This window comes from Nelumbo lutea, chromosome 3, assembly GCF_056320005.1.
Source record: "Nelumbo lutea isolate HS-2025 chromosome 3, American lotus-T2T, whole genome shotgun sequence".
NCBI classification, from domain to species: Eukaryota; Viridiplantae; Streptophyta; class Magnoliopsida; order Proteales; family Nelumbonaceae; genus Nelumbo; species Nelumbo lutea.
The window spans coordinates 44075605-44197500 of NC_142686.1; the positions used below are offsets into that span (position 1 = coordinate 44075605).

The following is a 121896-nucleotide window of genomic DNA, read 5'->3' on the forward strand; positions in this document are numbered from 1 at the left end:
TAATATATTATATATATAAATATATATTGGTTGTGTCGGCACGCAGGCCACAGGCAGCATGGCCTACGAACATAAAACCCCAGGCCCAGCACGATCCACATGATCATGCTGGGCCTGGCACGGCCTGATTTACACCTCTACTGATAATCTCTCATTCTCATACTCCATATATATGGAGATCCTTCGATTTTCTAACCTGTTCCTTTATCTTCATTACTACATGTTCTTTTCTTTGCATATGGTAAAGTGTTTTATATGCTAGTATATACTATATATTTGACAGAATTAGGTTAGCTTGGTTTTTCCATGGCTTTGACCTACACAAGTATTGCTCAGTCTAAGGTTTGAACACTTAAACCCAATAATATTGTTTGTAAGGTTAATTTGGTCTGTATACTCCACCCTAACCTAAAAACTTTGATCCTAGAACAATACTTCAGTGTCAACTAGGCCCATGGGCCACCCTAATAAAATTATTCCCTGTTCACCCCTTCCCTTGATAATGAATCTTGCTAAACATATTGAACACTTCTAAAATTTTTGTCCAATATTTAATGTAATGTTTTCTATAACCACTTCCATTGTATGGTTTATCTCCTAAAAAATTTTAGCAATGCATTCTTTTCTTACCTATCATTCCATTTTTTCTTTCTTTCCTTTCTCTGTTTTTTTTTCAGTGATGAGTTTTTGGCACTACATTCTTCCCAAATCAATAATAAGGCATTTCAACATAACCCCGCCTAATCCTTTGCGAGAGTTGAAGAAGGTAGATCTAAGAAGCCAGCTCTCCTCTAGCAAAGTCTACCTGATTACCAAAGAGAGAAGGAATGCTGGCATATGTTAACGAAGAAGGAGAAGGATTTTAGTGAATTAGATGTGGATCCAATGTCCTACAAAAGCTACATCTGTGCACATTAGTCGGCAACATAGGATTAAGCCTAACTTTCTAAGCTTAGGCCCAGCCTGCAGCTAAAAATCCCAGAAAAATCTTGGGTTGGGCTGGTTGGTTTTGTATAGGGATCACCTAGTTGAACCCTATTAGAGTAAGAGATTCAAGAGGAAAGTACACAGTTCCATTTAGAGAATTACAATAGGTCTACGCTAGAGGTCATCTCTTAGCTCATATTTATTTGTTTGTCATGGATGAACCAATTAGATATCTAGAAGAAGTGGATCTGCTATATACTAGTCTTTTTCTTATTTCGCTCTAGTCTCTCTGGCTTCTCTTTTTGTTTTCCTATAATCTTCAGCTGCTAGAGTCATGGTTTTTAAAAACGAACCGGTGACCAAACCGGTCAGGGGTCCTGTTATCGGTTCGAACGGTCCGACCGTTCGACCCAAATGACCGGCCCATTTTGACAAAAAAAAATTAAAAAATTAAAAAATTGAAAAACAGTCGAAACCGTTCGAACAGTTAACCAGCCGGTTCAGTGGTTTGCTGACCAAAACTAATGGTTTTGGAAGAAAATGGAACCGGTCAGGTGACCGATTCCCATTTTTCTGGTCCAGTTTTGAAAACGGTGGTTAGAGTGGAAGAGCTTTCTTTACCCAATTTCTGTCACCCGTTATAAACCCTAGAACCCTGAAAGGATAATATTTTCCGAAATGTTGTTTCAGATGCCAAAATGTTGTCTTTTTTATCTGATGTGGTGCCTAATGGTGCTTAGCTGTTATAAAGAAATAATAAAAAAAAATGTGTGTAACACCACCCACTTTCCCTATTTTAAGACAAATTCCATACAAAGGTTACCTAAGAAAACGGGAATAGTTCCAAACATACCCTGAATGGGAACAGGGCTATATTATGGGTCACTTTCTATGTTGCTTCAATTTTCATATTTTTCACCGTCAATTTTTCAATCAATGACGTACAAGGGTCATTACCCAAGCTTTGGAATTTTTTGCATGATCTGCCAAACTTGAACCAGCGTTCTCTCTCTTGTCAGTCCAAGATTTTACCACTGCACCAAGCAATGACCTCTATCTATCTATCTATCTATCTATCTATTAATCTATTTATTTGTCTGTCTGTATGTCCCTAGATTTGTCTATCTGTCCGTCTATATAATTTTTATATCCCAAGAATTTCAACTATTCATATGGCTTCAACTATGATATGGAAAAGATATGATATCGAAAAAACAACTAAAAAATAAATTAAAATTATTAACATAAAAGCCAAACAAATGTTACTTATCAAACTCATCGGTGGATTTTGATTGGTCAAAACTCTTTCCATATTATAGTTTTCCTGTATCATAAATTTTCTCTATTCGTAATTTCAGGGCATGCCTTATTTGAACAAGAGAACTGTTTGGCTGAGTGTAAAATAAAGAAAAACAAATGTGATCCTCTTGTTTTGCAAGTAGAATCTAACATTAACTAAAATAATGTATTTTCATATTAAAAACAATTTCCCATTTAAATCATTCATTTTCCTTTGTTTTACATAAAACAAAACACAATCAATGTATATTATACAGGATGTTAGCCTGTATATTGGATCCCATGGTTATTCAGGATACCTGAGTAACTAATACCCTCCTGAAAGGTGAATAAATAGCTTACCCACCAGCTTGTTGAAGCCAATAAGTGCTCTCCTCCTCTCCTCTGGCTCCTTACCGGAGTAACTGGTAGCATACAGAAATGTTAGAAACTTGCTTATCCAGGCAAATTTTTTCGGGTAAATTATAGATAGGTATCTTGTGTTTTGAGGGTAATAACGGATTGATGCACTGAACTTTCAATTACAACACTTGAGTACCCTAAACTCTCAAAAATAGACACTTGGGTCCATCTATCAGTATTTCCATAAGTTAAACATTACATAATGTCAAAAATACCCTTGTGTATTTCTGTGATCATTCTCGAGTAAACGAATGTCTCCCAATGATGACATTCTCACATGAACAGCAAACAATAGATTTAAAATTTCTGACGACAATATTCTCCGGTGATGATTTTACTCTGTAGAATGATCTCAAAAAATACATGACAAGGGTATTTTTGATATTATGTAATATTGTAATGTATAAATGACAGAACACTAATAGATGGATCCAAATGTCTATTTTTGAGAGTTTAGAATACTCAAGTGTTGCAATTGAAAGTTCAAGATACCTATCTGTCACTACCCCCAAAGTATAGGGTACCTAACTACCTATCTATAATTTACCCAATTTTTTACCTAAAAAACACTTGTCCCATAAACATATATTACCCAATTAAATAGAAATGAACGCGCGTAAACCTAGATTGCGTTTAGACTCCTGATTAGTTTCCAGTTTCCACTACCTTGAGCAAACAAATTTGGAATCTTTGTGGCCTTTCAGACAGATCTGGGGGCTTCATGACCGCTAGTTGAATTTTGGGGCCCTCATAGATTGCCACGCAAAGATAAATCAATTGGTATATGCCAAAGGGTAGCATGAACCAGATTTGTTCAGACCATGTGATTCATGCAATCATTTTGGGAGAATGACGGTTCAGCCCAATTTTTAGGCCAAAGGTACATTTGGGGTAAGTGACTGTTTGGAATTGATGTCAATTCAAATAAGGGTATTTGACATTTTAAATGTTTATAATTCTGCAATAGAATTCAGAAATCTACAACAAGCCTGTGTATACTTCTCCGAATAATTTTTCTGTTTGCTTCAAAAACGCAGGTTTCAGAAAAGATTTTATGCTGATTTTGGCTCATCTAATCTTCAAGCTAGGACCCATTGAATAATGGGTGCTGCTGATCCTCCTAAATCTGTGCATTAAAGCATAATCTTTGTACTAGAATAATGCTAATAACTCAATAGTGCATATTATCGGAGATGAGACAAGATATGCGCAAATTAATACTGATTCAAAATGAGCAGATGTTCCCAAATTAACCGTTCGATCTCAATCTGAGATGGGTTTATGCCAAACACCAACATCTTGATATGGTCATTCAGCATATCACTCCTACCGTACGTCCTCTAATGTAAGTGAGATGGAACCTTGATTTCCCTGGATACTATTAGCTAAAACTATAGCTACTCAGCAGTTCGTGGAACCAATAATAACATTCTGGTGTAAATTTCTTTGATTATTGATGGACATGGACATTCATTGCAAATACTTTTTTACCCCCAACCCATTATAACACTTCATGCGCTAGAAACTCCCAAACAAAACTGGATTTTGTCCTTAACAATGTTTCGCAATCTTTTCATCCGTGCATTGGGAACATCCTCCCACGAATGAGAATATACTAGTGCGGAGATGTTCTTAATGCACGGATGCAAGTGTTACAAGGAAAGTGTGAGTACAAATTTTGTAAGCACAAAATCTGAATTCTTCCCGAACAACTTAGACCATTTTTTCCCCCAAATAACTAGAGTTTTTCTGCAAAATTGTGGGTTTTCTGTATCAAGGTTTTAAAAACTGATTCGGAAATGGAATCATTCTGACCACCGGTTTCCGGGTCAATGGTTTGACCGTTCAGATCAAACGGTTCAAACGGTTTGAGCATCTTACCCATTAGGTTGGAATATTATGGTAAGATGCATTAATGCATATTATATAAGAGGAAATAAGGGTTGAAACTTGAAACTTGAAAGCTGTCGGCTGAACTAAAAAAGCTTAGAAGAAGAAGAAGAAGAAGAGGAGGAGGAGGAGGAGGACTTGCAGGCTTGCAACAGGACGACGACGGTGATGGCGATGGCGAACTACAGCGGCAACAGCGATGGCGTTTTCAGTTTCAAATCTCACTCTCTCTCTCACCTTCTAGCGCAAGAAAGATAGGTCTGAGATATCTCAATCTTAGTGATTTCTCAATCTCAGAGATTTCTCAAATCTGAGATCTGACCAGCAAACCGTTCTCTGGATCGAATGGTTTACTGATCAAACCATCCGGGTCAATGATTTGTTGACTAATTTAACGGTTTTTGATCAAATGGTGGGTTTAGGATAAAACAGAACCGGTCGCTTAAACGATTTCTGGTCCGAACACTCCAACCGTCCAGGTTATCAACGGTTCGAAAACATTGCTCTGTATTATTGTGGTGGGGTGTCACCGTACTTTGCAATGTTGTTACTCAAGTTCCTCAAGTTCCTATTAACATACTAACATGTCTAGTGTATAATATTAACCCCCAAAAGGGCTTTACTCCATAAGATTGTTAACAAATCAACACAAACTGAGCTGAATGCTCACTTGGCTTGGTGTAACCCTGAGAAGCCAATGACTGGTAGAAATGCAGGTGCATAAAGCTTGTAAGTCATAAACCTCCAATAAAATCTTGGTGATGAGTTGTGCTTTCCAAGTAGAAAAAGATTTGCCCCTTCACAAATTTTTATTGGTTCTTTGAATGTTTTGTCCCAAACCCCATCTATGTTACAATATCCCTTTTGTATTTGGATAAATTCCTCCACCTTTCACAATTATGAATTGTACAAAGCTATAAAGAATTATAAGGTAAAAGAATCTACAAAAATTCTTAAGTTTAAATCATAGGAAAATCTAGGTACTCCCAAACAAGAACGAGCCTACACAGCCAAGGTGTAATGGGTGAAAAACGGCAATGCTCTACCAAATAGGAATTGTTGCTGCCAAAATTTGTAAAAAGAATGAAATAGGGAATTTGTTGGAGACCTCAATCGATTGAGAGGATGTCACCTCGGGTCAGTACCTCTACTACTATGAAGCACCTACGACTAGAAGAATACACCAGAGGCTTCGAGGTGATATCTTAGGGGTATGGATTCCAGTGGTATAGAAAAGATGAATTGGAGATCTGAGACATGTTATGAGATGAGGTGAAATGAGGTGTGACAAGGTGAAAGAGAGTGGAGTGTATATAGAATCATACATTCTACCACCTTGCCTATTTATAGGTGAAGTGGCCATTGAATACCAAATTGAAGGGCTCCATGATGCTTTCTCACGTCAAACAACATTTACTGTTCGCATCCACAATGTGGTTGTGCATTACCCGGGCATTAAATGAGGTGTACTACATGCCACATGTTGTGAGCTAGTGGTATTAGGTCAGCTCGGCCAAGCAAAGTCAGTTTGGCCATGTTGACTAAGCTTGGGTGAGCTCGACTAGGTTAGTTAGGTTAGGTCAGGTTAGCTCAGCCAGGCCAAGTCGGTTCAGCCATGTTGACTAAGCTTATGTGAGCTCGGTTAAGTCAGTTTGGCCAGGAGGCTAGGTCAGTTCAGCCAGGTTAATTAGCCTTAGATGAGCTTGGTCAAATTGGATCAGCCTTCTAAGGTAATGTGAGGTCAATTGGCCACTTTGCCCCAGCCTTGTTCCACATGGTGATTTCTAGTTAATGGCCAGTTTTGGTCATATCAGAAGCCCCCCCAGTTCTAAGGGTGAGGTAGCGTCTAGACTAGCTTGTCTCAAGGAAGTATTAAATTGTTTACTTATGTCTCTAGGCTGGTAGGTTAGCTTTGCCTCGTGTTTGGTTGAGTTAGCATAGATTAGCCACTACCCCAAGTCAATTTTACCACATTGATACTTTGGCTTGGCAAGCCTTTCAATGAGGTCGTTGTTAGGTTATCCATAAGAGATGGTGTCAAGTTGGCAACTTCGGTTTAGGTCGACCTTCTATAGGTTGCCTGTTTGGAGGTTAGTTCAAGTTAGCAAGTTGGCTATTTGTTGGGTGAAATGGGCTTTATGTTCAAAATCCCACAAGCAACACCGGGAATTTAGCTTCTTTTATATGCACCATCAAAGTTGATGGCGGATTTGGCCCTCCAATGAGGTTGCACTTATTTGGCATGCAGCACTTCACAGGCAGCTCACCACCATGCAACACTTCACAGGCAGTTTGCCATCTTGTAGCCTGGCACCTCAAAACAATTAGGTGACACCCGGACAACAATCTGCCTTTGCTAAGTTGATGGTGTCCCACCAGGCGTAGCCTGGCACAAGCGCGGCCTGGCACAAGCGCAGTCTAGCACAGGTGCGGCCTAGCCTTGGCACGACCTGACAGCCTAGCCCTGGAGTGACCTGGCCCTGGCACGAGCTGGTAGCCTGGCTCTGGCGCTACCTGGCCTTGGCACGAGTTGGCAACCTGACCCTGGCACGACCTGGCCCTAGAACGAACTGGCGGCCTAGCCCAAGCGCCAACCTGGTAGCCTGACACATGCGCCAACCTGACAACCTCAAGGAGCTCACCACCGTACCCTGCATTTTACGGGATTGTGACTTGTAACGACTATATTAGTTCACCCACTCCCCAATTCTAATGAGAATGGACAATTTTACCGTTTGATGGCATTTCATCCACCTAACACGCAAGCCTATCCCATCATAGCTGGGATCCAGGAACTACTCCACCTAACCCACGAGGACTCCAATATATAAAGACCTCACCCCCCAGGGGCGAAGGGAGGAGAAATGATGTGAAATGAGGTGAAAGATGAATGATAACCCCAGCTCTCTCATTCTCTTGTATCATTTTCAGCTCACTACTGTGTGCTAACTTAGCCATCGAAGTGTTCTCGTTGGGTAAACACCCCCAGGTTCTCTGATTTAGTTCTCACAGGTCCCTCAACTCCCACCACTTACAAAGATGAGCAGATCATCACCAGTAGTGAGTAGCCAGTTCAGTTCCCGTCAAAGCTGGTAGCCAGATCACCTCCTGCTGGTAGTAGTTGGGTTGCACTGCTCTAGGGAGCTCAGCATCAAGGCAGTTCGCCACAAGGTAGCTCAACTCCAGGCAGCTCATCAAGGTAGCTCACCTCCAGGCAGCTCGCCACTAGGGAGCTCCACTTCAGCCTCTGAGTCACCGACCACATTGGAGCAAATGAGATGACGAGGTACTTAGCCAAAAAATTGACACATCACGAAAAAAATGATATGTGACCGAAAACGATCCCATCAAAAGTTATGACCATACCACTTAGTAGTTTCAGTTGATAAGAGTTAGAAAAATAGTTGAAGTGGTATGAATGATATTAGGAGAGCTTACTATTTGTAGTTGCAGAGTTGAATTGATGATTAAGTTGGGTATTGGTGTGTATCAATATTATTAATTCACTCTCTTTTTTTTTTTATCTTTTCGTATGTAATTATTAGAGGGTTTTTATCCACAATTCCAAACTTTAAAATTTTATAAAATGCTTTTGTATCAATTTATTTGGACATGGGTCTTAATTTGTTGCTTGGATCAAGCTAACGACTTCATGGTCAAAGATATTTGGTTTCTAGATGTCAACATTGACCAGAAAGTGAATAGCCCATCTATTAAACGGGATGGAGAAAAATATGATACATTAAGGGAATTTATAAATATGATTCTAAAAGGCTTATGCACACAACGGGAGATACATATTTAGTGAGGCATGAAGATTTTGCATCAAAGGCTTAAGCCTTATAATTTTAATATAGGCCAAGGCCTTTGTCAAAAAAAGGTGTATGCCTTAAGCCTCAAATGCATAAAATGTATTTTATAGTTCAAAATATATGGGAGGGGCACTTTGGTAATTTGGGGCAAATGAAAAGAATAAAATGAAAAGGCCAATAAGGAAAATTAAGTATTTTTACTTTCTCTTAGTGTTTTATGAATGTTCAAGGCAATAAGGGCTTCAAGTTTCATTAGTCTCATTAAATCATGTTGGATTTTTTTTATTATTCTACACTTTTAGGTTGCTAGAAACATAATGTCCCAAGTTTGTTAGAATTTTTCTCATTTATCTTTCATATGGATTTATTACTTTTTATTGATTTTTTGGATTGATTAAATCAATTAAGGGTCCGTTTGGTTTATAGTTGGAATCAGAATCAAAATCCTCCGGAAGCGAAATCGGAATGGTCTACTCCTATAGTCTGTTTGGTTCAGATAAAAATGAGAATGGGAATTAAAATCAGCAGGAATGGGATTTCATTCCCAAGGGAGGGGCAGGGAATGGCCATTCCCTCAAATGGGGGAATGTCATTCCAGCAGGAATGGGAATGTGATTCCAATTCCGCCCAATCAAACAGTTGGAATCGGAACAGCCCATTCCGATTCCGATTCCAGACCCCTATTCCCACGAACCAAACAGAGCCTAAGTGTTTCTTTTATTCTAAATTATTGGCTGACCATAAATCTAATATCAATTATACGGACGATCCATCATCTAATCCCATTAGTGAAAACAATTTTGAAGATGGGGAATTTTTTATTATCTAAAACATTATGATTGGTCATTTGGATATTGAAACCTGAAATGTAAATGGTTCATGGTTGTCAATTGATAAGTTACTATTTTGTTGATCTAAAGCCTCGAACTCATTGCATATAAGCTTCTATTTTATGGATATTTGTATCTTTTATTCTATTAGTATATCATATGTTATTATTATTATTGATAGACCACTTTTTTTTTTCTCAATTTTTTGAGGCTTAGACATCATATTTTTGGGCCTTTACACCTCAACTACATTTTTAGCCTTTTAAAATTTTGCTTATGAACTTTTGTTTTTCTCTTACTCAACATCTATAATTTGGTTTGGTTCAAGCTTAGGTATTCAAATAGATTTGTCCGCATCAAAATACTAATATTATTCACTTCATTTTTCTTTTCTAAAATAAAATATGGCTTTCATCCTACCACAATTTCAATATTCAAATTGCGACAAGAAAGGTAACTTTCTTTTCCTCTTTTATTCTCATCTATTTTAATCAAATGCATTGATAAATCTACATAATGTTTGAGCACATAAACAAATTGTTTTGTTCTCTTCCAAAAACATTGTATTCTTAACAACTGATCTACATATATGGAATCCAGTTCTACTGACCACGATATATTGCTGGCCACTTTCACCCTGTAGCCACACATCAGGAATATTGATGATATAAAATATAAGAGATGTTTTCAATGTGCAGTCCATATTTATCAATGATGGGCCTAGACCAATCTAGAACAAACATACTAGCATTCCACACACATGGATATGGGCCCCATGTGCATAGGTGGATCTATGTAATGTCAATGTGGGCAATTGCCCTCCCATTGAGATTTGAAAAAATATTTATATAGAACAAAAATTTTAAAAGTTTCACAAATGCCCCCACTTAAATAAAATAGTAAGGGGTCACTTTTTTTATAATAAGGGGTCAAATAATGACAGCCATGTTCTGGGGCCTACTTAAAATTTAAAATTGAAATAATGATAAGTGAAGTGACTCTTATACCATCATTTTTTTTCAATATGACAACTGATAAAGATTAACCCTAAAAACTAAAGGAGTCATTCAAGCCACATTTTCTCTTTTCAAGTTTAGGGTTGGAGGCTTGGAGCAAGTTGTTGGACTGTGGAGGAGAAAATCAAGGAAACTAAAGGGGTCTTTCCCTTGTATTTCTGTTTACTCTAACATTCTTGAAGGACAAAATACACTTGAAGAGATCTCTCTCTTTGTGTTTTACAAATTATAACCTCTAGTTTCTTATGCAAAATCGTCATAATTATTGTGTTAGATATAATTGTTCTCAGCAGATCCTGAGAACGACCAATGATAACATATTACTACTACATAAACATGCATATTTTTGAGATGTGTGGCCATAGATCATGTTAGAAGTTATATATATAATTCAATTCTCCTACACAAACTCTAATCCCTCTTTTTCTTTGATTTGAATAAAAATTTTCAGTACATTACCATAAAAAATTAAATAAATGGGTCATTAGCCAATCACGGTATGGTCCTTTAGGACCCAACTTTTTTTTTTTTTTTTGCATAAAGTGGCTTGTCTTATACTTGAAACCCTAGCTAGTATTCATGGCTGTCACCCCTAAATTTTACAATTGCACCAAGCAAAAATTTTAATAATGAAAATTTCTTCTTTTATTAAAGAAAAACTTACTATGGGTCCATGTAAATAAAGAAGCAGATAAAATTCTATGGGTACATGTAAATATCTCTTTTGTTTTCTGATGGGTACTAAGATTCAAAGTATCGACACGTATCGGTCCATATCAGCCGATACGGATCGTTCCAGCACCCCACTGGCTCAAGGTGTGACGAAGATCTAAACCGGCTCCTCTGAACCAGTTGGCAAAAAAAATAAATAAATAAATAAAATAACACCAAAAAGAATATTGATTCGCTCGATACACCCATACTGGCATATCAGGCGTATCGATATTTTGGTACCCCGCCCAGACAAACCCAAGGAGGAAGATGAACCATAAGAATAGTCTGCCATGTTCAGATCTGCAAATGGTACATGTGATAAAGGGGAGATGAGACGTCATTAGTTCCATAATCAGGCCAGGGAGATGTCTTGTGCAAACAACTCAAACCGATTCATTGAAGAAACGTAATAATCTGACCCATCACAGAAGCTAGTCAGGATGTATATGTTTGTATTGGCACAAGACATGTCGTGTCCAGCCATCTGATTTTGACAAATCAAGCAATCAGTTCAGGCTAATCAGCTCCTTAACACGTTCAATTCAACACATGTAAAGTGGATTAACAGATCTACCAATAGCGCGCAATGAGCCCACCATATTTCTCTTTAGACTACTCTTAAGAAAGAGGACCTTATTTGCAAGCAGCTTGTCTTTTATATAAAGTATAAACCGGAGCCCATCACAAAAAGAGTGTAGATTTTGATTTCTGATTAGGATTCTTCCTCGTTTATCAGAAATGGGGTTTATCCAAATCACCTCCCTTGTGATAGAAACATTGTAGAATCATTGATTCTATTTTAATTTTTTTTTTTAAGATAAGCAGTATTCCATGTGTTTGGAAATGGCTATGGAAAGAAGCAAGACCCACCACAAAAAAGCAAGGAAGAAAGAAAAGATTTGCAAGATTTGCTGCTTCACTGTTTGGATCCAAACAATGAATTTTTAGCCTTATTATCCGTCGTTTAATGGAAATGGGATTGACTTTTGGGGGGTGGGGTATGGGGAGCGGGGAGGGGCTACTAGACTTGTAGAGTTCTAGTCATTGATTTGATTATATTATCAACCAAATCAGTGAATCCTCACTGCTTTCCCGCTTCTCCCTCCAAGCCAAACACAGCCTTGTACAACAGTGGCTTGGAGTAATGAACCAGTATGTACAAATACCGAGAATAGAGAGCTTCACCTCCTACCCTCTTTCCAATTTTATCCTCCGAGAGACAAAATCCTACTTATATCTACCACAAGTCAACAACCCAATTTACTTCTGTCATCAGACTCCATTCAAACCTCACCTCAATATCTAGACATTCTCCGACCAGAACCACTGCTTCTTACATTCACCACCAGAAGTTTCTTTTAACTCAATCCCATTATACCAAGTGGCTTGGGGGGAGGAAGGAGACTAGAAGAAGAAAATGAATGAGTATTCTAAGATTAGAGTTCTTGGCACCACCAAATCAAGATCAAGATCTGTGGACTTCTCAGATCTCCACTCTCAACCTCAGTGCCCCAAACCCATCACAACCCATGACACAGCTCTCATTTCCAAATCCCAGAAGAGCACAGAAATCAATAACATATGCTCCAACGAAACAAACCGCCTCTATCCTTGCCCGGAGAAGGAGCATCAAGATGGTGTTGGAGAGATGTTTGGAGTAATTTTCAGAAAAAGCTCTTCTGTTTCTTCTACTTCTTCTCAAAGGTTCTGGACTGAGAAACAAAATACAGCACTCCAATCTGCAGTAAAGAGGGCCTTCTTTATGAGGAGATCTTCTTCAGTTGCAGAAGGGTATAGCAGGATTCATGACCAATGCAACCCAATTTCTTCACCCATCGATGATGATGATGACAATGATCAGACCACCATGCAGACAAGATCCAAGAAGAAAAGAAGCAAGCTCCTGAAAGCCTGTAAGCGCTTTTTTGGACTCTAGTTTATTTGTTAATTGTTTTCCTCATCTTTTGTTGCAGAAGTCAGCTCTGCCCTCTGTTCTTTTTTAACTTGGGAAAGGTGGGTGTGGGGTTGAAGGATGTAATTAGGGGTAGTTTATGCTTAGTGATTCATCACAAAATAAGATACTGTTTTTCATTTATCCTTTTGATTGTTTTCTTGGTATAAGCAACTTCTCTTCAATTTATGAACGTCCTTCATACATGCCCAATCAAGCCAAATGCTCTTATTCTAGGGTTCATAAATCCCTGTTTTCCACTTCGTGTTTAATAAGGGAGAATGAGAATATGAGAGGCCTGCAATAAATGAAAAGAACTATTGTTTTATCATTTATGATGCATGAAGTGGCCCACCACCATGCCTTTATGTCCCCTGCTAAGATTCCACCATTGAAAGAGAGAGAGAGAGTGATGAGGTAAAGGAATAAGAAGAATAAGAAGCTCTGCTCAATTACCACGTTAGTAGGAACTCTTTCTCGCAAAGGTGGATCTTTTTAGCAATGTTAATCACATAGTGTACTGTGTATATAAGAGGGAAGTGATTTCCCAATTCTGAATAAAGTAAAAATAGCAGACTCCAAGAGTCCGCACTCACTGTTTTGGTCAATACACGTTGAACATGGAGGGAGTATTCATCTCCTTCACACCATGAAAATGAGATGGGTTTAAACTTCAGAGCTTTCTGTTAAAAGTGGTGGCAATGGTGGCGGTAGAAGTGGAGGCCAGTGAACTGACGGTGCCGGAAAAGGTGGTAATGAGAATGGTGGAGAAGAAAATGAATGCAAAGGGAGGAGAATGGTGTGTGCAGATTGGTGATGAGGGCAGAGATATTGCTGGGGATGGTAGTGGCAGAAATGGTTGGTGCATGGATGCAACCCTGGAACATCATTTGGATGGCTCAAAGGTTGAGATTAAGAGATGGTGAAAAGTAAACGAACTGATGTAAACACTAATTAAACCAACAGTAGACTGAGATTGGAAGAGATGGTGAAAGTAAATGAGCGATGCAAACAATGAGTAAACCAACAGTGATTTAGATTCATTGATTCATTTATCTAGACAAACCATTTTGATGAACCGGACCATTGGTTTAATTTTGGTAAGTTGCTTGGATAGGCAAAGATTAGTCATCTCTAGGAGACCATTTTGATGGCCCAGATTTTTGGGTTGACTTGGCACATCATTGCAATAGCCTTGAGAACTTGAAATCTTCATACATTAATCAGATGGTTTAGATTAATTGGCTGATATCAGGTCATTTTGATGGTCTAGATCTTCTATTTGTCACATCACTTGGTTTGTATATTCTAGAAATTTTGGTGCATTACATGAATGACCAAGATTAATTGATATTTCAGCACATTACTTGGATGGACAATACTCTTAGCTAGGAACTATTTTGATGGCCTATAGTTTGTGTTGATTTGGTATCAGGACTCCATCTTTATGAACCATATCTTTTATTTTCATCTACTATGCCACTTCCATGAGCTAGATTAATCGAAACCCTTGCGCATCACTTACATTTTCAGGATTAATTGATTAGTTTTGGGTTAGACTATTATGATGTGGGAAAGACATGATATCAGAAAAATTTATAATCAAATAATAACCGGCATTTTCTTAGATGTGTTTTCTTAAAATAAAAAGCGATGAAAGCATTTTTAGTCAGGTTCAACTATGATATCATGAAAATGGTAACCAATTAAGTGGTATTTATCAAAATTCAAAGGGGGGAGTTTGATTGGTCAAAGCTCTTCAGATGTGAAATACTATTAGGTGTTTACCGCATACCAGCTGCTTCAATATTCTTATGGATCATAAAAATCCATGTGTAAATGGACTTGGGTTTGATGTAATAAAAATAAAAATAAAAATGGCGAACTAATATTGATTCCATCAGAATCGCTTTCTGGATGCCATATACTTTATGAAACATAATATCAAACCACTGGAGGAGACTATGCTTCTCAAAGTAGAAACTAGAAATTCAAGAATTCATTCTTAGTTTCACTTTTGAAAATAAAGAAGTAAAACCTTATACAAATTAAGAGGGTGTTTAACAACATGGTTGGTTTTCTGAGTCCCAGTTGTTTTTGTATTTAAAAGCAAAACCAATTATACTGTCAAAGATCCCCATATTATTTTTGCTGATGTAACAATTATTTTTCTTTTCTAAAACAAAACCAACCATATTGCTGAACACCTACTAAGAATGTGTAGTATCTTCATTTTAAGAAATTAATGTTTTTCCAAATTTTTAACATTACATGTGACATGCACATGGGCATGTTCCTCCAATTCCTGTAACAATGGAGTGATCATATATGCTATCATTATATTATATGCTATCATTATATCTTATTAAGGATAATTGTTATAAAATATATTTAAGGAAATTAATTGTCACACCCCAAAACACAGGGGAGGTATAACTGTATAAATGGAATCCAGTTCAAGGATCTTTCTTTATGAGTTCTTCAAAAAGCTCTGAACAGTTTCTTTGTCAGAATTCAAATACAGTGTAATGAAGGGTGATTTGAATTCAATCTATATATATATAATGTATCAAATATGAATCCAACCCTATCTGATCCTATAATACATACATATATCCCATATATTTACTAAAGAATCATAGTTCAATTCTTATAACAAAAGTATCTTTTAATTCATTTTTTTTTTAAATATATGATGTTTTGATTGTTTCTAGTTTTTAGTTTAAAGGTACTCAGTATCCAAAAACAATCCAAATTCAATATGAATGCCACGTACATCCAGTGAACCAATTTGTGTCTAGGCATATCCAAATTGAATTTTAATATTTCAAAGAGTTCTCACTTCTCAGCGCAGAGTAGGCTTAGCTACAAAGTCAAGCCCAAGTCCTTGCAATTCCATTAAAACATGAGTACAATCCAAACTCATATTTTGATGGGGGCATTGAATCAGTTCAGTGAATTGGGTTTTGGTCTTCAAATTTAAAAATTCAGTCAACTGAAAATTAAAACGATTTAATTGAAATATATATTTGGTTTTTACTAAAATAACCAAAAAACCGAATAAAAATTTTCAGTTTAGTTTTTCCAATTAGAAGTTGAGTTTAAAAAGGTTTTGTTTATTTGACAAAAATGCAGCCAAATAAACCGAATGCTCACCCCTATCAAGAAGCATGAACCTCCAAATGCCTTATTCATTAACATCATTCCCCTGCGTCTCTCCAGTTGCCTTCTCCTTTCTCAATGAATTCATTTCACTGTGGAATTGTAGATTTGTAGAGATTTGATTTTTCATAAGTTTCTTGGCATGTCACCAACCAACCTAATTTTATTTTGTTTTCTAAGTATCAATGAACCATTACATTTCCATTCTAGGTATGACCATTCCTCATCATTCTTTGCTATCTACATACAATTTGATTTTCTGCCCACGGCCCCACGCTACTAAGTATGAGAGGCCTTAACTGATCATTGGTCTTTTCCCAGCGTTACTGAGCATTAAGAGACAAGAGTTGTTTCATTTATAGGTGTAGAACGGGCCAGATTATCCATGGGCCAGCACGGCCCGGCATGATGCACACGCCTGGCAGGCTGGCACAGCATGGCCCACATTACACCTACAGTTCTATTCGTTATTCGTACTGATTTTTCACCAAGTATGCGGACCAGAGTCCATTCGCAATAAATATATAGGACAAACATCATTCATTTTTTTTAGTAAAGGACTCTTTCACACTCATACTTTCTCGACAGAATTCATCCACCTGGAATTTGATTAGTAGAAAAACTTAAAATTTTGTTTCATAGGTAATGGAACTACCTAACCAACCATTAGGCTGTTACCAAACAGACTCTGAGACAGTTACAATGGTTACATATGCGACATGGCACATAACTATTTTGGTTATAAAAATTAGATGATCAACCCAAAGTAATGGGGTCTAGTTTCTCGTAGCTGAACGCCACTAATTCTTTCTATCTAATCCTTCACCTCTTTCCAAAATCCAGGAGCCGTAAATAAATACACAAAAAAAAAAAAAAGGAAATCATCCCGATATCAATTCATACCTCTTCCTCTCATTCTCATAACGTGCTAAAGTGTGGCTATCAGTTATCAACCTCTTCTCATTCTCTAACTGCTATCAGTGAAATCCGCATCAATCACATCACCATCAGGTGTCTTGCCTGCTGATCCTGAAGAAGGCCCGGCCTCTCCACCAGGTGCAGGCCCAGCACCAGCACCAGGTGACCCAGGTTGGTTGTATAGGGACTGCCCAAGCTGCAGTACTTCTTGGTTGAGCGCAGCCATAGCATCTTTCATCGCCTGGGTTGACCCACCAGAAATTGCTTCCTTCAGTTCTTCAATCTTGCTTTCTACTTTCTCCTTCACAGCAGCAGGAACCTTGTCTCCTAGTTCCTTCAGTTGCTTCTCTGTCTGGTATACAACTGAATCGGCCTGGTTCTTGGTGTCTATGACATCCCTCTTCTCCTTGTCCTCCTTAGCAAACTTCTCTGCTTCCTTCACCATTCTTTCCACCTGTAAGTTTTTAGCAATAAAACATCAGCACAACATAGCAGCAAATGTATTGGTGGCATGCTTAAATTAGTCATAACAGTGGTGAAGCCATCTAAATGCAAGCTACAACATGTGAAACCTACTTCCAAAAAGGATATATCCCATAGACACATGCAGGAATATCAATAAGGGAAAGCCTGGACATAGCTAAAGAATATCTGGTTGCATCAAATTTTGGGCCATCAGCCCAACCTCCTGGATGTGCATGGGCACCCAGCTATCATTGGGGCAGGGAGATCAGTTACTTCTCCTCACCCCCAATGCAAAAGTGACTGCTGCGCAGATGGAAAAGTTATACAATAAACTAGAAACTCTAGTTGAAAACCAAGCATGTTCTCATCAATATGCATTTTTCCTACCGAAAAACTACTGCACTGAAATGAACATGAGCTCTTGAATCCAACATAATTTTGGCAGTACTGCCCTATGACCTGTGTTGTGGCCACTGAAACTCAACTAAAGCAATTTAGGTCCAAGTAGTTTCTAAGTCATACCTCATCAGAGGGCAAGGTGCTAGCACCAGTGATGGTGATGTCCTGCTTCTTCCCTGTGCCCTTGTCAATGGCCGTGACAGAAAGGATACCATTCGCATCAATGTCAAACTTCACCTCAATCTGGGGAACACCACGGGGTGCTGGAGGAATACCATCCAGGCGGAAGCTACCAAGAGATTTGTTATCCCTCACAAATTCTCTCTCACCCTGAAGAACATTGATCTCAACGCTGGTCTGCCCATCTGCAGCTGTTGAAAACACCTCTGATTTGGAGGTTGGCAATGTTGTGTTCCTTGGGATTACCTTTGTCATCACACCACCCAGTGTCTCCAGACCCAGAGATAATGGTGTGACATCCAAGAGAACAATATCACTGACATCTCCAGCCAGCACACCAGCCTGAAAATTAAGGAGTTGTAGTTAGATTAAAATAATTAAATAAAAGAATCAAAACCAATACCTAACGAATGCCAACATTTTTATTAACTCTGCAACTACATAACACTTTTAGAAACATGAATGGAGGACTCAGCATGTCAATCTCCTCACGGGATGATAAACTAGAACAGATCAGAAAGCAAAAAGAGCTGACCTGAACTGCTGCCCCAAGAGCAACAACTTCATCAGGATTTACAGTAGCATTGGGTTCTTTTCCTGTCATTTTCTTTACAAGTTCCTGTACAGCGGGTATACGTGTTGATCCACCAACAAGTATCACCTCATCCAGATCTTTGAATGAAAGCTTTGCATCTCTCAATGCATTTTCTACTGGGGTTCGAAGCCTGCAATATTTCTCAGAAATTAGCAGCTTTGACACCTATAGCAGCAAGGACTTGTAGTTTGAAAGTAAGAATATCAATATCATGGGAAGCATAATAAGATTCCAATAATTTTCATAAATCCAAACTTAAAAGTGATTCTTAGAGTCAAAAAAACCATTGGAATAATCATCAGAAAGCAAGCCAAACACAACTTAATAGTCCCAATTCGGAAGACTGTGGAACTAAAAACACTAGCAACTGAAAACTAATTCACAAGGGCCAACTAAAACAAAATCTATCCAAAGAATCTGACATATAATAATTAATATTTGGTAAATCAGTAAATGGTGAAGTGCATACCTATCAAGCAGGTCTGAACACAACTCCTCAAACTTGGCCCTTGTAAGGGTGGTCTCAATATGTTTCGGCCCATCGGCAGTTGCAGTAATGAAAGGTAAACTGGACAAGGCAATAAAAAATTTCTCAGTTACACATAACATCTGTAAATAGACATGCATAGGCACGCATGCAAGCATACAAGCAGTCAAGAAAGAAAATAAATGCATTTCACACCTTATATTTGTCTGAGTCAAAGATGAGAGTTCCATCTTGGCTTTCTCAGCTGTCTCGGTAAGACGCTGAAGAGCCTGTTTGTCCTTCAGAAGATCTATGCCTTCATCTCTCTTGAAGTTTTCAGCAAGCCAATCAACAATTCTCTGTTTGTATTTACCAACAGCAGACAGGTTCAGTAACCAATAGATCAGAAATCAAACACAATCACATTGGTTGCAATTTGAATAATAAAAAGAATACAAGCTCAACCTTGTCAAAGTCATCTCCACCCAAATGTGTATCTCCTGATGTAGACAACACCTCAAACACTCCATCTCCAACTTCAAGAACTGCAATTAAGAAAAAGTTATACATTTATGATCAATCAGTCATACATATTACATGCTAATGGTGCAATTGCCAGAATTGTAGCATAAAGGTTTTCTAAGTATCAGAATCTGAGTACCTAGCAAGGGACAGATAAATACTGAAGTATTTATAATACATGTTGGTAGTCTTGTAGAATAATTAGGAAAATAGAACAACTAAAACAACTAGGATTTGGACTTGACATCCACCGTCCGATAGCCACTATCATGTTGGATACGTGATCTTATCTGCCATTACCATTATCCGCTGCATGCATCCTTATCCGATGCGTGTTCCTACCTAGGTGTCGCCGGCTGGTTCGGTGGGTTGTGAATTGGCCCTCCATCATTCTCCCCCACTTGGAAAAAACTCGACCCCGAGTCATGATCGAGATATGCAAGTGTCGCTTCCGGTAAATAACGATGAAGATCAGCAACGTTAAATGTTCTGGAGATACCCATGTGATCTGGTAAGTCCACGACATAAGCATTGTCGTTGATTTTCTTAATGATCTTGTATGGACCGCACTTCCGAGGCTGTAGCTTGTTATACTTTCCCACGGGTATGTGTTCTTTCCTTAAGAACACCATGACTTCATCACCGACGTCAAACACTTCGTGTTGACGATGCTTATCAACTGCAACCTTGTACTTTGCATTGGCTCGCTCCAGTTTCTATTGGACTTCTTCTTGTACGGATTGGATCTGTTCTGCCAACTGCTCGGCAGAAGTGCTGAGGCCGGGTACTCTGGGTAACTTCACTAAGCCCAACGCATGGTTAGGTACCTTCATATAAACAATGGAAAATGGGGATCTACCTGTAGAGTTATGAACTGCATTGTTGTAAGCGAACTCTGCTTGTGCTATGGCAAAATCCCACTGCTTCGGTCTCTCCCTGCAGATACTGCGGATCAAGTTACCTAAGGTCCGATTTACCACCTTTATTTTTCCATCTATCTGTGGATGAGCTGTACTGCTGAAATTCAATGATGAGTCGAATAATCTCCACAGGGTCATCTAGAAGTGACTTAAGAACCTCGTATCTCGGTCCAATGTGATGGTCTTAGGTACCCCACATAAACGGGCAATCTCTTTGAAAAATAGCTTGGTTGTCGTTGCTGCATCCGCGGTCTTCTTGCATGGGAGGAAGTGAACCATCTTGAAGAACCGATCAACTACTACGAAGACAGAATCCATATTTCTTGGAGTCTTTGGCAAGCCTAGCACGAAATCCATGGACAAGTCTTCCCAAATCGTAGTAGGAGCATGTAAAGGCATGTAGATGCCAGTATTTTGGGCATGTACCTTAGCTATCTAACAGATATAGCATCTACTCACAATAGTGGTCACATCCCTTCTTAATTTCGGCTAGTAGTAACGCCCCTTGACTACTTCAATTGTTTTGTCTCTTCTAAGGTGTCCTACTAATCTACCCCCATGCAAATCCCTGATGATCTTTTCGCGGAGGGAGGTGCAAGGGATGCACAGTTGTTCCCCTTTCATAAGAAACCCACCATGAATGTAGAAATCACCTGTTGGTTGTCGATTCATGCATTTTTCCCACACCTGTTGGAAGTCCTCATCCTGGGCGTACAAGTCTTTCAAGCACTCAAAGCCCACAATTTCAATACTGAGAGTCCTGATGAGGGCTACACGTCTACTAAGAGCATCGGCCACTGTGTTTTGCTGTCCAGCCTTATACATACTTTTGTATGGGAATTTATCAAGAAAAGCAAAACATCTTGCATGCAGGTCACTCCTCATCTGTTTTTGCTTACTGAGATACTTAAGAGCTTGGTGGTCGGTGTAAAGAACAAATTCTTTCGCAATTAAATAATGTTCTCATGTTTTCAATGCTCTAACTACAACATAGAATTCTTTATCACAAGTGGACCACTTCCTCCTGGCTTCACATAACTTTTCACTAAAGAAGGCAATGGATCTCTTTTCTTGGGACAATGTTCTCATGTTTTCACATAACTTTTCACCTATAGAAAGTTGCTAACCCATGGAAACGTCTTACGTCCGTGACGTTTGATGGGGTCGGCCACTCCCTAATGGCTTTCACATTTCCCTCATCCACCTTAATTCCATCATTACTTATAATGAACCCTAGGAACAACAAATTATCGCTCATGAAAGCGCACTTCTTTAAATTAGCATATAATTTGTTTTCCCTTAATGCATTCAAGACCTCTCTAATATGTCTTAGGTGCTCAGTGATAGATTTGTTGTAAATCAAGCTGTCATTAAAATATATCACAACAAACTTACCAATAAAAGGGCGCAGTACCTGATTCATTAGCCTCATGAATGTGCTGGGTGCGTTGGTTAATCCAAAGGGCATGACTAACCATTCGAACAATCCATCTCTAGTTTTGAAAGTTGTCTTCCATTCGTTTCTGGGACAGATTCTGATCTGACGGTACCCACTCCTGAGATCGATTTTTGAAAATACTACAGTTCCATCAAGTTGATCTAGCATGTCGTCCAGCCTGTGAATGGGGAATTTGTAGCCAATAGTGACTTTGTTAATAGCTCTGCTGTCGACACACATCCTCCAACTCCCATCTTTCTTGGGTATTAACAATGTTGGTACTGCACAATGACTCATGCTGACCTAAATATGCCCCTTTCTCAATAATTCTTCTACCTTTTCCCGTAAGATTTCATTTTCCTTAGGACTCATCCTGTAATGTGGTAGATTAGGTAGACTAGCACCAGGAACAAAATCAATATGATGTTGGATATCTCACATGGGTGGGAATTCATTAGGTAATTCATCTAGAACTACATCATGGAACTCATCAAGTAGTCAATATACTTCCACTGGAATTTTGTTTTCCTCCAGTGACTCATTCATGCTTTCTCCCTTTACCACCAACAAGTGTACCTCGCAGGTATCCTTACATTTTTTTACAAATTCAACATGGTGATGTGTAATGGCTAGGGAATTTTTCTCCTCTGCCTTTGGAGCCTTTGGGGAATTCCTTTCTGCTATAGGTAATAAGGTGTAGCGTACACCCTCTTTCTCGAGTTGGTAGGTATTCTTCCTACCCAGATGTTTTACATCTGTATCAAACTGCCAAGGCCTACCTAATAAAATGTGGCAAGCATCCATATCTACAATATCATAGTATACCTCATCAGAGTACTTACCAATGGAGAATGGGACCTTGCAGCGTTCCTCCACACGTATGCCGCCGATTTCCTTGATCCACCTAATTGTGTATGGGTTCGGATGTTTTTAAAGAAGTAGTTGCAATTTCTGTATGACATCCCTGCAAATAATATTTTCCTAACTGCCACTATCAATAATTAAATCAAATAATTTACCATGTACAGTACATCTAGTGCGAAACAATCGGTGTCGTTGAGTGATATCTTTGCTTCTTTGGGACAGCATTAATTTTCTCACAACACAAGTGTATTCTTCATGTTCATATGGACCTTCTTCGTCCTCCCCATCAAGTCCACAATATACTTCTTCTTCAACATTTTCTTCCTCCTCCCTCTCTACCATGTTAACTGCCTTCCTTCTAGGACAGTCACTGGACCTATTCCCCACTTCATTGCACTTAAAGCATTTAAAAGGAGTAGGTTTTGTATAGGGATTACTGGGTTTAGGAGGGTTGGAAGGGTTACCTCAAGTATTTCCTCCCGTGAAGGCCTTACCAACGTTAACTGTACTCATCGGGTGAGGAGGTTGTACTCCTGGGGCTGATTTGTTCTTGTCAACTATTGCTGGTCTGTTGTCGCTTCCACTGTACTGGCGGTAATTATCACCTCGGGTCCTCTCTTTGAACATTAATTCAGCCTTCAAAACTAGGTTCCTTGCTTCCTGTACACTAAGAACCATCTGGATGCCAATTTTGTCTCTAATAGCTGGTCTCAAACCGCTCAAATAACGGGCTACTTGCTGGTTATCGCTTTCAGATAGCTGATTTCGTTCAGCCAATCTCAAAAATTCAGATGTACATTCATTGACACTTCTTGAACCCTACGCACATCGTTGATATGATTCAAACATATATTGCTCATAATCTGGGGGTAAAAATCTACCTCTTATTAGTTGTTTCATGCACCTCCAGGTTCGAACAGAACCTCTTCCTTCTCTGATTCGGGTCTCTCTCATCCGTTCCCACCAGACATATGTGCCTCCCTTCAGTCAGAAAGCTACTAATTTCACCCTTCTTTCTTCCGGGATCTCCATGTACTCGAAGAAACGGTCGACCTCTGTGGTCCAATCTAGAAGGCCCTCTATATCCAGATCCCCACTAAAGGTAGGAATATCTACCTTGTGTTTAAACTCATCAGTATTCCGACGAGGATTAAAGTTGTCGAGGTTGCGCCAATTCCTGTCGTTTCTGCCGTCACCGGGAATAACTGGGGCAACACCGAGTTCCATCTCATCGTCACTATCATCATCAAAAACAGGATGTCAGGGTATAGGATTGATGAGGGGTCTACAATGGTCGTCTCCTTCGATTGGGTACGGGTTCTCCCGGTTCGTTGGAACATCCTCCCGCAACAAAGTCCGCAATTGTCCAGCGATCTCTGCCAACTGCTGCTCAATGTTATGCGTGGATGTGTGTTGCTCTTCGATTGCTCTCCAAACAGCTTGTAACCCCTGATCTTCGTCACGGGGTGGGTTGCGACTACTACCGTCTTGGTCGGCCACCTGATGCAGCGTGACGCGCTCGACCAGGCTGACTATGCAAGCACCTGGACGATCGAATCGGCTTCGGACTGGAAGCCTCACGTAAAGAGCTAGGCATAGAGGCTTAGTAGAGAGAATTGCTAAAGAAAATTCTTGTGTCTATTAAGCTTAGAAATTGAAGTATTTATAATACATGTTGGTAGTCTTGTAGAATAATTAGGAAAATAAAACAACTAAAACAACTAGGACTTGGACTTGATGTCCACCGTCCGATAGCCACTATCATGTTGGATACGTGATCTTATCTGCCATTACCATTATCCGCTGCATGCATCCTTATCCGATGCGTGTTCCTCCCTACGTGTCGCTGGCTGGTTCGGCTGGTTCGGTGGGTCGTGAGCTGGCCCTCCATCAATAATACATTAAAAAGATAAAGGTATATGATCTTTTTATCTTTGTCAAGACCAGAAAAGCTTAACTAGTCTTTCCCTACCACATTCAGAGGTTACAGGTATTTCATGAAATTGCAGAACAAGAATTTGATGGAGTCTCAAGATACGAGTATCCAACATAGGTAAGATTGGGATACTTATGGCAAAAATATACATTATAGTTACAGCAGTATAATAATTTTTAATGTCACATTACCAAGTCAAAGAAAAAGTTCAATTTAACTACCATTCCATAGGCAGAAGGATATAGATAAATTGAAACATGGGTGTATATAAAGAAAATATGGAATTTACATACTAAAATGACAAAGAAATTGAAAATGGAGTGTTTTGGAATAGTCTTAATACCTGATACATCAAATGTTCCACCTCCAAGGTCAAATACTAGAATGGTTTCATTGTTCTTCTTTTCAAACCCATATGCCAATGAAGCAGCAGTGGGTTCATTGATGATACGGAGAACTTCTAAACCAGCAATCCGACCAGCATCTTTTGTTGCTGTCCTTTGTGAATCATTGAAGTAAGCAGGTACTGTAACTACAGCTTTACTAACTTTATCATTCAAAAACTTGGATGCATCATCTACAAGTTTCCTTAACACCTACAGATGAAGAAAAGAGGCTAAGTTTTTTAACTAAGAGATAATGACAAACATGCACAACAGTGCTAAGGCCCTCAAGTGAATGCTGCAAACCAAGAACTAGATAATCTTGTAAGTTTTAAGTATGCTAAAATTTAATGGTACCAGAAAGTCCAAGAAAACTTTACCACGAAAATAAAGATTACCAGACAAACACTAAGGCAATACTTTCAGCAGTTTAGATTAGAAGAAGTGACGGAGAACAGATTTCCTAATTATCACAAAATACTTAACATGACAAAACAAGCTAAACGCATTCTTGAGCAAAATGTTCAGAAAACTATTGCAGAAACATTTTCTCAGATTCTCATCCGGCAACAAAATATGAATGTTTAAATTATCACATTTAAGACTCCCTCAAAAACGTGGTTAACATGACACCTTTAACTTCTTTTTCTCCTTAAGTAGGGTAGAATAGAAAATTGCTTTTAACACAACAACAGAAACCTGTATAGTTCTCTAACGGAATGGAAAAAACAAAAGAGAACAGGCACAGTTTTAACTTCCTACTCTAGCCCCTCTTCGTCACTGCACGCAACTCTTTCCCGATATACATTCATATATCCTGAGCAAGAAGCCGTATCAAAGTCAATAAAATGCAAGAAAGAAAATAATTCCAAAATAATGCTACAACTAAAGATATATTGAAAACGCACGCAAAACAAGGTGTGAAGTATACTAAATGCAACTCGAACACAGAACAGAATTAGATATACAGAGTCATCAGAATTCAGAAAGAAAAGCGCGGAATAGAGTCCTACTGTGACAGGAGAGAGAGAGAGAGAGAGAGGGGGGAGGGAGATATACCTGCGCCGAAATCTCCTCGGCAGCAAACTGTTTGCCGATGGCTGGGCACTCAAGCTTGACATTACCGTTCTCATCTCTCACCACTCGATATGATATCTGCTTCGATTCCTCATCTACCTCAGACATCTTCCTTCCAATAAACCTCTTCACAGAGAAGAAGGTGTTCTCCGGATTCACAACTGCCTGCCTCTTCGCAATCTGCCCTACAAGTCGGTCTCCGTTCTTCGTGTACGCAACGACCGAAGGCGTCGTTCTTTGACCCTCAGCATTTGTAACAATTGTCGGCTTCCCACCTTCCATCGCCGCCACTGCTGAGTTCGTCGTCCCAAGGTCAATACCAACAACCTTCTCGTTTACAACCCGAACAGGACCAACTGCAGATTCTCTCCTGCTATTTCTCTTAAGTTTTAGGAAAGCTGACCGTGGAATCCCAAACGAAGCGCCGCTGACATTTATGTTCTGTCCGAAGAAAACAGTTCTTGAAGAACTTCCACTCCGAACACCGGACTTTGTCGAAGAGGAAGGAAACGCAGAACCGCAGAGAATGTGAACTTGAGCCGCCGAAGACGCCATTGTCAACGAGGATTTGTGAAATGAGCCCGCAGAACTGGGTATTTATAATACTCAGAAGATGAGGGATGGGTAGAGATTGGAGACTAGAGAGGGCTTTAGAAAGAAGGGATGTTTACATTTTTCTGTCTTTTTTTTTTCAATTTTTTATTTTATTTTATTTCATATTATTTTTATAAGGGAAAGTAGCGGGGCGATGCACTAGATTTATTAAGCAAAAGACTAAAATCTACATTATAGTTAGCTATTTTATTAAAACATTATTTTATTAAAACATTAGTTTAAATCAGGTGTTGTGGAGCTATGCATTTGGGCTTGCATGGCCCGCATGTATTGCATAAGATCGTCAAGCTGGCTCTGACTGGTCGCTAGAGGGATGACAGTTGGTTCAACAAAGGTCATTTCGACTGAGGAAGGCAAGGGAACACCCACAGGCACCGTTGCTCATGTCATGTTCAAGCTAGGGACTCCGTCCACCAAGAGGGGAATGGTGAACTACCCAATGCAGACCGTGGGAACCTGGGGTTGTTCCCTAGAGTTATCCATCTCCATGCTTCATCCAACGTTGCTTGAGGAAACCATGAGTGTCGAGTTTTTAGAGAAGAAAGAACTGTGAAGGTTTAGAGGAAGGCTTTTAGAAACAGTTCCCACAAACAGCGCCAAATGATGGTGCGTGATCCGGTCACTCCTAGCTGGCACTCACGTGGCTCCTAGAAGGTACTTGAGATGGAGAAGAATAATCCCCGGGGGCTTGCCCGGTGGGAACACTCCGATGCTTAAGTTAGTATTCTGTAGGAGAAGCAAGGAGAAGATGAAGGCTAAGAGTGTAGATAGCGCGAGAGTAGAAGATGATACCTACGTCCCTTGATACTAGCACCTTATAACAGAAATCCGTGGTATCAGGTCCACTGGCCTCTAACAAGGCAGGTATAACCGCCACTGTCAGTCAGCCGTAGCCGTTACTAGCTGGGCTGAGGTGGCACGTGCGGGGCCGTCACCGCAAGGTACGTGCCTGTCAAGTGTAAGGCACCCTTGTAAAGGTGGCAGGCACGACGCTGTCTGACAAGGGATATGGCTGTTGTCCCTAGATTTGTCGGGTACGGTGGTCGGGCAGGAGATCTTCTTGCGATATGCCGAACTACCCTTCCGTGAGTTACCCTATGTCGGGCTACCTCGTAAGTGGCGAGCTACCTGTGACAAGCTATGCCGAGCTGTCTGGCCCGAGGTGTCTTCACCTCGGGGTATCTATAGGCGGATCGGTGTGTTCTTGTCTAGTAGAAGCTTCCTGAGGAGTACCCATTTGGCCCATTCCAGAGCTACTTTATAGCGAGCTCGGAATATTTCAAGATTACCTTAAACAGAATTGGTCCTTGGGATGACTTGTCTGCTTGGGAGCTTGAGCGAGCTAGTTCCCCTAGCTCGCGAGCTAAAGTTGCCTTAGAGTATCCCTTCAAAGGTAGCTCAGGGAAACTGGAGCACGCGTTGTGGCGAGCTTCTCCTTTTGTAAGCTACGACGTAGCGAGCTACTTTATGGGCCCGTCACTTGGTCACGCTAGGCTACAATGCTGAGTTGTTGCTCGTGTTGAGTCAGTGTCCATGCATCACCGTTTCATAGGTCGGGTCAAATCGTCTTCCATCAATTGCCCCCACTCCTTGAGCTAAGTGCATTGCCTTAGCGCAAGGAGTCCATGAAGCGTGATGGACTGATTTGACCAAAATTCAAACTTGATTGACTACTCACGTTAAATGCATCCGTGGGAATCAAGAGATTTCCTGACTTTTCTGACTTTTCGGATTCCCAAAATGCGCTGAAGTGGCTCTTAATTTCGAGTGTCATGCAGCCGTTATTGCCTTAATCGTGGAAGACGTGCTGCCAATCACCTTCAGTTTTCAGAAGGCGTGCGGTCAGTGCGCTTGCGAGCCACTGGATTTGCTTTGATATGGGTCGTCGATTCGGAGACGTGGGGGCTATAAATAGGAGGGCCCTCTGGGCCTAGTTTCCCTTCACGTCATCTTGTTGTCTTCGGATTCTGAGGTCGCGCACCTGTCAAGTCTACTTGAGTTCCTCAACTTATTTCATCCCATCCTCTTTCGGTGAGTCTTACTTATTATCAGTCATGTCGAGATACCCGTACCATGTCCGTCACTAGGGCAGTGACCAGGACGATGAAGCTCCCACGAGCTCGGGGAGAGCTTGGGAGCAGGTTCTGGGGGCCAGGGATGTCTTTGACAAAGGAGCTTCTACTTCACGGGGAAGGGAGCCCGACACCTTTGGCCCTTCCTCCATTATAGAGGTGAGACTTAGGTCTCTGATTAGCTATTTTCACCTCCCTAGGGACCTTCTCTACTGCATCCCCACTGGTAACTTTCTGTGGGAAAATGGCCCCAACAATATAGTCATTTACCAGGAGCAGCTCGAGGCTGGCCTGCGTCTCCCCCTGCACTCCTTGATAGTGGAGGTGCTAAACCACTTCAATGTCACTATTGACCAGTTCCATCCTAATGCCATCAGAAACTTGGTTGGGACAATATCCTTGTGTTGGGAATACTATCTTCCCTTGAATTTGGACATCTTCTCTACTATCCTCTATATAAAGAATACCACTCCCGGGGCCCCGCCAGAGAGGCATCTCTACTACTTCTCTCCCCACTGTGGCTACAAGCTCTTGCATGAGCTCCCGAAGGGTGGCCCTTCCCTACTTCTTGGAGGGGCGCCATCCAGGACTCCAGGGTCGAGCTGGACCCCAAAACTCAGAAAACGATGTTGTCTTGGGCATCAGTAGGCTTCCTCTGCTCGGACTACTTGGCCGAGGAGAAGCTCGTGCAGGCCGGCCTAAGCCCGGGTAGGTTGTCCTTTTAGGTCGCGTGGTTTTTGTCACGACATTGTGTTCATATATATTTCTTACCGAACTGATACTGTTATTTCTTCTTGGCAGCCATCATGTCTAGTATCGACTCACGCCGCCTTCTTTCAAGCAACTAGGGGCGCAAGGTGAAGAGGTCGCGCCCCGACCGAACTCCCACCATGAGGGGTACTGAGTTCGGATCTATAGAGCCAACTTTATCCTCCCCTCCCCCTGAGATCCCGCCACCTCCATTCGAGGGAACTAGTGGAGCTGGTCTCGGAGGGGGCGAGCTCCCACAACAAGGGGCAACTCCTCGTAACCCTTTCCAGCCATTCCCTTACCCTTCGTTCACAATGGGGAACTGGGAAGGGGTGAACGACTACATCGTGGCTTGCCGGAGGAGCCGGAAGGCGATTAACAATGACAAGGTCGCCCATTGGGGGAATATGGAGCCTGGGGACTTCGCCGCATTTGCCTCCTCCCACTACATGGTGGTAAGCGATTCTTTCCCTTCTTCTCTCATTTCGCTTCCTTTTGTTGTCCTCTGATCTTCTTTCTGTTGGCATGTGAATATTGTCATCCATGCTATGGCTCTCTAGACGCACATCCACCACGTTGATGCCCTCGACCAGCAGGCTACTAATAAGAAGCTCCAAGGCGAGCTCCATTACATTCGCAAGGGGAGTGAATCTCAGGAGTTGCTCGTCTGTGACCAAGAGGCCCAAATTGCTCGGCTTTCTGAAGAGAACACGCGTTACTGGGAGAAGTCATCGAGGGTGGCAGTGGAGAGGGAGCTCCTTCGGCAACAGGTACGAGACTTGGAGTCCACTCTTCTAGATCGGACTCGAAATTTTGACCAGATGGTGGAGGCCGAACGAGAGAAGGCGGTCTGGGATTTCAAAGACTCCCAGGAATACCACGACCTCCAAGTGGAATATGGCTCGAGTTCGTACCGCTCTGGGCTTAAGTTCTGTCGGTGGTTGGTTTGGAAGAAGTTCTTCGAGCTCAACCTCGATGGCATCACTATGAAGGGCCTGTCTCCTGAGACGGCAGATCAAGTGGAGGAAGAGGAGCCTGACTCCCTAAAGGATGAGGATAAGGATGCGGATCCCTGAGGCGGTGTTTTTCCTGGACTTCTGGTGACCCCCGGGTGCCATAAACCCGGTCTTTCAAAGATCTTTGGTTGGGCGGTTATGTCCTATGATTGTTACACTTTCCCGAGCTGCTTAGCTCGGTTATTGCCTTATCATTTTCTCTTTTTTTTTTTTTGAAATGGTAATGAAAGTTCTTCTTTTTCTTCTAAGTATGGTGTGCACTCTTTATCTTTGCTAAGGCAATCTCAACACCTGAGCTATTAGAGCTACATACCCGAAGTAGGACTTCTCGATAATCGTTATTTTGAACTGTCCCTTAAATCACTCAAGGCATCTCTATGGTGCACGACAAAGTGATTACCATGTGTGCCCGAACCATACACTTGTCGGTTATTCTTTAGTTTGATCAACGTACCAGAACAAGCTAAGCTTGCCAGTGTTTAAACCTGAGCTGCCCATACTTTTCATACCTTACTCCCATCGTCGAAATGGCTAAGCCCTTCTTGATGCCAAGGTGTTGGTTAGCTCAGTGCCTTATCCCATAAGCCGGGGGGTGATTTGTGGTCTGCCCTTGAAGTTCACCCATGTCATGGAGACGACTAAGTCTTATTGCACCGAGGTCATGTCAGATCGGTATTTTGGCCCTTGGGCTCGGGGAGTGGCTCATGGCCTACTCAGTTGTTACAGATAGTATTGTCTTAAGTTGACAATATTCCATGTCCGAGGTACTTGTTTTCCTTCGAGGGTCTCGAGCTCGTACATTCCTTTTCCGAGCACTCATTTCACTCAGTAAGGTTCTTCCCAGTTGGACTCGAGCTTGCCAGCGCCAGGCTCAGGTACCATAACTTTATGAAGGACAAGGTCGCCAACGCGAAGGTTCCACTCTTGACCCTAGCGTTATAGTACCGAGCTACTCTCTACTGGTAGGCTATGGTCCTGATGTACGCGAGGTCCCTTACCTCGTCAAGTAGATCGAGGTTGGTACGCAGTTCATCTTTGTTCGTCTGATCATTGTATGCTTCTAGTCTCAACGTAGGTATTTCGATCTCTGCGGGGATAATTGCTTTGGTGCCTTAGGTGAGGTTGAAGGGGGTTTCTCCCGTGGCGGTCTTCTCCGTTGTCTGGTAGGCCCATAGAACACTGGGTAGCTCATCTGCCCACAACCCTTTAGCTTGGTCTAACCGTGCCTTCAGTCCACGGAGGATGGCTCTGTTTGTGACTTCTGTTTGACCATTTGCTTGAGGTTGTGCGGCTGAAGTAAAGTTATGTCGGATCCCCATGTCTTGGCACCAGTCTTGGAATTTGATTTCCTCGAACTGCTTGCTGTTGTCAGAAATCAATACCCGAGGTAACTCAAAGCGGCACACGATGTTCTTCCAAAAGAAGTTTTGGACGTTTCGGGTTGTGATCGTTACAAGGGGTTCATCCTCTACCCATTTGGTGAAGTAATCCACTGCTACTACTAAGAACTTCCTCCCACCCGTTGCTGGCAGGAATGGCCCAAGTAGATCGATGCCCCATTGTATGAAAGGCCACAGACTGGTGAGATACTTGAGGTCGACAGTAGGTTGGTGGTGGACATTGGCGTACTTCTGACATTTGTCGCATTTTTTAACGAGTTCAATGGCACCTGCCTTCATTGTTGGCCAATAATACCCCTATCAAAGTGCCTTTTGGGTGAGGGCCCTGCCCCCCAAGTGTCCTCCATACAGACCTTCATGAGTATCGTGGAGCACGAGCTCGGCTTTGGTAGGTCGCAAGCAACGCAGGTAGGGGAGCATGTAGGATCTCTGGTATAATTGTTCGTCTATCATGATGTATTTGGCTGCCTGGCGCTACACCCTTATGGCTGCATTGCGATCTACAGGGAGGGTCCCGTGTAGTAAGAAGCTCGCGAGCAGGTTAGTCCAGCTCAGCTCTGCTTGAACGACGGGAGTGACCTCCTCTGCCCCCCCCCCCCCGAATGCTAGGCCGAGGCAGGTCCTCTATGTACACGGCTCTCATGGTGATGTCACTGGTACTGGCTAACTTGGACAGGGCATCGGCCTTAGCATTCTCCAACCTAGGGATTAGTCTGATGAAGTGTGACTGGAAGTTGAGCAAGGCCTCTCTGACTTTGGCTAAGTAGGCGACCATGGTTGGCTTGCGAGCTTCGTACTCACCAGTGACCTGGTTGACCACGAGCTGGGAGTCGTTACAGATAATGATGTGCTTGGCCTTTACTTCTCTGGCTAAGGCTAGTCCAACTATCAATGCCTCGTACTTCGCTTCTTTGTTAGATTCCGCGAACTCGAAAAGTAGCGCGTACTCCAATTTTGTGCCACTTGGGCCGTGTAGGACTATTCCGGCTCCGCTGCCCTGTCGGTTCGAGGAGCCGCCTACGTGAAGGATCCAAGGCTCCTCATCCCAGCTCACGCTTGGCCAAACTAGGAGAGATGCCACACTGGCTACTACCTCATGGGGCTCGGACTCAATTGACCTAGGAGCTTTGGCCTCACCCGAACTAGGGGCATCGTGCTCAACCGGCCTGTGAATTTCGGAACTGAATGTGCATTCGACGATGAAATCTGCTATGGCTTGAGCCTTAATGGCAATTCGCAGCTTGTACTGGAGGTCATACTCGCTGAGCTCAATAGCCCACTTCATCAACCGACCAGAGACCTCAGGCTTAAGTAAGACTTGCCTCAGAGGTTTGTCGGTGAGGACAATAACAGTGTGAGCCTGGAAGTATGGGCAAAGTTTCCGAGCTGTAATTACCAGGGCATATGCTAGCTTTTCTATCTCCGAAAATCTTGTCTCTACTCCCTACAATATTTTACTAACATAATAGATGGGTTGTTGGACCCGATCTAATTCCTTTATTAGTACTGAACAGACCATTTCGGTGCTTTCCGAGAGGTACAATTTTAAAACATCACCCTCCTCGGGTCAGGTTAAGATTGGCATACTAGTGAGGTATTTCTTGAGCTCGTCAAACATGAGCTAGCAGTCTTGGGTCCACTCGAACCTTTGCTCTTAATTGCCTTAAAGAATGGAAGACAACGGTCTGCCAATTTGGACATGAAGCGGCTCAGGGCGGTTATGCGGCCATTCAACCTCTGAACCTCCTTTAATTTTCAGGGTGGTCTCATATCTAAGATGGCCTTAATCTTATCCGGGTTAGCCTCAATGCTACGCCAGTTAACGATGTATCCTAGGAATTTACCTGAGATCACACCGAATACACATTTGTTTGGGTTCAATCTCATATTAAACTTATGCAAATTTTCAAAAACAGAATGCAAGTCTTGTATTAATTCATGCAAAAATTGAGTTTTGACAACCATGTCGTTTACATAGCATTCTACTTTTCTGCCAATTAATGGCGCAAACAACTTATTTATAAGCCTTTGAAAGGTTGCCTCTGCGTTTTTCAACCTGAAGGGCATAACCTTGTAACAGTATAGACCGAACTCCGTGATGAAGGCAGTCTTTTCTTCGTCTGCCGGGTCCATCTTGATTTGGTTATAGCCCAAATAGGTGTCTAAGAAACTCAACAACTCGTGCCCTGAGGTCGCATCCACCAAACAGTCAATTATGGGGAGCGGGAAGCAGTCTTTCGGGCAAGCTCAGTTTATGTCGGTGTAGTCGATGCACATGCGCCACTTGCCTTTAGCCTTCTTTACCAAAACGAGATTGGCTACCCAGCTCGGGTAATGGACTTCTCTTATGAAGTCAGATGCGATGAGCTTCTCGACCTCCTCGTCGATCGCTTTCCACCGCTCTGGGGCTAGGTTGCATTTCTTTTATCTAACGGGCCTAACTATAGGATTAGTATTCAGCTTATGAGTTATAAGGTCGGGGTCTATACCGGGCATCTCTGCCGCGGACCATGCAAAAATATCTAAATTTTGAAGTAAAAACTTACCAGTTCGGATCGTAGAGGCTCCTGAATTGAAGCACCGATCTGAAGCATCTGAGCTGGGTCTACTGCTTTGGTCGGGACAACGATTGTTTCTTCCGTGAGCGCAGCTCGTTCTTCGCCTTGCTCCGAAGGCCGCTCCAGTTCGAGGTTTTCGGCCACCTTGGTCTTTCCCTTCAGGCGGTGACATAGCATTTGCGGGACTCGAGCTAGTCGCCCCGCGCTACCCCCACACCGAAGTCTGTAGGGAACTTTATTGCTAGATGATAGGTGGAGACCACTGCCCCTAGGATATGGGTGATCGGTCAACCTATTGTGGCATTGTATGGAGAGGGGGTCGCGACCACCAAGAAGTCGTGGTTGAGTCTGACTACACAGGGCCATGTGCTAACTTCCACAGGTACTATAACTTCCCAAGGGGCCAGACTTCTTTTCCACTGAAGCCCACCAAAGGAGTGTTTGGGGGCTTCAAGTCACTTCTCTGCAACTGAAGCTGGTCGAACGCGGCTTTGAAGAGAATATCTGTCGAGCTGCCCGAGTCAACGAGTACACGCCTGACCTCGAAGTCGTTGACCCTCAGCTTTATCACAAGCACGTCATCGTGAGGGGTAGTGGACCCCTCGCGCATCATCCTCCATGAAGAAAATTGGCTCTTCTGTCCTCGGCCACTTCGGAGGATTCTGTTCTTCCCGGGTAGCTTCACGAACTGACGTCCGAGCTAGTGCTGAAGTACAACTCGCGACGATGGAGCCTCCCACTATCATGTGGATGGTGCCCTGAACTGGCCTCTCTTCTGGAGGCTGCCTCTGTGACTGTTCGACCGGCCTGCTGTTGGACTCGGGAGCATCCTTATCGTGCTCCCCTCGCCGACCTATTTTATTATTATCATTATTATTATTTTGTACAAAGTTCCTTAGGTATCCGCAACGGATGAGCTCCTCTATCTCATTGCAGAGGTTCTTACAACTTTTCGGTACTGTGATCGTGATCTCTGTGAAAACTATAGTACAAGTTCTTATTTCTCTCATTGGGATTTCCCCTCAGACGAGGTGCACTTCACATACGGGGCGTCCTTGATTGTCATTAGGATTTTGGCCCGCTTCGCGTTCAGTGGGGTGTAATCAGTTCGGTCCGCTATAGGAGCTCAAAACAATTGACCAGTCTTTGCCCCCCGAGTTGCATCTTTTTTCTTTCGGTTGTTCCCTTGGTTTGAAGACTCTCCTTCCTTTTTCCTCTTCTCGGGCGCGCCCTCACCCTTTTGGTTGATCTCTTCCTCTGTGGCTATAAACCTGTCCGCGAGCTTAAGAAATTCGGTTATGGTCGCTGGTTGGTTGACGACCATATGCCATTTGAACTCTTTATGCTTAACGCCTTTCTTGGCTGTTGCGAGGGGCAGGCGCGGTCCAGGCGCGGTATCTGCATGCACGAATTGTTGAACCGCTAGATATAGCCCCGGATGGACTCTCCCACTCTTTGCAATATGTTGGGGAGGCTTTCTTCAGTTCGCGGGCACCGCTTGCTGGTGACGAAGTGGGACGTGAAGGCTTGCATGAACTGCGCCCAACTTCTTATTGATTCGGGTGCCAGGTTCCGATACCATGTGCGGGTTACTCCTTTGAAAGTGGTGGAGAAGGCCACGCACATGAACGACTCACTGGCTCTCGCTAGGTGCATCTGTGACTGAAAGGCGTCTACGTGATTATTTGGGTCAAACGACCTATCATATTTATCAAGAGGGGGGAGCTTGAAGTCTTTAGGCATTGGGACTGTCAAGTGTTCGAAAGACAGGGGAGACAGAACTGAAAGGAGGGGAGCCTTAGCTTCGCCCGAGCTTACCTCTTCTTTGACTCCGAGCTCGGGCAGGTTGTGGGTGGTAGATCGGCAAGCTCGGCGGTGGCATCTCTGCTTCTTGGCGGGCTCCGCATTTGTGTTGCTCACTTCCGTGTTGGTAGGAATGGTTTGTGTAGGAAGTAGCTCGAGCGGCTGGTGATGGCTGTGGATAGAGGGATCCTGCTTGGAGTCTGCAGCCAGGATCTCAAACCGGTTCTCCAGGAGCGGGGTTCCAGACTTCAACTACTGAGGTGATGTAGACCTGGCGAGCTTGGATCCTCCCAACCTGACCACCCACGGTGAGACCGGGGTGGCCGATCTTTCTTGTCTGTCGCGGGAGGAGGCCTGGCTCTTAAGAGGGTTTTGGGAGGCTTCTCCTTGGAGAGAAGGGCGTTCATCCTGGCGGCGAGACCTAGATCGCTGTGAGGCTGGGTGTCGAAGAGGAAGCTACGGCTACTAAAGCTGAGGTTGAGGCAGCTGAGGGAATTGCTGCTGGTAGTGGTACTGGGAGACGTGGTGCAACACTTGCTGCTGATAGAGCTGCTACACTTGGGCTTGCATGGCCCGCATAAATTGCATCAGATTGTCAAGTTGGCTCTAGCTGGTCGCTAGAGGGATGACAGTTGATTCAGTAAAGGTCCTTTCGACCGAGGAAGGTAGGGGAACACCAACAGGCGTCGTTGCTTGTGGCACGTTCAGGCTGGGGACTCCGTCCACCGAGAGGGGAATGGTGAACTGCCCATTGTAGACCGTGGGAACCTGGGGTTGTTCCCTGGAGTTACCCATATCCATGCTTCGTCCAACGTTGCTTGAGAAAGCCATGAGTGCCGAGTTTTTAGAGAAGAAAGAACTGTAAAGGTTAAGAGGAAGGCTTTTAGAAGCGGTTCCCACAGACAACGACAAATGATGGTGTGTGATCCGGTCACTCCTATCTGGCACTTACGTGGCTCCTAGAAGGTACTTGAGATGGAGAAGAAGAAGAATCCCCAGGGGCTTGCTCGGCGGGAACACTCTGATGATTAAGTTAGTATTCTGTAGGAGAAGCAAGGAGAAGATGAAGGCCAAGAGTGCAGATAGCGCGAGAGTAGAAGATGAAGCCTCCATCCCTTGATACTAGCTCCATATAACAGAAATCAGTGGTATCAGGTCCATTGGCCTCTGACAGGGCAGGTATAATCGCCACTGTCAGTTTGCCGCAGCCGTTACTGGCTGGGCTGAGGTGGCACGCGCGGGGCCGTCACCGCAGGGTACGTGCCTGTTAGGTTTAAGGCACCCTCTAATAATAATTTTGAAATCTTAATCTATATTTATTGTATATTTATATATACTCAAATTAATATTTATTGTATTTTCAATAATGGTTTGTTCTATTTTTGTGATAAACATATTTTCAATAATTATGTATAGACTATCTTTGTTTTGCTATTCAATAGAAAATTTTCAATAACTACTAGAGATTAAACTATTGTTACTTAACTTTTTTTTTAAATTTAATTTATTGCATTTATTGTATTTTTGTCATAATTTTTTTTCATAATTAGGTATTTTCATTATAATTAATTGATTAATACTTATTAGAGATTAAATTGTTATTGGAGATTATGCTATTTATTAACTAATTTAATATGTTTTTAGTATTTATTGTATTTTCATAATTATTGCATTTATTATATTTCTATTAGTTATTTATTGTATATAAATTCATTTTCAATAGTTGTGTATTTTCATTATAAGTTTTCGATAATTATTAAAGATTAAACTATTGTTATTTGATAGTGCACGATCTGGTTGCTCCTAGCTAGATGGAAGCTCAAATGTTAGTCTGATTAGTTGGTCAATCGAACTGCAAGGAAAGTACGCTCAGAGAACCCGGGGTGGCTTACTCGGTGTGGGAACTCTGATGCTTAAGTTAGGAACTGCTATTTGCGAGCTAAAAAGCTTGTGAGTAAGAAGGCTAGTGAGCAATAATCGCCCGTACCTTGTAGCATTAGGGTTGAAGCCCTTATATAGGCAAACTACTGTAGGTCTTATAAAGCACCTTCTAGATCCCCGGTCTGTGTTAGTAGGAGTCAGTTCCACACCCGGAGATGGACTTCGTGTGAGCTGATAAGGCTTATCGAGCCCATCCAATCTAGGTGGTATAAGGATAAGGCTCGCAGACGTTTGGCATGATCCCGGAGAGGTTGGAGATAGTTGACCATCTTCTAGAAGTTGGCTATGTGTCACCTCAGTAGGGTGGGTGATCACAAGCTGCTTGGACCTAAGTCTTGAAAGAGGTGCCCGAGGTACCTGAGCTGACTTGGCCTATTAAGGTGGTAGAGAATGCTGAGTCATCATCCAATTATTGAGTCGATCCACATGTCTGCATGCTAACAGGTTGGGCCAAATTACCCATCATCAATATTGCCACCCACTTTTGTGCCAGAGGTAGTCAACTCGGTGCGGGAGTTGACGACGAGTCTAGGTGGATTTGGCCTGGCCTCAGGCTTGGTCGAGGTCCAGTCAATGGGTAAAACCTAACCGACCCAACTGGCTCGACCTTTGGGTTAGATCGTGTCTCAAGAACGCATGGGTCTAGTCTATGGGTCAAACCTGAGAATCGTTCAACCACCCCTCCTGGGAGCCATTGGATCCAATTGATTTGAACCGTCTATGATCGACTGTACTGGTTATAAATAGGGGCCTTGGGGTCCCATTTCTTTCATCCTGTTTGAGCTTTCATGTTTGGAGGTCACGCGCTAACTTTGGTGTCCCCAGGTTGATCTTCTGTCTTCGGTTTTTGAGGTTGGTCTTCGGTCTTCGCTCCCTAGATAAGTCGCCTTCCTTTATTCTAGCTCGTTCTTTTACTTAGTTCCATTTATGTCTAGTATTAGCCTATTTAGCGAGGAGGTAGTAGAGCATGACCAGGCCAAGGAGGGTGCCTCAACTCAAGATTTGGAGTATGGTCCGGTCGAGGTGGGCACCTCGGCTCAAGACTGGCAAGCCTCTCATAAGAAGGCCTTGTCTTCCTGTCGTGCATGTCGTCCTAGAGAACTAGACCGGTTCGGTCCTTCCATGATGCCCGTCGAGCAAATCCGTGCTCTAGTTTCTCGGTACAAATTCCCTAACCAGTATGGTTACTACCTTTTCTTAGAAGGTTTTCCCTAGGACCATGATCACGAGGAGATAACCGTCTTTGTGGAGAACCTAAAGGCCGGGCTTCACTTTCCAGTTCACCCTTTTCATCGTTGAGGCCTTAAAATTTTTTGACGTCACCATCGATCAGCTTCACCCAAACTCGGTTTGTACCTTGGTCGGTACCATTTATCTTTTCAATGACTTCGGCCTTCCTCTAGATATAAACACCTTCAGCTCGGTATGCTCAATAAAACAAAATTCCACCAGTCCTATGGCCATGGATAAATTTAGTTACTATATGTCTTTCCGACCTAGATATAAGCTCCTTCACGAGTACCCCTCGAAAGTCCTGACCTGGAAGAGGAGATACTTTACTCTTGCTGTTGACAGGGGGTGGCCTTTCCCAACACATTGGAGGAAAGGCATTAAGGACCCCGAGAATCAGATGGATAGGAAAATGCAGAAAAGAATGCACAACTTGGTGGGGTTCAACTTGAAATTAGAGGATTACATGGCTAAGGAGAAGTTGGTTCAGGTAGGGCTGAGTCCTTCAAGTAGGTCATTTGGGTGCGGGCACTTCGTCTTTTCAAATTACTTTGCCTTTGTGTTTCTTTGACTGGCTTTCTGCTCGTCTTTTGCAAGCATCATGGCTGATCTTTCAATGGAAGCATTCTTCTCTGGCATGAAGAAGAGGAAGAGGAAGGCATCCCAAGGTGATTCTTTCCATGAACCGGTAGTTGAGCTTGTTGCTCCTACTAAGCCCAAGGAGGTCCTAGTCATCAGCCTGGTTGAGGAGGACCAAGAAAGGAGGTTGCCACCCCATTAGCCCGAGGTGGCCCGTTCTATTGAGCCACTGTCCAGTCATCCCGGGGTCGGCTCTTCAGGTGAGGGCCCTGGGGAGAGCCAGAGCATCATGGACTTCCGGACCAACCTCATTAAGAGAAAGGAGGCTATTTTTCCTGAGGAGGTCTCCTAGCTTGCAGAGCAGCGAAGTCCTGAATTGGGCACGAAGGCACTATGATATCTTATGGTGGTATATCCTAACCTCATTATTGTGTTGTTGCTAGAATGTCATCTCTGGTACTTAGTGAAATTTCTTCCTTTTGTAGACCAACTATGTAGTTCACACTGTCCCGAAGTAGTCTAAACAGCATCGTGCAAGGACGAAGAATGCTGAGGTGGTGGCTTCAGAATACTAGAGTAGAGTGGAGAAGGTTGTCAGTGTCATCAGCAGGTTAGAGGGCAAGGTGGAGGTGAAACATGAACACTTTGAAAGGTAGGTGCTTGAGATTGAGCAACTGTAGTAGGAGGTCGAAAGGTTGAAGAAGTAAGCCGAGGAGTAGAATATTGCTTTCGTTGAGCGTGAGGCTATTCTTTCTAAGGGGATCGAGGACATTGATGCTCTCACCATCAAGAAATATAAGGCTTCAACAGAGTTTCACAAGGATAGAGAGAACCTCGGTACCACATCCTTCCGTAAGGGCTTCAAGTTCTATCATTGGATGATAAGGGAGACGTTTCCCGAGCTCGACCTTGGATCTATCACCACCTCGGTCGTCACCTCGGCAATACTGGATAAGGCCGAAGAAGACCAAGACTTCGAGGAGGAAGATGACAACCTCAACAAGGGAGCAACAGAGAAAGACAACCCGGATGTCAGTTTGGTTTCGAGAATAGGCCCACGATTTGGTTAACTGAAGCGTGAGCACCACTAATAGGGGGTCATGGCTCCTAGACTTGGTAAAAAGTTGATCCAACTCACAAAAAAAAAGGTTGGGTCATTGGGTCAACCTTCTAACTTGATTATCAAGTCTAATTAGGACTATTTATGTACTATCAAGAGTTTTCATTCTTTAATCTTTACTATTTTATTCTTTACTCTTTATTGTTTATTCTTTGAATTCTTTTATTTTTTTCAAGTTTTTTATTTCATATTTGGAATTTTATGGTTAATTTCCTTAATTTTGGCATTGTTTTATGTATGTTTCTTTACTTTTTGAAGTTCTAATTATTTGTGGGGTTGACTCAAATTGTCCCATGGGTTAACCCTAACTCGAATTTTTAGGGTTAGGGTTTAACATTTTTCTGGCCCAGCTCAAAAATTTGAACCCAACTTTGAAGTGTCTTAACCCAACTTGAACGCAACCTACCCAACCCAATTGCTACGTCTACTCCTCTACCACCTTGGCTCCGCCTCTAATTATATGTATAATTACTATATAATCATGTAGTTATGTATGCATGTTTGCTTGTATGTAAATATGCAACAATGCATGATGTATGTATGTATGTGTATTTTTATTTATTGTTTAAAAATGTTTGTATGTATGTATCTATATTTATTTATTTGTTAATTTATAAGTATGTCATTTGACCTTAACCCTTCTACTAATCTTATTATTAAATTGGCCTCAACCCTTCATTATAGAAAAAATATCATTTTACATTTTGACTAGGGTTGTCATCAATGAGTCGGGTCTAGGTCAGGTCTAGGTAAAACCAATCCCAAACCAATTATTTAATCAGGACAAAATCACAAACCCAAAAGCATCCTGATTATACTGAAAATTATATTTGTTTATTTAAGTAATAACTTAAAATTTAAATTTATAATATAACCTTGTTAAAAATGATATGAAAATCCTAAGTTATTTATATGTTATATAAATTAAACATTTTAAATAATATTATCTTAGTTATTATCTATCAAATTTATCATTTCAAATATAAAAATTTAATAATAATTATAAGAAAATTAAGAAAATATTATATATTTAATAAAATAATTAGTTAGAGTCTAAATTAGTTTGGGATAGGCAAGAATGAGAACCAATGGAATTATTAATTGAGGCAAAATCATGGAACTAGAACTATTATTATAGGTTTGGTTGGTTCAAGTCTATCAAGTAGGCCCAAACCATTGATAGCCCTAGTTTTGACAGTGGAGGCCCAACCCAAATCCAACCTAAGCCCAAGTTGAACCCAGCACGATCCTAATCCAGTCCGAAGTTTATGGGTTAGTGTTGGTGGTTCAATATCTCAACTTGTGTTAGTGTTGATCTCAATCTATTTTAAGTTGACCTGACTTGTATTAGAAACATAACATTCAAATCAACTTTATCAATAAATACAATATAATTTTTAAGTATAAATTAACATATCTATTAGTATATATTAAAACAAAGATGACCATATCAGATGGCCTTTCATTTTTTCCTTGCCCCAACCCTATAATTCTAAGGTGTCTCCCTTATCCCCTTTCTTAGTCTCACAAGTTGCCAATTCAGCATGGCACTCTTTCCCTGCACTATCTCAAGTAATTAGAGCCAAAATCAATCATGACTCTAATTCATGATATATTAGGAAACCAATCCCAACATTACCTGATTATAAATAAAATGAGAGATAAAGACAATTTTTAATAAATATAAAAAAGGTAGAAATTTAGTGGTATCATTGTAAATAGTTAGCAATGTAAATAATTACATATTTATATCAAATATGAAAGAGGAAAATAGGAAATGGCAAGTTATGATTGCTTTTTTTTTGGTATTCAATTGCATCATTTTAATTAATTAAATTTGTAAGATCCCACATGCTGGCAACTCATGTGGAGCCAAGACGATTAATTGTCTTTGGTTTTGTGGGGAAACAAGGATATGTTCACAGCACATTTGGACTAATGTAATTTCCATGATCATTGGAGATCAAAGTGCACTATCCTAGTCTTAAAAAGGCAAGACCATTCCCACATCAAACAAGTTAAATTCTCCATATACTTGCATAAACAACAAAAAGATTGCAAGTTAAGATAAGGTTGGAGACCCTTCCATAGGTGGGGAATTAGAATATTAGATGGATGGATGAAAAAGAGAAATTATAAGTCCCAATCTACACCGCACATGGTGAAGCCCCTTTTTGGTTTAAAAGAAAATAAGAGACACAAAGTTGAGGGAAATTTCTTAAGGAATTTTGAACTTCCTTTTCTCAACGTGTGGAATCAGACCAGTCCTTGGCTTTGATTAAAAAATACTAACAAATTAGCAAATCTTTCTCCATGTAATGGGATAATTTAAATTTTAGTGTTTCTGATGAGATCCATAGATACAATGGCTTTTACTCAACCTTTATATAACTACCCATATTGAAAGTACGTTCTAGAGAGATAAAGATTGAATCATCACCAAATTTGTATTCAGATTGATTAATTTGTGCATGTTTGTTTATCTAGAAATTAAACTTAGATTTGAAATCCTATATTGGGTTCTATGCAACTTCCCAAAACAAATTCATTTTAGATGGACTCTTGTTGAAGTTAAAATTTGCCAAAACTAATAAGCTCTATTAAAACACTGCAATCTTCAAAACCTAAAGCAAACCCTGGGACTCCACACAAGTTTTGACTCGTCTAAGGCTTCACTCGTGTTTCAATAAGTCATTTACTTGTGTAAAGCACTTAGGAAACACTTATCCGGAAAAATGCACTTATCATTGCTCTTTTATTCCTTAGGTAAAATTATACAATAACTATTTTATCCAAAATGATAACACTATTAAAAGGGTAATATTGTCCCATTGCGTATTAACAATGGATGGATAAGTGATTTATTCAAGTCTCAAGAGGATATTATTTGCGAGGAAAATGAGTCACTTGACAATCATTCTTTTCCATGAGATTCATTATACCAAAATACAAACGTATGTGACCTATCAACTTATCTACCCCCACTTTCATGCATGGATCACACTCTTTATGGCCCACCTAGGCATTACGTTCAAGTTATGGACCCCAATGGGATTAATGGTGTGTGTTTACCTCATTAGATTTCAATATCAACTGAACTTATAAGAGAATCATGGCATGACTAGGGATATCAATGGGTCGGGTTAAACAATAAGCCCAACTTGACCCGATCCTATAGGGTTGGGTTAGGGTTAGGCATATTTAGTTTTAGGGATGGGTTAGTGTGAAACCAGAGTTGGCTTATTCTTGTTTGTCTTTCATTCATTGAGGATTTAAGTATATATATACATGAATACAACCACCGAACCTCCTAAGCTTATGGCAACTAGAACTCCTAAGTTTATAGGGACTCAAATATATCTTTCCTATCCTATCTGAACTATTCATGATAAGGAAATGATACAAATAAGATAATACTGAATGGACCCATAATCCTAACACCCCCCCCTCAAGTTGGAGCATGTAGATTGTGAATGTCCAACTTGCGGAGAAAGTACTCAAATTCTCTGCAACCCAATGCCTTTGTAAAAATGTCTGCCAGCTGAACGGTAGTCGACACATAAGCAGGACGAATACAACCATTTTGAATGTCATCACGTACAAAATGGAAATCAACTTCAATATGTCTCGTACGCTCATGAAACACTGGGTTTGTTGCAATATGCAAGGCTGCCTGATTATCACAATATAATCGCATTGGGTTTGAATGCGTAACTCCAAGAGCTAATAACAATCCCTTCAGCCATTTTAATTCACACGTGGTCATGGCCATAGAACGATACTCTGCTTTCGATGAAGAACGAGCCACAGTGTGTTGCTTCTTAGTTTTCCAAGAAATAGGCAATTTTCCAAGTAGAATAAACCATCCAGACAGAGAACGTCGGGACAAAGGACAGCTCGCCCAGTCTGAATCACACCATGCATATAACTGCAAGTCACAATCTGAACGCAAGAGAATTCATTGACCAGGATTTCCTTTCAAGTAGCGCACCACTCGCAATAAAACCTCCCAATGTCTTTCTTGCAGTTGCTGCATGTATTGGGACAGAACGTGCACACAATAAGACAACTCAGGACGAGTTGCTGAGAGATAAATAAGCATTCCCACCAAGCACCTGTATCGCTCAGGATCAGATAAGAGAAGCCCATTTCTCAAGGCCATATTGTGATTCTACTCCATAGGAAAAGGAGCAGGTTTTGCACCAAGTAATCCAACTTCAGCGATAATATCTAGAGCATACTTTCGTTGAGACAAAATAATTCCTGTTGAGTTTCGGGCAACTTCAATGCCTAGAAAATATTTCAATGGTCCCAAGTCTTTCATATGGAAGCAGTCACTCAAATATTTCTTGAAGACTTGAATTGCCATATGATCATTACCTGACACGAGGACAAGCACGTGTACCCCTGTCTCGACGAAAGGTGAATAGGGAGAAATCTGAGCTTGATTGCTGAAACCCATATGTCTTCAAGGTCGCGGTTAATTTAGCAAACCAACATCTCAGCGCTTGTTTCAATTCATATAGAGATTTTCGCAACCAACACACCATACCTAGTTTATTTGACTGAAAACCATGAGGCATTTGCATGTAGACTTCCTCATGAAGGTCACCATGCAAGAATGCATTATGTATGTCCATTTGATGAAGCTCCCAATTTCTAGTTGTTGTGACTGCAAGAAAGGTACAGATAGTAACAATTTTTGCAACTAGGGCAAAAGTTTCAATGTAATCAATTCCCTCAACCTGCTTGTTCCCAAAGATCATGAGACGAGCTTTGTATCTTTCCACTGTCCCGTCAGCGTTGTACTTGATTCGATATACCCATTTGCATCCTATGGATCATTTTTTGGATGGCAAAGGCTCTACGGTCCATGTCAGATTATTCTCAAGTGTCTGTATTTCTTTCTACATTGCATCCCTCCATTTTTCATCCTTTACAGCCTCAGCAAAAGAAGTAGGTTCAACTCTTGTAGTAATAGCTGCCAAAAAAGCACGATGTCGATAAGAAAAATTGTTACAATTCACATAGTTATCTATGGGATAAGGACGACCTACAGGATGTGGTTGGCTGAGTGAGCTTGCAAAGGGATGCGGAGAGGGACTCAAGCGTTGTGTGGTGTGAAGCACATAGTCTCTTAACCTTGTGGACTGCTATTTCTGTCGATGCCCACGCCCAAAATGAGAATCAGAGTGTTGTTTTTGCTCAATATTGCCACCCCCCTAATGTTAGGATTGTCTTCGCTTGTATTTTCTGTGGTGACATCAGAAGAATGCATGTGTTCACTAGTATTGGCATTTGGGTCTACGTGGGTTCCTTCTTCTACACTGACTCCTTCTGCAAGTTCACCTCGTTGGTTAGTCTCCATCTCGCCATTTGCTTGTCCTGGTAAATAAGTGGATGACACCAACACCTCATCTGTCCCACCTATTTCACAATGAAATTGGCATTGTGCTTTATTTGGTTGTTTATCCTCCTTGCGTGCATAAGTGAATTCATGCTCTAAAAAGGTAAAGTCTCTTTATGCAAAGAACATGCCGGACTCTAAATCATACATGTTCCATCATTTCTTTTCAAAAGGATACCCAACAAAAACACATTGTCTGCTTCGATTAACAAATTTATCCCCTCCATGTCTATAATTGTGCGCATATGCTAAGCAACCAAAAACTCGCATATTATCATAAGAAGGAGGTCATCCAAATAACATTTCATTGGGAGTCTTTCCCTTCAACAGAATGGACAGTGTCCGATTGATCAAATAGCATGCGGTCATGACACATTCCCCCCAAAAATCAATAGGCAAGCTGGCTTGAAAGCGCAAAGCTCGGGGAACATTGAGTATGTGGCGGTGCTTGTGTTCAACCCTCCCATTTTGTTGAGAGGTCCCGACACAAGTGGTTTGATGAATAATACCACTTTCACCAAAATAACTAGCCAACCATACAAACTCAGTCCCATTATCAGTACGGATCACCTTTACAGGTTTGTTAAATTGCCTTCGAACCATAGCAAAAAAAATTTCGAAGAACCCGTCCCACTTCCGTCTTATCAACCAGAAGATAAATCCAAACGCCTCTAGAAAAATTGTCTACTATGGTCAAAAAATAATGAGCACCACAAGAAGCTGCAGTTCTATAAGGACCCCACAAATCACAATGAATTAATTCAAAAATGTCGGGTTCTTTATTATTACTAGAAACAAACTCTTCTCGACATTGTTTAGCTCGGAAGCATGCATCACAACCCTTAATACTGTCATCATTACTATTCTCAGTACTAATAAAAGGCAGCAACTTAACAATTCTATAAGAAGGATGCCCTAACCTTTGATGCCAAATATCGCCATTCGTCTTGCTTTCTGTAGTCTTCATTGCTCTTGTAATGCTCTGGAAATAATAGAGTCCCTCTCGCTGCTCACCCGCTCCAATCAGCATCCTCGTAGTGCAGTCCTGTATCACATAGAATTTATTAGTGAATTGGACAATACAATTCAATTCCTCAATCAATTACGATATGGAAAGTAAATTGCAATTCAAACTAGACACATATAAAACACTAGTCAGTTTTAGATGATCGTCCAGTGCAACTGTGCCTTCTTTCTCTTCTATTGTCGCTTTCCCGTCTAGTAGCTCGACAGAGCACGGAATGACATTCTTTATGTCTCTCATCGACTCGAGGCTTCCTATCATATGATGAGAGGCCCCTATGTCTATTATCCATTCTGTCAATTTTTGCTTACCACTTAGTCGTTGACTGCCCTTTTTCTGTGTGTTCAAAAGTTTGAGTAACATGTTCCATTGCTCACTACTCAGTCCATTTAACCCAGTCTTGGCTGCATCAATTGATTCTCCTTGAGACGCATTGCCTTGCGTAGAGGCTTTGGCTGTATGGGCCGTGACTTGGCCAGCACGACCTTTTCCTCCTGCCCCTACTCCTTGTTTCTGTTCACCCTGTTCTTTTTCTTTGTTTTTAGCTATACCGACTACTGTTTCTGAAAACCCACAATCGGTGGTAGAATCGCCACAAATAACAAAGAGCCGATCTCCGCTACCGCAGAACGTTGACTCGCCAGAGACTTGAGCCTTTGTTAGGACGGTTGTCCGATCAACAGTCTCGACCAAACGAAACTTCTGCAGAAGGAGAAGAATTTCCTCCTCTATTCTTTTGTACGAATGGCCTCCCGTCTTCTCATCACCTCTCTTCTTTCCTTTGCGTTCTACTTATTAGCGGAGTCATGAAATCGTTCTCTTCTCTTCTCTTCAATGAACTCTCATTTTCATTGCTTCACCCATTAGCCACAAAAGACCATGGGTGGAGGAAGACCCAAGACGAGCTTAGCAAAGGCAAGACCTGTCAATTCGATATCGTCAGTCTCACTGTTGTGAAGATCATCAGTCTCTCTCTGCACAAGACAACCGGAGCCCATCGACGAAGTTCAGAACCCTAGATAGACTAACATTGCTCCGAAGCTATTACTTCCTCTGTCTCCACCATGATATCGCTAGTCTCTCTCCTTGTGGTTGGTTGTGAAGATTATCAGTCTCTCTCTGCCACAAGACGACCAAAGCCCATCGATGATGTTCAGAACCCCAGATAGACTAACAGTGCTCCGAAGCTATTACTTCCTTTGTCGTTGTGACTCCTTTATCTCTAAGCTTTCTATCTTCTTCTGATCTGAAAGATCAAACAAACAGTCGACGTCTTCCACGATGATCACCGATTTGCTGGAAGTCAAGATCCGGAGCTTCCTCAGCTGTGAATTACTCGACACAGCCGTTAATTCGAGGTCATAGATGAGGAAATTCGCAATGGCAGCGAACAGGCTTGTCTTTCCAGTTTCTCGGCGGGCCGTATTGTAAAACTAGAGCTTACAATTCCAACCAGCAGAGCTTCGATTGGACAATCAAGAGAGATGTTCCCACGACAACTTACTTCGTGAGGGCATATGCTTGCAACTCGAACGACCAGCAGGTGGCTTTTGGACAATCTATGGATGGTCAAAAGAAGACCGAAGAGCTCTACGAAAAACTCGAACGAACGACCACTGGTCACAGCCTTGGTAAGACGAAGGCGAAGTATGTCCTTTGCTGGTGCCGAACAACGTCGCTTCCTCCACTGACCTCCAGAGGTCTTGGAAGACAGACCTCTCGCTCCTGTTTAGTGGCTCTAATACCATGTGAAACCAGAGCTGGCTTATTTTTTTTTTTGTCTTTCATTCATTGAGAATTTAAGTATATATATACATGAATACAACCACCGAACCTCCTAAGCTTATGGCAACTAGAACTCCTAAGTTTACAGGGACTCAAATATATCTTTCCTATCTTATCTGAACTATTCATGATAAGGAAAGGATACAAGTAAGATAATACTGAACGGACTCCTAATCCTAACAGTTAGGGTTTTGATTCTTTGACCCAATTCGGGATTGGGTGGTGTTTGGATTTTGGCTAACTCACCCCAATCGGGTCATGGTACCCCTGCATACATATAGAGTATTCTTGTAACTTTTTTGACTTCAAACTTAAAGCTTAGGATTTTCTTTTACATATTGATTTTGTTTTTCTTCTTTTTTAAATACACACTTAAAAGTCTAAGCAAACATGCTTCTCCAAGGCCATTCAAGATTTCAAATGGCATGAAAGCTATGAAAATTATATTGCAAAATGAATTAGCATCTAAGATATCCTACCACAAACTCAAATATTAGTAGAATGCAAGTGAAGTGATTAGAGACCCAACTCCAGTATTCTCTTAGAAAAGTACAAGGAAAAATATTGAAAGTTCTTTGTGTATTATTACTGAAGTGTTCCTTAGAGAATAATAAAACAAGTTCTTCTCTGAGAAAATGCAGGAGAGAGAGAGATCAAATTCCCAGGCCAAGTCTAGCAGAACCCATTTTAATTTATTGATAAAGCTGTTTGTAAATATGTCATACAGGTAGTGTAATGAATGAGAAATAGTGCATCTCATCTCCATTTATTCTCTCAATTTAAGACGTAATACACTAATTGAAAACCAGAAAACATGCAGGTGCCATGCATAATCACCGACATAAATTACTGCTTGCATGAGCTACTTTATTAGAAGCAACATTCATCATCAACTGATCAGTCTGAGTGATTGGTTGGCGCTCCCTCACCAAATCTTCCACTGCGACACTGCGAGCCTTATCATTCAGTCCAATATCCATGAAGAAACCGCCTAAAACGGTGCCAAAAGCCCTTTGGATCACCTGACCGCATGCGCCACCATCCACCACCTTGCCTGTTGTCTTACAGTAGAGAGCGAAGTCCTCGTAGTTTATTTGGAGCAGATGATATTTGCCAAATCCATCGTGCTGCTGCAAGAGGAAGTTGGCACGGTGGAGCACCATTTCCAGCGGATCACTCTTAGCCGTAGTGCATGTACCAAACCATCCCGTAACAAGATCTCTCTTCTTCATGCCATATCTATAGCGATAAAGTTTGCCTCCCTCCAAGAACTTTTCAAGCTTACATTTGGTTACTCTTCCACTCTTCATGGCCGAGCTCATCTTGTCCTTGCCATTTGCACCGAACTGAATCACCTCCATATTATCCACATATATACCTGATTTAGGGAATAAAAGGTTTCTGTATCTGTCAAGAAATCCAACAATTTTTGTCTTTCTTCAGTTTCTAACTTGGTCAAGATGTACAATGGCCTTTTCTCTACTCCTTCGGTGGCCATGTTGATCTCCTTTAAGGGTTCTTCCACAGTGCCATTGGAATCTTGCATGTGCTTAAGGGGCATGTGGATTTCATCATAATATTCCACCGTTTCTTTGTTTTATTCCTGATATTTATGTGATTTCAGTATTTTTCTTTTGTTGCGTAGTCACAAATATGTTATGTTGTACCTTCGATTTTGATGAGTCTTGTTTTGTATGTTCAAAGCATGGTGAAATAAAATGAGTCTTGTTTTGTATGTTCAAAGCATGGTGAAATAATTCTAGTTGAGGCAAAATTTAGAACATGTGTATATTTTTCTTTCGTAAAGGCATATGATTTACAGTGATTATTCAATTTTCAATAGTTATAGCATATAACAAATAAACTCATACCTCAAAGATGGTTTTTTTGGTGATTGGTGTGTTGGCATCCTCATATTCCTCCAAATGGTATAACAACTCTCTCTGTTCTAATGGGTGACCTGTACACACCTGGACCGCTTCTTCCTTTCTAGTGTTGAAGGAGGCCCACTTGTTAGATTCGACAGTTGGATGCTTTCCACATCAGCTTCTTTGGTTGCACCTTTTTCAGCCAGCTCTATGTAGTAGATCGCATCCTGAAGATGAGTCTTTGTTCTATCGAATGGGATGTAAATAGTCAAGATTCTCACTACACGGCCTTTCTGCTTGGTCTTGATGCACTGGTGGTATGTAGATGAAACTAGTGCCAAGCCATGTATCAACAGGTGGCCCAACAAGGTGTGGTATGCTATCCTCCCCGAAATTACCTAAAACTCCTAGTTAATAGTGAATGGACCAATGGAAACGGACATCTCAATAGACCCCTCTATGACAGAATTACCGTTAAAATTTGTTACTTCCATAGGCAACCCCTTAATGGTTTCTCTTTGTATGTTCATCAGCTTGAGGGTGTGGATAGAGATAAGGTTCACAGAACTTCCCCGATCAATCATTGAGCGTCGCATCTCATACCCCCTATCTTGGTTGTGATGTACAAAGGCTGGTTGTGGTGGGGATCTGTAACTGGCATGTTGTCTAGGGTGAACTCCACATGTGACTTGTCCAAATGATGGGGTTCGAGTGCCCTCCTGAACGCTTCTGCTAGCACCCTATGGCGAGTCGCCGTGTTGCAACGCTAGCTCTTTGTTTACTAAAGAACCATTGGAGGTCTAGACTTTTTTTTTTATGAATAAGTCTAGACTTTGTTTGAACCACTAGATCAACATATCTAGATGGTCGCCTCCTAGTGTCCCTACCACATTGATGTTGTCTGCTTGAGTGTGTGGGGAGGGGATTAGTTTCTACTTGGGTCGACTTTCCTTTAACAAAGTCGTCTAGTTTTACCTTCTACACGAATAGCCGCCAAAGTGTGAAATAGTCCATCAGATCGTGGTTTAGCGACTGGCAGTAATTGCACCACCTCCCCCCAAGCCTCTCTTTCTCCAGGTCGATTATTGGTGGTGGTGGTGGCAAATTGATTACATGATCCTCCACCAACTTGTCCATTGTCATGATTACCTCACTTTTGCTGTAGGAAAAAGGAGGAGGGGGTGGAGACAGTGGGTTGTTCCATTGGTTCTGGTTGCCACCACGGTAATAGGGTCCCTAGTTAGGCCTCCTGGTGTTTTGGGGCCTCTGGTTAATGTCGTATGCCTCATTCCTTCCATATTGCGATGCCGCTGGGACAAACTGAGGTGTGTTGTTCTTGATAGTACATACTATCCTCTCTACACACTTCCACAGCTGACTAAACGTTTCAACTTCAATGCTTTCAATGCCTATCCTTTGGGTTGGGTGCATCCCTTGTACACACTGTTCAACAAAGCTCTTCTCAGTGGCACGCTCACCAAAGACTAAGTGAGTCAATTTTTGGAACCTCATGACATAAGCCAAAGAGGTCCTTCCCCGCATTGTTATGTATTGCACAGGTGTGCCATCATTGGCCTCCGCTCCAAGGTGAACCATTTGGACAAAAATCTTTTTACCAACTTTGCCCACAAGTCTATATTACTCATAGTTAGATAAACAAACCATCTGTATGTAGGTCCGGTTAGGGATTTGGAGAACTTTCAGACTTTTAGGTCCCCATTCAAGGCAAACGATTTTGAGGCATCTGTAAACTTGTTCACATGCTCTTGTGGGCTTTCTTTCTGCCCATCATACTGTAGCGGGACGTAACCATAAGCGTATGGTTTGTATAAGATGTAATCAGAATAGGGTATTGGAGTATCAATGCAGACTGGGCCTTGTTTTGGCTCTCCTCCATCAGGCCCTAGACATATTCTTTCAGTTCGTTGCGGTTGATGGGCGCTTCCGTCGCCACGTTATTTTGTGGGACCATATGGAGCTATTTAGTAGTGAACAAGCGGGTTCTTTGTGTTGTGTCTTGTGTAAGCACGGGGTTGGTTCTAGATGGATGCTCATTCATGTTGGGGTTCAGGTTTGCAAGGTGGTTAGCCGGGATGGATGCAGAAGGGCTGGTGGGGGTGAATGGGGAATGCTCGATTGCAAATGACCTTTGGAGGAGTAATTGCAAGGTTCTTCTCATCTCGTCCTACATATGTTCTATGCGATCAAAACGAGTCTCAAACTCATACACCTTATTGGAAAGAATTTTGATGTCAACCTGCTCTGCCGACTCTTGTCTGGTTTGGTCTCTGATCTCTAGGTTAATATTCCCTTGCTCATTGATTTGCTCTTTTGGGATTGGGGAAATTAATTTTGCGGGCAGCCATCCTTCATGATCAAGGAACAAACCAAAGATTCTAATGTGAGTGCAGTGGTAAGGTTACGTACGGGGGTCTCCTTGAAATACGAAGGAAGGCTGAGGGCAAAGGGTAGGCTAAAGGTGCTGATTGATAAAATGTTATATTTGTTATGAGATGGGCCTCCTTTTATAGGGAGAGATCCCAAGATTCCAAAAAGAATGAGCCAAAAGAGTTTGATTCCTACTTGGAAAGGGAATCTTTGATTTGGTGTTAGTTGTTAGGGAGACACCGTTGGAGTTTCGTCACGTGTCTTATGAGATCTCTCAATGACGAGGTTTCCTTTCGTTTGAGGATTCTCATAATTCACATATGCTACTTCCTTTTGCAAGTCTCCTAGACCAACGTAGCGCAGGTGATATCAATACTAATCTTGCGTGTCTCTCTTAATCCTACTAGGCGTCTTATCGCGAGTGATGTTGGTCAGTCATTGTCTTTCTTCGCTCGTTGATGATCTATGGTGGTTGTAAACTCATCACAAAATTGTGGTGGCTCTGAGCTCATCGTAGGCTTACGATGACTTTGTGTTCATCACAGATCTCTAACAACTTCAAATTCGTGTTTGGCGCTATAGCTTTGAGTCTTTTGCAAGTCTGTGGTGACCCTGAACTCATCACAAGCTCGTTTTAAGCTTTGAGCTCATCGCAGATTCGTGTTGAGTCATAAACTCATCACATGTGTGCTATTACAATTGCGGTGATCAACATGTACCTAAGAAAGAGAGAGGCCAATGGTGGAGATCGGAGTAGGTTCCACCGCTCTAGTGCTTTAGGAGAATAATGACGTTGAGGACTATAGTATTTCTCTTTTGATTAGTTAAATGAAAAAACTAGTTTAGCTTTCCGTTAAAAAGTTTAAAATTAAAATAGGTATTTTGAAAAGTTGAAACTAGTATAACAAAAGTTAAGGGATAATAAAAGAGGGCAAAGAGTATGTAGGCATGTGTATTTTAGTAAAATTAAATGAGCATTAATTCATAAAAGGGTAAAATAGGTATTTTGAAAAAAATTGATCATCGTTTTATGATTGTCAGAAAATTCAGGGGAGCTTTTTGTATTTTACCCTTTTTTTTCATTTGGGAGGAAATGAAATGTTACTGGGCCGATTTGCTTTTGTTCCAGCCTTCCAGCAGGTTTGAATTTCCTTTTCTAAGTAAAAGACGCAGAATAAATATAGAAACAACAATTTCCTACCCACAGCAGAGTGGGCAGACTTCTTATTCATTGCGGAAATTCACCCCTTATTCATACCAGGAATACATACTCCTTAATTATTACCAGTGAAACCAGAAAGACAGATGCAGAAAGAAAAATCATCAGAATCCCTAATTAAGCTTAAGGGCAGAATGTGATCAAGTAATCAGAGCCTGCGCAAGTGAACGTGCTGGTGGGATCATCATATGCGTAACTGTACGCCATCGGACATGCCTTCTTGAACATCTGCGAGTACTGAGAGGGCGAGCAAGTCTGCGGCGTGTTGTGGTTTCCGGTGCAACAATACTCCGGCGTGTTAAACGCTGTACATGCGCTCTTGCATGCGACCACGTTACCGGCCGAGTCCTTGAGTTGCAGCTCCGCCGGGCAGCTCCCGTTGATGTCAGCAACGCATTGAATGTCTTTGCAGTCTCCTGTCCCACCGGTAGGCTTAATTCCCATATTCACGTTGTATCCATCCACGAGGCTGATGTCGTAGTATTCCATGTCATTGTTAGTGCCAGTCTTGAATTCAGCAAGTGTGACGGGTGGTACACCAGCGCCTCTACACTTCAATCCACCGCAGTCGCCAGTAGTGCACCTACCGTTGCCGGAGCCGTCGAAGTTGCATCCGGTGCGAGCCCAGAATCGGCCTTCCCATCCCGGAGGTGCAGTGACCTGCGATGTTGCACCGGGCGCCAAGAGGAAGCCACCGTCTCCGAGGACGGGACCTCCGTTGTTAGCTAAGGTTCCTGGCCAGACAGTGTAGCTGCACTGGTTTTTGAACGTGAACACAGTTGCGGAGGCTCTACTCCCTGCAATTGAAATAAAAAAGTAAAAACCATTAACCATCCTGTGTCAGAAAAGATAACTTTAAGATTCACATTCGGTGATCGGCGTAGGATGAACCAATTAAACCAAATATGCATGCATCTGGTGACTGGTGAGGAATTATATATGTTGCTCATTAGAATGAAGAGGAGTACTATCAGATCTTCTGCATAATAAATGTCGCAAAACAAAACGACTGAGTTTTGGGTTACTTACCAAAGAAGAGGAAGAAGGAGAGAGTAAGAAGAACAGATGAAACCTTTTGCCAGGAGGCCATTGGATATACAGAGAAGAGAAGAGAGTTCTCTGTATCTGTCTAATTAGAGAGAGAGAGAGAGAGAGAGAGGAGGAACGGAAGATGATGGTTGTCGAGTGAATCAGGCCTCCATATTTATATTTTGCGCAGTTTGTCTTTTTGTTTTGTGGAAAATAGAGAGAGAGAGAGGTGACTATTTGTCTTCGAAGACGAATCGGCCGACGGCCAGTTGGACGGTCTGGAATAGAGGCGGCTGGGAATGGGATATTTCTCTTGGGAAATTATCAGAAAGGTTAATGGTTATATCAGACAATATTTATTGATTAAGCAATTTCTAGTTTCTTTTAGGCTATATAAAAAATAAATAAATACTCAATTCTACTAAATAGTTAGAACTTAGAAGCATAAAGTCGTCTGCTTCCAAGTTCTAAAAAAAGTATTTTAATTATTTTAATTTTTAAGTGCCTTAAGCGCCCCTTAATTAACCCTAAAAGATTTTTTTTCAAATAAAGAATTATATAAACGAAAAACAATATTGTGATAGGATTGCCCTAAAAATAAATAACTAATATGGTGATACCTGTTTTGGTAATTTAATCTTTCTAACTTGACGGATGGACTTTAAATTGTGGAAGACTTGTAATCTCTTACAGAATTTCCATTCCTTGATTGACGCTCGCGATATGAGATCAAAACAACGGAAGCAAACAAAGATAGGGCCCACCGGCCTAAATTTTAGAGAAAAAAAAAAAAAAAACACTACTGGTATACCTACAGAGTTCACATTGCGCCACACAATGTACCACAGCACATCTTGCCGTGTATTGGGAAGGAAGGTGGGTTCAAGTCTCCATGAAAAACCGAGAATATTCCATGTTTAGTCATTATTGATGAGTATGCATGGAAATTCCTTTGTACATAGGTACTCTATAATTGTTGTAGTGGCAGGGAGAATGACCAATCAGCCCAGATCATAACTTTGCAGCCCCATAGTGGAGAGGGAATGCATACTAATGGTGAATTGACGTCAAATTTATGGGCTGAATGTGGTTTACGGGGGCGGAATTCAGAATTCTGCATTGCGTGTATCTGTACTTATTCGCCTAAGTTAACACTTTCAAATTTTAATTACATCAATCAAATGCCCCCCTCCCCACCACACATACACACAACATCCACATATCTCTGCCATATATTGGGAACATCTCTCAATGATAATCTCAAAAATGATGACATCGGAAGAAGTGCTAATTGACCCACTTAGGGGTGTTGTGTAATGTGGACAAGAAATTGGTGAGTGTAAATTGGTCCACACCACACCCTGTGGCAGGAACCAATTCACACCACACCATAGTTCATAGTTGTTCTGAATTGTGTGGGTTGGACCAGTCCACACCCATGGTGGCGTTCTGTAGGTGTGGTGTGGATCATACCACGCTTTTTTATTTTATGTATCTTATATACATTTTATGGGAAATCTATATAGTCAATCATAAATGTCTAATTTTTTCATTTTATATGGTAAATAAATTGAAAAAATGCATCAACATGTAAACAATAATTACATTTTTAAATATTAAAAATCTAAAAAATTAATATTTTAAATATTATGTTATTGATAAAAATATTAAAAATTAATATTTAATTAATGAAAAAAGAGTTGAGAAGGAGAACCACCGGACTTGTGCTACATTTAATGAAACCTTCCCATAAACTGTCCATACCATAGTGTGAACCAACCACGAGAAAGTATTGTAGATGATAAATTGGGGTGTGGTCAATCCCTGTCCACGCTATTTTGTGGACGGGGACCATCTACACATAATAGAGCACCATATCTTACCGTGGATAGGACCGAAACGGTCCCGTCCACGATATTAACACACTACCGAATGCCACATTAGCCAATTCTATTCTACATTGCCTCGTGGAATTATCTGTTGTCATACATTTTCTATTGATCGTTGGTTGTGGATTTACGAATCCTTTTGGTTGGCAATTTCGTCAATTGAATCAATATCACTAAAGTGAAACTCCTTGGATTAGTGCACTAATCAATTGTTTTGTTGGCCTTTTTATGGTCAATTCACCTTAAAATTCATAAATCTATACTACTATTAAAAGTGTGAATGAGATCTAGATTCTAATTTTTTTTACTAAAATACCCTTATTCTTTGAACTTGGCCTCCCTATATATATGAGGGCAAAAAGCATAATGTGAACTACTAATTTTATTAAATTCATTATATTCCTCATCAATAAGTATATTTAAGGTATTAAGTCCCATTTCATATATATATATATACCACCCTTTTGTCTAAGTGGCAAGTAAATAGTTTCAACCATCGATGTCAAATGGGTCAACCAATTTCTCATAATTAAATAATAAAAATTTAAAAATAAATATAAATATAAGTATTACCAAAAATATAAAAATTCTAAAAACTTTAGACACATCTCTAATACTATCTATTTATCATGTGAAACAACATTAAGCATGCTAAATAAAAGTATTTTTATTTGATGAAAATGAAATACAAGATTTAAAACTAATCCAAAAATGAAACCATTTCCTATTCAAGTGACGTGCCAATGATTCAACCTTTTTAGGTCAAATGGATCAACCCATGATATCACAAATAAAAAATACTAATTTAAAAAAGATAGAGACAAAAAATTTGTTAAAAACATATAAATTTTGTAAAAAAAAAAATTGGATGCATCTTTAATGTTATGTATTCATCATATTAAACAAAAACAAGTGTGATAGATATGGGTTACTTTTATTAATGATAGAAACAAAATTAAAAACTAAAGGAACTTAAAAAGAAAATTGTTTTTGCATCTAATTAATGGTCAATGGTCCATAGGGAGGCAAATTTTGGTGAGTTTAACTTGAGCTCAAATCGACCTAGCTTGTAATTTATACAATATATATTCGATTTTCAGTCCTCGACTTGGGCCTAGGCCTAAGTTCAAAAGTTTGGGTTTTTTATTTTTCGGGTTGGGCTCAAGCCTATCCTTTAGGTAGCTAAATTATCTACATACAATTATAGATACATATATAGGCATATATTTTATGACAAATTTCAATTTAAGTTGGAGGGTGGGCCCAATACAATTAGGCTTGACTTTGGTTTGAAGCCCTAGGTCCAAAGCATAGGGTTGGGCTTGAGTTAAGCTTAAATTCAGCCCAACTTACTTGACTACACCATAATGGTCCAATCATTTGGGTGAGTTAACAAATGTTGGTATAATTAAATAATAAAAGTTTAAAAGTAGATAGAAACAAAAAAAAAAGTTAAAATAAAATACAAAAAATTTATAGAAAATTTTGAGATGTCTAAGATATTATAAATTTATCATTTCAAATAAAAACAAGTGTGATAAACAATAATCATTTTTAGAAATAATTATGTAAATGTAATAAAAAAATTTATAGTTGCTCAAAATTGAAATTGTTCTTTTCCAAGTCAAATAGGCCAACACATGGTGTCAAAATAGAGAGAAATAAGAAACATAGAAAACGCAAAAATTTATCTATGAAATACAAAAACTAAATACACCAGCATACCATGCTTTTTATTACTTATCTATTTTAAATGGTTCTAATAGGGATATTGAAATTATTAATGTTATCTAAAATTACTGTTGCATGTGCATATTTACCAGTTAATTCCGCAAAGGTATTTATTCCCACCCCTATAAACAACAACCCACTTGTGAATTGGGAATCTTTTCCCCTTGCCACTAATCCGAACTGTATGATCACATGGACTGAACTCAAATTACCCCTTGCCACTTAATTGATAAGACGTCAACCAATATTTTTAGGATGTTGGTTGGATAGTTTGGAACAGTGTTTTCAAATGTTGTTCACCCGGACAATCAGACCATTCGGTCTTAGAACCATCCAAAGAACCGATTCTGTTTCGTTCTTAATCAGATCTTTGACCAAAAACTGTTAACTTGGTCAGTGATCCATTGACCCAAGTAGTCAAACTGTCAACCCGTTTAACATATTTTTAACTTTTTTTTTTTATTTTTTAAATTAAAACAAACCATCCATTCAAATTAGATAATCGAACCACGACCCAAAAATAACAGTGGCTAAAACGGTTCCGATTCCAGGTGAATTTTTAAAACCTTGGTTTGGAATGTTAGATCATTTATCGAGTGTGAGTTGTGGTTCATAGGCTGTAATCGGTCATTTTGTAATGATTAGAAGATTTGTATTCTGTCTGTAACGTGGAATTGATGTTATATATGAGTGGGAATGGATGGTGGAGGATGTTTCATGGTTGGGTTTTGGATCCACCATTTAATCTTACCAGCTAGTCCTGTAATCGGATCGGATTCATCTAAATCCGAGTTCGACTTGCATTTGATTCGGATCCAAAATCGGATTTTTTGGATTTTAGATTTTAATCCAACCCTACTAATGCTTGTGTAGCTAAAACAAAGGGTAAAATATAAAAATCTCCTTTCAAATTTCTGTCAATCATATTTCATTTTAGCAGAAACCTCTCTTGAATTTTTAAAAAATTGACAAAAACCTCCCTGAAAAATGTTTATGGATGAATAAATTTTTTCCAAATGCTCATTTTACCCTTTTGTAAAATAGCTCATGTTCAAGATATTCAAACACAAAATTTTGCCATATCAGCCACCATGAGCTGCACGCTTTAGTATCCAACTCCTTTAGATTTCAGAAGCAGCTTTCTTTTCTGGTTCCTGAACATCTCTTGCTTTTACGAAAACTTCCCTATAGTTGATGAAATTTATCTGAAATTTTCATTTAGGAGATGGGCTCTAATCGATTCGAAAGTTTACTATTCATCTTCTTTGTTGAGAGAGCGGCCACGAATAGACTTTCCAACACCAAGTAACAACGGTGACCCCCTCCAACTCTCTCTTATATTCTCTCTCCCTCTCCCTCTCTTCCTCTACTTTTTTTTTCTCTCTCTTCTTCTTCGTCCCATTATCCACCACTGTCACCGCCTCTGTTTCGTCCCACTCCCCACCATTTCCTTTTTACTTTTTATAATTTTACTAATTAACAGGACACGGGAATGAAATCACGTTAATGTTATTTCCCCAAGAAACAGAATACTATTCTCTGCGCTTGTAGCCAAAAACCCCTTCAAATATAATTTTGCACAATATAAAGATATTTTCTCCAACGCCTCTCTACTTAGACTTGCATTATGATGAACTCCATAATCGGATTGGAGGAGGAAAAACAAAGATAACTATAATCAAGTATAAAAGCTGCTGCAACTCCATTAATGAATTCTTCAAAGATACTCTATTGTAAAATGCCCCTTCAATGCCATGGTCCCACAAGACCCCTCTTCCTCGTCATAGGTTTTCTAAAGATTTACTTATTTGGATGTTTATTTTCCAAGTCAGTCTACTGTTTTAGTAGGTTCTAGCTTCAGATTCCACAACGACGCCATTTTGGACTTTTGCAGCTTCAAATCCCCTCTCCGTGCCATGCTCTAACTTTAATGGCTGAAATAGCAAAACACCAGAAGATCAAAACCAAGAAGATTAACTCCTATTTCCCATTTTGCTTCAGGTTCAAAGGTCGAGTCTGACATGAAACCAGCAGAAACTAATAGTGGTGATGGTGGTCAAGTCGGTCATTAGCTTCAACTTTCTTCAGACATTATTATTGTCTACGTACGAGTTGCTGCCTTGCTGGATTCCTTCCTTCCTTTGGTTGGATGGAACCCAGATTTGTTTGATAGCCGGACAAGTTTTTTATTTGGGCACATTCTAGATTAACACCATGTTTTTTATTCTTAGGGGTAGTGGCAATTATCCTACTAAAATAGCCATTCGGAAATTTTCTATAAAATAGGAATTGTAATAAAACAGAAAATTATAAAAACCTAGAATTATAACAAATATAACAAGTAATTAAAATAAATTAAACTAATAACAAATGGAAATCGAAAAATTTTGTTTAAATTCGTTGAAAAAAAGGATAATTTAGGGTTTTAGAAAAGTTTAATAATCACATAAGAAATTTTTTCAAAGTTAATTGACAGAAAACTGCCACTACCCCAAAGTTGAAATGGCCATGTTTGATTAAAATTGGGTTTTGTCTTCATACAGTCCTAGTTCAACCCTTTCAGCCATGCATGGAAAACATCTTTCCCATGAATGAAAATATACAAGTATGGAGATGTTCATAATGCATGGCTGCAAGGGTTGTAAGGATGGTATGACCACTAGACCTGGCATTTGGGTTGGGTCAAGACACTTGAAATTGATTTCGGGTTGGGTCGGAAAATGCTAGACCCTAGTTCTAAATGTTTGGGTTAGGGTTGACCCATGGGTCAATTTAGGTCTTCCCTAAAAATAATTACAATTTAAAAAAAAATAAAGAAAAATACATGAAATTTTCCAAAATTAAAAGAATTAATCTTAAAATTTTAAAAATAAGAAAAAAAAAAACATGAACATTCAATAATTCAAAGATTAAAGGATAAAGAGTAAAGACTGAATAGTAAAGATTAAAGAGTGGAAACTTATAATAATACATAAATAGTCCCAATTAGACCTAGTTCTTTTTTGGGTTGAGTCAGGTTGGGTCACTCTCAAATTCACGTAGTTAAAAATGAGACCCTAACCCTGGTTTTTTTGGGTTGGGTTGGGTCAAGTTCGTGGGTTGGATCAACTTTTTGTTAGGTCTAGTGATGACCCATTTTGTGAGGACAAAATCCGACCTCATAGAATCAAGATATCATACCCACCTTTTGCAATGACCGACCTTAAGACTCATAGAATTACAATATCAGATGATCCACTCTGAACTACCTTAGTATATGTTTTGCATTGATATTGCAAATACAACACTGTTTTATGAGAAAATGGTGTCTTTTTTGTTTGGAATCGTTGTTGTTAGGTAGGACGTTTCCTAGAACAACAACTTTTTCTGTTTGGTACCAATGCTCCAAGAAACGTTTTCAGCACTGGTACCCATTATCCAGTGCCACATCACTGCCACCTCACATCCCTATTAGCAACAACGAGCTGCAGATCTAGGAAATGCCAAATTCGGCGTTGCTCCAAACCATGCCTTCCCGATTGCTGCCTTTGATTCATGGTCGAGAGGAGGAAGATGAACAATGGATGTTCGGTGATTCAAGCAGATGGGTTTGAGGGACTAAATTGATAAAGAGAGAGGAAGAGAATCGGTGAGAAGGAGAGAGTGAGATGGCTGGAGATGGAACGAGTTGGCATTGCCGCTCTGCTTCAGTCGTGTGGATGAAGACAATGAAGTGTTGATCGATGCATTTTGGATTCTTAGAGGCGACGAGGAGAGGTGATATGATGAAGAGGATGAGGCTAATGAGAAATGCACTAAGGATGATGGGAGAGATGAAAAGAAACCACTCAACCACTGCCTCTAATGCACCATTGCAATTAATCATAGCAGTGGAAGAGGGGGGGGGGGGTTCTAGCACGTGGTCAGGGGAAATAAGAGGGGGTAATAGAGAGAGGAAAATGGAGGGAGAGAAAGAGAGAGAGAGAGAGAGTGATGGGGGAGAACAGAAAGAGGTTATCGCTCCTCCGCGCCTCTAGTCCGCTATCGAGAGCTCGAAGACAATGAATAGTCCTTGAGCAAAAAATTCGGCAATTCGATGAACAGTCCTTGAGCTCGAAGATGATGAACCCTACCCACGTACTATGCAGGAGGGTGATATAGTACCCCGTGCATTGGGATTTGGGAACATCTCACCATGCATATTGCATAATACTACGCAGGAGGGTGAGATGTTCTCCCTGTACGGTTAATGGTCTTTTCATAAATTTGGGGAAATATAGATATAATTTAGTAATTTTGAAAAATTTGGGTCAAACTAGGTCTAAGGGGGTCAAATCGGAGATCTGATTTAATGGTGGAGATTTTTGGGCCAAAGATCATAGATTGACATGGCCTAACCGGATAGAGGGGTTTTGTGTGTGCAGGCTAGTAAGATTGGCCAAAACAGAATATTTTTGGATAAATGAATAAATTGGAGTAATTTTGGTTGAAATTTCATAGAGTGGGGTTTTTTAGCATTCTGAGTTGATTGGTAGAGCCATATTGGCCCAACTATGTCCGATTCAAACAGATTTGAGGGTTTAATCCAATCAATTTAAAACTTTGAAATGGAATCTTGGTGTGATAAAAGGGCAAACAAAGGTGTTTGTGATCGAAATTTTACATGGTATGGTTCTTGAGCATTTTGGGTTGATTGGTAAGGTTAGAGTGACGCAATTGGGCTCGAATCAAGCAAATTTGGAGGGGGCTTGATTCAAACAATCTAAAACCTCAAAATGGGATCTTGGTGTGATGGAGTAGTTGACAAGGGTATTTTGGGCTGAAATTTATGGATGTGTATTTTAGAGGGTCACGATAATGGAAAGTTAGGCTATGAGGGGGTCTGAAATGGAATCTTGTCGTGATAAAAGGCTAAATGGGAGAGTCTTTGGTTAAAACTTTGTGGGTAGGTATGTTTATATGTTCAAGGTTCAATATTGGTGTTTGATATGAGGGTTAAAGCGTATATGGGGGTTGATCGGGGCTATTGGATTTGTATCAAGCAAGTTTAATGGTGGATTTGAGGGCTATCTAGGCAAATTTTGGGTTATTTGGGTTTTTCGATGTTTTAAAGGGATTGGAAAGATTCGATTGGATGTTTGAGGTGAATTGGAGGTTCAAATGGTGGATAGAACAAAAATCATGTATTAACACTAACCCAACCCAACCTTCAACCCGACCTACCCAACCCAACCCGGACCGGTACGGGTGCGTATCAGCCCAAATCGCATTTTATTGACTGATACTCACTGGTACTGACTGATTTGCAACGTATTCGATTAAAACCACAAACGCTACTAATAGCGTGACTTGAACCCAGAACACCACGTGCATGGTGCCAAGAACCTTACACTCTCTATCAAACCAAGTGGTTATGCCATGCCTAGTGATATTTAATGAAATAACACAATGTTAATTAATGTTTATCCAAATAAATAATCAACGTTTATGTTTAACAACCCCAACTAAAATTTATAATAAATAATATTTTAAATGAGTATTTTATAAACAAATTGAATAAATAATCTATCAATTCTATATTTACATCAAAAGGAGTACAAAAAATATATATTTACATCAAAAGATGATTTTAATCTCAAGAAATTTATGCAAATAAAATATTAATAGTAGAATAATTACCTTATTACTTAAAATTTATAAATTTTTATATGATTACAATAAATGACAACATATTTATTATTTACAAAAAATAAAAATCTGTTTGTAAAATGTTCAAGAATATAATATTAAATTGAATTTATCAAATCCACTAATTTACATTTATATGAAAAATGATTTTTAATTTAAAAATATATATAAATAAAAAATTTAATAATGAAATAATTATTTTAATAATTAAAAATTATGAATTTGCAAATAATATATATCTTAGAAATTTTAACCAATTTTATATATTTTAAGTTAAGATTATATATTTTTATAAGTTATTAAATGATAATTTAATTTATATTTGAGTATTTAATATTTGGTTAACTTTTTTTAATGTTAAAATGCAAAAAATAAGAAAATAGAAAATAATTGATATAGTAATTAGGATAATTATAATAATTCCATGGTGGACTCTTAATTAATGCATTGTATGATATCTATGCATTCTGCTATTAGTTATAATATATTTCTTATATATTTATACATTATTTATGGCTATTTGACCATAAATTTAGTGTTATTAATATATTTATGAAATTCACATGTGTTTTCCTATTGTATCCAAGTTTTTCATACTTTTCAACCTTATCCATGCATTTCCAAAGCGTATACGTATCTATATCCATATTTGTATCTGTATCCGTAACCAAGTTGTCTGATACAATATTCAATATCGATGCTTTAATCCTTGTTTGAAATGATTATAATTTATAATGAGTTATGACTTATGATAGATCTTTTATGGAAATCACTCTATGGGCGAAAAATATCAAAGAGGAGATAAAGAATAAAATATTCAAAAAACATAAAATATTTTATTAAGGTTTTAGTGTTTCCATTTGGGAGTAAGTGAAATGATTATCATAAAAGAAAGACATGATAGTATGTAGTAAGGGTTAAATAACTATCATGCATGTAAGCAAATCAATGTATGAGATATCATATATATAATATGCATTTATATATGAATGTACTATAGTGTTGAGTTCGGGTTGGGTTGGGTTGGGTTGGGTTGGGTTGGGTTGCCTAAGAGGTCAACCCTAACCCAACCCGAAGTAAAGTCAGGTTCATTAATTTCAACCCTAACTATAATATTATGCATACATTATATTGAACAAAAATAAATATTATATATAAGAAATAATTTTATCAGTGATAGAAATGTAATACGAAATTTAATGAAATTAAACTATTTTTCTTTTTGGGTGGTGGGATAGTGGTTTGGGTCAAATCATATCATAGACAAACAAAAATTAAGTATGATAAGTAAAAATTATTTTAAATAATATATATGAAATATATGATTTAGAGGAAAAATTATAATCAAAATCGTACATTTAAAATTAGGTTGCAAGTTGGTCTTTGATAATCCACTACAAGAAAAATGACTTTTACGAAGTCCCTAAAACTGCCACTACATACTTTATCGACAGTCAGCAAACTAACGCTAAAAGATCTATCGCTAGACATTTTAGTAGCAGTTTTCTTGATTGGTGGTATAAGATTTAAATTGCTGCTAAAAACACTTTCAGCGGCTGTTGCGACTGCCGCTATAAAATTTAAACTACCGCTAAAAATACTTTTAGCAACAGCCGCGATTGCCGCTAAAACTGAATCAGCTCCCGCTATAGTTTGGTGCGTGTTTTTTAGCAGCATCTGTGGACTTCTTTAGCGGCAGTCGGGTGTTTTTTAGAGGCAACTGTGGACTTCTTTAGCGGCAGTCACCGTCACTAAAAGTACACTTTTTTCTTCAAATAACCTTTTTCTTTAATTTGTTCCTAATTTTCTTCAAATAACTATTTTCTCTGTATTCATTTAAATCGAAATGAAAAACAAAAATAAAAAACATCAATTACAAACAAAATCTAAAAACTTATTCTCCATTCAAATCACAAATACATTTTAATTTCAATTTGGAAAATTCTTGGTTTGTACAAGATATGTTCTATTCACAACGCAATCAATCTGTGGCTTCAAATTGATCTTTCTAAACATTTGTAGTTCATCTCCAATTGATAGGCATCCCTCAGTGTTCAAACTGCAGTGTTTTAGCTCTTCTTTCTCACAAAGAGATTCTGATTTTGAGACGACAAAATGCATGTAAGTCAATATTCATGTTGAGTAGTTGCAAGGGAACCAAGCACAATAAATCCTCCAGAAGCACTCTACCTGTTGCAGTAGTTTTTCTTTAGGTTGAGTTTGGAAAGCGTACGAATGCAAATATCTAGAGTGCAAAACCTTATATTTTGCATTATTTTGTATGTATTTACACTGTACATATTTGCACTTGTACTGCTTCCAAACTGAGCCCTAGGAACAATTTCTCCAATACAAAGCACAAACTGAGCCTTAGGAACAATTTCTCCAATACAAAGCACAACATCCTCTTGTTCATTTAAAGAAAGATGGGAGATCATCAATGGCAGAAAATCCTCCAAAAGCACTATAGGAACGTTGCATATGAATTGACAAACAAGTGGCACCTGTTCTTTGAAGAGAACTTGCATAAGCAAAGGGAAAACTTGCATCATTTCAATATACAGTCAATAGAAAAATAGGATGAATAGTGTTAATCACAAAAGGAAATGAACCATGGCAAGTGAAGCAATCTACACCACAAAGGCATGAATTGTGTTGGGTAAGCAATCTACTTAGGAAAGTAACCAGTGAAAACTACAGAACCTGGAAGTAGTGATTGTGTAGCTGGACTAAACGATTTCATTTCAATGCCATCTTCTATTCACATGACCCTCCCTCGCTTGCATTCCCTCTATCCTATTCTATGTATGGATAGATTTCATTTCATTGCCTGTAGAGGTTGGGTTAGATTTCTGGTTTTACGGGTTCAGTCCGCCTGGCCTGCTTGGGTTGCATAATTATGGGAACTAGCTCGGAGCCTAGCTAGCAGGACTGAGAATAGAAATTGCTTCTCTAATCCTTTTCATTCTTTCTCTGTGATGCCCATGTGGGTTTGGGAAGAAAGGAAATTGCAATTCCACACCAAATAGGAAAAGTAAACATGCAAATTCCAATGCCAACAGAATTCAAGGATTCATTGATCTGTCACATCCAAACAGACCCTGTGCATGAGCATTCTTCCACTTTGTGGAATGCATTATATATTAAGATTACTTCCATGCACCCCTTCATGAAACCATGAGCTTCAACTTGAGTCTTGACTACTAATTAATCATAATTCATTCAACAAACACTTAAAAACTCCAAAAACCCACCAACCTCTCTATCAGATCCTAATCATAAGATGGAACATCTCTCTCTCATGAAAAAACAATGTAAAAAAACCCACCAAAGCTTAACCACATAAGCCACATTCTTGCCACGAGCTGATGATCACCATGGATAATGGCACTGATCTGTCTAAGTCTAACCCACTCTTGTTAACTTAAGCTAGCTAGGTAGCTTACTAGGTTGGTAAATAAAAAGAAATCCAGAAGTTATCATTTTAGTAATTCTAAAGTGCATTTCAAATCATTTCTACAGGGAATTGAAGAGAAGACAGAAGTTCAATTCTCACGTCAAACCACTCACAATGAATTTCAATAAGAGAAGTTTCTTACCTCATGGCCTGGGATTTTCCTTACAAATATCAATATCAAGCACTAATATAGAAAGATGGGTGGCTAGTGGTGGTAAGCCAATAATTAATGCAGTGTGCACATTATTTGTGTATACTATTCTTTTTTCCATTATCTAACAAATTTTTTATTGTTACCAATAAAAAAAGTCGCATGTTTCTTACCTCCACATTGCTTTGTGTAGAACCATAATAGACTAGTATGACCCGTTTGCTGGTTTTTCTACCTCTAGAACTCTCTGCTGCTATGGGTGAATTTGGTGTCTACAACAACACCATTTTAAAATTCATCATTTCCTTGCAGAAAAACTTCATAGTACTGATGAAAAATTGTAAAAGCTAAACCAACCAACTTCTTTAATATAAGAAATGACTTCTGTAAAATATAAGGACAAACACTGAAGTCTAAATTCACTAATTTAACTCATGTTCATGTAGATATCCACAAGTTTGGCCTATATTCAGTCCCCATTGCTGACATAGATGGTTGAGATACTAACAAACTAGATTCCTACCTTAAGCTATAATTTAATTGAATGATAAAATTTCTATTGTCCTGCAATATTTAGTAGATTCCAAGAATGAAGTCTATTGTCACCATGACTACTCCGACACAACAGATTGTCAATACTCTTTTGCACAGCCTCTGTACGCATGGCTCTTCTGTCTTTCTCTTCAATAAATGTTATTGAATCAAATCAAAGGATGGGTGGATAGCAATTCATTAAGGCAAATAAGAGAGTTGAATTAGTGTAAATTATTCAAAAAAGCCTAGTGATGACAATACAATTTGTCAAAGAATATCCGAATTATCACAACCTACAGTATAAGATACTTATTCTTTCTAAACCTTAAAACTTGGTAAATAAACACCATATTAGCACTAAAAAACATGTTTCCAAACTCAAATCAGGTTGTAGTTCACCAAACTAGTTAAGAATCTCAAAGAAGATGCTAGCAGCATAAAAGCTTTTTGCTGTATTCCTGTAAAAAGTATAACATACTTAGTAAGAAAAAAAGACAATTTCTTATAAAAGGATTATCAAAGGTTTCATCTTATAAAATGCATTTCAGTGGACATTAAACCATCCTCAACTAACTCAACTCACCCTTAATCTCAACTACTCGATCGGCTACAGGGATCCTGTCCCACCATTGTTCTCTATCAAGAGCCATCCTATCCCAGGATTTTGATGAATCAATCACCATTTTATTTTATTCTTTGCTGTATAACCACATTATGTAAGCTCCTACTTAACCTAATAATAATGTAATTGGAATCAGTATAACAATGCTAAGTCAAGGGCACATAGTGCCACATACCTTTAGATTACAAAATATGAAATATAAGCAAGTATTGTGTGCAAAAACAAATAAGATAATTAGTGTTTAGTTTTGTCACTATCATGGGATAGAGTGCCACAGACCTTTAGATTATAAAATATGAAATATAAGCAGGGATTTTGTGCAAATACAAATAAGATATTGAGTGCTTAGTTTTGTCCCTGAGCTCCATGACAAACACATCTTGTGAATATTTATCATTCCCAACATCCTCCAAAACATGCTTCTTGGGATTACAGAAGTCCAAGATATGGTCCCATTATACTGCCCTTAAGAAATTTTGAAAAAGAAATTTACCTACTACCCCCAATTCGTATTGACATTATTCATCTTATCGATTTATCCACAGTTTATCAAATTCTATTCAATGTTGCTTTCAATGACAATAAGCAACTTAGACAAGACTTCTTACCAGTTCAGGCATCAATGTAGACAAGACTTCTTACCTTGTCATTTTGTTTTAGAAAGCATTTTGTGGGACAAACCTGCTCTGATACTAGTAATTGAGGTAGATCAACCAAACTAAAGTTACAATTTTCAAAGTGTGGTGGTGTTGCAATAAAAATCAAGATGCAAAGAATCTTTACTGATGAAAATCCAGCTAGTGTACTAGATTCTGAACAGATTCAATAAGTTGCTTTTGGCTAAATATGGATTGTGAAAATATAAATGAGACTCAAAATTAGATTTAGAGTTGACAAGTGAATTTTTTAGAAGATGTATATTGTTGTAATAAAAAAAGTTAAAGAATCTCTAGTTATGAAAATTCAACTAATCTATTGGATATCCAATGTATTCAATAAGCTGCTATTGGCTAATATGGGGAATAAAGACTATACAGAACAACCAAGGACTGAACATTGAATGAAATAGATAGAAATTAGACTTAGAAATAAATGTTGAGTTGGCTAGTGAATCTTCAGGTGGACTCGGCAGCAGCTCAGTAGTACTAGAGATGCTAAAAAAAGGTTATTTCCAACCTGGGGGTCTGCTAATCCAAAAAAATGAAGATGGCTTGACTATCTACAACATCAGATTGACCCATAACAGATAAAAACTTACCAAATATTTATACATGCAAATATGAAGATATTGGATTAGATAAGGTTTCCCAAAGGTTCAATCCGATCTAGTCCAACCTGACTCTGGGTTAAGTTTAGGATAACCTGGCCCAAATTTGAGAGAAGCAGTTATTATAGCAGTAAGGGATTAGATAGCTTTGAATTGTAATATCTTCTCTCATCTCCTCAATTGAAATTTCAAAGTAGCCGATATGGTCACTGTCGCTCATCAGTCATCACCCCCTCATCCATCCAATAAACCTAAAAACCACTCTCCCACCTCAACGTGAGAGTAACCCAACGAGAGCATCAGATTTGAGAGTTTGAGTCCCTATAGCAGTGCCATAATCTTAATGCAAATGGAATCTCCATGTCCAGTAGGACCTAAGAAGATCAAGTCACACTACTATATCTCCTACACTGGAAGGCCCAGATCCCCAAGGTACTGGCCCAAGTAATGGTTCCCCAGAATTTGATTGAATCATAGGTCAACTTGCTCTAATGCAGATGCTCACACAGTTCAACGATAAGATTCTATTTCTTTATAAACCTAACTAGAGAAATTTTGATTCTTAAAGCGGAATAAAGATTTTCTGTTTCTCAATAAAACCGACTAGACAATTTTCAATTCTTAAAGAGGAATGAAGAGTCTCTTTAGTAGTGTGTGATTAAAATATAAAGCTTAATTATTACTAAGGAAGTTCTCTCTTCCCCACTGTTCACAGAATAGCAGCTACAAATGTAATTAACTCAGCAAGAATCTTTTTTGTCAGTTAATTCAGCAATAACCTATACTTAATTAATTTACAACACCTACAATATTATAAGAAAAACATAAAATAGTCTCAGGCTCCCAAACTCTTCAATCCCAGGGCCTAATACATAGGGGAATCCCTACAATAATTCATTTTTCTTTTTCTCTTTTTTTTTTTTTTACTGCAATTCATCTTTCTAGTGAGTCTACCTGGCTCCGTCATACTCACAAGCCCAGTACTTCTTTCTAAGACACTTCTGTGTGAAGCATTTTTAAAAGTTAGGGGAAACTGATTAATGACATTTTTTTTCTTTAAATGGCAATGGTTGGTTCTCAACTATCTAAATAAATCCATGCATCTGAACCCAGAGACAGCCCAACAAAGGGCTAACCCCTTAAACTTACCATAACTCATAATGTGTAAATTAAAATATTAACCAGATAAGTAATTGGTAGATGTATGACAGTCATTGTTGTTCATATTACTTGAATATTCTACTATTACAATTACAAGCTCTCTGTATCCAAAAAACCAATAACGTAACACTCAGAATCAAACCCTTCCTGATGGGAATAAAAAGTATCATATTTTTATTCCCAAATATTCATTCTTTTACATTAAATTAGCACCTAATTCGACTTATTACTCTTGTATTTTGATTCAGGGCAAACAAGAAGGCGTCAGGAGGAAAACAAAGCTAATCGGACGATTTTGCACAGTTTTGGCACCATTCAGTAATCTGGGCATAACTCTCAAACCCAGACTCCAATTTGGATGATTCAAGATGCACCGGAAAGATAGGAGAGAACCCCACAACTTTCATGTTCTAGGTTTTGACAGATCTGGTCTGAATCGATGTCAAAATCGGGCCCAAAGTCAGAGCAAATTTGTAGAGAAGCCCAACTCACAGCCCCAATTCGCAGAAAAGCCTTGTAGTAGCCCAAATTATTAAAGAAGCCCAACTCGAATTCAAAAATAAAGAGTCCCATCAGATTTAAATTTCAAATGTAATTCTAGAAGGATAAGAAGATTGAGATTACTAGATAAGAGATAGGATATGATTAGATCAAAACTGATTAGGACTTTCTATTTTTGAGGATAATCTCCTAAGAGGAGTTGGAGAGAGTCCCTCCTTCTAAAGCTATAAAAAGGCGGGGGGGGGGGGGGGGGACTAGCTTTAGGCATCAATCAATCAATTCAGAAGATCAGTTCATCCATCTGGGAAGTAGAGCAAGAAGGAATCGACAACCATGAGCGGCTAAGCTTTTCTATTCTGATTCAAAGGGGATTTTCGATTCAATTGTGTCATCGTGAGGTTCTGTGTTTAATTTAAATTCTTGCTTTTAATTCAAGTATTCATTGATTCTTGTGCATGTTCTTATGGATGTTAATGTTAATTAGTCTGAAAAATTAATTAATGTTGATCTTCCTACTGCTATCCATGGTTCAATGATCCGTAATTGTCACGAATAGTGGTATAAGTAGCAATTAGGTTATTATCTTTTTGGATCAATTGTTCGTGACAGCCTTTGACCAATGTATTGGCATGTTTTAACCTAAGGGGAATCAACGGAACAAGATTCAATAATTGCAGTTATCTCAATTATTGTTATTTTGGTTTAACTATTTTCACAAAGGTTATTGCTATCATTAATTGATATGGAACACTATCGTACCCAGTCGGTTAATGATAAGTGTTGATCAAATGTTGGGTTTGGTCAACTAATTCAGGAAAACACGAGGTTTATTATGATTATCCTAATAAATCCTAAGGTTAAATACTTGAATTGCAAGATTATTGAAGTTTACCTATGATCGATGACCAATTGACTCAATCCGAACCCTTGGATCAGAATTCGGTAAGACTGAATTTTCCTTGTTAATTGTTATTTGCTATTTTGCGTTAATTGTTATTTTAGAAATTTAATCATTTGAATTTTCCACTCATTGCGCATTCGGTTGAGAAATTACTAGCTCCCTGTGGGATTCGACCTGGTACTAGACCTGTTCATGGGCCGGGTGGCCCGACGGGCCGGCCCAGCCTGGCCCGACCCCCGAACGGGCTTGAACAGGCTTTTTGGCCCACGGGCTTAACCTCGGGCCAAAAAGCCCGACCCGCAAAAAATTCGAGCCGGGCTTGGGCTTTGCCAAAATAGCCCGGCCCGAGCCCGGTCAGGCCCGAACTATAGTTAAACCTAAATAAAAACCCTATGTGATGTCTATTTGAATAAATTTTTTGATTTGAGAAGGTCATTGATTCACTTGTAGGCTCATTGTTCATTTAAATAGGGGAAAAAGACATCTAAATTAAAATAAAAAATGTCCATTTGAACTAGGAAAATTTTGAATTTCTTTTATTAGGTCAGGCTTCGGGCTTTTTATCAGGGCCGGGCTCAGGCCCAAGTTATAGGCCCGTTGGTCGAGCGGGGCTCAGGCTCAGGCCTAATAGTTTTCTGTTAATAAAGAGTCAAAGCCGGCCCGAGCCCGGCCCGGCCCGACCCATGAACAGGTCTACCTGGTACCACTGTTACTACAAATTTATTGTAAGGTGGGACTAGCATTAATTTTGAGGGCTTCGACAACCCGTCACTTTAACTTCACAACCAAAGAACTCCATGTTCTTGTTGGAATCTTGTTTGGGTGTTATTCAATATCTATTTCATTGGATTTAGAAATTACCATGACCAAATATTAGCAATAAGAGTTGTGTTTAAACGAAGCACTAAAAACCATAAATAGAATGTAACACTTAGGTCTCAAAATGTGTTGAAGCTTATTCAGATACGAGGCTCAGAATAATGGAAAATGTGCAGAATCAGATGAACAAATTAGACCCATAATTTCCATTAAAAAAAATCATTTGCTTGAATCCAGTTTACTCACTACTCAATGTATGCAAGAAAGAAAACCTAAAGAAAGCTGTAACAACTAGTTGAACAGGTCTGCAGAACTAAAAGAAGAAGAGTATCTTTTCATATACAATGCAAACATTAGTAAAGCATATACGGATACATTATACCAAAAAACCTGCCCAAATCCATTAGATTATGCTTCACTCAGGCGGCGAAGAGAGAATGGCCTTCAAAATCAGCCTAGTGTGAACATGAATCAACTTAAACCGCTTAGCACGAACCTCAACTTCCACAATCTATTGCAATCGCCATTTGATGAGGGCAGATTTGGCCCTCCAGTGAAATTGTGACACGTGGCACCACGTGACAACTAGGAAAACACACAGCCAACAAACTTACAAAGTTGGTGACCCACCTGGGCACCAGTCTGGCCGACCTGGCGCGCGACACACGCGACCTGCGCGAACTGCGCGCAACACACGCGACATGCGCGAACTGCGCGTGGCACGCGACATGCGTGGCGCGCGTGCGACCTGCGCGAACTGCACACGGCCTGCGCAAACTGCGTGCGGCGTGCGGCCTGCGCGACCTGGCCGACCTGGACCAGCCTAGCGCATGATCCGGCCAAGTCGCCCATAAGGCGCCCACCGACAAACCTGGCTAGACACTGATCCACCGACTGACACAGGCGCCAGCTAGACGACCTGGTCTAGACACTGACCCTCCGACTGACACAGGCGCCGACCTGACGACCTGGCCTAGACACTGACCCGCCGACTGACGCAGGCGCCCCTCTGACAACCTGGCCCAGGCACCAACTTGGCCGCCTGACACAAGCGCCAGCCTGACGACCTCGAGGAGTTCACCACCGTACCCCGGTTCTGACAAGATGCGACGAGTCTTACCGTTTGGAGGCTTTTCACCCACCTAACCCGCAAGGACTCTGGTATATAAAGACATCACCCCCCAAAGGGGAGGGGGATGAAAAAAGGGAAGTAACCCCTGCTCTCTAGCTCTATCATATTATCTTCAAAGCTCTCTACAATAAGAGTGCTAACTTAAGCGTCGGAGAGACCCCACCGGGAAAATACCCCCGGGACCTCTGATTCAGTTCTCACAGGTCCTTCAGCTCCCGTCGTCTACAAAGAGGAGGAAAAGATGGAGTTCTTGCAGATCTCTCAGCTCCCGCCACCTCATGCTGAGGGCAGTCGGATTGCGCCACCAGGGAGCTCCAGCATTCTCTAAGTCATCGGCCGCCTAGTAGGCAGTCTGCCACCAGGTAGTTCGCCACCGAGCAGCTCGCCACCGAGCAGTTAGGCAGCTCGCCACCAGGCAACTCGCCACCAAACAGTTCGCCACAGGGTAGTTCACCACCAGGCAGTTCGCCCCCAGGCAGTTCTCCACCGAGTAGTTCGCCAGTAGGCAGTTCACTACCAAGTAGCTCATCACTAAGGCACGCCACCACCGGGTCAAATAACGAGGTACTTAGCCAAAGTGGCCGAAAACGGTTACATCACCATTCTTCTTGAAACGCCTCAGAAGTGACCCGTCCAAATACCGCAACCCCTCTTTCGTGATTGCCCTCCTGGGAAGGCTGGACGTCTCTTGCATCAAATACGTGAATTCCCCAAATTTACAGAAGAAACGGTTTCTCCATTTTCAGCTGGCCTGACGACCGCTTGCATATTTACAGAAGAAGTGTAAAATGTACCATGAACAAACATGTAATACACGAAGAACAAAAATGGCATCTGAGCTAAAATTGAAGAGGTCAGGCTAGACATCTAATTCACAAGATCCTTGAGGACTAACAAGTTTCTTCCATCGCTTAATCAAGTTATTGCAACTAACAGTGAATGTAGTGGAGGGCCGATGTAGTTGGATTTCGAGAGCGCGCAAGAGAGAAAGAGGGCGGGAAGATAATTGAAAAAGGAAAAAGGAGGAGGGGAAATGAACCTTAATTCGCGGCTGATGTATTAGCGGCAGTCGCTATATTCGTCAGCTTTTAGCCCCTTTCTAAACTGCTGCTATAGTGTATCAACAACCGAAGGAGGTGCATCGACATCCTTGAAAGTTGAAACCCCAAGGCATATGTATTCTATATGGACATCCTCGACGTCTCCAAGTCCAATATCCAGGTTACAGTGGAGGACGACTTTATGATGGTGTGGTGATACGAAGCACCAACAAGACAAGGGGGGAAGAGGGCGGAGATGAGGGAGGGTGCAAAATGCAAATACGCGTATGGTCGGAGCCTAGGGATGAGGGAAGGCTCTTCACTAAATTCTTTCTTCATTAAATACCTTAAATAACAAAATATTAAAAATAGATAAATAATTATATAATAAAGTATTTAATATTATGTAATCATTTCAAAATAAATAAATAAATACTTTACATATTACTTAAATATTTAAATAACTGAATTTTTTAAACAACTAAATATTTAACATAACTATATTTCAAATAGTTAAAATAATGAAATTATGTAATAAATTAAAAAATCTTAAAAGTAGAATATTAATAATTATAACATAATATTCAAATGAACAATAATTTAATATTTTACAAAATTAATAACGAAATTATATAATAATACTATAAATTATAATTTTATGGATCATTAAATTCAATAAATAATTAATATTTTAAATTTTTTAAAGAATGGTATTATTTAAATATCTAAATGGTGTTATAAATAAATAATTTCACTCAAATCAATTAATAATTTTAGAAAATAATTTTCAAAAAATAATATTTATTAATAATAATTTTAAAATCTTAATCTATATTTATTATATATTTACCTATACTAAAATTAATATTTATTGTATTTTCAGTAATTATTTATTGTTTTTTTTAATATTTTTTCAATAATTATGTATAAATTTATTTTTGTTTTGTTATTTAATAAAAAATTCAATAATTATTGGTGATTAAACTATCGTTATTTAACTTTTCAATTTAATTTATTGTACTTATTTTATTTTGTTATAATTTATTGATTTATATTTATTAGAGATTAAACTATTTATTGGCTAATTTAATATATTTTTTAGTATTTATAGAATTTTTGTAGTTATTGTATTTTCATTATCAATATATTTTCAATAATTGTGTATTTTTGCTATAAATTTTTAATAATTATGGAGATTAAACTATTGTTATTTATTAGATATTAAACTATTAATTTAGCTAAATTTAAGAGCGTTCATGGATTTGTTTGGCTTGGTAGTAGGTTGTTTGGCCAACCAAATTAAACTAGTTAGGTTGGGGAGTTGATCACCCGAAAATTGACTGACCACTGGTGAAAACTCTCTAACTCGGGTTGTATCGATTTAGGTTGATTTTCAGTTTGGTCATTTGGTTCAAAAGATTTAAACTTAAAAAATTAAATTTAAATTTAAAAATTATAGTGGCATTATTAAAAAAATTAACAATTAAATTTATGATATAAAATATTTTAGACTAAGAATATGGGAATTTCCCCACTTTTTCTATATTAAAAATATAACTTATTAATATATATCTATGGTCAAGTCATTCGGTTTTGGTTGATTTACAAATGGCCAAAACAAAATTGATCCAACCTGGTCGGGTGAAGAAATTGTTGAACCAAAGTCGATTGAAAATACTAGAAAATTGACCATCTTGGGTCAAGTTGGTCGAGTTCATCAATTTGATGAGCAACCCTAACTTAAATTAGTTATTTTTATTTTTGTATTATAAAAAATTAAAAATAATATATAAAACATAAATAATTATTGATTATTTAAAAAACAATTGTATACTATACTTTGCTTAACAATTATATACTCTTCATGACTTCAAAAATTGGAAGCCATCTTGATACACATACACTTGGATCCCCTCCCCTTTTCTTGGTGATACTTTTGTGTTGTTACAGCTATTAGATGGCCTAAGGCAACACTTCTTTCCTTGACCTCTTTACTTGATTGTTTTGGTAATCAATCCAACATTGTACTTTTTCCATCTAAAATCACTAAGGAGTTGTGTTTATTATGATTTATGAATGCAATCCATAATAATAAGATGAAGGCCCTGTTTTCTAAAAGGTACTTGTAAGTGTTGGGACCACACATTAAGTGGTAAAAAAATACTTATTTGTGTTTGGTAAAAAAGTCACCAAGAAGTTTTTTTTTTTTTTTTGAAAAGAAGTACTTATAGAAAAAGTGACCTGAGAGTGGCTTTTTTTCAACACTTCTTTGAGAAGTGCTTTTTCAAAACGAATGGGACGACTCAGTCCCTAAATAATTTATTTAATACCAGTTTTACCCCCATGCGAGGGTTTTCTTCCCTCTTCTCCGGTTTGAAGACAACAAGTAGAGGGCGGTGGCTCTAGTTGTAGGTCCACCAACGACGATGCAAAAATACTGTCAACAAATTTGTCGTTTTTCCCTTTGTGACTATTTTTTTGCTTATTTTATTTGATTTGAAGCATTTTCTTGAATTTTTTAACACATGAAAAGGCATTCTTCTCTTTGTTCATAGATTTGTGATTGGGCAAGTTTACCAGTGACACTTGACAATCTAGCCACCGAAGAACAAATGTGAGTTCGCCCAAACTCCTTCCCTCCATGTTTGATGTTATTTTCTTATTTTTTTTGGGTTAATATTTGTTTGGATTCGTTTTTTCATATTTTTCAAGTGAGAAATCTGAAATATTTGCTTTTTTTTTTTTCATTTTTGCCCTATCTATGTGATGGTTCCTATGCATGAGTAAAATTTTTTATGCGTTTTTTGTCAAAAATGATGCAAAACATATGCCGAAATATGTGGGTTATAAATTTTTTCTTGATTTTTTGTATGAATAATTAGTTTAATGTTTATATTTTTCTTGATTTGTGATTGCATTTTTCTTTATTTTTGATATGTATAGTTGTGATGTTTTTTTATATCTTGTTGTGATTAATATTTAGTTAAATGTTTACATGCATTCTTGATTTGTGATTGCATTTCTCCTTATTTTTTACATGAATATTTGTTATGTTTTGTATATATTATTATGATTAATAATTAGTTAAGTGCTTGAATTATTTTTTTGAAAACTTGTGATTGCATTTTTTATTTGTTAAGTGATATGGTGAAAAACATTGTTTGTATGTATGAGTGAAATGAAGACTAAAATTCACTTGTATTAATATAAACGCTTTTAGGGAAATAGTTCACCAAACATCCACACTCCAATAAGTGCTTAAAAAACATAATAAGTGATTTTGACAAATAAATCACCAAACAACCTTAAGTGACCATTAAAATAAACACTTTTAAAAAGTATTATGCGATGAATACTTCTTTTAACAGTCACTTAATCACCAAACATAATCGAAGTATCAAAAATCCATTTACTTTTCAATGTCAAGTTAGGGACAAGTTTTATAATTATTTGTTAAACGTTATTTGAAACTTGAACGAAACCAACACCCCATTGCTACGGCGTGTAGGGAGAAACCATCCCATCTGAAAGACCGTCTGTCCTAATTCTAGCCAACGAGAATCATAATGCTTTTTATTCATTCCACAGGCAATTATGAGGCTTAGGAACATTGATGAATTGAGAGCGGCTAAAATTCCTTGGTTTCAAGATTTTCCGCCATTAGAGAATTTGGTTTTGTTTTCGAGCATTCTTATGGGCAAAGATGCTTTGAACCAATGTGTGTCTCCAAAACCCTCTTAGCTAGCAGAAGCTTCAACCATTATGTTCATGTCGGCTGTCACTGTAAAGCCAAAAGTTGGGATGTTAGCTGGCCCCATGTTGCATCCCAATTTTTTTTTGGACCATCTAAGTTGTAGGATCAGCAAACCAAGTTGCGTAATCTGGTTTGATGGAACAAATTTCTTTGTGCCACGTGGGAAGACTTGAGCTGGTTTGATTTGGCGTGGGAACAGGGGACCTGAGAAAAAAACAAATGGGGCTGTGACGCTGTGTGTGCTGTGTCTGTGCTGTGATGAGCTTTTCATTGTTTCTTTAATTGGTTGCACGGTTACTGGTCTTCTTTTCTTTTGCCTGTAGATTCCCTTTTCTTCTCAAAGTAAAGTCTCACCCTTTGTTCTATTTTGGAAGATCCGTCTGGTTCGTTGCTTTGGTCGTTACTTGCTGTTTCTTCTTCTTCAACCCTCTTGGATGGACCAGTGGTAAAGGGTATTTAAGGGTTTTCGTTTGTATGTTTTTGGGTTTTTGGTTTGAGGAGTTACAGAGGAAGAAACTTATGGGGGCGATCACGAATTCGTCGAATTCAGCATCTTCGGAAGAAACCGACAGGAACAGTGGGAGTCAAGTTCTATTGAATATCTATGATCTCACTCCTCTTAACAACTACATTTACTGGTTCGGATTGGGAATCTTTCATTCTGGGATTGAAAGTAAGTCGTACTATCTATGCCTTTTTCTATGGCTGGTTATTTGTCTGGATATGTTCTTGATGTTCTTTTATTGAAGTTTTGTCTTCAGCTGTGGGTGGTGATCTTAAATTTGGTTAGTTTTTCGTGGGAGGTGGCTTGGGTTTTGATTTTCTGTTTGATCAGGTTACGTGCATTTAGTAGTAAACGAATGGAAATCTGGTTTTTGGTTATGGGTTTGGATCTATCTTTTTTTGCAGTAGAGTAGTTGGATAGAGAGGTCTCTGGGTTCACAGAAATGCTTTGCAGCTTTTAGCGGGACAACTTTGGGTGTTTCTGATGTAATTCAGTTTGAAATTCTGTGTATTTGATTTAATGAGGTTATACCGATTCTAGGCAAGGGGTTGAGTGTGGAGGGAGGTAGTCGTATAAAAGAATCCCTAGGAGGAAATTAAGGATTTTGTAGCTTCTTGTTACTACTATGTAATAGTATTTTTGTTATTCCATTTGTTCATCATAAGCTGTGAGATTTGGATTTTTTCCCTTTTTTTTTTCATTTAACTACTACTCAGAAATTGGCAGGAAGCTTAACCTATAGATTTGAAGGGGGAAGAGGGTTCAAGTTGGAAAAAACATGGACTTGGATTGAAATTATAAGGATTAATGAAATTACTCAAAATTGTTGCCTGGAACAACTATAGATATGCTTAAACCTTCTATCATTGTAGACCTTATGGTACCTTGGAAATTCTTATTGGTGGCTACTTGTTCTTGTATTCATGTTATGCTTGGCTATCTTGCCGGATTGTCATAACATGGTTCTTGATTAATATGTAACAGTCCATGGTATGGAATATGGATTTGGAGCCCATGATTTCCCAACCAGTGGTGTGTTCGAGGTGGAACCAAGGAACTGCCCAGGTTTTATCTACAGAAGTTCCATTTCGTTGGGTTATATAGACATGCCTCCCTCTGAATTACGCACATTTATGGAGAACGTTGCTTCAGAATATCATGGGGACACATACCATCTTATCTCTAAGAATTGCAACCATTTTACAGATGACATTTCCTGGAGATTGACGGGCAGAGGGATCCCTGGATGGGTGAATCGACTTGCTCGACTGGGTAAGTAGAACTTTCATGATCACTTGATTCTTCTCCCACATATCATTTTAACCATTTTGACACGATTAGAATATACCATAAGTTTTACTGGATGTTTAAGTTTTGAATAATATGCTGTACCATTGGTAATATTCTTTTCCTATTTTTCTGTAGGATTTTTTTTTCATCATTTTACGAATGGAAGAGCTTTGCTGTTTATACATTTCATTTTAATGTTTTATTTCCTTAATGAATGAAAATGAAATGAAAGAAGTGATACTAAAAGAAAATAAAAGAGAAAAAGCCCTTAATTCACGCTTAAAATTTCTAGATTGTCAATTCACACTAGAAATTTGCACTGATTTCTACAAAACCCTTAATTTAAGCTGGGTATCTCCAAAATCTGTCGAGGAATTCTTGGGGGGACGGTGGATTGTGGGGCTGATAGAAAGGTAAGGTGGATTGGGCATCCCTTCCGGTGGCTTTAGTGTGTCAGTATGGTTGGGAAGAAACAGAAGGGTATAAGTTCACACACGAAGACACACAGTGATAAAAAACATGATGGGGAGGCTGGGATAATTGTAGACAAAGAGTTCAGTCAGTGTCAAGCATATATGTTTTTTTGTCTGAACAGAGCTGGTTTGGAATGTAGTGATTTTGTAGTTTGTTCTGGAGTAACTTGGATGTTTGTGTGCTTCTATGGTGATTCACTGTAGGGCAAAACTTTGTAATTGTGACTAATAAAATACCTTAATTTCTGAAGAAAATAAAAGAGAAAAGTAGAAATCACCATTGTTATCAAAGTGGCAATGTAATGATAGGCTATGAAATACCTTGTCGCCTAAGCAATATTTTTGACAAAAAAGTCTTAATTTACATAATAGGTTTATGTTGATATGGAACATATTATGCAGATGCCAATTTATAATATGATTCACAATTCAAATTGTGAATCCAACTGTACTGATTAGAATTGCAGGCGTGGTTTCTTTGCAATTGAGTTTCATTTGCACTGATGTAAAATCATGAGAATGCAAATGAGTTGAGTGTAAATTCTTTTTTTTTTTTTTTTAACTTTTACCTTATTCTGTTTGTTTGCAATGCAAATGAGGTAAAATAGAATCTGAAGCAAAGTAAAGTGAAACCCTAAGAAAAATTGTACCAGAATCTGTACTCTTCTCATTTGCACTCAAATGCATTTGTATTAGTGTAAATGAAATTACAGCTCAGTATGGAAAGAGTACAAATACAAATATAGACAATGCAAATACATACAAAATAATACAAACTACAAGGTTTTTCATTCTACATATTTGTACTTTACTCCTTCCAAACTGAGCCTACACACTACAAACAAAAATGGAGACTCATGATTGAATCCTTTTCCTAAATAAATCTTATAGTTATTGTTTGAATCCTATGATTTGCTTTGTGAATATTATTATTTATGCGATTCAAATCAATTGGTTGTGGCATATTGTTATTTCTTCCTTTTTAAGGGGCTTTTGTTCCCTTACTAGAAGCCATATTTGGGTTGTCTAAAAGCTGTTCTAACACTTTTGAGTTCATTTTCTGTCATATATAGGTATGAAGTATGAGGTATGAAGCTTTTTATGTGGGTTAATTGACTTTGAAGTCAAACATGATTATATCATCCTATGATTATAATGTACAATGGTAGAAGTGGTAAACTTTATGGTAATAGATATGTATGATGGGTCACATAGTTTTTTTGTACTAACAAGGTGTAATACATGACCTTTAAAAAAACATATGATGAATATGGATTGAAAATGGGGTAAACTCATTTTCTATATATTTAATCTTTTACTGTATATTCATTTCTTTTCTATCATCATCGTCCAAGCATTATCCCAACCAATGTTTTCAACCCTCCATTGACCCGGATGGTCGAATCGTTTGAACCGTCACTCGGCTAGGATTCCGGGTCCGATTCAGTCAAGACCCATTAGACGGTAAAAAAACTGTTGACTTGGTCAAGAACCATTTGACCTGGCCGGTTGAACCGTTGACTGGTTCGACCTGGTGATTGGGTCACGGGTTGCACACTCAAGGCCATAACTTTCCACTCCGATGTCCGATTGGGGTGATTTTTTTTTTATTTTGGGTAACTTATCGAGATCTATGCGTCCCAAGGAGCCATAGGTGCCTTTCCCCGCTATTTTCGCAAAAAATCCCTTTTTTAGCCTTCAATTGCAATTTTTAATAATTTTTATAAATAAAAAACGTAAAAACTGAATTAAAAAATATAAATTAAATATAAAATAATACATATAACATTATCTAAAACATATTTATATATTATTTATTGCTAAAATATATATTTATACACATGTATACATATATACACACACACACATCTCTCTCTCTCTCTCTCTCTCTCTATATATATATATATGTATATACACACACACACACACTTATACACATACATGTGATGATGTGGCACGGTCTGAACCATTCGACTTGGCCAATCGAACCGGTGACCCGCGACCTGGAGGCAAAAACGGTTCGGCCTCCAAGTCGGTTTTTAAAACATTGATCCCAACTATATTGGGTTGACTACATGCATCTTTTTTTGCCATTCAATCCTGTTTAATGCCATATGTATCATTCTATTGTTAAATTATGGGCAATCAAATCATTTCTTACTACCTTGACCCATGCCCTTTTGGTTTACTCCTAGCCCTTCTAACCCTTTCAACTTGCAACATATCACTTCTTTCAACATATTACTTTCTCTCATTTTATTGCCTATTGAAGCAACTTCTTGGTTGCTTTGAATGACTTCTTTTCTAATTCTATCCCAAGTCCCAACTATATTGGGTTGGATACATGCATCTTGTTTTTCCATTCCATCCTATTTAATGCCATATGTGCCATTCTATTGTTAAATTATGGGCAATCAAATCATTTCTTACTACCTTGACCCATGTCATTTTTAGTCTACCCCTTGCCCTTCTAGCCTCTTAACCCTTTAACTTCTAGCACATCACTTCTTATAGGTGTTGTTGATGGTCTTCTATGCATGTCACTAAACCATCTTGGTCTACTTTATCTCATTTTATTGCCTATTGAAGCAACTTCTTGGTTCCTTTGAATGACTTTCTTTTCTAATCCTATCCTTTTTAGTTTTTCCAGTCATCCATCTTAGCATATGCATTTCTACCACACTCTTTTCTTTTGGATAGGTTGTTTCCTGATGATGCCCAACGATTTTCTCTATACAGCATAGTTGCCTCTACAACTGTTTTATTAGAAACTTTCCTTTTAATCTAAGTGGTCTTCAACTATCGCATAAAACTCCGGGTGCACCCCTCCATTTTGCCTATATTTCTCTAATTTATGGGTAGTATTCTTCTCAATCTCTCCCTTGTTATGAATTAGTGAACCATGGTACCAGAAAAGGTCACATTGAGTTATTTCTTGGTCTCCAATTATAAGTCTACCCTGATTTGGACTCCTATTATTATTATTAAATTTACATATATTCTGTTTTAGGCCTACTTATTTTAAGACTTCTTGTTTCTAAGGTATTTGTCCATAAGCTTAATTTTTCCTTTGATCCTATATTAACTTTATCAATTAAAACAATGCCATTAACAAGCATGTACCATGGGACCTCCTCTTGAATATGTGAAGTCAATTTATCTATGACCAATGTAAATAAATAAGTGCGAAGTGCTGAATCTTGGTGATGACCAGTTGCAACTGTAGCATCTATTGTCTTTTCTATAGGTGTTCTAACATTGGTTGTTGCACCATTACACATATCCTTAAGTCTATTTACCTATTTGATACTTCTTTCTTTTCCAAGACCCACCATATTATCTCTCTAGGAATTCTAGCATATACTTTCTCTAGATCAATGAACACCATATCAAGATCTCTCATTTTCTTTCTAAACTTTTCTTTCAAATGTTTCAAAAAAGATGGCTTCCATGGTTGATCTCCTTGGCATTAATCCAAATTGGTTCTCTGATGTATTCAATGTTTTTGTGATAAATATATAAAAAAAGAAACAATGTTATGGTATTATGGTATTTGTGATTTGATTTGACCTTTTTCACAATTAATGTAATTTTTGAAAGATTGACATATACGGTAACTTTGCCGTTAATTGCTACCAAGAGACTTCTAGAAGTACTTTATGTATTAACACTTTTAAAATACGTATCATAATTTAACAATGGATATGGCATTAAACAGATTGGAGTGGCAAAACAAAATTCTTTTTGCCGACCCTATATAGTTGGGATGCTTGGATGACGATGACACTATTAAAATATGTAAAATGGTATGTTCTAACAAATTATATTATACAAAGATCTGTACATGTTAAAAATTTAATTAAATTTGTCAAAACATAAGTCTTGAAAAATGAAATTTAGCTTTAAAAAGTAAAAATTAGATATGATTGTGCAATACATATTACATGGCCATTTCCATGTAAAGGTAGTTTGTACATAAATAAAGGTTTGAAGGATATGTGACTGTTGCTTGGTGTAATGGTAAGATCTTGGGCTGGCAAGCATGAGAATGCAGCTTCGAGTCTGAGAGTGGTCACTTCATGGAAATAAAGGACTAAGGTTAGGACTGTATCCAATCTACACCTCCCAAGATCCTAGATAGCTGGGACCAATATTAGGTAATGGCCTTTTAGTAGAAGGATTATGGATGTTGTTTGGGTATTCAAAAGGAATCACCATATTAGAATTTAACCATAATGCTTCTCATGGGAGCCAAAAGCCAGAAGCACAGATTGTATTTTCTGCTTCTGAAGAAAAATGACTTTGGCTTCTAGAGAAGCACTTCTATTTGATGTGAACGATCAAAACAGGAATGAAGAAGGGGCATTGTAGCCCTAGATTAGATTGAAGAAGAAAAAGAAAAAGCAGCTTACATGTTAAATGTGATTGCAAGCCTGCTTCGAAATGTTTTAAAAGCATCAAGTGCAACTAAAGATCAAAGGCTTCCTAGAGCCTAATGCCCATGGTGCAAGGTATGAGACATGCCCGAACTGAGGCACCACTTTTCAAAAAAAAAAAAAGCAAAACAACCTAATAATTTAATATATAAGAACATACTAATCTAAATTCTGAAAGAAATAAAATAGTTGAATAAGTATATTAGTCAATGGGTTAGAGTATTACATATTAAACGAATACCGTACCCTTGTATGTTTATGTCTAAACTATTTTAGTTCTGAAACTCCTATGTAGAATATAGAATATGTTAACTGGTTAGTTACCCATTTAACATTGAGCTCTACATTGATTTGTCAAAACACAGCAGTGAGCTAGGTGAGACACCTGGGTTCAGGTGCATAAAATGAGCACCTCTTGTGAGCCTAGGTACTGCATGACTCTGAAAACAACCTTCTTCCCTTATCTTTTTCTCCTCCATCTCCATTTTCTACCCCTCTTTGGTTCTTCCCTTCTCATTGCTATGGTTAACTTTTTGAGTTTAATCATTTTATCCTTTTTTCTCTTGGATTTCAGGTGCCATGTGCAGTTGTCTGCTTCCTGAAAGCCTCCAAGTTTCCACAGTCAAACAGCTGCCTGAGTACCATGTGTGTTCTGGTTAGTAATATATTTCTCTTTTCAATCTTGATCTTCCAGTAGAAAATTGATGTTATCAATAAACTTATCTTTATACATATTCCTTGTTTTTTTGGAAGTGGGATGGTTGGGGTTTCAATATTTCTGTTACGCATGTCTCTACTGATCCCTTGGGCCAGTAGGTTGGTGGGCTATGTTCAGTTACTAAACTAGGGCCAAAGGTTAAAGCACCTTGGATACCTTGGATGACCAGCTCTGTTTGCCTTGTCTTTTCCATTCCGAAGGTGCCCCAAGTTCCAATCGTTACATGACTTTCAATATTGATTAACTTCTTGTATCTTGTGATATCCAGAAGAAGATGGGTCTGAAACTCTCTCAGCCACTACTCCTTGCGAGGCCACAGAAAACGATGATGCAGATCAAGACAAATATCTTCTTTCACAGTCAACTGGCAATGGGGATTTCGCTTTTATCATGGAAGTCCAAAGATGATATGCAATCGGTTAGAAACAAAAGCACTCACATATTAAAGGTGTGATTTTGCTCTTTGTTGAGCAAGATCACCGAGATGGGAAATTTCCACTTAGCTTATCAGAATCCCATCTCACATTTTTTGTTCCCATTCCTTGTTTATTAATTCCTGCAGGCATCTCCTTATATAGATAGTTTCTTGTGTTTATGTAATTCATCCATTTTCAATTAATTGTTTCCCAGCATTTTGAGATCAGAAACCAATGGGTTGCTGCAGATGAATTGGTAAAATTGTTTTGCATGTGACCATATTGGTAATGGCAAGGTATTAATCCCATGTAGTGATACTACATTTAGAAGGATGGAGGATGAAGAATGGACTAATAAAGGTCGTTTTCTGCCTGTCAAAACTATATCTATAAAAGGTCTCTTTTGGTTAGCATTGTCTCATCCTGGTTCAAGACGTCATTTCCTTGAATCTGAAGCCATTCATCGCTCATAAGGTAATGGTACTAGTGAACTTGTTTGAGCAACAAAAGAGGATTTGGACTTGGAGTCTTTAACAAATTGGTGAAATTTGAAAGCACTAGTTGGTATCCTCTACAGTTCTATAATACTGTGTCAATCACGATACCGCATATATGTAGGAGTGGGAGTTCCAGCTCCAGAGAAAAGGGGGATGCTATTGCCAATTACAATATGCCATGTCAGCCTGATACAAGGTGCCACATCTATGGGGCTGACGTGGCTTATTGTAATTGGTCCAGTATTATGAGTGAGTTGTAGAGCATTTGCTTTCTCACCCAATTTTCCATGCAAAAATCTAATTATTGACCAACTTGACTATTGAAAAAAAAAATAGAGAACACAAATGGAAGATATACCAATTTAATAAGGATATCAAGATAACACATCTAGTAAAATCCTAAATAACACAATGTATCCAAGTATGATGTACTTGGGAAGACATTTAAACTTGTTTAACATGCAAAGGGGAGAGAGAGAGAGAGAGAGAGAGAGAGAGAGAGAGAGAGAGAGAGAATTAGTTACTATTTGTAGAAGCTAGCTTCAATTGGCGGAAATTTTGGTAAAAGACCAGCATCTCATCCCTAGGAGGGAAGATCTCTTTGGTGATGGAAAATTCATGAAAGTTATCCATCCATTCTTTAAAACAAGGGAATTTGTTGGAGTCGAACACTTTGAAGGATGCAACTTCCTCTATCACTCCCAACCAAGCAGGAACCCAACTTAATGCAATGTCCAAAATTCCAATTGTCTCTCCTCCAAAGAACTTTTTACCTTTGAGTTCTCTCTCTAGAATTTCTAGGGCCTCTGCTATTTGCGTCACTTCCTTCTCTTGTTTTGTTCCTTCTGAAAATAAAGCTCTCCTCAAAGCCTCAGTGAACTGTGACAACATAATTAGTATATGGATAAAGAGTAAAAGACATCTAGACATGTCTTCAAGCATTTAAAATCAAATAAGAAAACGATCAAGATCCAACATAGGCTTCATTTTTTGGTGGAAGTTAAACTCGTAAAAATTATTAAAAAACAAGAAATCGTATCATCTTTTCAGTTTTTACTAATTTCCAAGTGAGTCATTTAAAGAAATTTCAATTAACTAGGAGTCATCCACATGGCAGCATAGAGTGAGACCCAACATGGACAAAGATGCTATTTTTTCTGCTATTTAGGGGGCAAATCTTGATTATGGCTGAAGTTGTTCAACTGAACAACTTATTTCTTTGTTATTCTTTTTAAATTTCTTGGTTGAGCAGTCAAGAAACATGTTCATAAAATGAGTGTGGCATAAATGTGATGCTAAGATGAATGAATGAAAAAGCTAGAGAGGATAGGATCAGCAATGGAACCATCTGTAGAAATTTAAGAGTGGCTCTAATAAGTAAGAGAGAGAGAGAGAGAGAGAGAGAGAGAGAAGATTAAGATGGTTTTGTCACATGCATAGAAAACCACCAATAGCTCCAATTAGAAGTGATTTGTTACAAGTGGAAGGGACTAGAAGAATTAGAAGTAGCTCAAAAGAATATAAGTAGAAGTAGTATGAAATGATTTAATCACTAATTAACATAATAGTGGATATGACTTTAAATAGAACAGATTGGTGGAAACATGATTCATGGCGCCAACCCTATATGGTTGGGATAAGACATGGATGATGGTGAGAATGATGATATATAATATTTCAATTTATAAAGTCAATCAAATATTTTATATAAATATTATATGTCATATAATATAAAATATTATATATTTTCTAAAACTCTTAGGCCCAAAGGCTCGGTCAATTATCAAGTCTACACTTAAGAAGGCCATAGCTTCCTCAATAATTTCCTGTTCAACTTAAAGATGGCAATTTTACCTATCCCTATAGAGACTCCAACCCATCCTGCCCTGATTGGGGGCAAGTTTTTTAACTGTTGTTCGGATTTGGGGCGGGGATGGCATTAATCCACCAAAGGAATGGGGATGGGGTTGAGGTTTTTGGCTCTGTTGGGATATAGGATAGGGACGGGGCAGATTTTTTGAGTTCGGGGTCGGGGACGAGGCATGCAGAAGCCCGCCCCGCCCCGCCCCGCTACCATTCCTAATCCAACCGCTTTAACTGTTATCAAAAAGCCCATTTGGACAGTTTTGTATCAGTGTGCAAAATAAGCCCCTTTTCTAGACGGTCTAAATTAAAAACATTAAACTTAGGCTGGCTAATATTGTTCAGATGCTACTCTAGTGCAAGTGGGGCTATAGGGCTGATGTGGATTATATGGTGAACGCATGCGGACTTGTCAAGGTTCTGTACCTGATGAATGGTTTAGATTAGTCATATCATTTCTCTATAATAGAAATAGCCTGAATCATGTAGATAAGAGGAATAAGCAATCAAATTATGCTGTATTTTACCCTCGAAATATTATTTGATATTGTTTGATCATATACACTAATCAAGCGGTTATAAGATTTTCTGATTTAAGCCCTCAACAATGATTGAACAGTCCTCTGCCCTGTAGTTTCTGATTGTTGCTGAAACCTCTCCTGAAGTTTGGTAGTTACAATTACTTCTTTCAAACTTTCTGATATAGTTGTAATTTCTTTTGTTAGAATCCTCTAAAAAGAATCATGAAAATGTTCAAAATATCTGTGCAATTACTTTTGATCAAAATATTTATTTTTCAATTTTTTTCTTCATATAAATCACCAGCATAAATCCTTCTAATATCTTTTCTGAAATTGATTTATTTTTTCAAATTTGTCTTTCATATTACTCACTCAGGCTGTATTTGTAAACAATGCAAATGGAGTCTAAATCCCGGTTTGGGGTAAATTTGCACTCTGCTTCACTTTTGCCTATGTTTGACAACAATACATTTCTGCATTGACAAATGACTGACCAATGCATATTTACATTGGTAATAAGATGTAAAAGTACATTAATAAAAAAGAAGTAAATTTGCACTCAAGTGGGCTTTTGAAAAAAAAAAAAAAAAAACATATGCTTTATTGGAATTCATGTTTGCGCCCATTACAACTAAAAATCTGTTTGGTGAAAAGGTAAATTTGTCAATGCAAACCTAACCCAATTTTGCAATTTATATAAACCGCTTTATACTCCACATATTTGCATTCACACTTATTTGCATCTTTTCTAAATACAGCCTCAGGGGGCATTCCTTTTTTGGATTTGGAGAGGGGGGAAAGTTGGTCAATGGGATTTTGGTTCCCATTGACCAAGAATCCCATGTTCTTTTTTCAGCTTTATATGGGGATTGGGGAAAGTTTATTTTCCCGATTATCACTTCCTCCTAGGTGGGTAAATAACTTTCCCAGGTAGGGGGAAAATTGCCAAAACTTGAATGAGACAAAAATGCCCCTTTTAATATTGGATTTCAATGGTTAAAATGGTCATCGCCTTATTTACCTGAGAAATAAAAGAACATGGGTAAATGCATTTACCTGGGTAAGTGTTTCCTAGGAAAAACTTACCCAGGTAATTGCATTTACCCGGGTAAGTAACTTACTGAAAAGTGAACAGGGCCTCAAAGGTAAGGCTGCAACTTTAAATTCTTTTTTTTCAGACATTTTCATGCATCTTATTAAAGGATTTTAACCAAGGGGTTAATTTGCAACTGTGTCAAAAAGTTTAAGAAATGTGATTACAATTACTAAACTTTAAGGGGGTTTCAGCAACTGTCAAAAACTTCAGACAAGGTTTCAGCAATTTACCCCAAGAATAAATCAGGCAAATTTAGGAAGGTGGCGTTCTTCTCTCCCTACACAAGCTCTTCCAATAACAAATAAATACAAATAAATAAAAAAAAAAAAAGAAGAAGAAGGGAAACTGATGTATGTAGATTTTCTAAAACTGAACCCAGAATTCTCAAGCCTAGTATTTCGACAAAGAGTTCCATTTTCAGATCATTTGGTCTCTTTTCCCAAAGTTCCCTGTATCTCTGCTAAACTTGTAATAATGGATAAAATAAAAAGGAAATGACATAACAACCACACTTACCTTCTCTTCTGCAAATGTAACCCAAAATCGAACCATGGCTCTCTCATAAGGATCCTCAGGCAACAATGGATTCTGCTTCCAAGTTTCATCGATGTACTCGAGAATAATGAGCGATTCCACGATGGGTTTTCCGTCATGAACAAGCACAGGGATCTTCTTATGAACTGGGCTGTATTTCAGAAGTTCAGGGCTTTTATTCTGGAGATCTTCTTCTACGTATTCATATTGGATCCCCTTAAGTTTCAGAGCCAATTTTACCCTGAAAGAAAATGGGCTAAACCACGCTCCAAAAAGCTTCATCTCAGGACTCCCCATGAACGATAGTTCATACAAAGAATCTACTCCTTTTGTTTGGATAAGAATTCAAAGATAGAGATAGAGTTATATTCAATTTCAAATCTCGAGCGTTTGGGCTTATCTGAAAACTTTCATATAGACAAGCAAAAGGGACCCAAAGTATGACTAGAGTCATGGGTTAGATTGTTGAGGGGCCCATCACCTTCCATCCCTCTCACTTTACAATTGTGAGGACCAGCACTCATTCAATTCCAATCCTTCCAAAGGCTCCAAAAATTCTGACAAATAACAAATTATGTGTCTCAAATCCTCAGTAATCGATGCAAAACTCTACTTTAATGAATTTTTATATCGATTTACAACATAAAATTCCACTTTAATGTGCAAAATTGAACTAGAATGGAGTTTTATAACGATCATGACCGTACACTTCTTTAAACACCGACAAAATTAAACCAACGTAAATATTTACACAGATGATGCTTTTACATTAGTTCCAAATGCAACCTAATTGATTGATGAAACTTAGATATTAGAGGGTTTTATGAGAAGACATAAGATGATTTTAATATTTTACATATGTGAAAAATGAGAGGAAAGACTTGATGTGAGGCCTGTGGTGAGAGACCCTTGGCCTCTTTAGACACCTCTTTCCATAATATATAAAGATTAGGCCACACTAGCCTATTATTAATGTCAGAATTATCACCTTGAGATCATGGTCCGAAAAATGACTTATGGCTTGATAATCCAGATTCAGTACAAGGCATGGAATTGTTTGGACCCTTATTAATTTTAGAAAGATATATAAAACACTATTTATGGAGGGCCAACGAAGCTAATGTCTAATAGTCTATCCTGTGTGGCAGTGCTTATAATGACCAATAAGAACCAAAAGAACCCAGAAAAGCCTGATTTGGCGTTTGGTAAAAAAAAGTGTTTTTTCATAAAAAAAGCATTTTGAAAATAGCCAAATTTTTTGGCTTATAGCTTATTACGTTTTGGAGAAGACCCTTTCAAAAAATAAGCCCATTTTACAAAACCAAAAAGCCTTTAAAAAAAAAAAAGCCCATTTTCCATGACCAAAAAATCTTTTTAAAAAAGAAACCATTTATATTTTGGAAATATCCTTTTTAGAATGTTACACCAAACACTTAAATGTGCTTATCTAACAACTAAAAAAATCCCATTTAGAAACAGAAAACATTCCCAAACACCACCTAAATTTGCTGGAGATCAGTCAAGGGTCAAATGCGATGAAGGATAACATGATTTCAACCTCCAATTCATGAATGCCTGTGAGATGAAACTTTGTACTGTTCTATGTATTTGCAAGACATTATGGCCTAGTAACTTTAGGGCACACTTTATAGCAATACAACTTCAATGAAATATTACACATACATAATTGAGCAATTATGTGATTGTTGAAATACAACTTGAACAATTATGCAAGTAAATCTACACACTTCATCAAACTAGTAAACATGTACATGCATTTGCACGTGACAGTATCTCCAAAACAAAACTATTTACAATTTATGGACAGTTTTGAACAGTTATAAATGGGCAATTTCTTAACTGTTATAAGTGGGCAATTTTTACACAGTTATAAGTGGGTAGTTTCTTAACTGCTATAAGTGTGCAGTTTTTGGAGTGAGAATAAAGGACATGTATGCCCTTTTTTATGCCATTTGTATATTGTTTAGATAAAAGGGTAAAAATGTCTAATGAAAAGTTTAGAAAATATGACTATTCACTCTTTTATTAGTAGTATAGATTATATACACAACTGGTTAGGGCTTTACATTGTATGGCAACGAAGCAGGGTGGGACTGGGTTTCACATATCCCGCTCTTGATATGAACTCAAATACCCCACCCCATCCCCACCCTGTACCTCAGTGGAATTAAAAATCCCAACCCAATCCCCATATTCTCTTAATTTCCCAAAATAATATAATATAATCTGTATTAAAAGTTATATATATAAGTTTGAGATCAGCAAGGACCCTCTTGAGCCACAGTAATTCTGATCTTAGTGGACGGAGAGATAGCTGGTATTGTGTCTCTCAACCATAAAACAAAACATAGTGAAGAAAGATCCAAGTACATCTTGTATAATAATCTACTATGGTAATAAAAAATGAGCATTAGTGTGAGAAGGTATCGCTTATAGCCTTCAGTGCACCCCAATAGGAAGAACTCTAGGGATAAGAGACATAGGGGCCTTGGAAGCGTGGCTTAAAACATTGATGCCATAACATAAACTATAAGCTATAGCTGAGTGAATTGAAGGACTAGCAGTAGCATTATGAACAGATGTATGTGGCAGGGGAAAAATGGAGGTAAATAGAGTCCATCCCGGAGCTCATCCATTCCGACTGTAGTGGGTGCTGTAGTAGGAAAAAAGAACCAGCAGCCATTTCAATTGTTTAGTCAAAATTTGTTAACAAATAACAGATTATAGGTAAAACTGGGAACAATCAGGACATCATGGAGAGAAATAGTGCAAGTGCCATGCATATGCATGGTGTGAAACATTGATAGTGGTGCTGGCCATTAGGTAAATGCACAAATTTATTCACAGCAAGAGGACTCTGAACATTTGGTCCAACTAGGTGGTTAGCCATGAAGCTCGAAATGGCCGGTTACGACTTGGATTTGGAAGTCGTTCTGTAGTGTTAGTCTGGGAAGAAATACTCAGGGCTGCAACATCAAGATTGGGCGGAGCTCTCAAAGAGATTGCAATTTGATCGCACTCTTAATCAACAACTAGCTAAGAGCAGCATACATCTTGTTGAGGAGTTGCAAGAGGATCGGTTCCAAACAATCTCCTAATCCCATAAGGTACTGATGGATTTTCTCTCTCTCCTTCAGCCAGAAAGTGTTTCAACGCACTACCATAATTACAGTCAGATAAATCGGTTACAGAGGCAAACTCATCCCAAAGGCTTTCCAGCTATTAATTGATCTTTCTGATGGCCCGTGAATGTTGATTAGTGGCTATTTTGCCACCAGACCCAACCCATATAAGAGGTTATATATAGGTCAGGAAATCAGCAAATTCCTGTCAGATTTCTTGATTTAAGAATTGCCGAATTGCGTGGTAGGGCTTATTGCAGAATATTTAGAGGAGACAGCACCTCATCTTTGTGCCAATCAACCATCAAAATAATATTATAATCCTAGTACTACTACGATGCTCCTTCTCTAACAATAATATTAATTTTTCCAAAGTACTGTTTCTGTTACTGTTAGAAAAGAATTTGACACAAAAAATTAAACATCTGAAACCCAACTCCTTTTTTCTGTTGCAAAATCCAAACTGAGCCTAATTGCCGAGGTATTCAATAAACTGTTGATTCAAGCCATCCATGGCTTTTCCTGTAAAGCTTAGTTTAAAAGGAATACAAATATAAATACATAGAGTGCAAAACCTTGTTTTGTATTATTTTGTATGTATTTATACTTTTACATGAAATTGGCCCAAATTTTAATACCATTATTTTATTCATTCATTCGTCATTAATAATAGACTTAAGGAGGGGGCCCTGCATTGCAGGGGCTCGCTCATAAACCATCAAGCTCGACTTTGATTTGAATTAGACACCTGAGCTCAAGCTCATGTCAAAAGCTTGGAAGTTCGAGCTCGGTTACCTTTGATTACAGGTCTCTCAAGCAGCCAAAGTCTCCCTCAGTTGCTGAAGTGTCGAAATGAGGTTTTCTTAGCAAGAAAGGTGTCGAGCTAAGGTCTCCCTTAGTTGACAAAGTGTCGAGCTGAGGTCTCCCTCTGTTGTTGAGGTGCTGAGCCGAGATCTCCCTTAGTGACTGAGGTGCTGGTCATAGGTCTCCCTCAGTTGTCGAGGTGTCATCTAGATCGAGCTCGATTCGAATTAGAGACTTGAGCTTGAGCTCGGCTCAACTCAAACTTTACTACTTTTGATCTTAGGTCCCCTAGCAGCTGAGATGCTAAGTTGAGGTATCACTCAGTTGAAGAGAGAGTGGCATTCTTGTAATTTATAAGGAGAGAGAGAGAGATGGCATTCTTGTAATTTGTAAGAAATAGAGAGAGAGAGAGAGAGTGGCATTCTTATAATTTGAAAGAAAAAAAAAGTGAAAAAGAGAGTTAGTAGAGAGTGGCATTCTTGTAATTTCTATGAAAAAAAGCAAAAAATATTGTTATATTCCATTTCCCTCATCCTCATACCTTCTTACGTACATATTTCGGCTTAATATATTTACTAGCGAAGGGGGCCCTACATTGCAGGGACTCGCTCATAAACTATCAGGCTCGAGCTCGACTTGAGTCAAAAGCTCAGAAATTCAAGCTTGACTACCTTTGATTGTAGGTCTCTCAAGCAACTGATGTGTCGAGCCGAGGTTCCAAGCCAAGGTCTCCCTCAATTGTCGAGGTAACCAACCGAGGTCTCCCTCAGTTATTAAAGTGTCGAGTTGAGGTTTCCCTAACAGACGAGGTGTCGAGCTGAGGTCTCCCTTAGTTGTCAAGGTGCTGAGCTGAGATCTCCCTCAGTGATCGAGGTGCCAAGCCGAGGTCCCCCTCAGGGGTTGAGGTGTCATCTATCACGAGCTCAATTCGAATTAGAAACTTGAGCTTAAGCTCAGAAGTTCGAGCTTGGCTCGGCTCGAACTCAACTACCTTTGATTGTAGGTCCCCTAGCAGCCGAGATGTCGAGCTGAAGTCTCCCTCGGTTGGAGAGAGAGTGGCATTCTTATAATTTATAAGGATAGAGAGATGTCATTCTTGTAATTTAGGGTCGGGGAAAACCTGCCCCGTTTGGGGCAAGGTGGGGCCTCGGTTTTATGGGGAAATTGCCATCCCTAGAGATGGCAAGGCAAGAGAGAGAGAAAGATGGCATTCTTGTAATTTGTAAGAGAGAGAGTGGCATTCTTGCAATTTGAAAGAAAAAAAAAAGCGAGAGAGAGAGAGAGAGAGAGAGAGAGAGAGAACTGGTAGGAAAGAATGACATTCTTGTAATTTGAAAGAAAAGAAAAAACAAAGGAAAGAGAATTGGTAGAGAATGACATTCTATGAAAAAAATGTAAAAAATACTGTTAAATTCCATTTGGCTCATCCTCAACACATTTCAGCTTAATGTAATTATATTGATATAGATTCTGGTGAACCTATTTGAGAAATCAAGGACTTAGAGTCTGGCTACTCCTCTGTTTTGTTTTGTTGAAAAGTTTTAAAGATGGCTTTAATTTAACATCCACCGTGAAGATGTGTAAGTACGTACTTTGAAGACGAACCAAATAAAGCCCATAAAAGCACTAGTAGTTGACATCCTCTACTCTTCTACATATAATATGGGGCTAATCACAATTACCCCAACCACTGCCATGATTGGCCCGAGTGTAATGGGTGAACTGTAGAGGATTTGAACTATGATCCAATTTCCCTCGCTAAAAACTAATTATTGATTCAATTTGCTATAAAATTGTAAACAAGAAGAAGACACATTTTACTCTAATAAAAAAATACGAAAAAAAAGAGAATTAATGTTAATATCTATGCTTCGTTGACTTGGTCAAATAGATTTTAATTGTTGATCAAGTTAATGATTTGAATTAAACCATACTAATAAATCTGTCCAAATGACAGGTAAATCAATTCTTGAAAACATTAATATGAATTACAAACAACAAGATTTATACCAAAATCTTTAGGTTGAAAGGCAACAATCCCCTACTACACCATACTTCAATTATTTATCTTTAATTTGTTACATGAGTTCTAATATAAGAACATCATTCATTATTATTATTATTATTATTATTATTATTATTATTATTATTATTTTGAAATTGTCATGTGCACCAGAAATGCACAAACGCTAGTTCATTAAACATGTTTGAGAGAGAGATAAGGGGGGGAGGGGGGGGGAAGGGTTAATTAATATTAGTAAAAAACACTTTTATGCAAGTACTTTTACAAAAACACTTTTATAAAGTATTTTTACAAAAGCACTTTTATGAAATAAAAGTATTTTTATGAGAGTACTTCTATAAAAGTACTTTTACACGAAAGCACTTTTATAAAAGTAATTTTATGAAAAGTACTTTTATGAAAGTAAAACACTTTTACAAAAGCACTTTTATAAAAGTAATTTTATGAAAAGTACTTTTACAAAAGTAAAACACTTATATGAAAGCACTTTTATAAAGCACTTATATGAAAAGCATTTTTATAAAAGCATTTTTATAAAAACACTTTTAAGAAAGTACTTTTATGGAAATACTTTTATAAAAGTACTTTTATGAACACACTTTTACAAAAGCACTTTTATGAAAGTATTTTCATCAAAGTACATTTATGAAAGCACTTTTATCGAAGTACTTTTACAAAAGTGCATTTATTCATTCACTTTGGATTGAATTGGTCCCAAACTGTACCATTTGCATTTTGATTGGGCTAGGTTGGATTGTAGCAAGTATTGTAGTTTTTCTAGATTTTTCATGTTATTTTGATGTTTGATTCAATTTGGATTGGATTAGACCCAATCGGTTCCATTTGCATTTTATTTGGACTAGATTGGACTTGGTTTGTATGGATTTGGTCCAGTCCATTTGTAAATGGACCAATATTGGACTGGACCAAATCCAATCCAATTGATAGCCCTACTAGTAAACATCTATGCTGATGATTTTAGAGACCAAGGTTGGTGGCTTATGACTCCTAACACGATTTTTTTTTAAGAATGAAAATAAGCAACGTAAGACACTTGTTAGTTTGAAAATATTTCATTTTTTAGGAAAAAAGCATTTGGTTCATAGAAATATTTTCTCATTTTACCCATTCTTATCCATTTTAGAATTTCATCTTGAGCAAGAATGAGAAAGAATGAGATTTGAACCAAACATGGCCCAGAAGTTCTATTGGATCGACACTATCATCTGCTTTTTTATCTTTTTGGTATGACCATTTCTCAATGTATATGTTTTATGACATATTAACATAAAAACAATTAAAAGATGCTAATTATGAATATCTAGAGTACTAATGACTAATAACCAATATGCCCTGCATTAGACATAGTGCATTGATACTTTGAGGTGGGATTCAAATGAACTTTTACTAAAATACCATGAAAAGTATAGGTTTACTTCTTTTTATTTCACTTCTTCCTTTTGACCTTACTTCACCTAGGGATGCAAATGGATCAAGACGGATTTGAATCAGGGTATATTTGAATCCGATCAGACACTGTTCATGCCGGATCCGATCCAATCGGATCTGATAGGACTCAATCTGAATTTGAACCTTATCGGATCTTCAGATCTTCGGATGTGATTTGATCTGACTTGTCTTCTTTAAAAAATAAAAAATTATTAAAAGAAAAAAAATAAAACATACCAATTTAAATAAAGAAAAAACAAAACATACAAGTATTTTTAATTATTTTCATCATATTTATACATGGTTTTTATAAAAATAAATAAATAAATAATATAATAAATTTATAAAAATACAATATAAATAATATATTTAAAAATAAATAAATAAATAGCATATATTTATATTTATAAATATATAACACATTGGATCGGATCTTCTCAGATCAGATCGGATCATGATCCGATCCATTTGCATACTTAAGTTCACTCAAGAAGAGCAGAAATAATAAAGGGTAAAGTTAAAATTTTAAATTGTATTCAGTAATGTATTAATAGTAATCAGGGCATTTTAATAACTTTAAAATTATAAGGGAGGTTTTTGTTATGACCAAAACACTGAAAAGGCCTATAGGATTTTTAGAAGACCCAAGGGAGCTTTCTATCATTTTCCCTTTATAGAAATTTAGGAGGTGTTTGATATCGTTGTTACTGGAAACAGTCACAACAGCGCCACATTGGCATTAATTTCCACTTAAATGAAAAATAAAATAAAATAAAACCTATTTGGTTAAGAACAATTTTGATACAAAATGTCCATACAACCGTATTAAAAGAATTGATGAAAAAATGAAAACACGAGAAACATCAAATGAATGATTCCTACAATAGGCGTAATAGGTGCAAATATTTCAAGTGATGTAGTGGAAAAACAGATAGGAATTTGAGCATCTATCTTTAGAAAAAATAATCACTGGCTTTTTATTAATAACTGTTGCATCAACACTCATGATATGATCCATGTGTAAAAGAAAACATATGCAGGCTTTATTGAAAGAGTAGAAATTTGATGTGGACACACTAAAAAAATGTTATTTTTTGGTTCATTTAGATACATTATCTAATTCTTATACATGAGAAATTTTTCTTCATATTAATTACTTGAATTTTAGATATATCATAGTTAAAATAGACATTGAAAATCAACAAAAGTAATAATATATGATTAAAAATATACTTAAATGTTTAAGTAAATGTGCATATGCATTGTACATGAAAATTTTAAATTATAATAACAATTATTATTATTATTTAATATGATGAATATATAACAATAAAAATGTTTCTAAATATTTTCAACAAAATTCTATACTATTTAAATATTTATTATTTAATTATGACATCATAAGTTTCTTTGAAAAGTTGGATCATTAACCAAAAAATTAACCATAATCACTCTCCATCATTAACCATAAGTTTTATTTTGTTTTGTTGGATAGAATTGGCCTGATGCATATAGCTTTCAAAGTAAAGTTATTATGACAATACATATTAAGAGTGTTGGAAGGATTATTCCTTACTACTTCATTAATTTCAACAAGCTATCCCTGCTGAATTTGGATGTAAAATCATTCCAACTAATTTATGTTCTACTCTCTCATTCACCAACCCACCTCCTCAAGCAAGTATCAAAATATATCATATACCCGTATCACTGATTCATTGCGTATCCATATATACATCATCGAAACTCTAATTTTTTTCTTCTTTATTTTGTAAACATTAAGGCCGTGCTTGGTTTGAAGAAAAAGGTAGGGAAAGGTAGGGAAACCTTTACAAGCCTTGTATTGGTTTTCTTATCTTTCCCTTCCTTTTCCTACCTTTTCCTTCAAACCAAACATAGCCTAAAGGGATGCCAAATCATCTCAATGTTTTAAAATTTATTTGTATTGATGTACTCATGTGTATTTGGGAAAGTTTATCAATAAAGGGATAAATTTTATACTTAACTTCATTACAAACGAACCAAAATCGAACTTGAACTCAAGCTTAAATACCTATATTATACAATTTTAATTAATAATAGAAGACTGTATCTTGTTAAATAAGTCACACTAAGTAAAAATAACCATAAAATATTAAAGAACATAATGCACTGAGAGTATTATAAATAAAAATATATTAAAATTTATATTTAATTAAATACTTTTGATTAAGCTCACAAGCCACTCAAGCCAAATATCCAGTGAGTTGAGCTCAAATCACTTATACCCCCTACTTTCAAACACCAAACACCAGAACTAAGGACATGATAGTTGGGGGTGTAACAAAAAATTAACTTACCCCTCAAATTACAAAAGGGTAATTAGTTAGATGTTAGATAAACCTAAAGAAGGTCGTAGACAACCCAATTCACTGACATGAGGGAAATTTTAATCAATAGAGGGGAAGAGAGTTGAAATTTACCACTTAACTCTTCCAAAGAAACATGAGGGCATCTTGCTCTGAATAAGATGCAAAATTTCAATGGTAAGATGTAAGTATTATTACACCCATATGGCCACGTGTAAGTCATACGTCCTGCACATGTTCTTGACATATATGGTTAAGCCATTCAAATTGTTGGGCTAACATTAAGCTAAATTTGGGAGTGAAATAAGTGATTTTTGAGTAAGTTCTTAAAAACAAGTGTTTGTTCTAATAAGCATTTATGAGTATTTGGTGAAAAAGCATTTATTTTAAATAGGGATAGTATATGTATTTTTAAAATGATGTGGCGTGCCGAAATAAAACAAAAAGGAAATAAACACTTATTGGATAAGCACTTGAAAATAAGCTTCTTAAATAAGTGCTTATTTCAAACTTATTTCCCAACTGCAATTAAGTGATTATTTGTGTGGTCCTGGCCCAAAATAAATGCTTATTCAGATAATGGTACTTGTGAATCTACTCCACAAATTCTACATCGAGAAGGGCTTTTTTTTTCTTTATAGCAAATGCTACTATACAGCGCACTACAAAGAACATGTTCATTAATAAATTGCGATCATACAACCATGTATTTCACTTTATGACATTGGATTTTGCTGGATCTCATGAACTTAATTGGTGAGATTCCTCCACCTCATAATTTATTTTAGGGGTTTTTACTGTTCAGTCAACCCCAACAAATCTTAGCTCTACCATACAATTGGGGTAGGTGCCAGTTTAGAATTGATGCCAATTCACGGGTGGGTATGGGTGTTATAGGTGGAGGTATTTAATTATAATTTTGAAATGTTGTAGGCTTGCAGTTGAATTTAGAATTCTGAGGTGGAGTACAGTCAATTTATCCCTAAATTTTATAAATTTATACAATTAGAAATAGCGACAGATGGAGTAATCTATCACAATTTTTTATTGTAAGGTGGAAGCTCAGGACAACATATTAAGAAAATCAATAAAAATTTATGAGTGGGAGTAAACTATAAATTTTAGTGTATTTTCTACATAATAGTATGACTCTTTAGTTATGGTGGTCTTGACATATATGGTTAAGCCATTCAAAATATTGAGATAACATTAGTTGGACAATTGTATTTGTGAATCTACTCCACAAATTCTAAATCCAGAAGGGCCCTTTTTTCTTTATGGAAAATGCTACTAAACAATGCGATATGATTCTATGAAGAACACTCTTCATTAATAAACTACGATCATACAACCATGCATGTCACTCTATGACATTGGATTCTACTTGATCTCATGAACTTAACTTGGGGAGAGATTCCTCCACCTCATAAATTTTATAAACTTGTACAATTGGAAATAGTGACAGGTCGAATAATCTATCACAATTTAAAAGGAATACTATTGCATAGGTGGAAATTTATGACAATACATTGAGAAAATCAATAAAAATTTATATGAGGGAGTAAACTATAAATTTCCCTAAAATTCATTGTATTTTCTACATATTAATATGACTCTTTAGTTATGATAGGGTGGCAGAAAACGGATCTGCTTCCAACAAAATCATTAATCCAATATGATCTATTTGTGCACTTCTCAAAAAATAGTGGGTCTCAACCTTATGGCGGATCTTAATCTCATGGGAGCGTGTTGGTATACTTTTTTGTTGGGAGCACATCCCAACTCGGGGTGGAGTGGGTGGGTGGGGCCCACATTTGGAATCTTATTCGCCTCGGGCAATGACATGTGAGGATACTTACTCATGCACACCTTGATAAAGAGGCCATCTTCATAAACTGACATTCAAACAAAAATCACCTATATATTCAATCAACTTTGATGTCTGCCACCTGCAATTTATTTATTTTTATGTTGCTAAATGGTTAAGGCCATGTTTGGAATTGCTTATGTTAAAAATAAGTGCTTAAAAACAAATACTTACTTGAATAAGTACTTATTTGCATTTAGCATCTAACTTTTTCAAGTGCTTATTTTAAAAAATTAGCATTTATTTCAAATTGGACATTTTGTAGTCTTTTTCTCCAATAAGCACTTAAATAAGCTTTTGTGACTATTTTATCTTTCATTTTCTTTCAAATTTTTTCGAAAGCATTTTTATAAAAGTACTTTTACACAAGCACTTTTATAGAGGTGCTTTTATAAAAGTATTTTTACAAAAGAACTTTTATGAATGCACTTTTATTACAAAAGCACTTTTATAGAAGTACTTTTATGAAAATATTTAATAAAAGCACTTTTGTGAAAGTACTTTTATAATAGTACTTTTACAAAAGGCACTTTTATAAAATTCAATTAGGGATAATTTTGGAAGAAAAAAATTGAACAAGTGCATATTGTATAAGCACTTAAAGATGTTAGAAATTTGGGCTTAAAAAATAAGCCCTTATTTTTAAAATAAGCATTTATTTTGGGGTTATTTTCCAAACACTAATAAGTGCTTAATGGTGTGGTCCCCGCCCAAATAAACACTTATTTTGAATAAGCACTTATTTTTAAGTACTCTCGAACATGGCCTAATTCATCTTAATTTCTTTAATCTAGAGAAATATTGCTAAAGCTCTTTATACAAACGTCTCTCAAATGGTTAAAACAACCCTTTCAATATGCAGATCTGGCCTTGTGTGTTGAGACTTTTTAGAGCCCCTATGAACCCTCATGGGAATTTTAGTAAGTTACTAGCGGGGACCAGTGCACTACACAAGTTTTGTTAATCACGAAAGAAATAATTAAGATTTATAAACAAATTGAAGCAATCAAAAGAATTGTCTAATCACTTTGCCAAAAGCTAAAATAAACTCTAATAAGAATGGCCAAAACAAAGTCAATTTATTATTTAAAACAAATTATTATTATTATTACTTAAATTAATATTTTATATTATTAATATTTTTATTACTATTATTTAATAATTATTTTTATTTAAGTTATTTAATAATTTAATAATTTATTATTATTATTATTATTATTAAAATAATTTATTATTATTATTACTTAAATTAATTTTTTATTATCAATATATTTGGTTTATGATTGTGATTATTATTATTTATGATTATGAATATGATTATTTATTTGATAATTCATTATTATTGTTGTTGTTGTTATTATTATTATTACCCATAATATACATGGTTAGCATACGGTTTTAATGGACCCATTTTAAAACAGTTATATGTGAACCCTTTTATGGGAAACTGGTCTCATCGAAAATGGATCTTAATGGTCTGTTTTAAGTGAAAGTTTAATGGGTTTTTAAATTAATATTTTTATTTTTGATGTTTTATGTTTGGCTGTTTAACCCCAACCTATTTATTTTATTTGACTTATTAATATTTTATTTCATTATGTTGTATTTCTATTCTCTCTCCTCTCTTTTAAATGCCATTTTTAAATGTAATAATAACATGCATTAAAATAAGAGGCCTTATAAAACCCAAAAGTCTCTTTCTCTATAATAGTGTACAATTTTATTGATCTAATCTAAATATATAATGATTACTTTTTCATATGTTTAAAATAAAACAAAATACAAAAAATTAAGAAAAATAGATAAATACCAAGAGAAGAGAAAATCAGGAAGTAGGAAAGTGCCAGCTTGACACATTGCCTTTATATATGTCCACCGCATCTTTTTGGGGAAAAAATGGGGGACCGAATATATGATATTGATAATGTCTTTGTAATACGCATGTACTTTAGGGGAGAAATATGGATAAAGTTGTTTGGACCCTAAATTCCAAGGGTCAGTTCAAGGTTAAAGATTTTTGTCCATCATATCAGCGAATTTTAATTTGTATCCCATGAGGTTCAATTTTCATCAGGAATTGTGTTGAATTGGATTTGTTTGTGAACAGCCTCGCTGATAAAGAGTCTAAATACAAGTTTTTGGAACGGATTGCTGTAACCGTTTACTATATTTGGATGGTGCATGATGGGATGTCATCGAGAGGCTTTAATTATGGGTGTTATCATGTATTAATTATGAAATAACGCAGTTTGATAATTACAGATCTTTGAATAAGAAAAAATGGGATGTCATCGAGAGGCTTTAATTCCAGTGGGAGAGATCTATGGAACTTTCATTTAAGCGTGATTGGTCTTTTGGTTCTTTTGGTTTTTTGTTACTTTGTTTAACTGTTTTTTTATTTTTTATGCAGTTCCAGATTCTTCACCCACAGGATACATCGGAAATATCTCATGCAAGTAGGATTCTCATGGGCAGGAGACCTGAACACTTTGTTATGGCTGCAGGTGGTCCTCCCGGTGGTGCTCATGGTGTGGAAGAAGCTGTATTGGGCGCAATCTTAGAAGCTTTGTTTCTTGCTGTAAATGAGATAAGAGAAGTCAGAAATTGTGGAATTTGGTTTACTTCTTGGGAATTCAGATGAGCTAGGGGTATTCGTTTTTAGTTTATTCAACTATTTTGCATTCTTCCCCTATCCCTCCCTCATCCCTTGGAAAATACTTGGCTCGTACCACGTTGGAGGACATGTGTCATTCCATAGTCATTTTACATTCTAATTTTAGGGTTTAGGGATTTAGGGTTTAAGATTTAAAGTTTGAATTTAGAATTTAGAATTTAGGGTTAGGATTTAAGGGTTTAGAGTTTATTAATTAGATTTTAGGGTTTAGGATTTTAAGATTTAGGGTTAGGGTTTAGTGGCTTAGGATTTAGATGTTTAGAGTTTTAGGGTTTAAGATTTAGTGCCAGAGTTTAGAGGTTTAAGGGTTTAGAGTTTAGATTTTTAAGTTTTAGGGTTAAGGTTTAGAGTTTAGATTTCAGAGTTTTTGATTTAAGATTTAGGGTTTAGGGTTTAAGTGTTTAGAGTTTAAATTTTTAGGATTTTAATGTTTAAAAGTTATTGTTAAGGTTTAGAGGCATAGGGTTTAGGGTTTAAGTGTTTAGAGTTTAAATTTTTAAGTTTTTAATGTTTAAGATTTAGTGTTAGGATTTAGAGGGTTTAGGGCACAAGTGTTTAGAGTTTAAATTTTTAGAATTTTAAAGTTAAGGATTAAAGATTTAGGGTTTAGTGTTTAGGGTTTAGGAATTTAAGGTGGTAGGGTGCATGTCCTCTAACATAGTAAGAGCCAATTATTGCCCTTCATCTTTTTATCCTTTCTCTTTATTTTTCTTTTTCTAGTTGGGATATAAGAAAATGGACCCCTTCTTTTTCCCAGCATTCGATGTTTAGGTATACTTTTCCTTACAAGTTTAATCCAATAAATCCCCATTTTTCTTTTCTTTTTAATTTATAAATTTTCTTAAAGTTTCCTCACTAAAAGAAAATAGAATTCTTACAACAAAACTCTTAAAATGAGTCCAAGTTCCATTTTCATCGAAGCATCGAATTCTTCACTCATCACTTTATGCCATTCAGGATACCTATAGAGACTTGAGAAAGGCAAGTTAGCTCAATAGGGGAATTTTTCTTAATGAGAAAGTAGGGCAGAAAATAAAGGGTCACAAGTAGATTGGGAACTAGTGACAAGGTGTTATCGTTGGTTCCACAGTTCCACAGTCTGCTCACTGCCTTTGTGTTCAGCAAATAGAAATTCAAACCTAAGAGGAGGCCTAAGTATATCACTGAAATCCCCAAAAGAGGTACAATTATTTTACCCTTTTTTTATAAGAAAAACAACAGAAATGAATATTGGACCAAGCTCAAATCTGCCACCTACAACCACAAATTGCTCCCACATCCATACCCACAAGATACCACAGGCGCCCATTGAGAATATCTCCCCTTGTCATTTGTGGGAAGATGTTCCCTATATAGGGCGGTAGTATTTTGTGTGCATCAGCATATGGATATGGAAACGGTTTGGGGCTAGGAGATCCAGAGTGCAATGGGCCAACTTGAGCCCAACCCAAACTGAATCCAACTCAAGAAGCCCAATACTTGTTTGAATAAGACTTAAAACAAGTTTTTTTTTTTTTTTTTTTCCTTTCATTAAGGCTGTGTTTGGTTATGATGTAAATGTAAATATGTATTCTGCATAAATACCCTATTTCTGGTTCAAGAATGTAAATGAATTCACAATGTAACCCATTTTTTGCATTCTTTCTGTTTGTTTGAAATCGTTGCAAAGTGTAGAATATATTATTAAATGCCTTAAACTTTTCATCAAATACACCAATTATCAGAAAAGTACAAAAATGTATCAAAAAATGGGTACAATAATGCTTTATTCTCAAGATACAAATATGTTAGAAAATACATTTTTGACCTCTTAATCATTATATTTTTTTCATGTCAAATAAATGCTTACAAATTTGAAACATGATACATAATACCCTGATTCGGCATTTGTATATCAAACAAATGCAGCCTATTAACAGTTGATACAAATTTACAAGGAAATATTCAAAAAACTTGTATGACAAGTGACATTGAAAAGTAACAGGGATCAAAGACAAACCCAGAAAATAAGACTGTTGATTCATGTCCAATGCCTAAGGGTGGCAATTTTTAATCCAACCCGCCCATTTACTTGGTGGGTTGTGTGATCAACCCATCACCCAATCCACCCATTTAAATGGGCTGGTTTGGGTTGGATTGTGGATAACCACTGGGTTAACCATTATAGATATAAGAATTAACTCCTTAGCCTTTTTTTTATTTTCTTCATTTGAATTAAATAATTTATAATTAATGCATTAATTTTCTATTAATTATTGACTAAATTTAGTTTTGTCTTGAATCAATATACTTCACCCAACATAAATCCAAATCAATTTGGCCCGAGTTCGGACCAGTTCAATGCGGTCTAACCCAATCCAGCATATACTGATTTGGGTCGACCCAAATCCGAAATAGACCCCGGGCGGGATGATTTGGTGCTGCTTGCTCTGTCCGATTTAGGTAATCCAGTCCAACCAATGTTCACAAAGTCTGACTTGACCCAATAGAAATCAATCCGGGTTGACCCAAATCTGAACGACTTGAGCTGGATGATTCAGCCTTTGCTCGGTCTGGACTGTCTGCCCGACCAACACCAGCACAACCCAATCCGAAGGTCAGCCAGTCTGATCCCGAGCTTGTGCACAAACCTGATATGGTTGGTCCAAGTCAATCCACCATTGACTGAATTGGTCCAGTCTGACCAGACTGATACATATCTAAATGGTTCAACCACCCTTGAACTTAAGTGGTTTAAGTTGGTCTAACCGGTTTTAAACCTAAGTGGTTCGGTCAAACCCAAAATTCAAACATAGTCAAATGGCTTCATCGCTTGTGTAAAAATAACATGCATGTAATGTAATTTGAACCTTCGCCACATATGTAAATAGTAACTATAATAACCACCAAGCTACAACCAACTTATTTGTTAAGAGAGGGAGAGTTTGTTTTTTAAGTCCATAAATATAAGATTAATGGGTTTGGGCGGGTTGGATTGGGTTAAAGCAGGTTTGGGTTGAACCCAATCCATTTAATTTTATATAACTGGGTCATTAATGGGTTGGTGGGTTAGATGGATTGGGTTGAAAATCAACCCAAACCAAACCCAACTCAACCCGCCCAATTGCCACCCCTACCAATGCCTACTAAAGACTAGTTCATGATGGCAGATGCCGATCCATTGCTAAACCCTGTTTATATCTAGCCTAATTAAGATTACAGAAACCGGTTTTTTGGGCTCAATTAGTTCTTTGATGTAATCTTAGAGGAGAGCTAATATTTGCAGGCTAAATCAGGAATAAAGTCTAGAATGTCATATCCTAAAGCCCCGTGTACTATATAATTTCTAACCCCTGACGGTGTTAAAGCTGAGCTTTTAAAGCAGAAAATAAATGGAGAAGTACGGACAGGCCTAATGCAAATTTCTGATTTTCACTGCAGAGCTATAAACATTTAAAATGTCAAAAACCCACACTCTATGCACTCATATCAATTCCAAGCTTGCACCTACCCCAAATGTACTTTGAGCCTACAAATTATGACCTTGGGCTGAACTATCATTCTCCCAAAAATAAATAAATAAATAGCTGAAATGGTGAAGTTTGATTTTGGTTGATGGCAAGAATCATATATTTGATAATGGGAAATTCAGTGTTTAAAGTATTGATACACCCAATGCACAAACATGCATATTATGTGTTTTTGTATAATAAAAAACCTTTATTATAATAATAATAATAATAATAATAACAATAAACCTTTATTATTATTATAATTAATAAAAAACCTTAATTATAAACAATGGTTCTAATAGGTACATAACTTGTAACTATGTAGTTCATTATTAATAATTAATGAAAATTATTATTAATTATTAATAATTAATGATAGTTATTTCTTATTAATTAATTAGAATAACTATTTATAAACTAATTGCATAATTATTAATGAATTAATTACCAATTACTGAAACAATTAATCATTATTAATTAAAATGAGTAATTAGTTATTAATAAATATTTAGTACATAATATTCTATTTTATGTAATAAAAATTAAATAAGTAAATAATAATTATTCAATAATTTATAATATAAATTATAATAATCACCAATATAAAATAAAATAGTTAAAATAATTATTTTAATTTATAATGTTTAGTAATTATTTATTGTTAATATTTATAGGTATGTTTAATTAATTAAGAATTAATCATTAATATAATCATCTTAATTATTAAAATAATTAAGAGTTTTAATATATTAATTAAAATTTTATGTAATTATTATTTTTGTTATTAAATATTAATATACTTTAATATTTAAATAATAATTAATGATTAAAAAGGTTATTTTAATTATTAAAAATAACTATTTGAAATAATAAAATTGTTTTAATTATTAAAATAATTAATTTAATAATCCATTATTAAATTAAATTAGACAAAACTATTATTGTTGTTGTTTTTGTTGCTCTTTATTATTATTATTATTATTATTATTATTATTATTATTATTATTATTATTGTTATTATTATTATTATTATTATTATTGTTGTTGTTGTTGTTGTTGTTGTTGTTGCTGTTGTTTTTAATTATTAAAAATTTTAAATAAAAGGTTATTGTAATTTAAAAGCTATAGTCCATGTGGGTCACAGGAAATGGGTACCCTTGTGACATGCAGAAGATAGTAGTGTCATAGAAAATAGAAAACAAAAAGAGGGACCAAACTTTACATGGGGTCTCTCTCAAAGCCTGCTAAAAGTGTATGGTCTCTCTTCAACATTAAGAGATAAATGATAGCTAATGAGGCTTCGTTAAATAGTTAAACAAAGTGACAAACCTTTCCATATCTAGCGTTAAAATGCTTAATTGCCTTTGTTCAAAACAGAGCATTCAAATTTCAAAATACCATGTCAAACTTTAAAGCCAAGAAAAATTCATAATTCAAATGCATCTCTAAATGTAATTATTATAGCTTTGAAGTCATTCAGATGTCAAATTTCAATGCAAACAAACAAGCCCCTAAACTCAACCACAAACTGTATAAAACCTAATGCCATAACGAGAAGATCACATTGGCACCCAAGAGAGGGCGCCCCACATGCACATCCCAGCGGGCATTTGGAAACATCTCCTGGGAGGTGCAGTGGGGCACTTGTGGGGCGCCAATATGATCTCAATAACGAGGAACGCATACCGATACAAGGGTGATTGTGTGGTCAGAGGTCATTCTCATGTCATAAAATTCACACATTCTAGCCTTAACTTTTCCTTTTGATAGATAAAGAGTTTTTGGAAACAGAGTGGTGGTGTGTGTTCAATTGCAGGGGTAAGGCTGTATACGTGACCCGCATTGGCGGGGCTGCCTTTTATAGAAGAAGTTTCTAGTATATAGTTGAAATAAGAAGTTTAGAACCCATATTTTGATTTGATTCTAATGTATGGTTGAAATGAGACCTATTATTACAAAAGGACATTACTCCATTTTGAAGTTACATCAGCTTAATTTCAGTAATTAGCATACAGAACTCTGGAATCAACTTACAATGCAAACAGATTCCTATGTACATCCTTTTGCTTTGCTTCTACCAAGGACTACTAGGATATATCAATTTTGCAGCTTTCACAGACACCACCAGTTCGTCCATTACTCAATTGATCATCAACAAGTCTGAAGCAATGGACCCTCTATTTTTTTTGTCCTTGAGTGAGTCGGAATAATTTGGGCCAGGGTCTCAATCCTCACTAGAATCCCTCAAAAACTTCTCAACTGTCTATGATCACAAGCCTTCCTTAACAAACAAATAAACAAACACCCATCCCTCACAATGCTCACACACAATTCGATCTCACTTACAGAAAAAAAAAAAATGAAAAGTTCAGAACTCTCAATCAAATTATAATGCTTTTTTTTTTTTTTCGTTTCTCTTCTTCCAGTGTATAAACCCAATTACAACAACTTATATCTTTGCTGTATAAATTTTCTTTTATTCTTTTTCACTTCTTTACAGTCTCCCCAGAAGATAAGCAAATTTTTCTCATCTGCTTTCAGTTAGAACCTGGAGAATGCTCCATTTGATACTTAATTAAAATCAATTTATTGTCTCTATCGATGATGATGATTTTCAAGGAGTTTATTCAGCAGAGTTGTTAATAGGGCATCCCGCTTCTCGGCTCCCTCTTCTCTCATCCTCCTCTGCTCTTCTCTCTCCCTCCATGCCTGTTCCAGAAGCATTCTCTCCCTCTCCAGCTTCGCCATCGACTGCCGCCATTCCTGCTCCAGCATCTGTCTCTCTTGTGCCCGCCTCTCCACCATCTCCCTCCATTGTATATCCATCCTCTGCTGCTGCTGAAAGAATTCTTTAAGCATCTCTTGAATGCTACCAGTGTTAGAATTTGACCCTGGTAATGATTTGTCCAACGTAGTCGTCCGCCTATCGGGTTTTCTCTTCCGGTTGCTCCTTGAAGGCCGCTCCTCTTCGCTGTGATCTTCATCCTCGTCGTCGTCCTCTGAGAAACCATCGGAGGATTGATCACCACTCAATCTCTTTGCCTTCTTCTTTGCTTGCCTAGCAGACACAGCCTCAGATTCATGGAGTAAACGCTGCATGCTCTTTGCTCGTTCTATAAAAACTGCGTGTATCTCCTCAAAGAAGGGGCATTGCCGGCCGTTCTCTGGATCTGATGTTTCTTTACCCTGTTTGTAAATAAATCAAATTAACTAATTAAATCAAATAATTGGGTCTGAAATCTGGACAAGTTAGAAAACTTACAAGAGAAATTAAAAAAAAAAAATCCAGTTATTTTACCCACCGAATTGCTGAAAAAGAATCTTAACTTTCTCTTGTCAACCATTCTCTAATGTAAAAAGTCATCCATTCAATATCAAGTCTAAATCCCGAAGATTTTCAAAGCTACAATAATATACTAAAATCCAAATTTGATCAGGTTCTCTTTTATTTGTCTTATTTGATTCAAAGAAGAAGCATGGAAATCGAGATTCAAACAAAAAAAAGAGCCATTTAAAAGATCTGCGAAACTGTTTCCGTTGCAATTCAAATGAAATTTAATGCATAGAATACAGACCTTATAGCGATTAACGAGGTTCTTCCATTTGCATTTGCACTGATCAGGGGTCCTTCTATATCCTCTCTCCTTCATCTTCGCCGCGACAATCTCCCAGAGCGTCTTATTCCGCTTAGCAACCGTGAAATCCCTCTCCAACTCAGCGCGAATTGCAATGAAATCTCTGGTTTCTTGATGGCCCCATTGGGGAATTCGGTCCTCCTTCATAGGCATGCTCGGCGTCGAAACCTCGCCGGAGATCGCCGCCCGATTCAGTTGCAACGGCATTACTGACATCATGTTCAACCTACCTAGGGTTTCGTTATCTCCGTCTCCCATCATCATCTTCACCCTCTAGGTTTAGGGTTTCAGTGGAAGCCGATGCCTTGGCGTCTGCCTTCAGTTTTCCCACTCTCAGAGTTCCCTCTCTCCCTCTCCCCCCGACAGGAGACTACAAAGTCCAATTTCCCCAGTCTCTTCACAGTCGTTTATTTATAGGATCCTGTTTTTAAATTGTCAATGGTCTTAGACCAAATTACAGTAATGCCACTATTACTATCTCTTTATTAATCGGATTGTGAGGTGAGGCATAAACCGACCGACCCAATCATATAGAATGGGCCAGGACCGGGTTTGGTTGTTCTAAACCGATTAAGCCTCCGTTAGGGAGTGCTTATTGGATAAAGCACCTTCTTTTTCTGGATTTTGAGAGGGAGGAAAGTTGGTCAATGGGATTTTGATTTCCATTAACCAAAAATTTCATATTCTTTTTTCAGCTTAAGTAGGGATCAGGGAAAGTTATAAGTGATACCCATCTCCAAGGTGGGTAAATAACTTTCCCACCATAAGGGAAAGCTGTCAATACTTAAATGAGACAAAAATACCCCTTTTAATAGTGTATTTTTATGGCTAAAATGGTCATTATCTTTGTTTGCATGGGAAAAAAAGAACATGAGTAAATGCAGTTATCCAAAGAAACACTTACACGGGTAAATGCACTTACCCAGGTAAATAACTTACCAAAAAACAAACGAGGCCTTTATATAAAAAAATAACCCTGTTTTGAATAAATTCAAAATTTTTAGCTTCTTTCAAATGCATTTTGAAAAGTGTTTATTGCATTATATTGACCTATTTTGGTCTACATTATTTTTAAAATGAATCGGGATATATTCCTCATAAAACACACACCTCGCATGGACCTCACAGCCCCATCCCATCATGTACTGGGAACATCTCCCCATGAATATAAGAAAACAAAAAAATGGAATGTTCCCATATATGGTGGGATGGGACTGTGAGGTCCATGTAAGAGGAGCAAATCAATTGATTATAATGTTTTATGATGTGGATTGATTGGTCACAAAATTTTCAGATATCATACCTTTCGAGTATTATAGTCAAACCCAAAATCTCATATATTCAATAAGCAATCCCAAAGGGATGCTCTTGAAGACTGAAGCCAATATAAATTATATTGCAAAGATACCTTTCTCACAATGTGTAAATCATGTTTCTGAAAACCGGACTGGATGACCTGAGAATTGGTGAAGATTCTCATCTATCTGTTTCTAACAACATTGGTCGAAGATTTTACCGGGCATTAATTTCACCCACAAAATCTCTTTATATTTCCTCACTTTCTTTTGAAAGATAAGGACAATTGTGTAGCTTAAAGATGAAACTAGAAATGAGTTATGGTACTTTTGGAATCTGAGAAAGGACTTCCCCTAAGTTTTAGAAGTTTGCTTGATTCTCTGTTTCTAGGTTTGGGTCAAGTCCGTATTGAAGATTAAAGATTCCAAAATTTTCAATCAGAGATACTCAATTTTCTTTTTGTTCTTGCTTTTGTTTTTCCATACGTGTGAAAGCCATTTTTCTTCATCGTTTAAGATTCCCACATAATTGACTAAGTTTTCTTTATGCCTGTGTGAACACTTCTTTCCTAGAACAAAGTTAATTTTTCTGGGTTGAATAAGATTGGGAACTGTATGTGGCTTGACTAAGATGAATAGTGAGTTCGGATCTGCTCCCCAGACAAACTTGCAGCAAATAGTCCTGCCTAACGCCCACACTCACGAAAGACAAGAGCGCCTACGCCCTGAACTACCAAGTAAGGGATGAACTATCTATCGACGGCAGGCACTAACACTAAAGAATAAGCAGCCTTAGCGTATCCTGCAGCCAGCCCTATGAGCTAGCTTACCAGCTCGGCTCGACCATATGGAACATTTATGCTGTGAGGTTGGTGTGAGATGTATTTTATGAAAAACAAATCTGAACTCTCTTAATGGGTGCCCCAATGTTCAAAGTATCGATACGTATCATATTGAGGACTTTTTGATACACTCTTACAGGGGGTGTTTTGGGGTCTCAACCAGTTCAGAGGGTGATCGGACCTTAAACCAACCCCTCTGAACCAGATTTGAAGAAAAAAAAACAGGTAACGATACACACCAATACACCTCTACCGACATGACGAATGTATCGCTACTTTGAACCTTGGTGCCCCATCATAATAATTTGGGCCTTTGGGGCCTACTGAGGTGAGACCAAAGAATTAAGGACCTCGATGGTCTTTTGTCTTTGTTGCCAAAGGCTTAGGTCTTGAATTATCAGAGGTTTGGGCTTTCAAATGTTTGGCCATGTGATATGTAAAGTGTGAGACTTAAAAAAGGGACATATTTTGGGGAACATCGTAGAAAACAAGCGCAAGAGTTACCTGAGCCAAATAACCTTTACTTTGTAAGCTAAAACTCAGAAGTCTATAACGAACCAATAGAACTGCGAATCATTTTTTATCAATAATGAAATTGCAAAGAATTAAAAAATAATAATAAAAACTCAATAACCTTAGACCACAAGGAGAATAATCAACTCACAGAAAATTAAAAAAGAAAAGAAAATTGATAAATTTGGCACTTTGGACATATATTTTTTTCAATAACATATTACTTGTTAGCTAGCTTGGTCCCTTGATCGAGTCAAATTCAGGTTGGGTTTGAAAAAAAGAAGAAGAGTTATCTTTCCTTCATTCATTTTCTCTGGTAAATATTAGGTACAAAGTTTTTTTTTTTAATATTATGCCTCAAAACACACTTAGGCCTAGACCTGGCAATTGGGCTGGGTGGGTCGGGTTCAGTTTGGGTCAAGACATTTCGGGTTGATTTTGGGTCGGGTTGTCAAATATTAGACCCTAACCCTAAATTTTCAGGTTAGGATTGACCCATGGATCAATTCGGATCATCCCAAAAACAATAATTGAAATTTAAAAATAAAGGAAAAATACATGAAAACACCAAAATTAAAGAAATTAATCTTAAAATTCCAAATATAAAATCCTATTGTTTTGGGTTGGGTTGGACAAGGTCATTCCCATATTCAACTAGCTAAATATGAGACCCTAACCCTATTTTTTCAAGTTGGATTGGGTTCACAGGTTGGGTCAACTTTTTGCCAGGTCTACTTAAACCTCATCCCCTTCACACTCAACTGCCTCATCTCCACCTTTGGCCTTTTAAAACCTTAATTTGAGACACCTCGATCTATCTTGTCCAACATTCATTGAAGTCCTGGGCCCATGATTGTCATGATCAGATCATCTGATCATACTGATTTTTATAGGGCCTGATTCATACATGGAGCTAAAAGTTGACGAGAGCACCTTATCACTCTTCTTAGCGGAAACAAACAAAGCACATTCTGGGCCTTAGACTTTGTACTAGTAAAAGAACCATCATCTGGGCCTAAACTTAATATTGAATTCTCAAAAATAAATGGGCTAGGCTTTGGCTGAAAATTTGTAATAGCAGACAATGGACTAGGGTTAATTATGAAAGAGCGGTCCAGCTCAAATATCAATTTGGCATTGAGGCCTGATTTGGTTGCATGGTTTTCAAAACCGGACCAAATTGGATGGTCAAATCGGAAAAACCGGGAATCGGTCATTTGACTGATTTTGTTTTCTTCTAAAACTGCTTTTTTCCTAAAATCGTTGATTTTGCTCAGTAAACCACTGAATCGATTAGTTAATTATTCGAACGATTTTGATTGTTTTCCATTTTTTTATTTTTTTTGTAAGAACAGACTGGCCATTCGAGTCAAATGGTCAGACCGTTCAAACCGATAACTGGACCCCTGACCGATTCAGTCACCGGTTCGTTTTTAAAAACCATGTTTGGTTGCAGAGCAATTTCATCTGCACTGATTCAAGAGGAGTGTAGAAGCAAAAGTGATTTGGGTATCAATTCTGATTTATTTCGGTATTCTATCTTATTTGCAATTTCATGCATTTGTCAGCGAAACAAAATGATAGCGTAAACAAATAGAGCCTTAAAGAATGCAAATATATATATATATATATATATAAGATTTAAAAATACTATATGAGGTTTGCATTGAACATATTTGTATTCGCACTCTTCTCAAACTGAGCCTAAAAACCTTTTTCTCAAGGCGAGAGTGAATCTGAGATGGATGCAACTAAATCCCAAGTCTCGTGTGAGAGAGAAAGAGCCCACTGATACCCCTGATTAAGATAGAAAAGGACACATGCCTTATAGCCATAGCAAAGTTGATGGTCCAGATTTTGTGTTATTAGTTTTTTCTTTTCTCCCCTTTCATCATACTATGCAACATTGATACTAATCCACACTAACAATCTCTCCCAATACTGTCCCAACCATCCATTGCAGTCACACATTGGGAACATATGGGGAGATGTTCCCAATGTGTGGATGCAATGATATATTCAACTAGGGGTGAATTTGAGCCAAGCCAAGTTGAATATCTGATTATTTGAGCTTGGCTTATCATTTGAGCTAGAGACTTGAGCTCGAATTTGGCTTGAGTCAAAAGCATGTAAGTTCAAGTTCAGTTTGGCTCAGCTCGAGCTCAACTGTGAGCTAAACGTTTTATAAAAATAAAAAATTGTACATATGAAAAAAATATTTTTTATTTGACATAAAAAATTGAAAATTATAAAAATTAGTTATTATTATATATTTAAAATATAAAATATTATATATTTATATATATAATATTTTTATTTTTATTTATACATATATTATTTTTATATTTATTATTTTTTTATATGTATACATATATAAGCTCGATTAAGCTTGCAAGCCTCACAAGCTGAGTTTTATTGGCCTTGAGTTTGGCTCGAAACCTGGCTTAAACCAAGCCAAATTGACATTTTCATGAGTCGAGCTCGAATAACTTGTAAAAAGCACGGCTCATGACCACCCCTAGTTGGGACATTGTTGGAAGCATTGTATTTGGTAGCAGATCCCTACCCCACTTGAACTGCTATGTAGTTTGAAGTGTGGCATTATTATTGGTTCCACAGCCTGCTATACAGTGCATTGAGTTCAGCTAATCTGGTCTCATTTTATGCACCTAAACCAAACCCCCATTCTTATTACTTGCATACAAATATGAACTTTTAGAATTTAGACTATTGGGTTATTTGGGCAAGTGGTGTCAATGGAGCGGTTTTGGATTGGACCCCGTCCAAACCAAAATCAATTTGGACGGATAGGACTGACCAACAAGACATATTGAATTTGACCAATCCAGACTTAATGGTCAATATTTATTGGATTGGATTTGACCTGGTCCATCCATAATGAATTTATATTGGATTGGATTGAGCCAACATCTAGTCCATTGATAGAAGATAAGAATATAGGTGTTAATGGACCAGGTTTGGGTTAGAATCAATCTAAATTAAAACAAATTCCAACAGATTGAATGGTCCACACATTGAATTGGACCAATCCAAAATGGTCCAAAATATTCAATGGATTGGATTGAACCTGATCCATTTGTGATGGACTAACATTGGGCCGGATCGGATTGGACCAAATCCAGTCCAATTGACACCCCTAATTTGGGCTTAAATAGATTATACTTGTAAACCATATGAGAATATGGGTAATTCAATCCATTTGTTCGATGGGAAACATATATAAATTGAATATGCATTCAATTGGATGTTTCCATTTCTCCATGACCAAACAGGGGAGGAGGTAATTGAAAATAATTATTGAGCTTTACAAGGTATTATTTATCCTCCCCAAAGCAAATGATGGAGAAAATCATGGAAATTCCCCTTCCCAAGGATGATACCATTTTGGGCAAATGGATATGGAGATTTTTCAAATACTAGACTTGACCATCAACTGAATGCCTTTGTAGAAAGCCCATCCCCAGTATAAAGGGCCTGAGTAAGAGGGCTAAAATAAGGATTCAACTAAGCTGATCAACTGCTTTGAAGTTTCCCAACAAGCTATCCAAAGAGGCTGATGTGGACAGCCCTTCAAATCTGACTGCCTGCCAATTTGGGCTCTCTCGATTTTTCACCAAACATAGCTTATAAACTGTTTATATGGGGCCCACTTTGGGAAGCCTGAATCCTTCCTTCCAAATACGCATTAAGACAATTTTTTTGTCTCTACCTTTTATGGTCTGTTAAGCTGCCTAAATGCAACTTGCATAAGAGTAACATTGTTCAGCAAACAAAATGCTCTTTATGCGAATCTCAGGAAAAAAAGACTAATCAACCTTTTAGGGAATGTTCATTTGCAAAGGACGTATAGCTTAAATAACTTCCCCCAACATCGAAATCTAGCCCTTAGGCTATGTTTGGTTTGAAGAAAAAGATAGAGAAGTGAAGGGAAATATGGGGAAATCTATATATGGTTTGCAAAGGTTTCCCTACATTTCCCTTAATTCCTTGCCCTACTTTTTCCTTCAAACCAAACACAGCCTTAAAAGGATTGGGTTTGGGATAACTTATAACACCCCTAGTAAATTAAGAACATTGCACCATATTATGTTGTACAATTTTGGGTTCTATTGAAAGTTTGGAACCAATACATTTTCAGAATCATCAATTGGCAGACCCACTACTAGCACGCTTATTGGGAAAGAATTAAAGACATGTCTTAGAAAGCAGTTTGTTGGGCGCCTCCTTCATAGTCCCATAGCTATGGGTCAAGATCAACACCAACCGAGCTGCTAAAGGAACTACGGGTTTGGTTGCAAGAAGAGGAGTAGAGGACTTATTAAAAGGAACACCTTCACCTGCCAACAAAACATATTCCAACATTCTACCAACAAGATTTGATACTGCACATCTCACCATGAGACTAGGACCCATTATGTGTGAAATGTATGGTGTCAGATCACGTTGGTAGGGTGTTGGAATGTATTTTATTATTGGCAGGTGATCTGGACTCAAAGGTGAAGGCAATAAAGTGTTTCAACATGTCCTTTTGAAGCCCAAACTCTCCAATCTAGAAAATGCCCTAATTGAAAAGTCACTTGCATGTTCAATAGAACTTTGACTCTCACAAACTGAGATTAATTATTAGAATATCTAGATCCAACACCACTATCTATACTATATATAAAAGTGTTGATGCACAGTGAAAGTTTTTTTGGACTATAATTACCCTTCATTTCTTTGTTTGATAAAGTATATAAAGCCATTTTGTTATAGCTATAATGTTAGTTTTAATGGTTACTAAGATGCCCATATTTGTATATTTAGTCAATTTATAATTGTAAGGGTTGAAAATATAAATTCAATT

General features: G+C 37.9%; 7 protein-coding genes and 2 long non-coding RNA genes across 11 annotated transcripts; 1 reads left to right on the forward strand and 8 right to left on the reverse strand.

The window, feature by feature from the left end:
- Positions 1-16580: 16580 nt before the first annotated feature.
- On the reverse strand, positions 16581-26857 carry LOC148864592 (stromal 70 kDa heat shock-related protein, chloroplastic-like). The gene is made up of 8 exons (XM_088979460.1): positions 26149-26857; positions 25050-25302; positions 19492-19571; positions 19243-19385; positions 19030-19128; positions 18501-18690; positions 17909-18307; positions 16581-17375 (listed from the first exon to the last, which is right to left on the reverse strand). Exons 1-8 carry the CDS (start codon positions 26719-26721, stop codon positions 16971-16973), a joined length of 2142 nt encoding a protein of 713 aa, XP_088835586.1. The 5' UTR covers positions 26722-26857; the 3' UTR covers positions 16581-16970.
- Positions 26858-44698: 17841 nt separating this feature from the next.
- Positions 44699-48679, reverse strand: LOC148864593 (uncharacterized). The gene is made up of 6 exons (XM_088976323.1): positions 48560-48679; positions 47808-48383; positions 47578-47702; positions 46393-46769; positions 45798-45922; positions 44699-45178 (listed from the first exon to the last, which is right to left on the reverse strand). Exons 1-6 carry the CDS (start codon positions 48677-48679, stop codon positions 44699-44701), a joined length of 1803 nt encoding a protein of 600 aa, XP_088832449.1.
- Positions 48680-50299: 1620 nt separating this feature from the next.
- Positions 50300-50827, reverse strand: LOC148864594 (protein LEAD-SENSITIVE 1-like). Its single transcript, XM_088976324.1, has one exon. It carries the CDS (start codon positions 50825-50827, stop codon positions 50300-50302), a length of 528 nt encoding a protein of 175 aa, XP_088832450.1.
- Positions 50828-54903: 4076 nt separating this feature from the next.
- Positions 54904-56121, reverse strand: LOC148864595 (pathogenesis-related thaumatin-like protein 3.5). The gene is made up of 2 exons (XM_088975242.1): positions 55971-56121; positions 54904-55738 (listed from the first exon to the last, which is right to left on the reverse strand). Exons 1-2 carry the CDS (start codon positions 56029-56031, stop codon positions 55065-55067), a joined length of 735 nt encoding a protein of 244 aa, XP_088831368.1. The 5' UTR covers positions 56032-56121; the 3' UTR covers positions 54904-55064.
- An 11009-nt stretch (positions 56122-67130) lies between these two features.
- Positions 67131-77166, reverse strand: LOC148864596 (uncharacterized). Of its 2 annotated transcripts, XR_016108941.1 has the most exons (4): positions 76842-77163; positions 69039-69137; positions 67448-67761; positions 67131-67353 (listed from the first exon to the last, which is right to left on the reverse strand). It is a non-coding gene; the product is annotated as an uncharacterized LOC148864596 (long non-coding RNA). The 2 variants fall into 2 exon arrangements; XR_016108940.1 differs by lacking the exon at positions 69039-69137 and having other exon boundaries at positions 76842-77166.
- A 3158-nt stretch (positions 77167-80324) lies between these two features.
- Positions 80325-88815, forward strand: LOC148864597 (deSI-like protein At4g17486). Of its 2 annotated transcripts, none has more exons than XM_088977398.1 (4): positions 80325-81269; positions 82086-82373; positions 87875-87955; positions 88287-88815. In XM_088977398.1, the coding sequence occupies exons 1-4, from the start codon at positions 81071-81073 to the stop codon at positions 88424-88426; spliced, it is 708 nt and encodes a 235-aa protein (XP_088833524.1). In that variant the 5' UTR covers positions 80325-81070; the 3' UTR covers positions 88427-88815. The 2 variants fall into 2 exon arrangements, with proteins under 2 accessions (XP_088833524.1, XP_088833525.1); XM_088977399.1 differs by having other exon boundaries at positions 80446-81269; positions 88290-88815.
- Positions 88816-89264: 449 nt separating this feature from the next.
- Positions 89265-93372, reverse strand: LOC148864598 (putative glutathione S-transferase). The gene is made up of 2 exons (XM_088977400.1): positions 92928-93372; positions 89265-89810 (listed from the first exon to the last, which is right to left on the reverse strand). The coding sequence occupies exons 1-2, from the start codon at positions 93240-93242 to the stop codon at positions 89448-89450; spliced, it is 678 nt and encodes a 225-aa protein (XP_088833526.1). The 5' UTR covers positions 93243-93372; the 3' UTR covers positions 89265-89447.
- Positions 91894-92916, reverse strand: LOC148864599 (uncharacterized). Its single transcript, XR_016109769.1, has 2 exons — positions 92420-92916; positions 91894-92371 (listed from the first exon to the last, which is right to left on the reverse strand). It is a non-coding gene; the product is annotated as an uncharacterized LOC148864599 (long non-coding RNA).
- A 19345-nt stretch (positions 93373-112717) lies between the features above and the next one.
- LOC148864600 (trihelix transcription factor GT-3b-like) lies at positions 112718-114778 on the reverse strand. Its single transcript, XM_088974627.1, has 2 exons — positions 114320-114778; positions 112718-113930 (listed from the first exon to the last, which is right to left on the reverse strand). Exons 1-2 carry the CDS (start codon positions 114641-114643, stop codon positions 113340-113342), a joined length of 915 nt encoding a protein of 304 aa, XP_088830753.1. The 5' UTR covers positions 114644-114778; the 3' UTR covers positions 112718-113339.
- Positions 114779-121896: the final 7118 nt, after the last annotated feature.

Bases quoted from the DNA above. Each gene is read 5' to 3' on its own strand.
- LOC148864592 (XM_088979460.1), bottom strand. From the start codon at position 26,721: ATGGCGTCTTCGGCGGCTCAAGTTCACATTCTCTGCGGTTCTGCGTTT. The intron at 25,303-26,148 runs GTATATCTCCCT...CTTCATCTGTAG, and splicing joins CCGAGGAGATTTCGGCGCAG to GTGTTAAGGAAACTTGTAGA. The intron at 19,129-19,242 runs GTGTGAAATGCA...TGCCTTGTCCAG, and splicing joins TTGACTCAGACAAATATAAG to TTTACCTTTCATTACTGCAA.
- LOC148864593 (XM_088976323.1), bottom strand. From the start codon at position 48,679: ATGGGCTCCGGTTGTCTTGTGCAGAGAGAGACTGATGATCTTCACAAC. The intron at 48,384-48,559 runs GTCTTTTGTGGC...CTCCTTCTGCAG, and splicing joins TGGGTCTTCCTCCACCCATG to AAGTTTCGTTTGGTCGAGAC. The intron at 45,923-46,392 runs GTTAAGAGACTA...CCTTTCTTGCAG, and splicing joins CAGAAATAGCAGTCCACAAG to TCACAACAACTAGAAATTGG.
- LOC148864594 (XM_088976324.1), bottom strand. From the start codon at position 50,827: ATGGAGGTGATTCAGTTCGGTGCAAATGGCAAGGACAAGATGAGCTCG.
- LOC148864595 (XM_088975242.1), bottom strand. From the start codon at position 56,031: ATGGCCTCCTGGCAAAAGGTTTCATCTGTTCTTCTTACTCTCTCCTTC. The intron at 55,739-55,970 runs GTAAGTAACCCA...TTTCAATTGCAG, and splicing joins CTCCTTCTTCCTCTTCTTTG to GGAGTAGAGCCTCCGCAACT.
- LOC148864597 (XM_088977398.1), top strand. From the start codon at position 81,071: ATGTTTTTGGGTTTTTGGTTTGAGGAGTTACAGAGGAAGAAACTTATG. The intron at 82,374-87,874 runs GTAAGTAGAACT...CTTGGATTTCAG, and splicing joins GAATCGACTTGCTCGACTGG to GTGCCATGTGCAGTTGTCTG. The intron at 87,956-88,286 runs GTTAGTAATATA...TGTGATATCCAG, and splicing joins TGAGTACCATGTGTGTTCTG to AAGAAGATGGGTCTGAAACT.
- LOC148864598 (XM_088977400.1), bottom strand. From the start codon at position 93,242: ATGGGGAGTCCTGAGATGAAGCTTTTTGGAGCGTGGTTTAGCCCATTT. The intron at 89,811-92,927 runs GTAAGTGTGGTT...ATGTTGTCACAG, and splicing joins TTACATTTGCAGAAGAGAAG to TTCACTGAGGCTTTGAGGAG.
- LOC148864600 (XM_088974627.1), bottom strand. From the start codon at position 114,643: ATGATGATGGGAGACGGAGATAACGAAACCCTAGGTAGGTTGAACATG. The intron at 113,931-114,319 runs GTCTGTATTCTA...ATTTACAAACAG, and splicing joins ACCTCGTTAATCGCTATAAG to GGTAAAGAAACATCAGATCC.